We start from the raw sequence: 144,179 nt of genomic DNA on the forward strand, positions 1-144,179 counted from the left end.
TTTGTAACATGCATTAGATGTAATTTAAACTCAGTTTAAGATGGGGTGATTCAAACATTTCACAAACCTCAAAGCCTCTAGAGTACAGCAGAGTATTGTTTACTTATTTTACAATGCAGACATTAATATTCCATTACATCAAATACAAATAATCAGATATAGTAAATTGATCAAAATGTGTACGCATTAAATCATGAAAGGTGAAATACATGTACAAACATTTAGGTTTGAACAGAGGAACTGAAGCATTTGTTGAGGACTATTTTCAGCAACAAGTTAATTTTGCTTATATTAATGAGGCAGCAGGACTGTGCATGTGGAAATGACTCAAACTAAACTGTTCGTGGCAAAGAAAGAACCTGTGGCTTTGGACAATACAATGGGCGCCAAGACTTCAGCTACACAGGCGCTACTTGTTTGTAGGATTGATTCATTGTGGGTTTTGGTCATTCATGGGATTTGTTAACAGTAAGAAAATGATGAATACCATCATCAGCCTTAAACATCCAAGATAAACAGAACCACAGTCCAATACGGCACACGTTCATTAACAGAGTAAATCATTGTGATCTCATTGCTCGCAGATCCAGTTCTGTACTGCAAAACAGCCGTCGTCATTCCAATCACCCACTGAGCGAGATCCAGATTTCTGTATCATTTCTGCACAGTCCTGATTCCCATTGTAGCTGTTGGGCTGCCCAGGCTGCCAAAACCTGATGTTCACAAAAGAGACAGACAGTATTCTTCTCTTTTCCTAGCACCCAGTTTTTAGGGACTGTTAAATAATTTTTAGTTTGTCTCATTTGCAAAGAAATAGCACTGTGTAGCATCATTGCTAAACTTTTCAATCTTCAAATCCCTCAACACTGCATCTTCACAGAACTTAAGGAATTTAGCTAAAATCAATCTCTGTGAATGTATTCAAGCTCAACATGCAGGATGCAAATAATCATTCAAAACTTTCCTCATTTCTTGTTTCACGAAGGACAGAAGCAAAAATTGATTGTGTGAATTTATTTCTGTAAAATATTTGGTTCAAATCCACATTCATCCTTTTAAAAATACAACGAAATCCAACATTGCAAGAGTTCCTTAACGCTTTGTATGAAATGTTGGATTGGAACCTATGCAGTTATACTGATCTGTAATCAAGCATCATAATTATATAAGATATTCCAGTTTATAATCTTTGAAGGTAAAACTTACGCTGTGGTGACTGGGCTCCCATCCACCCACCTCCAAGTCCCCTCTTTGAGACTGTCAGTTAGACCGATCCAGACATTTTGGCCAGATTTCAACATCCCATTGATATATTCCTGTTAGAGTAACACAGACGATACAGACGAGCAGAAATCTGTAGGATTCTGACAGTGAACATGTTCTTTTATCCCCTTCATCATTCATCTATATCCACTCATAAGACCCATTAGCGTGTCTGTATGGTGACTGGCATGTTGAACCTGTGTGGTTATGATGATTGAACCAGCACAGTTTGATTATGGTGAAGCACAAACCTACTTTTTTTTCATGTTTTAAGAACAGGACTTGACTTAGAGCTACAATACGCAGCTTGATGTGGCTCCAGCATTACACCTGAAATCAGTCCACTCTGCTCCACCCAGCCCTCTCTCCCTCATCCTGCTCTGCTCTGCTTTTCTGCCATCTGCTAAGGTCTGCACAGATGTTTAGGCAATGATTATTATCAAATTGCAACAGAAACGAATGCTTCAAACCTTAATGATTAAGCAGAAGTTGTTTAAAAGCCTAAAAGCAAACATCTCTGCACTGTTGACACGTTGTTCTACGTGTGCGACTCTGTCAGAGGCATCGACAGCAGCGCTCTACAATCCGTGATGTGTTTGAACATGCTTTATATCTTTCGTCCTCACCTGTTCTTCCCTGCTGTCGATGACGATCAGATCTGCCCCTGCAGCTTTGCAGGCTGCTCGGCTGTCTGTCCAGTTTTTCTTCATGGTTGAAACAAAATAACAGCTGATATCAAACTTTATCCAACCTTTCTCACACGGGATGGCTGCAAGTTGAAAACACAAAGATAGTTAATTATACGTCAAAAAACCGATTGCAATTTGAAAACAACAAACTTTTAAAGTCTTACCTTTAACTTTAGCTGTCAGCTTGTTGACCCTCTTCTGTAAATGATCTCTACCTGTAACCAAAGTGCTGTAATTGCTCTGTAACCACGACTTTTCCCTCCACAGATCATTATATCTGGCTTGCAGCTGACTTTTCTCCTTCCACAGTGAATTGAAGTCTCTCTGAAGCTGATTTTTACCATCAATCAGTTTATTGAAGCTGCTTTGCATCTCATCCTTGCCCCTCTTTAGTAAAGAGTAGTTGCTCTGTAATTGAGCTCTATTTGTTATCAGCATACTAAAACTGGTCTGTAGCACTTCTTTTTCTCTTTCCAGGTTACTGTATTTTGTTTGTAGCTGATCTTTACTCACTGTCAGATTATTGTATTTAGTCTGTACCTCCACAAGAGTCCCCTGCAGGTTGTTATAGCTTGCCTGTAATTGGTCACTCTCTTGTTTCAAGACATTGTAACTAGCCTTTAACTGGTCGCTCTCATTTTTGTGACTCTTCAAACTGGCCTCAAAACCATCTCTTTCGGTAGTCAGAGAGTTGTACATTTCAGTCAGGCTACTCACTCTGGCCTCTAGCTCTCTTCTATTTGCAGTTAAAGAATCATAATTGCTCTGCAGGTTATTTTTACCTTCAATCAGTGCATTGTAGTTTCTTTGCAACTCGTTCTTGTCCCCCTTCAGTGAAGAGTAATTGCTCTGTAACTGATCTCTGTTTGCTATCACTGTGGTCAAACGAGTCTCTAACGCATCATTCTCTTCTTGCAGGTTTCTGTATTTAGTCTGTAACTCGTCTTTACTTGCTGTCAGATTATTGTTTTTCCTCTGTATGTCGTTAAAGCTCATCTGTAATTGATCGGTCTCTTGTTTTAAGGTGTCGTAACTCACTCGTAACTGGTCTCTTTTGTTTGTCAGATTGTTGAATTTGGCCTCAAATTCATCTTTTTCTGTAGCTAAAGAATTGTAACTTTGCTGCAACTTGTGTTTTTCTTCAGTCACGTTGCTCAGTCTGGCCTCTAACTGGTTTCTTTCTGCACTCAAAGACTCATAATTGCTCTGCAGTCGGCCTTTCTCTGTAGTCAGGGTGGCGTTATCATCTTGGAGATGGTCCTTCTCTTGAGACTCGGTTTTGATGTAATCGGCCTGTGTTGGGTCTGTGGACCCGCAATGGGTGATGATCTCATCTGTGAAATATTGGATTTCAAGATGTTCATTTTTGTCTTGTTTCTTAATTATAGGGTTGTTTTCAACACAACTGGTTTCTCAAAAATTGAAGGTGATTAATTTTATTATTAATCATTTAAAAAAATATTTAACTTTAAACACATACAGTAGATGATCTGTCCAATATTTCCAGCCAGCAGGACAGCACACAGTAAACCGAGACACAGAGTTGCACACCTGGAGTGTGGCTTTTGTCTCTGAACATTGTCTAAATCAAAAGTAGGAAAAAGTCAATATCTCCATTTTTGTGTTGCTTTAAAAGTTGGTCCACAGGCCTGTTAAGGTGAATTAGTTCATTCTAGTTGTATTTAATATGCTGTGTGTGTCTGCAGGCTAATACTGTACCTTGTGTAATGAGTTTTCTCATTGAGAGGTTCTTACTTTTATATATGTCATCTTCAATTTCCATTGAATCCATTCTGAAACCTGTTCAAATAATATATGCATATATTTGTTTAAAGCCACAGATACACAATTGGTTACGACCATGAACTTCCCCTAAATAGTCCTTAGTTAGTTTTTATACTCTTTTAAATTAGCTTTTGAGTGCACTCACCTGTACGTTCTTACATTTACATGAAACAGTCTAAAAGGTTGTGTACAGCAAAATGTACAGCATGCATGTACATGTATGTAAATGTTACACATCACGGTAGATTAAATGATAAATAAATAAATGGAAACGCCACTCACCGTACTTTTGAGAAGGTAAAGAGAAGTCAGCACAACTTCATTCACATCGAGATGCTATGCTGGAACAAACAGCAGTACCCGATGTTAATGCTGCAGTTTTTATGGTAGAGAGAACAGGATGCTTGTGCTGCTCATGTCATCAAATCTAAACCAAAATCAGATTGTACTGTATGTCCACGTATATGCTGAGGTCAAATTTGAGGTAAATGCCGGCCAGAAAAATTCAAAGAAACAAATTAGAATTTATCACAGGAGGGGTCTGATTATTTTTTTCTCCTCCAACCACTTGTTCTTTCTCAGGCTTCTAACTTTCATCTCATCTGGTTTCTGTTCCTGTTTCCCACAGATTAACTTCCCTCTGAAGACAAATGAGTGACAGTGTGACATGCCAAAGACACAAGGTAAGTCAGACTGCAAATTGAGTAATGTGGGCTATTTGGTCCAGAACCAGACAATTTGGATCTACTGTCCAAGCTGGATTTCAGTTTGGAACAAACATCCACCCCCCCTGAGGCTGGATGTAAGTTGCCAGAATACATAACTGTGTGTTGGTCAAACTGCTTCAGAAAATGAGCAGGTATATCATCTGGGAAGTGTGGACAGCTGTCACTCATTTGATGAGGCAGTACTGTTTGAACCCCAGAGGCGGTGATTCAACTCCTAGTTCCTCCTGGGGACATGTCAACGTGTCCCTGAACAAGACACTGAACCCTGAGTGCTGTGTTTCTTTAATGTAGCTGCCTGTCTTCAAGAAAATATGAATAATAGTTTTAATTATCATTATGAAAAAGTTGTGGCAAGTAACCTGCTGATTGTCTTAAAGTGGATAAAATGGGGATCCTCAGTAATTTGGATTCTCCCTCTGGGGACCAGGAATGTCTGCACAGCATTTTAGTGAAATCAGTCTTGTTGAGTCTGGGCCATAGTTGTAAACTAACAGACCAAAGTAGACCAAAACTGCAGTCCCTATAGCTTACTGCCAATGATGTATCGATGCAAACAATATTAAGATGATGCATCTGCAAGACAAAATGCTGCAGAATGTTTTTATAAGACGATGGATCCTAATGTGTGGGTTTACTGCCACAATCTGAGCAAACTTTTACTAATAAAGTATTTTTACCACTGTCGGACAAATTACTGAATAATTGCCCTGGAACTTAGCTTGTGTTACCCAGTGGCCTCTTCTCAATAACCTTCATCAGGATACATTTAATATTTTATGGGCCAAAGAACGGCTGTATTATTGGTAATTAATGACTGTAAATTATTTTCTTTGAAACATATTATCAATACATTTAAATTTAGATTCATCTGAACAATTCACGAGCTGCAACACTGCTTAGAAAACAAGCTATCTGCATGCCAACGTGTTTTTTTTTTTTAATACAGCTGTAGCACAGACATCAGTCTCAGTGACAGCTGTAACAAAATGCTGGGAAAAGATGCAGAGAAACGTGACCACAAAAACGTGTAATTTGTCAAAATTTCCAAAATGACAGAAACGGTTGTCAAATTGAAATGTGCCAGACCTCCTTGCAGTTGATGTCTGGATTTTTCTCACTGCTGCATGAGACATAGGAGGAGGGAGAAAACAGGCTGTCAGGGGCAGCTGAACTGTTTGAACTGCTTTCCAGAGATTAGATAGTCCTGAGCACTGAATTAAAGCTTTGTCGTGATTCATGTCAGGTCTGTGGCTAAATACAGTACCATAAAAATATCAATACTGTGATTAGCACCAGTATTGTTGTAAGCTTGAAGTATAAAAGAGCCTTAGACATATGAAGAGACAAAGAGATTCATGCAGACGACATTGAAAAGTGAATATTGAATCATGTTTGCATAGTAAGTAAATGAACCTCACTAAAAATGCACAATGGAAAATGTATAATTAGATATTTTCTTGATAAAATTAATTCCAATCAACTAATATCACATTAAAAATACTGAAAAACCAAGATGGAGCATTTTTAATGTGAGTTTTACTTCATTCGGAAATGTTGCAACCTCATCAGAAATTCAGTGCAGTACACCCCAGTACACAGTCACTGGAAAATAGACCTGATGCCTATAAATCGGTTTCCGATTGTGTTTGCGCAAATGCAGAGCAAGTGACACGATGTCTTCAGCTAGATTCAAATGTCACCACACTAACAAATAATATTTACTTCCACACTATCTTTCATTATAGGCAGTAATAATATTTACCATACTCACAGACTGTTTATTCTAAGTAGCTAATTATAGTAAAACCATAAGATGTTATTAAACGTTCAGGTATATTGTCATAGAACAATTGGACAAATGAAATGTTTAATATAATGAAACATGGCGAGATCAGGACGACAACCCTGTCTCCTATAAAGGACATTTCTGTAAATCTAATCCTAATCACACACACGACTCTATAGTTGGTCTATCTTGAGTCTCTTTTGTTAGAGCATGAACATCCACCCCAACAGCCTCATTGTGTCTCAGTTGAATTTAGTGCTTGAGAGACAAAAGTAACTTCACCAAAAATCAAAACACTACAAGCTTTATCTTCTGGGGACCACGATTGCCGGACCATTGTGGCAGTTCATCAAACAGTCTTAATGACACTTCAATCTGGACCTAGTAATCAACCAACCAGTCAACAGTTCCATTCCAGGAGCCTAAAGCTGCTTCAAGAAAAGCTGCGAAGAACAATTCACTTCAGCTCGTTTTTTATTTGCTTAACTTTATTGACATTTTCACCCTTTTTAAAATTTTTGCTGAGCCAGCAGCATAGAAGCATATACTATTTGCAAACAAACAGAAACACCACGGTGTGCCGAAGCACCCAGGAAATAAAAATCACATAAAAGTCAAGTTCAGAGTCAAACTCAGGGATAGAAGCTTTGAAACGGCCACAGCACAGTAGACTGGACGAGCCAGGGGCCTGCTCCTTATTGAATGTGCCTTATAATGCATCATAATCATACCTCATAGTGTAAGAAGTGAAATATTTGAACTGTTGAATGAAATAGGTAGGAGGCAGAATAAATTGAGTCTGGATGTTTGAATATGTGACCATTAAGACACACATGCTGCAGGGAACAGGGGTGCTTACAGCAAACACAGGCACGTGGAACACCTCTGTGTTGTCATGCCTGTTGACATGAGCAGAAAATCTGCAGCTGCCAATCACAGTTCACGCTCTGACAATCAAATCGGAGAAAGATGGGAAAAGCCTCTACCCGAATGTTATCTGTTTTGTCAGATTTTTATCAGGCATGAGTCAAGACAGCAAATCGCAAATGACATGCATGAATACACACACATTTCTGTATTAATATTGAGGGTTACTGAAAGGGGAATATCTGTGGCAGCTGTCTGACCATAGAGCTACACTTGGCTGACCCCTGGCTTAAAAGATTTTAAAAGAAGTAACTCTGAGATACTGCCCTTTCAACAAAGTAAAACAGCAATTTGAATTGCTCTTTTTATATTTCTCTCACAGTTGTCTAGTGAAAAAATAAAACATTTCAAATGAATAAAGAGAAAATTAAAATATTATTAAAAACAGATAATGGCAGCAATTTAATATATGCACAAAGGGAACATTTAAACACATGGTGAATATCAGCATTTATTCTCTGGCCTGAGGTCGTGTGTTCACTGCAAGACAACAAGGATACGAATCACAGTAGACCTTGTGGAAGAACAAGACATTACATGACATGACAGAGAGAACAGAAACAGAGATACATGATTTATGACTGAAAATAGACACAGGCCGTGGTTATTATACAAAACATAGCATAATATGTAGATTAGAACAGATAATTGTGTGCAGTAGCTTGAATAATTGCAGTACTCGAACATACTGTTGCAGAATCAAGAGACAAAAATGCATCCTCTGTTTCTCAGCAGCCAAATTCTCTGATATTTTCTTATTGTTTAGTGGATTTTTATGCAACAACAATGGTGTCATTGTACAGGCCAGCCGGTCAGTTCTGTATATTAATTGTTAGATGATGCTGAGCAGGAGGAAGAAAACTGGTCTAGAACTACATTTATTAACATTCATACATTATTGAAATCTGCGTTTAATGCATAGCAGCTTCATTAGGTTTGAGTATTAAAAATAACTAAAGTTCACTTTTTTATTCTTCATTTAACCATTTACATATTTCTGACTTGAAAAAAATATATAATATATATCTAAATAGAAACTAGAAAATAAATCCCTAGCATCTTCTTTAATTACCTTATTTCTCCATAATGTGTTACATATTGAACATGTTAAACTGTGAATGAACATGTGAATATGGTGGCTTTAAGCAGAGAAGTTGAAAAGTGCCCACAGCCCTGCTGCTGCTGAGTTAAACTTTAAAAAGAAGGATAAGTGACATAATATTCATAATATACACTATTCTGTACTTTGCATTGTTGCAAATATAAATACTATTATTAGACAATTTGCTGATCCCTTTGAAAGATGAATGCTGAGAGCTGTATTTGTTGCAGATATGTCTTACATCAGGGTTTTCCGCCTGTAGAAATAGCAGCTTGTAGACAGAAGAAAAAAGCTCTCAGACTAGACAAATGAAAGTGCTCGAGTGAAACTTGAGAAGAAAGAAAAGTGCACTGCTATATGATTGAACAATAACCTCTGCTCACATCGCCTCCAGGCAGGAGGACCTGGCATAAGATTACAATTTCTAACACAAAGCAGAGACCGGGATAGGGGTGGGTTTGGTTTTTTTGGTTTGTTTTTGGCTTCCTCGCCTCCAGGTGTTACCTGCACTGCAGCAAGCAGCTGGACGCCTGATTCAGCCGTCACGTTGCTGCACCGGCCACCGTTGGATGCTCTCTGCTCTGGATCTCTGGGACCACACGGGCTTGTTTACCACATTCCTCTGGCAGCCAGGTCGAGTTTGATTGACACCTGTGGCCAGTGAGTCACGGGTATAGGCCCACTCTCAGCCATCAAACCCCCCACCAGCAACCAGCTGCCCTCACAAAGACTGTCTCAGAGAGTGGTAAACTAATCTGACAGCTGACTCTCAAACCTTTCATCCCCAGACTCCCCTTTCCTCACTTCTTATTTCCGTCATTCTCTTAATTTCTGTATTCTTGATTCTCTTCCTTCTTACCTCTCCTTCCTCCTCTCCACTCTTTTCCACTCCTCTCCTAGTAAATATTGCACACGCATTATTTTTGCATAACTAAAAGTTGCAATGCAACAATATAAAACGGCTCCATTAGATGTTCTAACGTCGTCGTGCACAACAGTATAAACACGTCACATTTTTAGAGCCACACACAAACAGAGGTGGGCGAGAAATGGCGAGTCAGCACCACTTAGTCAACACTCATCTGTCCACCACCCTCATCATCCTGGGGGAAGGTGGAGGTGGAAACTGGGGGCTGGCTGGTTGATGCAGGTGACCTGTCTTCCCACACGGTCCATCAAGTCTTTGACACACTGTGAAGCCTCGGGGGTGGGGATCAAACACAAAGCTCCTACTCATGAACAAGGCCACTGCTCTAAAGGATCTTATCATGATTTTGTGTAAACACCCTGAAAGCCTCTCCTTTAATTACATTAAAAATGCCAGAGATTAGTACGTTGACAGTTACCTCAGTGGAGCTAATTGTGAGTCATTTCATAGAGCAGCAGAGTTGAAAATGACTGTCCTGGCTCGCAGCCCAAATGTGTCCATTAAAGACAACAGTGAACTAGTCTCAGGAATGGAGGAATAACCTGGCAGTGATGTTAGGAAAGAAGCTGGACTCCATGTGAAACAATGATCCACTTTTACTTACAGCACGTTATAGCCAAGAAAAGTAACCACACCTTCGGGTTGTTGAAACACTCATCCAGCACATTGTTTTATCAATGAAATTCAAATTGTTTGTCCAAGTGGGAACGGTAAAGCTTGATTAGATTAAATGTGTTAATCATTGCAGCATTTTTAAAGACTGCCCCGAAGTATTGTGAAGTGTCTCTACGGTACAGGCTGGGAATATGCAGAGGTAATGAGAGCAGTTTCAGCAGTTTTCACTCACTTCCTGTTTTTGATCATGTTTGAACTAATGTGTGGATTTAACAGTTTTTTTTCCTGTAGGTTGACACAGAGTGACCTGATTTCACCTGATTACTGTCACGGTTTTGTCCTGTTTTGTAATAATGGCTACAAATTTAATTTGTCCAATTCTTTTTATCTTTAGCGTCATTCACTCTCGACTCTTTTGATGACTCTTTCGGTTCACAAAAAAGAGCTCATTCTGATATTTATGGATTTGTTTGTTTAAATACTCTAAAATAACAGAGCTGCAGAGCTCCTTTTTTTTTTTTTTTAAGAGAGGAAGTATAGTAGTGTATGGATGCAATTTGAGGTAAGTGCTGAGCGATAATGAGCAGAGCGCCCTGTTGTGGCTTAGAACATGCCGGGAGAACGGGTCCATGAGTGAATAACGTAAATTCTCACCCCTCCTCTCTGCTCACAGCACTGGATTAAGGTCAGGATAAGATTGTTGCCTGGCTGTGTGACGCGTAATGTCTTTATATTACATGTTAGTGAGGTCTGCAGTTTGTCATTAATGCACATTTTGTGGCCTCCATCCACCTTTCTGTTGATTTATAAGTGTATGCTTTATTTATTCCAAAAATATGTTGCATCACAACATGATGATTACATTCACTGCAGAAATGTATAGTTTAGCACCGGTTTGCTTTATAAAAGAGTTATTGTTAACATGACATGAAGTAAAGTCAAAATGTCTAAAAGACTGTTTGGAGTAGATCATTCACTTGTATATTTCTCCTTGTGCTGCAGGTTCTGTATTCGTTCCGAGGTAGACTGACCATCTGTGCATTCTGGAAACGTCCAGAATGGCCAAAGTACACAACAGCCGTCAGTTTCAAACAAAGTAGACAGTGTAACGCTATTAACACCAGATGGCAGCGGTCATATTACTATTTGCTGAGCATCCAGCAAAAACCTTAGAAAAAGTTTCTAAAAGTTTTGTTTTTTTTATTCAGACCCTCCAAAAACGAGGTGTGAACCAAACTGTGCATCGGGAGAATCGTTACACGTCCAGTAAAGACGAATAAAACTGGTTGGAATCTATTTTTCGAATAGATGTAAAACAATTTCTGCAGTATCAGTTAAACATTGTGGTAGATAGCGGTAACATCGCTGCCCTGCATGTAAGAGACCGGCGTTTGAATCCCGGCTGTGACTTTAGATAAAAGCTTCTGCTAAATGTAAATGTGTTTCTTAGAAATGGAGAAACGATGCTAGGTTTCCCCATTTTGCTGCATATTTCTGTAATATCAATACTCGCCAACGTCCATATAAACCTTTACAAAAGAGAGGTACTAAAAATGCTAATGTGCACATTCAAGGTTTTGAAACAGCCAGTCACAGATCATTTGCGAGGCTGACACCACAAACCCAGGTCCATCACAGCAAGTTTGATAAACGGCCTGAACCTGTGTACATAGAAACAGAAGACCCACTTTGTGGCACAGCAGGCATCAGGACGGATTTGATAAACACTGCATTTCCCTCAGATATGTGTTTTTGTTTAGTTTTTTTTCTTTTTGTCAAAACTATAATCTCTCCTGCAACCGAGTGGAACCACAGTGCATTATCCAGTCTGATGAAAGTTGAGATATAGTATGAGCTTGGCCAGTTTGTGGGGGAATGTATTCCACTTCCTTGCACATACTGTATAGTCATTTATACTAAAAGAAGACCTGAAATGTGATTTTTGGAAAGGCTGTGAAAATGGCAATATCAGAGGCAGTATTCATGTTCCACTCCGATGAAAATAAGGTTCAGTTCTCCATGTTCGAGCATACTAAAAGCAGTGGAAACTCTTTCTATAGTAATTCATACCCAGTAGCTTAAGGTTATTGCTACTCTATGAAACTGCGGACAACAGAATTATAACTCTGCATCAGTGGGCACGATGGCAAATCAGAAACCAGCTGCCTCTTGTGTCGCTGGAAAAGGCAGATGAAACATGAGATAAATGCTCAAAATGACCCCTCAACCCTCTATGAGCAATGCACGTGTGAGCAGATATCATCGGTTTTATGTTTGCACAGTGATACCTAATACTGCTTTGAAAAGAAGACATTTATCTTTAGGAATGCAGGAGCGATAAAACTGGATTTATGGACGGCTATGAACACTGGGAGCACTGCACACTTTTCTTTCATTGTTAACACAAGAACAGCATTTTGATATTTACCTCCATATTTGCACAAAACAATTGAACACGTTATTTGGAAACGCTTTGTAAATGCTGTTAAACTGTGAAACACGTCTGATGATCTTTATCTAATTTATTCAGTTCAGGATGAGCCTCAGGTTCAGCTCTAAAAATGTAACACAAACATGTTTGACGCTGTGTATGACTCATGCTAGTTTAATTCCTAATGTCACGCTATCCTGTAGTTTAGTTCCTAACGTCACGCTATCCTGTAGTTTAGTTCCTAATGTCACACTATCCTGTAGTTTAGTTCCTAATGTCACACTATCCTGTAGTTTAGTTCCTAATGTCACACTATCCTGTAGTTTAGTTCCTAACGTCACGCTATCCTGTAGTTTAGTTCCTAACGTCACGCTATCCTGTAGTTTAGTTCCTAACGTCACGCTATCCTGTAGTTTAGTTTCTAACGTCACGCTATCCTGTAGTTTAGTTCCTAACGTCACGCTATCCTGTAGTTTAGTTCCTAACGTCACGCTATCCTGTAGTTTAGTTCCTAACGTCACGCTATCCTGTAGTTTAGTTCCTAACGTCACGCTATCCTGTAGTTTAGTTTCTAACGTCACGCTATCCTGTAGTTTAGTTCCTAACGTCACGCTATCCTGTAGTTTAGTTCCTAACGTCACGCTATCCTGTAGTTTAGTTCCTAACGTCACGCTATCCTGTAGTTTAGTTCCTAACGTCACGCTATCCTGTAGTTTAGTTCCTAATGTCACGCTATCCTGTAGTTTAGTTCCTAACGTCACGCTATCCTGTAGTTTAGTTCCTAACGTCACGCTATCCTGTAGTTTAGTTCCTAACGTCACGCTATCCTGTAGTTTAGTTCCTAACGTCACGCTATCCTGTAGTTTAGTTCCTAACGTCACACTATCCTGTAGTTTAGTTTCTAACGTCACACTATCTGTCCTGTAGATTAGTTCCAAATGTCACACTAAGTCCTGTAGATTTAGTTCCTAAACTGTCACATACTTATCCTGTAGTTAGTTCCTAACGTCACTACTAGTCCTGTAGTTTAGTTTCCTAACGTCACGCTATCCTGTAGTTTAGTTCCTAACGTCACAGTATCCTGTAGTTAGTTCCTAACGTCACCTATCCTGTAGTTAGTTCCTAACGTCACGCTATCCTGTAGTTTAGTTTCCTAACGTCACGCTATCCTGTAGTTTAGTTCCTAACGTCACGCTATCCTGTAGTTTAGTTCCTAACGTCACGCTATCCTGTAGTTTAGTTCTACGCACGCTATCCTAGTAGTCCTACGTCAACTATCCTGTAGTTTAGTTCCTAACGTCACACTATCCTGTAGTTTAGTTCCTAACGTCACACTATCCTGTAGTTTAGTTCCTAACGTCACACTATCCTGTAGTTTAGTTCCTAACGTCACGCTATCCTAACGTCACCTATCTGTAGTTTAATTCCTAATGTCACACTATCTGTAGTTTAGTTCCTAATGTCACACTCCCTGTCGTTCGTCCTAATGTCCAATATCCTGTATTTAGTTTCCTAACGTTCACGCTCTCCGTAGTTTAGTTCCTAACGTCACACTCTCCTGTAGTTTAGTTCCTAACGTCACGCTATCCTGTCGTTTAGTTCCTAAAGTCACACTATCCTGTAGTTTAGTTCCTAACGTCCACGCTATCCTGTAGTTTAGTTCATAACGTCACACTATCCTGTAAGTTTTAGTTTCTAACGTCACACTATCCGTTAGTAGTTCCTAACGTCACACTAATGTCCTGTAGTTTAGTTCCTAAGGTCACGCAATCCTGTAGTTTAGTTCCTAACGTCACGCTATCCTGTAGTTTAGTTTCTAACGTCACACTATCCTGTAGTTTAGTTCCTAACGTCACGCTATCCTGTAGTTTAGTTCCTAACGTCACACTATCCTGTAGTTTAGTTCCTAAAGTCACACTATCCTGTATTTACTACACTTGAACCTGTTTCTGTATTTGAGGTGCTGTGTTTTCACCAGACGTCCTTAACAGATGTAATGTTTAATATTTTCTAATGTACAGTCAAGCAAAGACATTTAGTTACATTAACAAATCTAATTTTACATTACGAACTACAAATTACAGTAATTAAATTTAGTGAAGGGATGGCGTATAAACTGTGCTTCTAGCTAATCTAGCTAACTGTTTTTGAGCCTATATATTTAAGTTTGCAGTGGGTCTATAAACGTGTCTATGTCAGCAATAAACAAATCAACCAGTCTACTGCAAAACAAGCATTCAAATTATTAATAAATAAAAAATACAATTAAATGGAGTTCTTTATCTTTGCTCGATTATGGTTTTTAGCAGGCAAAACAACAAGTAGAGATAGATACGGTGTGGAATATTTAATATATAGAGATGCTGTGGAAGCTTCCTGTGCTCCAGACTGCCAGCAGGTTTTATAGCGAGGCTTGTCTTAATGACCAATCATATAATTTCAATTAATTCCCTCTGGTCTGTAAGTTTTGGAGCGCTCACATTTATTGTAATGTCATAACAATGACTACCTGAAGCAGTGAACAGAGTAGAGTGTAGCAGAGCGCAGCAGAGCAGAGAAGAGCAGATTGATTGTGAGGCTTTCACTAGTAGTTTAAGTTGCATGTTATAGCTTTAATAAAACTCAAGCATGAGAATCAAAGTTGTCTGGAGCTTAAAAACAAAATAATAATAATAAAAATTTCTATCAAGGCGTACAGTCCTTAAACCAGTGTGTTGTAAAATTGAAAATACTCCCTTTAATATTTCCACATTCTTTTTCATTATGAAATGAATGGAATGAGATTTCTGTTATAATCAAGTGTATGAAAGGTTGTTAAAAGCTCGAGTGGCCTGGTTCGAGTGGATACGGTGTGGTTCTTGGCAGATACTGTACAGAGATGAACTTTCCAAGCATAAAAATTCCATGTAAAAGGTGTCTGGGGGTTTGTCTCTATGCCGACAAACAAACTAAAACAGCAAAAGAACGCGAGAGGGAGGAAGCGCACAAAGCAGGCTTTTTATTACCCAGAACCCCGCTGTCTCCCAGGGAGAACATATTTAATTACAGACATGACAAGGAAGACACGAGGGAGTTCAAATGCAACAAATCCATCACCCCCATGCTCAGAGTGAAAATCACACTCTCACCACACAGCATGTAGATTAGCTCGAGGTCGGAAATTACAGACCATCTCCCAACCTCAGTGGAACTCTATTCAGCAGCTTGCCAACTTTCAAGACCAGCTTCCTGCAGACTAATGAAGGTCCTATTTCCCTTTCAGGCTGGCTAAACAGACTATTATGTCCAAAGGTTGTTTCTAGCTTATCATACAGGAGATGGATGTTTATTTAGCGTCATACTGAGCAAGGTAAATGTGATGGTATATATAGACTTTATCCCTATTCAACTGTTTTGCTAGCAGCAGCTCAAGGTGCAAGTCTGAATGTACTTTATTCATACTTGAAAGGTGTACCTCGAGGCACTTCATAGGCAGCAGTGCATTTGATACTGGTGTAACTCTAGAAATGCTTACAATGTAAAACTTTGCTTAATGGGGTGCCTCAGGGATCCATCTGCACCTCTGCTCTTTTTTTTTTCTCCCCCTCCATCGTGACACTATTTATGATATGTGATCACTGAATCGAGGGACACAAATCAAGGGATCCACTCTCCTTTGTGGGAGGTGCAGTACAGTGCACGGCCTCCCACAGTCAGCACATTTTAACAGTGCTTTTCACATTTTTCATGGATGAACATAACACTTTCAAAGCTATTATTTTCTGCCTTGACAAACATGAAATCTATCCCCTGGTAATAATAGAACTGCGGGAGGCATTTTAAAGAGGTGGCTCAATGTAAGGTAAAAGATTTATACAGTTCTCCTCAGACAGCTTCAGGCTTTTAACTGTGTGGGATACAAAGCTCTCACATGCTCACAGAGGACAACATACTTGACTGTAGAAAGCTGCATGATAGATAGGTGCTTCTCGATTTACTCAAATGTATACATAAATCTATCATATCTTCTGCATGATGCACCTCTCAGAGCCATTTCTAGGTGCAGGCAGCATAGGCAGTCGACTGTGGCATCAGGAGATGTGCAAAAATGAGGATCAGATGTTTTTCAAGTCTTTTTTTTTTATCTGGGACTTGCCTCGTGTGCAGAGCACCAAACAGCTGAGAAGATGCAAAAGATCTCTCTGCTGACTCGCACATAATTGATGCTGCAGTTTGTTTGCTCACATTGCTACTGGATGTTAGAATATTTTGACTTAAAGTTGCGCTCTGGGCATGAAATCGTTTATTGTTGGTGAAACCATTGTGTTTTCTGAGCTCTTCTCCATTAGAACACTTCATGACAGATAAATCACAGTTTGTGACTCTGTGCAGCTGTTGGTTGCACCAGTCATCACCTACACTCGGTGTATCATCTCCGATGACGTGACTGAAGAAATTATAAAAAAAATTATAGCAAACAATTCTAAGCTCTTAAAAGCCTAGAATGAAAGGCTACTACAATGACAGAATTACCCCACTGTGTTCACATCAACACCCCGTCTCTTAATGTTGGTCTAAAGTGGCACAAAAGGTTTTATAATAAATCAACAAGTAGAAAGTTATTTTAAAACTTACTGACAACATCATGTTAATGATGTTAGAATCAGATAAATATGAATGATCGAGTTGTGTTCCAAACCATACTGAATGAACTGAAGAGTGAAAATGGCTAAAACTGAACAATATACTGTAGAACAGTACTGTAAACAGTGGTTAAATTAAATTATATTAGATGTAATAAATTATTATACGAAAGAAAAACAAACATGCAGCATGCATTTTTATATTTTCCTAAACTCTGGCTCTGTGCTTTTCAGTGTTGCACGTTAACAACAGCTCATATGACTATGTGCAATCTGAAGGTAGTCTCTGGTTGTGACAAACCCACTGTAGTAGATCAGTGTTTTGGTTTAGTGTGTTTCTTTGCCTAATATATTACTTATGGGTGTTGATGAGTTACATTCTGCACCATCAGGGCAGCTGTAGCATGGGACAAGTCACCCGAGTAGTAAAATGAACAATGAGCAAACTGGAACTTAGTGACATGTGATTGGTTTGGATTCGTAGAGTTGGTGAAAATACTTATTATGCTTATTTACATTTAAAATGTTAGTCTTCATTCACAGTGTTCTCTCTAAGTACCTCAGAAGTGTACTCACAGTACCACCAATGGCAGCATGTAGTGTTAATAATTAGTTTGCTGATGTAATAGTAGGAAACAGTTACTCAACCAGAGACATAATCCTTCCCATAAGCCTCTACAATGATGCCATAGTCCACAAGTATAGTGTTAAAATCTAATTGCAGAAATAGCTTTTGTGCCTTTTAGTGAAGATTACTTTATCATGAAGAAAAAAAAACACTTTTGAGCCGGCTCCTGGAGGAAACGCTGTATCTGAAATCAAGACAACGTGCATTGATCCTTCACTCCGTGCAGAGCAGTGCAATAGTCCTGAGGACAATTCAAATGTGAACTCATCAGAAAGGGCAATCGGGCCAGACTCAACTGAATTACCTGAGTGTATAAAAAAGGATCTCAGGTAGTACTTAACCCAAGATGCCATCAGTCTGACAACAGGCTCAGTGTGGCGTTCAGATCTCCTATTAGCCTGAGTCTGAGTCATTAAACCAACATCATAAACCCTCCTAAGTACAGTTTCCTGGAATATTCCTGGTTTTAGAAAATGATGCCCCTGCTGATGAGGTACATCACACCTTCATTTCAGTTTTTGCCAACTCATTACCTTTATATGTGACAGGGGAGCTAGTTTATGCTATGTGGTACACCCTGAACACCACAGAGAAGTAGTTCCTCACAGCGGCACCAGGAAAACCTGTCATGTTTTACCAGCTAATACATTGACATCTCCATTTCCTGATTTAGACAGGACTACATGGGCTCTGTGGCTGTGTTACATACAGAAATAATGGCTCATCAGGAGGCAAAGTCACTTTCTGCTTTAGTAGGCATGTGTTACAGCTGCCATGGCCGTGTTCAAGTCGTCATTCATTTTGCATCTGTTGGTTAGTTTCATTTGACTCCTAAGTGGTGATTGCAGCATGTAGGCTACTGTTGCTCAGTAACACCAAGCAGCAACAACAGAGACAACACATTTCACAGTTAAGTGTGCAACTTTGTCTTCTGGATCTCAGGGTGTTTGAAGAAAATGTGACAAACTCTCAAACCTCAGGACTGTGCCTGGGAAGAGCATCCAAAAGACCTGGGTCCAGTGCGAGTGTGAAATGGGATAAGGGGTCTAATGAGCAGCCCTACACTCCACTCACTGCAATTTGTCACTGTCCTCCTCACTCCCCTGCAGCCTCTGTGTAGAGTTTCATATTAGTTTCAGAGAATCAAAGAGCACAGGCTTCTTCATTTTCTTATCTCAGCTCAGGATCAACTGCACGAGCAAAGCAATTTGCAGCTTGTGTATACAGAAGCAGCTCAGTGGATGATCTCCACCTGTATTTATCAAAGGTCAGATTGTTATTGAAATGACTTAAATTACTCCAGATTATTTGCTTTGTGTAACCTGCATCACAAGATTCGAACTTGTGAAGCATTTCATAAATAGAGCAATGAAAAAGAATAGAAAGAAGTCGTTTCTGGAGGATCTTTACTGTATTGTAGGTCTCTCTTCATTATTATCTACGGATATGAACCGGTGATGATTAGGTTTCTGGTGACTTATGATTTAGATGCTGTGTTTCACTGGTATGTGTTGGTGTAAACCTTCAAACTTGGATCTTTTTATTGTCTAAATGTCTGCTGTGTGGGTTTTGATTTCCACATACAGCAGTATATTTCTATTTCCATGTCAGTGTGGCTGTATGTGGCTCTCCAAGTAAACCCAGTGAGTCAAAGCATCAGCAAATACAAATAAACAAAACATAACTTGCTCATTAAAGAAGCTAATTATTTGTATGACACATGCCATTTCATCGTTGACTAATTACAAATTTAATTAATTTATATTTATAGTCCGAGTGCCTGTGGTGTAGCTTTTTGGCAACGCAGCTTTGGAGGCTTTGTGGGATGGAAAGGCAGAAAACTGGCCATCTGCCTCTGGACACTCACAAACATAGTTTGGCTTTTCCAGATTTCCATCAGCACGATTTTGCTGTAAACACGCCTGTGTCCTGAGGAATAAGCTGTTTTGGGGGAAAAAATAATCATTAAAATATGTATTCATGCTTTGCATCGCCTTCATTGTTAGTGGAGAGGGCCGATCAAAGAGGAGCTTGTTTTTATGATCCAACAGCGATATCTGTAGGTTAGCTGGGGTATTGCATGTAAGGCAGTAAACACTGACCCCTCAGGTTTTCACAGCATTGTATTACTGCATGTATCCACAAATCTCTGATAGTCGCGTCATTTCACTCTATTGTCCTGTGTTTTATTAATCCATGGGAAATAAACAATAAAGGCTTGTGTGATGTGGTAGATGTCAGTCGTCTGTACATGTTGGTCAAATTCTGCACCAAAGTGGTAAAATAAAATGTGCACTGTCCACAGTATGTGTACATACCTTTCACTGTATCATACACTTATCTGCCTGCACTGTCACTAAGTGATTAAACTTAACTGGCAGCTTCATGGATGAGCTATCTATGGTGCCAGGATGGCTAAAACCGCTCTATTATGTATCATGTCATCATACCACCCTTTTCCGCCTTAAGAGTCACCCTAGCATGAAAATGCACACACAACCATATATATATATATATATATATATATATATATATATATATATATATATATATATATATATATATATATATATATATATATATATATGTATGTGAACCTTGAATATTTAATCAAAAGATTGAATCACTGTAATTCTACATTTCAACATGGCTGCTTTGTTCATCCCTCCATCCTGAAACTGAATGACTGTTTGGTTAGTTTGGCAAATGCTAGAGCTAACAAGAGCTCACGCAATGCCCCTGTAATGTTCTCTACAGTGACGTTTATTGATTGATATTTATTTCCTCACCCTGAGATTTCCTCAGTGTGAGCAGACGAGGTGAATGGAAACTGGGAGATGGGAAGTAAGTGTGCTGGGAAACGACACGGCTTCACATTACACTCTGCAGCAAGAGTTCACAGCGAGAAGTGCTGCAGAAAAACCAGGGCGACAATTTAAAACTCAGAAGCATGTTAAACAAGTACAGACATGCAATAGATCCACTGTGGGCATTAATGCTCGGCTGTTCACACACTCGTTATTAGAAAAGAGGGCAGTGTTGTTTTGGCTCCCACTTCCCCCCGAGGCATACAATAACCTTTTTGTAGCTCACTTTTTAAAAGCCTATTCAACTCAGCTCCTGTTGCCTGAGACTGAAACCAACGAATCTCTCGTAAAAAAAGGAGAAACCCACCAATTTAACCTCTTCTTCTTCTTCTTCAATGTTTCTCCATGACTCTTCAAGGCTGAGACAGGATTGACCCTGAAATCTGTGCTTAAGTGCCACTGAATGAAAAGACCACGATTAGCATCTCGTTATCTGTCCTCATATTTAATTTAACTCATTTCGAGCTCGAACCAGATTGTTCCTTTTTGCGTCATTTCATTCAAGTCAGATCTCATTTCCGCAAACTTGACAGGAGACAGAACATGGTGAGTGAACGGCTGCTTTGGATTATTGCAGCCCTTCATCCTCTCGTTGACTCCTGCATTTGATCTTTATGACCGAGCTTTGACTTCACAGTATGCTGATAGATTTTATGAGACAAGGCACTGTACTCGCGCTGAGCATTTGTAGAGTGTAGGAAATGCTCTTTGATGGTCCGAAGTAATCTTATTGAGGGGTTTTCACTTTTCTGTCTGACATCTGGCTGCCTGCTCTACATTCTAGTTATCAACAGAGCCAAAGTTAATTTAATTCCACTTCCATTTGATCATCCTTATAAAATTACTGTGCATGCAAAATGAATGGCTCCAAAGGAGTACTTTTCCACAATCAGCATCAAAAAACATTTGATTAGCAGCTGAATATACAAGTATTTGGCACAGCACTGACTCTAATCCATATTTAAACCACTATTTAATGTAAAGATCTCCTTATTTGACCTCAACCTTACAAAATAGGCTGCAGGAAACATGTTCCCTAAATCACATCTTGGTGAATTGAGATCAAAACAGTTAATAAGTGGTCGTGGTGAAGCCACAGTTTGATCTCTGACATGTCCTATACAGCACTTTGGACCAAATCTGTCAAAGTAATGTTAAAATGCAAACTGTGGTCTAAACAGTCATCGCTCTCGTGCATCCCTAACAGCAAGCTTAACATTAAAGTGCTTAAGGACACTTCAACGAATGGAGCGGAGGAGCCAGCCACCAAACTAAGTCATGCAGTAGCAGTAGTAGGTGCTGTAGCAATAAAGGGGGTAACTATTGTTAAGAACTTAATTTCTGCTTTACTTAACATCATTAATCAAATCAAGGTAAAGAAAACAGATGAACAAGTGGAAGCCAGAGGCCTCTGTCAGCTTCAGTGTTCATTATGTTGGCATAAAGCACGTGTGTGTGATGAAATACAAGGCCTTTTGTTTTTTGTGTCAATGTTTTCATGATGGTGGTGCAAGAAAAACATTTTTTAGGAGCCCCTAGAACCATTTTACTGTTTAATGTGAAAGAGGTCAACAGAGAGAGTGTTTGTTTCTTTATTTGCCTTGAACAACAACAAACAGCTGGAAAATAACCAAAAAGAGGCACATGATGATATCAAAGAGACACATGATGAGCAGAAATAGACAAAAACGATCACAAAGAGATAAATAAGTGACCAGAAACACACAGGAAATAGAAACACAAGTAACCACAAAGAGACAAAAAGCAACGTGAGACAGAAATGTCTGAATGAAATGATGACTTGAAGTTATTCTGTTTCTCTTTATGTTTAGAGGCATCTTATAAAGGAGGGATGGAGAAGCCCATCATGCCTGAGACCTAGACGCTGGTGATAGTGGTGGATGGTAGAATAAACCAGAAGACTTTACAGTTGATAAGTCCAGACTGACCTGCAGAATAAGACGGTGGAGCAGTAAATGAAAGCTTCATAATCATAAGACTGGAAGAAGCAGACGTGTTAGCATGTTTCCAGTGTTGGTGCCGGCTGTCACATCAGCATCTCCTCTAAGTCAGAATGAGCTCTGGGATCAGAGACACACAGAAAACATCAGTCAGCATGAGGGAATTGGCTCAAACTTAACAACAACTTGATATTTAAAGCGTCCTGAGAGCTCCTGCTTTAGTTGGTGTAATCATGTTAGCTAAACGTCTCCTGCGTGGAAGTAATCTACTTTGAGGCTCTGTCTGCTACCAGAACATTGAATCTGTGTCAGACTAGGCAGGCAGAGCGGCTACCAGCAGACCAGCCCACTCTGTAATTCAATTACATCTGTTGACTCATGTCTTACTTAAAGTCCAAGCAGCCAACAGCCTGATTACGGAAGCCACAAACTGTCAAATACCGAACCTGAATAAACATCTGTCTCTCAGAATCAGGAGGGTTATAATTATCTGCAGTCATGTTATTTCACAGGACAGATAAGTGCAACACGGGACTTCAGGAACAAGCTCCCCCTCCCCGATCATCTGAGCAGAAGTTCAAATGTTTGTTCTCTCTGCAGTTCTTCTTCTCAGTGAACTCATCTGACCTGAACACAGACCAGGAGTCGAGGTTATGATTTGTTCTGTTCTAAATGATGCATTTTACCTGCTGTGAAACCTGAATTACAGCTACAACTAGTAGCAGGATAATTCATCCAGTAACTAGTCGTTCACCAACATGTTAATTTATGAAGGTGAAACTGAACAAACTCTAAAGACTGTGAAATGTATTTAATCATTTTGCAATGACAATATTTTTACTGCATAAAACAGGCACATTGATGTGATAATGTTCTGTTCATCAGGTAGAAATGAAAGTGTAACGTAGGTAAATGTTTGAATGTACATTTCTTTAGTTTTTAATTATTATAAATTAAAGATAAATGACCTGTGAATTGTTAAAGTATTTCATTTCCAAACAGCAAGTCTCTGCCCTTTTTAATCAAATGAATCAAAGATGCTTCTCCAACCCTTAACTACCACACTCGGGTCATTTATTTCCTAATACTGACACCTGAAGTCTCTCAGAACGTAAACATTTGTACAATATAAACTTCAGCACTGCAAGATACAAATAATCGAGTCGTATCTGTTTGTTTTTCCTGCACAACACGGACAAATTGAACGTGTTTGCTGCAGTGAGTCCTTTACAACAGACAGCAGGAATCTAAAGGAAAGGTTGAATGTTAAACAGCATTAAGAATTTTTAAACATCTCTGTGTGAACTGTCTTCACATGCAGCTCAAGGCCTTTAAGCAGTGCTAGGGTAAATATATAACATCTACATCCCTTAACCTGTGGATGGTTTTCATTCAGGTAAATATTTACTGTAACAACAGTAGGTTATAGCAGCTGTGATATTTTCAGTAAATGTATTTTAACAGTGTCTATGAAGGATTGATCATTGTTATATGTACATATGTATATGTATGAAACTCTCTGTATGTCGCTGACTTTGAACAGGTTTTCACAGACACTGGTACAGACGACACTGAGCTGAGAACAACAGTTCTTAACACATGCAGAGGGAACTAATATATTTTAAAATAAGTCCATTTAGTCTTTTTCTGGTGAAGGGTGTGATTTAATGTCAGTGTCCTGTGTAAACCTCTAGTGTCCTGCAACACTACCATGATTTGGCCACTAGATGGAGATATTTACTCACAGTTGGGATTCCACAGGTTGTGTTTTCTTCATCATTTCCTTCAGTCAGTTGTGACTTGAAACTTTATTAGACTTTACCATAGGAACATCCAGATTTATACAGCATCTAAACAAATGAATGAGACTAGACTGACATAAACAGAAGAAAAGAGGCCCAAGATGTGAGTGTCTCATCAGTACAAACATAATAATAATAATAATAATAATAATAATAATAGGATAATTTCTTTATACTATCTTATTATATTATGGTACTATTTTATTACTGTAGGCTATACCATTTGAAATGTGACTTGTTCTACACTAATGTGATTTTTAAGTAACTTTTAAAAGTATTAATATTTAGTTTTCTCTCTTATTGTATTTGTACATTTTGTACCGATGCTTTAATATTTTCTATGTGGAGATAATGACTTTCATCTCCTGAGCTTGTGGAGATAGTGTTAACACACATTCACGGATTAATGCGGTAATTAGGACATCAGGGGCATCATTACCTGTCCTGTTTGATTGACATCTTCTTCCACAAGCGGAGACAACGGAGCTGCGCAGCACAATGGAAGAGCAGAGGACGGTGGGGGGCGGGCAGGAGCGCAGTTATCCAATGGGATCAGTGATGGGAGGGAGTTTGCCGAACTCCAGCTTTGTCCTAACTTACTGGGACTCCTGAGCACAATATGACTGAAGCGCTTGGACCGTTATTCCACGGGACCGTGTATAGACTGAGCTGCCTGCGCGCACAGCGCCGCTGACCTGCGCCCTAACTTTGGATAAACTTTTTTACGCATCTCCTCGGAGCCAGGAACTTTCGTGTTATTTTGTGTTTGAAGGGATTGTCAGGTTCCGTCCTGAAAATGCTTTTTAAGGAGTTGAACTGAAACTTCTCCGGTCTGCAGGACTCCTTCTGTTCATTCAGAGGATACAGTGCGCAGCGCAGGATAGAACAACACTTCTGGAGTTCTCTGAGACTCTGAAGAAGTGTGGAAAGGGTCGTTGCTGGGTTTCCCATTGACTTCTTTTCTGCACACTTGCTGGAATACAATGTTTTAGGGATTTGTCCAACCTCAGTAAAGTTGATGCATCATAGGCATGGACTCTGTCTGAGAACGGTGGACTGGCTAACTGACCATGGCGTTCACAGGTAGGGGCTTAGGCCGGTTTCATTTGATTTTACTAATGCTATGGACTCTGTCGCAGTACTCAGCATCCAGCCAAGTCCGTCAAGAGTTCCAGGTCCTGGAGGAGCAGCCTATCGGGACCTACGTGGGCACTATAGAGACCAAGCCCAGCTTCACGTACCGCTTCAGCGAGAACCACAAACTTTTTGCAATCAACGGCACCACGGGAGTCATTTACACCTCCTCGGTGATTGACAGAGAGATTTTGCAGAGTGATGTCATAAACGTCGTGGTGTTATCCAGCCAACCCACCTACCCCACAGAGGTCAGGATAGTAGTTCTGGATATTAATGACAACTCCCCGGTGTTTCCAGACGCGTCAATAGTCGTGTCTTTTAAAGAGGACGCCAGCAGCGGCAGACAGGTGATCCTGGACACCGCCACTGACTCGGACATTGGAAGTAACGGGGTTGATCACACCACCTACAGAATAGTGAAAGGCAACGAGCAGAGGAAATTCCGCCTGGATATTACAGTCAATCCTAGTGGAGAGGGGGCATTCTTGCACCTTGTTTCAACTGGAGGCTTGGACAGGGAAGTTACTCCTTTCTACCAGCTCCTCATTGAAGTGGAGGACAAAGGAGAGCCAAAAAAGTTTGGCTATCTCCAAGTAAACGTCACTATTCAAGACATTAATGACAACCCCCCCATGTTTGAGCAAGATCAATATCAAACCAGTGTTTTTGAGGATGCAGCTGTAGGTTCCAGTATTCTGCAGATAACAGCATCAGACCAAGACGAGGGAGCTAATGCTGAAATCAGGTACTTTTTAGATGAGGGGACACCTTTCCAAATTGACCCCAAAGCAGGTACTATTATCATAAAAGAGGGTTTGGATTATGAGAGTAAGAAGGAGTATTCCCTGACGATTCACGCAGTAGACAACGGGGTGCCCTCTCTGTCAGGCAGAACAGAGGCAACAATAAAACTTTTAGATGTGAACGACAATGACCCTGTAGTGAAGTTCAGATATTTCCCCACTACTTCCAAATTCGCATCTGTTGATGAAAACGCACAGATTGGCACAGTTGTGGCTTTACTCACTGTTTCAGATTCAGACTCCCCCACGGCTAATGGTAACATATCGGTTTCAATCTTAGGAGGCAACGAGCAGAGACACTTTGAAGTGCACACGTCTCCTGTGCCTAATTTAAGTCTGATCAAAGTGGCCAGTGTGTTAGACAGAGAGAGAATTTCCTCATACAACCTTACTGTGTCTGTGTCAGACAATGGCAAACCTATGGCCCGGTCCTCGTTTGCCAGTCTGGTTATTTTTGTCAACGATATCAATGATCACCCACCCATATTTCAGGAAACACTGTACAGAGTAGATATAAGTGAAGACATACCGAAAGGCAGCTACATTAAAGGGGTTTCTGCAACAGATGGTGACTCTGGGCAGAATGCCAATCTGCGCTACTCCCTGGTGTCTGGAAATGCTTTGGGCTGGTTCTCCATCAGTGAAAACAGTGGTCTGGTTACCAGCGCCGCTTTGCTGGATAGGGAAATAGCATCTGAAATTGTGCTTAACATTAGTGCCAAAGACCAGGGGCTGCAGCCCAAGATTTCCTATACTCAACTGATAGTCAACATCACTGATGTGAATGACCAAGTGCCCACATTTACACAGAGTACATATCATGTTTCCCTTGTGGAGCATGCTCCTGCTGGCACTGAGCTGGTGGTACTGTCTGCGTCAGATGACGACCTTGGGGCCAATGGAACTATCCGGTTCTCATTTGATGCAGAGACTCCAGCCAGCATCCAGGAGCTGTTTCGCCTGGATGCTGTGTCAGGGCGATTAAGCACAGCCGTGGAGCTAGACAGAGAGGATCAGGCGTCCTACTTACTCCACATCCAGGCAGCAGATGCAGGCAGCCCCCCTTTGCACTCTGTAGGAAAAGTCAACATCACACTGAAGGATATCAATGACAATAGGCCAGTTTTCTACCCTGTGCAGTATTTTGCCAATGTGAAAGAGAATGAGCCATCGGGTTCTTATGTAACCACTGTTTCAGCCTCAGACCCTGATTTGGGCCGAAATGGCACAGTCAAATATATAATTACAGCTGGAGATGTTGCCAAATTCCGCATTAATAGCAACACAGGGAAAATTACCACCCTCGTGCCCCTGGATAGAGAGGAGAAAACTGCTTACCAACTGCAGGTGACAGCAGCAGATGGTAGTGGCCTCCGCTCCCACACCCAGGCCATTGTGACTGTAACTGTCATAGACACACAGGATAACCCACCGGTGTTCAGCCAGAAAGTCTACAGCTTTGTCATGTTTGAAAATGTTGCTCCTGGGACAGTTGTAGGCACAGTGTCAGCCACCACTGTAGATCTGAACACTAATATTTCATACCTAATCACTGCGGGGGACTACAGGGGGCTTTTTGCTTTAAACAGTGCAGGTCAGATCACAACAAGAAGTCAGATAGACAGAGAGGAGCAGGGTTTTTATCAGCTGAAGGTTGTAGCCAGAGCTGGAGAGATCACAGGAGAGGCCTTTGTTAACATCACTGTAAAAGACCTAAATGATAATTCTCCTCATTTTATTCATACTGTGGAGCATGTGAGTGCAGTGGAAAACTGGAGCACGGGTCATGTCATATTTCAGGCCAAGGCGTCAGATCCTGATGAGGGCACAAATGGCATGGTGGTCTACAGCCTCACACAAAACCCTAAAAACCTGTTTCATATTCATGAAAAGCATGGCCTCATCACGCTAACTGGGCCACTGGAGGTCACGACAAGTTCCTATGAGGTTGAGGTCATGGCATCAGACATGGGGGTTCCCCAGCACACCTCTAGCCTCATTCTTATCATCAGTGTTTATGATGTTAACGACAACTCACCAGTATTTGACCAGCTCTCATATGAGGTCATCATCCTGGAGTCTGAGCCTGTTAACAGTCGCTTTTTCAAAGTGGAGGCCACCGACAAAGACTCTGGTCTCAATGGGGAGATTATGTATGACATTGCTGGTGGCAACACAGGTGATGTGTTTGGTATTTTTCCAGATGGGCAGCTGTATATCAAAGCAGAGCTGGACAGAGAAATACAAGACAGATATAACTTAGTGGTTGTAGCCAAAGACAGAGCAGTGGAACCGCTAAGTGCCACCGTCAATGTCACAGTGATTCTAGATGATGTGAACGATAACCGCCCCCTCTTTAACAGCACCAATTATGTGTTTCATTTTGAGGAAGAGCAGAAGAGGGGGTCACTGGTTGGAAGGGTTTTTGCTGAGGATAAGGATTTTGGACCTAACAGTGAGGTCAGATATACATTTGAGACTCCACAGTCCAACTTTGAGCTGAATGCTATCACAGGGGAGTTGACCAGCACGCTGCAGTTGGACCGCGAGCCCCTTATGAGACAAAGAGGCGCCGCAGTGTTCAGCTTTGTGGTTGTCTCGTCAGACCAGGGTCTCCCCAAGCCCCTCAGAGACCAGGCCAAAGTGCAAGTTTACATTCAAGACATCAATGACAACCCACCTAAGTTCACTAAAGACATTTACCAGGCCTCCATCTCCGAGTTAGCGCAAAACATGACACAGCTCCTGCGGGTCTCTGCCTCTGATGTAGATGAGAATAAGAATGGACTGGTTCGTTATCACATCTCTGAGGGCAACGAAGAAGGACAGTTCACTATCGATAGCAGCTCTGGACAGGTTACTTTAGTTGGAAAACTGGACTATGAATCCACATCTTCCTATTCACTGAAAATTATAGCTGTCGATGCTGGTGCTGTGCCCTTGTCCTCCTCCTGCTTGCTTAGTATTAGCATCCTGGACGAGAACGACAACTCTCCCTCATTTCCTAAGTCCTCATTGTCTGTGGATGTCCTGGAAAACATGAGAATAGGGGAGCTGGTAGCCTCTGTGACTGCTACGGATGCAGATTCAGGTCAAAATGCAGACATAACATACAGCATCACAGCTACAAACAACCACGGCACGTTCAGCATCAGCCCTAACACCGGCAGCATCTTTTTGGTTAAAAAGCTGGATTTTGAGACCCAGTCATTTTACAAACTGAACATCACTGCTAAGGACAATGGCAGACCACCACGCTCCTCATCCATACCTGTGGTTATTCATGTCAGGGATTTTAATGACAACCCTCCAATATTTGCCCCTGGGGACATTTTCAAATCCATCCCTGAAAATCTACCTGTATCTGCCTCAGTGATGACTATTGCAGCTCATGACACAGATGCAGACATCAATGGGCAGCTGGAGTACTCCATTGTCCAGCAGATTCCCAGAGGAAACCACTTCACCATTGACCCAAGCACTGGGCTTATATACACCAACAAGGAAATCGACAGGGAGTTCTCCAATCTATTTGAGCTGACAATCAAAGCCACAGACCAGGCAGTTCCAGTTGAATTTCGTCGCTTTGCCCTGAAAAATGTCACAATATGGGTCACAGACCAGAACGATAATGTTCCCACTTTTATGTCCCAAAATGCACTTGTGGCTGAGCCCAACATAGTCATTGGCTCCATCCTGACTACAGTAGTGGCCTTTGACCCTGATGAGGGGGCAAATGGGGAAGTAGAATATGAGCTTGTTGAAGGGGACTCAGGCACTTTTATCATGGACAGGTACAGTGGGGATATTCGCCTGGCCTCCCAGCTGATACCATCCCGACTAATATACACCCTCACAGTGTCAGCCACAGACCACGGCACAGACCGCAAGACCTCCAGAACTGAGCTGACCATCATCCTCCAAGGGATGGATGGTCCTGTCTTTTCCCAACCCAAATATATCACCATCCTGAAAGAGGGACTTCCGCCTGGCACCAATGTTATCTCCCTGGATGCCTCAAGTCCACGAGGCTCTGCCACCAGAGTGGAGTATTTCATTGTGGCGGTTCGCTGCGGTGGAAAAGCTGTGGGACGCCTTTTCACTATCGGCCGCCACACTGGAGTGATACAGACGGCTGCAGAGTTGGACCGAGAACAAGGCTCCGACCTCTACCTGGTGGATGTGTACGCCATTGAGACAGATGCCAGCCAGCCCAGGACACAGCGTGCTGAGGTCAGTGCACTGCTAACTTTTCTGTTCCCACATGTACAGGTACCAGAAAGCCACCTTATAATTTGCTCTACCAGTCTATTTGATCTGTTTGGCAGGGAGAGGGTATTAACTCATCCACTGGCATTTGTAAGACACATTTGGATGAAATAAGTGTAATGAAATCAAGGTTTGGACAGGAAAAAAATAGAGTGAGACTGTCCAAGGCCCATATAAAGCAGAGCCACCTATTGCATTTGTGCTCATTTAATAAATTCCTTTTTACACACAGCTCTGCATTATATTAAATCAGAATTTTTTGGACATGAATAAGAAAGTTTTGGCATGATAACTTTATTGTTCTCGTTCCCAAAAACATACTCTGTAACAATTAATCTTGAACGTGCCTCCTTTAATATTTGAACAGTCTGAGAAGGGGAAATGAGTGTTGATTGTCCTCTGCACAAGCTCCTCTCATGAACAGAAATATTCTTATCAGCAGATATGAATTGCACAAATCAAAAAAAGCCTCTTTTACTTTCCTCTCTTTACACATAAATCATTTAAGGATTCAGTTTCAGGTTCAAGGTCCATCATGGCTTCCCTCAGTGTCTCAAGTAGATATGAAAGTGAGAGTAATTCATATGATCTTCTATTGCAGGTATGCATCATCAGTGCCAGTGTTACTTGGAGCTTTTGAGCCTGAGGCTGTTTTGGTACTGGGGTGGTCTTAAGGAAACTGCTACATAGGCAATAACCAATGACCATTAAAATTGAATGACCTCTTAAGACTCTGTGAAAGGATGCTGAGGGCAGGGAAAGAGAAATTTAAGCTGTCCTTTGAGTTTGAATTACACGATGCACCTTTTTCAGTCTTTTCCTGAAAAAAAAAGTCCAGTTAAATTCTCCAAAGTGTAATGTAGGAACCCTAAACCCAGGCTGGGTGGCTAAGGCTGCGCTGCTAGTCAAATAAAAACCAAATGTGATACCATATATGTTTTGGAAATTGTATCCAGGACTTCAAATGACATGTTATCACAGCCTGCATGACACATACACTGCGTATAAATCAGAGCTTGTGAAACAGAATGAAAAAGGTGAAGGCTGCTTCTCTTCAGAAATGTATTTTGTGTTTTTGTATTGCCTGATTAGTGGGATACTTTTGACAGTTGTTATTGATGCCTTTTAGCCTCTGCAAATATTGAAACTGAAATCCAATACTGCAGTAACTTATACAGTATGGAGGCAAGCTTACATATTATCAGAATCAAGGATTACTTGGCAAAATCGTGTTAGCTGAGTTAATGTAAAGGTTTGTTCAGGCCAAATGGGAATATCAAATGTTCTCTCACTTTGCCTGCAGCGAAGATGGCAATCTGCTTTGCTGCAGTCTCTACTGTCGAGCTAATGAGTGAATATAGTGCTTCGAAGCACCATTCCCAAACTTTAAAGTCTAGGTGGGTTTCATGCTAAGGTTGAACTTTCTCACCCCTTTGAGAGATGACTTTACCACACCACCTGGCTGAGTAGTCAATCTCTCCACTTTGAGAAGCGTGAGATCTAATAACTTGGAGGAATTCAAATGACCTTCCACATTTGGAAATCTAGCCTGTGTTTTTGCTGAAATGCATTGGGCAGTTGTCTCTATGGCTGTATTTTTACCAGCACAAATGAGCAGGTCACATTGGCACTATTTGCTGTCTCCTCTGTCAATGAGATCTCAAAGCACAGTGTGGTAAAATAGTGTAAACCTTCAGACTTAGACTAATGTTTTTCCAGTGCAATGTTTATACACCAGATACCCGGTAGCAACTGGGGGATTATTTTCATCCCTCGGGTTGTGACCCTTTCACATTCTCCATTTCCCACTCTCCCCATTGATTGGATGCATAAGGGAAAGCTGGCACTTTTCCCTCTGCTATGCACCATGTGTGATGTTTTGGAAAAACTCAGACAAAGAGAATTTAGCTTTATCAATGATCATGATCTCTAACATTCAGGACACTGCTGGGCTATGGAATGAAGGGGCTTTTGTGTTTTCTTCTAAACTTGGCATCTTAGTTAGTGTGATTGTTTAACAGATCTGTCAGTTTTGTTTGTTTGTAGGACTGTATGCACCTTTTGTCGCACATCTGGGTCATGTATGATGATCTGCAGTGGGCACTTCTGCCACAGCCATGCCAATCGATGGCTGTGCAATGAACTACAGAGAGTTAGATGTTAAGTTGTTCTATTATGCTTCAACAGTTTGTGAATGACATGCCATTACCGAGAAATCGATGTTTATTCTTCGTAGAAACTGGTTGGAAGGAAGATGCTGTAAAGGTCTCTTGGCAGCAGATTGATCCATTGTTGGTTAGTGCAGATTCCATTCATACCTTTCGGGAGGATGTTTTTTATATTTCACTCACAGTTTTGATTCATCACATCCTGCAACGTCCTCATTTAGAGGTAGCGAGAAGTCCTTCCTCCTTTCACTCATACTGAGTAATTTGCCACTGGATTACAGAATCCTTCTCCACAGAGACTGAAACCTTCAAATATCAGTTCCACTCTTGTCTCTAGCTCAGTCAGTGAAGTGAACACATTATCAGCCATTTTTCTGATTATAGCAGTGGAATATGCTGGAAAATGGGTCAAAAATATTATTGTGAATATTAGTTTTTATATTGATTGATATTGATAATTGAAATTTACATTTAATACCATAAACAAAGAAAGAAACAAACAAGTTCAACATGTGCAACATGTTTGTTACACCTCAACAATAAATGCAGTGTTATCACTACATGTTGTTTACAAGAAAACCTCACAGGGTACGTTTTAATTAGAAAACGTAGGAAAGAAGAAGCACATACAGTAAAATCCACTGGACTTTTTGTCCATAGTATGTTCATGGCCATATATTCTTTTTCTGTTTCGTTTTAAAAGTCCTGAACAAACTGTATCACAGTTGTTACACAGCTTCTATGTGTCTCCAACAGTCTAAGCAAAACTGAACATTTTGGTGTAATATTCCTTTAAAGAACCAACTAAATACCGAGAGCTGTAAAGAAACCACATAGATCTTCCTGTCACCTCAACAGTCTGTTTCTCGTCCTCTTTGCTCTCTTGCTTCTTCTGCCTCCCCCTCACCCTCAAACCCTTCAGCCCCTATACACCAGACTGCTACAACTGTTTTGTTAAACTCACTCTGAATCAAAATGAAGTGCATTTTTTCAGAGAGGCCCTCAAGTGACACATAAGTCCTTGCCCCCTCCTCTTAAAGGCATTGTTCCCCCTTGAAAGTAAACACAGTCCGAGTGCTCCGCAGGCCTTCCTTTGTTTTGCCTTCGTAGATAAAGTGTCGGACTGCCCTGGCCGTGATTCGGGAGGTTTTTGTTATTTTTTTGCCTGTGCCAGCATCTTGCCTTGGCAGATTTAGGAGTGTGTATGGATGCCCCTGTCAGCTAGCTTTCCTCCCCTCTGCTCACCAGCGAGGGACGTATGGTAGAGCTGTTTGGACTTGTGAGATTGAAGAAAGACAAGAGTGTTTTGGGAGGGTTCTGGACTTGTCAGGCACTGTTACTGGGAGCTGTGGGAATGGAGGACGAGGGGGGGGTGCATTAAATATTTTGCTGAACGTTCAAGCATTACTAGGAATCATGGGTAGCAAGAGGGAAGGGCAGCGCTCCGGATCCTTTCCTAAGCAGGTGGGGGCAGGAGCGCTCAATATGCCAGCCCAGAGCTTTTGGGACATCACCGTCTGGGGAATGAGATCAGTTGGCTGAGTCAGATATAGAAATTAGTGTTGACCTCTGTTGCTATGGATAGTTTGTGCTCCGATATAGTCATCATCCTGTTCGTTAAGTTGTATATTTCTGTGCCTTTGCATCTCCTTTGTGTATCCCTGCTTGTTTTGTGTCTGTGGGAATCTGTTTGTGTCTCTCTCTGTGTTGTGGATCAGTCTGATTATAAATCTTGTTGTGAACGAACTTCAAAGTCTCTTTGGTTTTATTTCGGTCTGTCTTTCATAGCCTCTTTTGCTTTCTCTCTGTTTTGGTGAGGCTAAACCTTCTTCAACATGCAGAGAAATGTGACTAGAGCATCAGAGGCTGAGGTTGTAGAGTAGATGGAGCACAAAAAAGCTGAAATATAAAACCAGCAAAGGCAGCCAGGTCAACGGGGCAGGGAGGAGAAGGTCATGTGCAGCTGAACAACATGATACGGATGCTGGGTTGGAGTGTTTGTGTGTGAGTATTAATAAAAATTGAAATAATGATGAGTGCACTTTTTAGAGAACGGTCAAACAGTGTAACAGATAGCCCCCCAAGTGATGCATTCACTGTTCTTTGTTGAATCACTTGAACTGAGCTGAAAAAAAAAAACATTTGATTACGTCCAAGCTTAGTATTAAAATTTCATGTTCCTCAGAAGACACATTTTACAAGAACTGGACGAGGAATGATGCAGAACAAACTGAATCCTTGTGTATTGTAATTCACGGTCTAATTCCAGTGTTTTTTAAATGCGTCGTCGCTCGTGCACGTGTGCTTGAGAAAGGGTAGTAATGCTGCAGTCCTGGCCATAAACAAGGTTGTAATTCACGCAGTAATCTGGGCGGACACGCTATTTTGAAACGGTCATCGAAGAGCTGATGCATCTGCTCAGGTCTCCCTCCTCGTAGGTGGTCGGTCCAGGTGAACCTGTGGTTCAGCCCGTGCCGAGGAGTGCCAGTCGTCTCCGAGCATTTGTCCGTTTTATGAGACAGTTACTGTAAAAGCTGCATAAACATTCTCTCATGCGTGCAACCAAACGCTGCCAGAATCACACACATATGTTCACATATTGAAGTTCAAACTCACACAAACGTTCGAAGTGTAGGAACATTTGAAACTTTACCGCAGTCAAAATAATTCCGGATTCATTTAAATAATTATGATTATGCTGCTGTCAAAAATGATCATTGCAAAACTTTTATTAGGATTCAAAATGAGCCCTTAATGAACTTTGCGGTTCATGTCCTCTTTTTTTATGACTCCACACTGTTTGTTAATCTTTGTCATGATCCATTTAATTTGTGGCACAGCGTAACTGGAAAAGCGTTAAACACTTACTGCTACTCTAAAGCTCATTTAACCACTTTATGGAATATATTTAATATTCATAAACCCTATAGATTTTAAATAAGATTTTTAAACGAATTCACAAGTGAGCGTCACTATTTTAAAATTCATTTCATATTTGACTCGTTACACCGTCACTTATTGCTCAATTCAGCATCACTTTAGCAGTTGGTGAGTATTTCATCTTTGTCTTTCCCCAAGCCGAGTGTTCATGGGTGAGCTGCAGCAGAGTAACTTTGTGTTTTTCTCCCCCATGAATTACAGCTGAATAACTAGTATGAATAGAAAGAATAAATGTAATTTGGTGTAGCAAAATATATACTTTGTCAACTCAGTCATCTAGTAATCACACAGATTTGTGATATTAGCTCCTGTGGGGATCCAGACTCCCAAGCTGGAAACCATTGCTTTAGTTAAAGAAACAGTGTGTTTTTCCTCCAGTCACTGATTTAAGACGTTAAATATCGTGAATAAACAGGCAGTAATGGAGGAGTTAAAGATCTGATGGATGAAATGAAAAAATAAAAATAAAACAGTTGGCCTAAGAAAAAAGAAGAAGTTAACATGATTATGTATTAGACCAGGCATTTGATCCCAGCTTTTGGTATTTTGTGAGTCTTTGATGCTGCTGTGGACACAAATTGGTTCATACCAAACAAGTACTGAGGCTCAGAACGCAGCCCTAGACCTGGATTAGTGTGAGCATTAGATTTAGTAAACTAAGTAAAAGTAAATCTAGGAAAAATCTACTCGAAATTACCTTGAGATTTCAATGGCATTGTCTTAACTTTGTAGCACTCATTGTGTTGTCTTTTGTGGCCTGCTGAATTGTCCTGGTGTGGTAACCCCACCCTGCTGCTACTCTAAACAGGTTAAAGCAAAAATTATTTACATAATCTATTTTTAAAACTTGGTTCGCCGCTAAATTGTGTTTATAAAGGGAATGTACATACAGTATGTATTATAAGAAAATCCTTTCAGCCTTGCGGTTGACTGTCCCCAGACTTTTTTTTTCTCATTTTTGCCCCTTTACTGCCTCATGCAAAGTCAGTGCAGGGCCTTGGGATAGAATAATAAATGAATGTGGCCAGAACTGTGCATACTTCACAGAGTTTTGCATCATCAGGTTTATTTTCACATCAGAGATACATTTCTCTTGTTGTGTGACTTTGATTGTCGTGCCTCATTTGGGAGGGGTCATTCTCCTGTCCTGAGCGCACATGCTCCGACCAAATGCGCGACCGAAATAGTTTTTTGAAATGAATCTCCGCTGGGAACGCTTTTCTCCTTTGGTCTGCAGAATCAAGTGTGATCAAAAGGAACCAGTTTTAACATTTTGTACTGGGAGCGCAATCAGAAAGGCCCATCAGAAGCTGTGATCTAAAGTTTCCGAGCTTTATAGTCACTCATCCACAGCAAGGTTGATTGGGAGTAGATGAAGGGGGAATCATCAGGTAGAGCTGGTATGATTTGGGTTGTACATTTTCCTTGAGCGAGTGCGACACGTGGAAATAAATCTTTTCCTGAGTATGACTGCATCCCAAAGGTTTCTTCATCACTTTTCTCTGCTCTGCTCTGACTATGAAGGGACCATAAAATACGTCCAAGTCTGTCCAGCACTGGAAAAAAAAAAAAAAAAAGAATGTTCACTACTTTCACTTGTAAAACGCAGGGAGTTGGAGAGAAAGAGGGAGAGTGGAGGGTTGATTTTGGCACAAATTCTCTGTGGTAATAATGGATCCCAGCTACAGAATGATTTGTTCTTACACGTGACTTACTGAGCTCTCTAGCATCAACAAAGGCTCAAACACATCCACATGCAGAAATACACACTGCAAATTTCCATTGTTTTCAGAGCTGTGCTGCCTCGTTGACCTGTCTCTCTGTTTTCTGTCTTTAAAAAACATAAGTAAGAAAACAAGCATGCTCCTGCTCTTCTGCACATCTCACTTCCCGCTGGCCGTCCATCACCGGCAACTCCAAAGTCACATTTAGTCTAGTCGCCTCCTTCACAGATCCTCCCACCTCCAGGGACATCAAACGAGAAGGAGAGAGAGGACGTGCATTTCTGCTTCGTATGCACTGTTCTCATGTGCACACACACACACACACACACACACACACTCACACACACCTCATCTTCCCAGCTTGTGGTAAGACGAGCAACCCTGGGCAGGAAGGGGTATCTCCCACAGCCCGGACAGATAATTTAAGAGCTAGATGGGAGATGGAGGGAGGAAAAAGAGAGAAGTAAGGAGGGGTGAGTGCAGTGAGGTTTGAGCCTGGAGAGCAGGGAGGGAGGCTGGAGTAGGGCTTTAGTGTCAGAGTTAAGAGACAAGCAAAGATAGACTGGCACCAGAGAGCGAGAGCCATGTTATTGTTATCTCCCCTCTTATTTTATGAGTTTTCCATCAGTAGATCCACTGTCGTTCTCCTTCTGCTCCGCTCTGTGTGCAGCACACACTGGAACTTTATTAAGAGGTTAACCATATTGTGATTTAGCATTTGTACATGGTTTTTTCTAGCTGTGTTGTTGTGATTATTACTTTTCAAGCTTGCAAAATCTAGTATTTGTTCTTTCTTTCTCTGCGTTGCAGGTCTTAACACATACACACAAAAAGGAACAGGCCAAGCCACAGTCGATTTGCAGCTGTTTTCAATTTTAGAATTGAAATATTTCAGCTTTCAAAATGTCCCTGCATGACTTTTCCGGCACTCTTTATTTCTATGCAACTTGTTAAGCTTTAAAATTCACGCAAGAGAATGTGAGAGTCGTAACTCTGTTCATGCTCCTCATTTGACATCTAGTTGGCGTTGTCTTAGACTTTGCCCCTTCAAGTGGGATCTATTGGTTTTTTGTGTAGCCGAATGTTTTTGGTTGTGTTTTCCAATGATTTAAAGCGGTACATACACAACCTCATACTGTGCAGCCCAACATTAGCATGTGTCTTTTTGTAAATTGGATGACAGGTGATTCTTATCAGGTGTTTCTGGCAGCATCTTACAAACCTCCAGAACACACAAGGTTCCTCACTCTTTAAATTGCCTGCACACATCATCCTCCCATGGGTCACTCTGTGGTTGTTTGAGCACCTAGCCAAGTGGAACATCTCAGGAAAATAGCTTGTGGTCACCAAAACAATAAATGCAGAGAATGGGAGTCCCTTCAGAGCATTATTATCTCATTCAAGGCCGTTCTTGGATCGGAGATGGTTGTGTGCTCATGTTGCTACTCTGTATTTCCAACGCAGTGATCCTAAAATGTGTTTTCATTGAAATATCATGAAACGCACTGGCTCTGCAGGGCAACAAGCACAAACTGGACCTCGACAGCAAACAAAACACTGTGTTTACACAAATTCCGAAAAACTGATCTGCTGTCAGAAACAGAAAGCAGAGAGAACTCCTGGCTTGAAATAGCTAACCATTTTGGCGAATGTGGCCGTCTTCTCCTCTCTCCAGTTGAACCTATTTAATTGAAACCATCTGGTGAAGTTTTTGGGCAACAAAGTGTAAGTCTAGTCAACGTGACTCAGGCTCTTGTTCACAATCGGGGTACCTGAGCTGACTCCGTTAGGCAGAAATTATGTTTTTATTAAAGTTGGTCGTATCTCAAGCTGCAAACAAAAGGAAAGTCTGACTGTTTTGAGCTCCAAAGGGGCAAAAGAGAAAGCTGTTGCTCTGGTTTTGATTACGTTCATTGACAGTGTGCTATTTTTACTCTTTTTTTAATTTCTTCTCTTTTTGCTCACTCTGTGATTTTCCTATGCAAATGAAAGAAGCTGCCTAATTTTACCAGCTTCCATTGTGTGGGGATGTTGAGGTGTAATTTAACAAAGTGCTGTTCTGGAAGTTGACTTTATGGTCTTGCCTTTCAAACACAGGCCTATTTTTACTTTGTATGCATTGTATTGCATGTGTGTATGCGTGTCTGCTTTTCTGCAATGCATAACTGTGAACAAACTTTTTGCACAAACTTGGTGCCCACTCCTTTTTTTCTGTAGTTATCCTGCTTGGCACTGACACGTAGCTCACCAAGATGGAAGAAAAAAAAGCCCACTGAAAAATGAATCATCCAAAACTTTGTCTAAACTTGGCTGGCCTGCTGTTGACGGACAGATCGTAATGAAGTCTCCCTCCCAGGACATTGTGTTCTTATGGTATTACATGGAGGGTGATCAGATATTGCATTATGTCTCTATCTGCTCCAGGGGGCTGCTGCTATTGGAGGTCTGCACTTACACTGAGGTCTGCAAACTGAGTGCAGAGGCCAGTGGTTATATTATAGGGAGAAAGAGGGAGCTGTACCACAACACAACACGTACAACTTATCCTTAGTTTATTTAAAAACATTTACAATTCAGAAAGATTTTAAAATGGTTTCCAATAGAAATTAATTCTACAAATGTCCTAATCTGTGTTGGCCACAACCTACTGTATCATAGTCACAGTATAAACTGAAATGGGAATTAGAGAGGGAGGTGGGGACAGAAGGAACCTTTACATGTGTGTGAGTGAGAGTGCAGACGTGTCTGTGCATACTGTTTGTGTGTGTGTTTGCATCTCACCCTAAACCCGCTGCAGTCTTCAGGCACGCCAGCTGCCTCGGTGCTAATCCTTCCTCTTGCAGATTCACACATGGACCCGCAGAGGTTTCTTGCCATTTGATGCAGCTATTTGATAATGAGTGAGTGATCCAGTGGAAAGCAACACTCTCAGGACTCTTCTCAGCAAACTGTGTGACCTTTGACCTGACTTGGCAGCACTAGAGCGGAAGAACGGCCTCTTGTCTTGGCTGCTAAACAACCAGCTATGTGTGTCTATAAGTGTGTGTGTGTGGATATACTGTTTTTAGAAAGTGTGATTGTGTTTCATCAGGCAGATAAATGTTTGTGTATATGTCTGTGAGCATGTTCACATGTGACAGTCCTACAGCGCGGTAGACTGGCAGCCTGAGCGTGAACTCGGCATGCTTCCTTTATTCATCTGACGTCTGACAAGGCTGAGGCGCTGTTGGTAATGATGTGGTTATTACTTCCCATCATGCCTCGCTGCAGGCCGGGCCGTAAAACAGTGCGGTATGTTCTCTTTGTCTCTCATCGGCTGTCTGCGGAGACCAACACTTTGCTTCTCTTTTATGAAGCATTTTTACACTATTGAGACACTTCCTGGCAGACTCGTGGGACCTCATTCACAAAACTGCACTCGAGCTTGAAATGTGATTTCATCATATTATCCTGTCAGAGATGAAAATGTAGTTGTGCGTTTCTGCTATGAGTCATGGGACTGTGATATTAGTCTTTAGACTGTGATGTGCGGAGCATGCTTAGTATGGATTCAGCTAAAAGATGAGTGCACGTTGGACTTGGACTTCGGTGCTCCCAGTGGTCACATACATAAAACCAGTATCTATTCTCCAATCAGTGTGGTTTACTTTAATTATATTATTCCCTCCTTTTTTAAATCCTGGTATCATATTTCTTCAAATTGAAATCAATCCATAATATAGCACAGGAATCAGATTTCAAATTGTCTTTGAAACTGAATATTTATTCACAGGCTTTATACGAACGCCCGCTGTTGAGTTTGCACAAGTCCTGTACTTAAGCTGTGAGGAAGCCGTATTTGCCCCGGGGCCTGCAGTAATGCCAGCTCTAGTCATATGGAAACAGTTTCATTTCTCGTCTGTCAAATGCCCCAAGTGCCCCCAGCGTATGACTCCATATGTAGGCTGCGTGGACATGGTGCTGTTTGGTATTAACACAACAATGACTTCAGTCTTTCGAAAGGCTTTGGATGTTTATCTGCTTCTTTTTTACCCACATTAGTGTTAACACACAAAAAGGAGAGGATACAGACAGCAGGGAAGTAGCGTGCAAGGGAAATTAGCTAGAACAGAAGTGGTGTGTTTTACATGGATTTAAACAGTTTGGTAACAGATAGACGAGAGCGTCCAAACAGATAAAGAACCAGCTACAGTCACAGGGCCCAGCCCACATGTTTTAACAAATGATCTCTGCAGGAAACATGGCAGCAAAGACAGTTTAACAAAACTGCCAAGGACATTTTTTTACAAGTGGTGCACTTAATGCTTTTATAAACCTGGTGCTTTGCAGTATTTGTATTTAAAGGACCAATGTTGCCAGTGGAAGATTTGTCCAATTTCTAAAACACAGATTTTGCAGTTTTACACAGTTGACAGTAGATTTCTTTAATTTTTAAGTCGTCCATTGTTAAAATCTGTTATTAGATGCTTAAAACTTACAGACTTACAAACAGTGCAGACTTTTTAAAATCATATTTATCTGCACTAATGTAAAAATACAGATGTTAATGCATCTTTAAAAGGTTTTAGTGAGATTGGAAATGAATGAAAATCAACAGCTGCTTAATAGACAGAACATCATCAAGAAATTAAACTAGTGAACTCTACAGTAAAACGGTGGATGCTTCTTATTGTTCACAGATCATTGGTGCAACAACAGCCTCTCTTTTCATGTGTTATTCTCGATTTATGCCAAGAAGATGAAATGACTATAAGCATCTTCTCCATGCCAGTTGGAGAGCTCTCATCTTCAATAAAGTGTTTTTGTTTCCCTCATTAATCCTGCTCGTTTCACGAAATCAGATTCATATCGTTATGACACAAATTAGCCCGCGCAGTCATTACCCCATTGTTGGTGCTGTTTACATTGTTGTTTTGCCACCGCTCTGCATACATCAAGTTGCTCTCGCTTTAATTAATTCTTGCACTGAAATTAACTTGGGCAAAGTCCCAGGATGATTCATTTAGGGTGTATATGATTAGGACCAGCCTGAAAGATCAGAGGCTCTTTTTATTCTCTAGCACCGATGCTAATTCATTTACCAACCCACCCAGATTCCCCTCCTTCTCTCAAGCCTTTCCTGTCTCGCTGTGGTTTTATTCCTTCTGATCATAACACCCCCATCCTTGTTGTGAAGTTTGTGTTGGATGGAAATGAGGTCTGTCATCTCTTTCACGATAGGATGGGTAGATCAGTGAGTGAATGCATATGATAGTGACCCCAGTGTGGAGGCTGTCTCTCCATTGAACGGAGATTACATCGCCAGTTGGTGGCTGCAAAATGCAGTGCTCTGCTGGCAGACACCAAACAGGACTCACAGGAGTCTTTTCAAACCTCACTATTGTTAGCGAGGGATTATGCTTTGGGTTGTTATCCCATTACGCTGTAATGGTAGCAATTTTCTGCTTAGGAATTTGGCTTTTTCTGTGGGGAAATACATGCCAGAATGTTTGTGAATTGAGCATTTATCGTCTATAATTTGCAAAAATTGTGAAATTACATTTCCACAGTTGGTGATTTTTTTTTGATGACTCTTTCTATTGTCTGCTGGTTCCAAAGTGAACAATGATTTGTTTTCGTTTAGATGCTGATATCCCGTACTTAAATGTAAAAATATCTGTTTGTGGACAAAAATTCTGTTCTGAGTTATTATTATTATAAAATTGGTTAAAAATAACACGAGAGGCAGGTGTTAAAGGAATTTTTAAAGCTCTGCTGGCCTGATATCAAAGTACCTCCACACAATGCCTAAGTCAAATTCTTGGAATATTTTGGATATTAATTTTTTCCCGACATGAGCAATGGTGCTTTCTTTATTATGGAACGGGACATCAACAAGGCTTTTCAAAGTAATGTTCTTAACAGGTCATTAAGCTTTTTTTTTAGTTTTTCTGTAAGTTTGCCCAAACACTAAAACCTTGTGTCTTTCACGTCTGATTAGTGACACTTTAATAAAGTCGTTTAAAGTTCAGCGGACTGAATTTTCCACCTTTTCTAGTGTTTCTATGGTCACGGGGAAACGACCCTCATTCAGGCCTGTACGCCATCTTTTAAATGCAAATCCTTTAAAAGTAACTGTGTAATTCTGTCTATGGGGACTCTCCCGACTTGGCTGTGAGAGAAAGTGTTTTTTTTATATAAGGCAACCACGGCTGTTTTTCTTTCTGTCTTCTTGATCTGACAGCAATTGACTAAGCCAGTCCTTAAGGCGTGACAAAAGCTTGGCAAAATCTTTACATTTCTTTTCCTCCTTTCTCCCCCCCTCCCTCCCTTCTCCCAACTTTCCTTGGATGGGCCAAGGTGGACAAAGACTGTCTTCTCTTCCACTTGATTGGGTCAGAAGGCTGAAGTTAAATGTTTGGTTCAAATTGTCTTAGCATTCCCAGCATCGTGTTTTTTTTTTTTTTTAATGCCGCTTAGGGAAGCTTGGAAGAGTATGTCGAATCAGGCACAATCAAATCATATATGGTGAGCGCCCAGCGAAGGAATTAATGCATTTTATATGGGAATGCCACGTCTGGGGCACAATCACCTCAGCAACATGTGAAAAACTCGCCCTCTCTCTCTCCATTACTCTCTCTGTGCACTTTCTCTCTCTCTCTTCTGTTTTACTTATTGAAATTATAGCTGTCACCCACTTCACAAGGAGAAGAGCCAGGGGAAGCTGGTCATTGACTTGATTTTCATGGGAAGGCTGATTCGGCCATTCAGGGTCTGATAGGTCCAGTATTGACAGCCCTTTGCGCGAGGGGAGGGGAGCATGCCGCCTTCATTGTACCCATGGTTTGCTGAGGAAAAACAAGAGAGCGCTCGGTAGACAAAGACCTCAATGGGAACAGTAGCCCCTGTGTCCCCTTGCCTCTGACTGCTGCTGCTGGGAGGCTTGTGTCTTCCATTCTGGCCTCAAGTGCTACTCCCACCCTCTCTCAAACAACCCGCAACCCCCGTCTCCCGCTCTTTTTTTCATCCTGTCAAGTGGTTGCAGAGGTGTTGTAGTTTCATTCTCTGACCCTTGACACCCTCCCTCCGGGTCCCATCGCCTCTGACTGCAGAGGTTGTTTGTCATCTTCATTTACAGGAGAGTGCTCTTCACTTGGATCTACTGTACTGTGGACTGCAAGACCACAAGTGGTGTTGGTGTGGTGTGGTCTACTAGACTAGATATCCATATTTACTCTAATACAAGCATCCTGTTAGTGTCATTACCTCCTTCTGATACTGCTTCAGATACACTGGATTGCGTAAAACTGTAGACTCTAATCAAAAAATGCTGTTGGTGGCCATGTGAGAAATGTAAGATTCAGAATTTAGGGCATCTTTACCTGTTTTATACATTTCTCGAATAAATGTCTTGCAAGTTGTCCAACCTAATGATAGCACCCCTTTAACTTTAAAAGTGGAGATGTTTGCATTCAAACAGTCATTTAAAACATGCAAACTGAAAATGAAAATGTCATTTATTTAGCTGAAGTTATTTACTAATAAACAGGCAGAAAAAAACATATTTATATCCTTCAATGATATAATATATTGTTTTACTATCTACTATAGCATATCCTATTATTAGAAAAAACAAAGTCAAAGCAATTCCTTGCCCTTTATTTTCCATCATGCTGGCTGTTGGCTATGAGATTGTTTTTATCTAAATGCGGTCTGATAGTTAATTCTTTAAATGTCTACAATGTGTAAGTATTATTATTATTATTAATATTATTATAAGTATGTAAAAGAAAGGCACCAAAAATATATATCTGTAGTTTTTGTGCAAAAACATTTGTATAAAACTAAGTTCAATAACGGTTCAAGTCCGGCTCACAAGCACTTGTTTTCACAAGTCTGTGTCAGCCAAAGAGCTCTGGCCACTCATCACAGTGTGTAGTACACTGGTCTAGGTTTAAGGTTATCGAGTCACTCTTATCAAAGCCTCTCTTTGAAGTAAACCCTGGCTCTGTTTCACTCCCGATAAATACTGTATGTGGGTCTAGTCTGGGCAGATGTCCAGGTTGTGTGAAGAATGGAATAATTTCAGGTTCTGGGTGTTTGTGTTCCAGAAACACCAACTAATATATTGCCAGGGATTGCCAAAAATAATTCTGAACGTGATATGATGCTGAAAAATGTGGCGATGAATTGTTGGGTGCAAGCTCGGAGCAATTTTAGTCCTCAGAACATCACAGTGTTCATGTTGTGTCCACATATCAACAGACACAGAACTCATAATCCTGCAGTTTGTCTTTGCAAATCAGGCTTTTTTATCTCATCAAAGATAAATCTGTAAACTTGCACAGATTAAAGAGAACACTGAACAGGAGGAATTATGGGATTAGTGGTAATGTTGACGAATATAATATCTTGCTAGTTTTTGCTGATATTTGGTGTTTTCAGCCCCCCCCTCCCATCACAGAGGTGGAGGGGGGGTTGATCCTGTTGGAAAAAAGACATACAACTGCAAGGACTGAACTTTAACCCCTCCTGACTTGGCTTCCAACATTTTGAAGCACTTTTTGACCTGTAACCTTTGAGCTCTTTGGTTAACCCAGGAAATTGCCCCAACCCCCCCTTGACAGCAAGTCAACGCTGCCTTCAGTACCGTCTTTCCGACATTTGGTGAAAGAGCCATAATGAGAATACAATAGAGAGTCTCGGAAATCATGCAGTGTTGACATTCGAAGATCAGCCCATGAATTTTTGTTTTACGACATCAAAATGACGATAAGGCAACTGGTAACCATTATGCTATTTGAAACTTGGGCCTTCAAAAAATTTCGAGAACACACACATTAACATCTTGGTTCCCTTTAGAGTTCTTTCCTTTTCTTTCTTTTTTCTCGGTGACCACAGTGGATTGGCATGGCAGACTTTGCAGAGGGACTCCTCACATACTACACATCCTCCCTCCTCCTCTTCCCCTTCTCCTTCTCCCTCAATCTAATACTGGCTTCTTTTGATGTGTGGATGAAGTGTTTCACGGCCCCTCCCCACCGCCCCACACCCAAATCTGTCTATTGATGTATCAGGGTCCCAGCTTTCATATGGGGATATGGTCCCTGGATTTTGGTTTGTGAGCTCTTTATCGTAATTTACTGTATCAGGGAGTGCTTCTCTCCTGGTATGTGGGGATTGAAAGGAATGGTCATGTGCTGAACTGATTAAGAAGTTGGTGGTGACCTGAGGTTAAACCTTTGGAGTGGAGGGAGTGGTAAAAATACAAAACAGTCGCAGCGACCACAGTGGATGGGTGGAGGTGATAAAATGGGTCACACGAAAGGTGGAAATAATATCTTGTCCCACTTGAGAAGAAGTGAAACTTTGCAGACACTGAGGTCAAGGACTCATCACAGCCACTAATCCTAAGGCCTCCACCCTAAAAGAAGTCCAGATAACCCCATTAAAACTAACCTTTCAATCGCCACCCTGACTTAGTAAAGACACTTTTCCTTATCATATTCCATTAACTTGAGATTACCTCACCCCAGTCTCTCCCCTCTCCAAACCTTTACTTCTTCTCATGATTCAAGGCACCACCAGACTGTTTTTGTAGCTGGCTTGTCTCTTTGGAGGACCAGAGTAAACTGAATGGTGACAGCTTTGCCTGCCAGGCGAGTTGTGTGGTGCAGTGTCTGTATTGAGTCTAGGCTCGAATTTTTTTTCTCCCCGCTCTGTGTTTGATGAGAATCAGACAGATGAGGTTTGAGCAAGCACAGGGACCGGCCGGCTCTCAGCACACCGCTGCTGCCATGCTAATAGTGGCACAGCCTGGGACTGCTGAGATTACACGTTACCAGGGCGAGATGTCACAAGCCCACGGAGCTTTTGTTGCCTTCAAAGGGACGCCCGGTCAGTCTTTTCCACCATTAGTTATCAAACTGACTCAAATGAAACAATAAAGGGCATAAATGGTGGAAAAGAGTCATGAACTGTGACACATCTGCTCAGCCAAATTTTTTCATCTTTATTTTTCCATCCCATTTTACAGCCTTTTGACGGGACTATCCTAGAAACTATTATAACAGGATTTCCACTTTTCCCTTTACAATTAATTGAGGGCTGCTGTCCTTCCTGACAACAAAGTTACATTAAAAAGCACTGACCCGTTTTGATGGTTAACTTAACCCAGCTGAGCAAAGCTCATTCCAGCAACCAGATGAAATGGCATATTACGTTTAATTTGGAAAAAGCGTGTTAAGGACTCTTTTCTTTGAGGCTAAGTTCTTGCAAAGGGGGAGGCGGATCAGACACTTTCTTTCTGCCAAATTGGTCGTCAAAATCGGCCAATAGCATCACAGTAGCCTTATCAAACTTTAAAAGTTCCCTCCACAGACGTGAAGATGTCTCAATGCTGTCTTTGTAGCAAACTCTGCCAGTCAGTGCTCAGTGAAAGCCGTGCAAAATTGAGCTAAGTAGAATTAATGAGCAAATTTTGCCCTTGAGACCTGAGCTGGCTCAGTCTTTGTTTGTTAAAATGAGTGTTTTCACTGCAGCCCTTTTGCCCTGGCATGGAGCTTGCCAAGATCTCTTGGGTCCAACAGGTAATTCCCAGGCATTTCCCCTTGTTTAGCTAAGAGAAAAAAAAAACTAACGTCTACCCATTCTACCCATCCATGTATGTTAAAGTAATCAGCCAGTTCTAAAAGGAAAATAAAAAGGAAAGAAATGAAATAATCACTGTGCAACTGAGTGCAATAGCGTCCGTAATGTTCATTACTTCATTCAGAAAAGATGTGTCCCATCCTGGGAAATGTTTTAAATCTGAGACAAGGAAGAAGGAGAGGAGAGTCGTGTCATCTAAATTCTTTTTTACATCTGTCACAATACATTTAGCTCCCGGTAATGGGAATGAAGTTTACTCAAGGAGGAGATGTGTATGTATTAATTGCCAGGGTTTCCATTCGGTTCTGTGTACATCTGAAGAATAAACAGCACTTTTGATTCCGCTCAGATCTATTTCAGCTAAAACATGACCTCTCTTAAAATGAAATAGTGCCATTAATTTCAGCTGTCTTCTCCTGACACAGATCAGAGGTTTGTTTGTATGAAGCTTTGATGGTTTGGCTTGTTAGAAACTTCTTGATGTCTGTGGCAATTATGTTTGTAACTAAACATCCCTATCCCATTGCACAGTCCCTCACTTTCAGAGGGAGAGAAGACTGTCCTGATTCAACGCTATGTACTGAGGGTGTATTACTAATTTGTTGTTTTGAAGTTAGCATACAAGATATGATTACACTTCTCTGTTATTTAGTAAGTGTAAGTGATACATGTGTCGACGCACATCAATCGAACTGGGATTTTGGAGAAAGAGTGGCATTTAAACTTGTCATCATCAAAGATATTCAGTTTACATTTACATATAACAACAAAAAGCAACAAGCTTTTTCACTTGAAGAATAGTTTTTGAAATCGTTGCCAATTTGATATCTGTCACTCTGCAACTCAACTAATCCACTTAATGAAAACATCCTTAGAATTATTAGATTGCATGAGTTTGACTGTCGCTGGTAGGTACTTCTACTTGTGTGTGCAGTGTATGCATGAGCATGTGTGAATGTGTGTGTGAGGTTGGTGTGGTGCTTTGTGGGCCTTGGTGGGGATCCTCCTGGGCCCCAGAGGGAAGACGATAAAAGCCTTGTGTGACACTGAATCGGTGGCCTTTAGAGGATTTCCACGGCCCTGAAAGGCAACTGTGATAATTCAGTGGCAGTCCTACCCTGGTGGTCTCCCCATTGGCATCCTTTAATAACTGTATTAGCAATTAAGAAGTGAGGACAGCTGCAGACAGGAATTGCAGCTTGTCCCTTCTTCCTTCGTCTTGGCTGTCTGCGGCCGGGTTTAATGGGCTGTGGGCATCATACGTGTACTCTTTAACCCTCATTCATTATGGTCTCACCATAATAGATAACAGGCTCAAGATAATGTCATTTGATGACATAACACCATGCGCTGAGTTTATTTTCAATTGCTGTCCCTCGGCGGTTGCACAAGTTAAAAAATGAGAAGATCGTGAAACAGTTCAGGGCGACTGAAATTTAGAGACTGAGGTTACAGATATGGGAATTTCACCCCCAGTTTCAACAACTTCACACGCGGTGAGTGATGTGGGGCCCAGGCAGCATCTCCTGAGGCATAGGGGGTAGCATTCCTTCATTCAAGCATTAATGTAATTCTAATTGAACTAACACAAATAGCTTTTACTCCATAATCATAGTGAAACACATATGCGTGTTTCTTTGGGTTAAATTTCAGACACATTGATTTGTCAGCTTATGTTATATATTGTGATTCCATACTGAAGGTTTTGAGCATGTTACCTGAGAGTAGTTTGACAAAATCAACATGTACAGTATATTATTGGATGCACATATTTTAATGTGTAAATTCAATATATCTATATTTAGAGTTAAATTGAGTTTGATGGCAGCTTTGTCAATGTAATCAACACATTAAGTTACCCACCCACCACAATAAAGTGGATGTTTGATTCTCGTGTGTATCTTCATTTAGGTTCCCTCTAGTCTGTCTGTTACTAGTCAAAAGGTTGTAGATTAGTAGTCTAATAAGTAGTCAGCATTGCGCTTTTTCTAACCAGATGATTGCATGCACAACACAATCAGCTCTATATGTGAAGTATTGCCCTAATGAGCTCATGCTGTTGCATTTTTCAGAGACTGTAAATTTCTTTTGGACAGAGTTCTGGTTGGTTTATTGCTCCTGGAAGAGAAAACACCCAATGAATCATTTGCCCACAAAAACATAGCAAGATCTAGCAGCAAAGTTTAGATGATTTGGTTTTTTAGGAACGCTGCTTTTTTGTTTGTTTGTTTCCTTTCTTCCTTTTTTCTGGCACTTGCCACCTCAACTCTCCTCCTCCTCCTCTCCCAGGGTCTCACAAACCCTGTGGTCAGCGAACGTTAAGAAATTATGGATGAGCATACTGATTCCTCTGATGAGCACCCCCCAAACCCCCTCCTCTATTCTCTCCTAATAGGAAATGGGAGATTCATCCTCCAATCCGCCGTCCACCCCCGGAGGCCCATGATTGGGGATGTGTATGGTGGGGAGAAACCAGGGATGACAAATAAAGGCTGAACTTTTGAATAGCAAGGTTCTGCTTCCCGTGGCTCTGTTTGCAGCGTGGACCCCGGAGGCCATAGCCCCTCCGCCCGGGGGGTTGTCAGTTACTGATGGCACTGTTGTTGGTTCCAGTGTGAAGGGGGCCGAAGAAGCCCCACCACAATCCTGCTTGTTAAATAGCATGAATTAATGAAGTGGCGGAGCTGGGAACTTCCTACCCCTGAGCGACTTGAGGGAAAAAAAGAGGGTCACTTCCTTAGCATTTCTATGGGCCCCCAACTTCTTTTCATCCTGTCGGCTTTTTCCCCTAAAACCCCATTTTTTTCTTCCCCCGACCCCCCGCCCTCCTACACCCTCAAAAACGTCTCTTTTTTTGAAGTTCTTTAATCCTCTGGATTTATGCTGGGTTGGGAACAGCAACTGATAAGCGGCCTCAATAAGCAAAAAATAAGATGGCTTTTTCAGAGTCTTACAGTGTATGTAAATGCAAATGTGAACAGTGGTCATGGCTAACGGCACGGAAAGTGGAGATGAAAGAAAGTTGCAGATGTGAATGTTGTGTTGCTGCTTTTTTCTTCTGCTCCCTCACTGAAGCACATCCTGCAACAGTTTTTTCTAACTCATTTAACAGGTCATGTTCCAACTTTATCTCTAACTTTGTCTCTTCTCAGACTAACTTTGCTTCTGATTCTACAGTAAGTGAACTCTGTACATTCCTCTAAATGCCTCGATAGCATTCCCATGGTGAACCATTCTCCATTTTTATTGCCACCCTACCTTCTTAATATCCAGTATGTTATTTATGAAAGTGGTGAAAATGTAGTCGCTGGTTTGTTAGTGTTATATTACTTATGTCAGTCTTCTACACACCTGATTTACGGATAAGCAGAGATGAAGTTACACTTTTATAGAACTGTAAATTGCTCCGGTGATGCTGATGGATGCCAGGAGCAGTACAGTTACTCTAGTGTTACACGTGACCATGGGGGAGGGAGCCTGATTTTATATCCCAGGTGAATTTCCAAGTGAAACAATCCAAAGACAAATGCCACCTGATGGAAATTTGTTCTTCTTATGTATGTGTCCTGCTGTGTCGTGAGAATTCACTTAATGATCCATGAGGTTCATACTTGTTGATTTAATGCACATTTGAAAAGTTCACACGTACTGTAGCAAAGTGTAGGATTGTTTTGAGGGACGATATGTATGAATCCAAACATGCTGACACTTCTTGTTCTTTCATTGTGGGCACATAAGTCAGTTTTATGGAGACCGATTGGCCTTTAGACCGTGGCTGTACCTACACCTGGCTCATCTCAAAGTCTTCTGCAGTGGTCCCTGCGTTGAATCACTCAGAGTCAGGCTGAGGCCTCTTTGCAGATAACACACATCCCTTTGAGGTAAAGGCTGGTTGGCCGCCAGTTCTCTAATAGGACCATGTTTATACTTTGAGTTTTTATCTGCTGTAAAAGGCCCTCCGCCATACAAAGGCTGGTGGAATTCCTCTCATGAAAGCTTGATACTGCGGTGCAAAATCCCGTAAATAAATAAATGAAGGTAACAATCGGTCAAGGTGGGTGGAAAAGTAGCAGTACGCCCATCGCATGCAACACAAAGAGGCTTCGATTGTATCTACTCCACTGGACCAGACATACATGCAGGGTCCACTTTGCTGTAGCATAAACACAGCCTCAGAGCCTCAGCTCATTTGCTCATTTTAGAGGTAAAACACTTTAAAGACTCTGATCCTGAGCTTTGATATGGAAGTTTCCAAAATGCCTTTCTTCCAACAGCGCAGCATTTGCATGGCGACTCCTGTGGGCAGAGTAACTGATGTAGACATTTCAATGTCTGGCTGCACCAATTTCCAAAGCAGCCATTTAATGCAGCTATTATTGACTGATTATAGTTGGCTGTTTCAGTAATGCACAATTATTGTTCATTCATTTAATGTTATTTCAAGCATATCAATTCTATTTTCAGCCTCATATATAGAAAAAACAACTTCCCTGGTCAACTGGCAAACAAACATTAACACTTTTGTGCATGAAGCCAAACGACTCACTTGCATGAAAATATGCAGTTAGGCCAAAATTAGAATGTGAGTCACTTCAGTTACCAAGTAAAATGGACAGACTAGTAGTGCATTGTGGTGCAGGATCATGTAGTCATGTTAGAAGTATCTTAAATACAGTACCTGGGATTGGGTTGCACCAGCTTTCTCTAAATCCTTTTGTGTGTAGTCATTCCTATGTTTGATGCAATGTGCAAATCCAGTTCGTGGAAACATTTAAAACAGTGGCCAATCAAAAGCAAGAAGAGCTGATGTGTTACAGTGTTGTATTACGATGTATTATATTAATAATTGTACTAAGGTTGAACACGGGATGAGCTTGTACATTCAGTCCCAAGCTTGCAAGAAGAGAATCAGCATATCAAATAAAATATATTTTCTTGATACTGACAGTGAATCTTTCCAAACCGTCTTGTCAGGCTCTACATCTGATTTACTCAGTTCCCCACCCAGCTCGTTAGCTATGATATCAGGGGAGCACCCCGGGATGAAATAATGAGCAGGTCATGGACTTTCCCCATGGACAAAACACTGGGAAGTGACCAGTTTCAAGCCAGACACAGAACTCCCCCCTTGTCTGGCCAGAGCAACGTGCCCATTATCTCCTCCTGTATTTCCCTGTGAAGGAACCCCCACGGTTGCCGTCTGACTCTCATCCCCCTCTGCAACAAAAACCAGAGGAGCTGCAGGTAGCGATGCTAAACTGGCTCCAATTTTCTTTAACAGAACAGGGGGAGGGCCTCGGTGATCACCCCTTTGAGAAGTTTATGAAATTAACCAATTAGGACCTGCAGGGCAGCGAGATAGAGACGTGAAAAGAAAGAAAGACCCTTCTCTTTTTCTCTCACTCTCTTTCACAGACACACATCGCCCACTCTCTCAAAGCCCAGCATGGATTAATCACTCTGTCTGGGCGAATGAATGGCCGTTCACATCGCCGAGACCTGTTATTTACAATTAAGTAGTTAGACGATAAAACTCAAGCTGTGGAGTCTCCTCGGTTTTGCTCTCACTGCCTTTCTTTGTCCTGCTTCTATTTTTGTTTTGTTTTTATTCTTTTCTTCTTCTCATTCTTTCTTTCTCACTGTTTAACTAATTCTTTATTTTTTTTATCACTTTCTTTCCTGTTACTCTGACCTGATTCTTCACAAGCTAAATTTAACTTTTTCCTTTGCTTCTTCTTTTTTACTCTGTCTCTATCTTAGTGTCTCTTTGTCTCCCTCTGATTTCTCTCTTATTTTGCCGAGAAGGATCAGAACCAGATAATTAGGCCAGGAAAGGTCCTGGCCCATTAGCTTTCAATAGAGAGGAGCAGCACATTTGTCCAGTCACTCACTGGTAAATACTGATATGCTGACTCACACAGACTCATACATACAAGAGTAACTCTGCATAGATTTATTTAATTTAAGGCTTAATTTGCAGTGCATGCTTCAGGTACAAATTTTAAAATATTTTTTCACATTGTCAGAATACAAATGTTTTTCCAAAACATGCCTATATGTTGATGTCCATCAGGCCTCCAGAAAAGCACCAGTTTTATATATTTTATTATGTCATGTACCACAAATACTGTCTTTGTCTATGTATATTGCATATTAGTGACATTTAGTTGTGGTGTCTGCAGGTGATGTGAAACCAGTTTAAATGAGGTAGTAAATGCAGAAACATGAAATAAGCACAGAAACACACACAAACTAAGATATGCAGACAACGGGGGCAGTGAGACGACAGACGGCGACTTGTGTCCAGCAGTACGGTCAGTCATATCCCCCCTGAGAGTTGGCATTTACTACAAAACAAATAACAGGAAGCTGTGCTGGCTGTGCTGTGAGAATTCCAACAATCCCCACCCTTGTGTTGTGTTCCTTCCCTTCATGTGCTGACTTAACTTTACGGCCTCTTCCAGCCTTGTGTCGCCTTGGTCAGCTCTTGCCCAAAGTGGTTTGACACTAAGCAGTGACACTGGGTATTGTTTCAGTCACATTGTGACTGAGGGATTGTTTGTTTGTCTAGTTTTAATTTAGAAGCAAAGACCAAAGGAGTTTATGTATATGTACCAGTTCTTCATACAAAAGACGATAAAATCTAAACAGAAAACCGTATCTGGGCTCTGGATTGTTGCAGTAGTAGTGTTTTATTTCACTTTGTTTCTGCCTCAGCCGCTTTGTCAGGGTCTCCTTTCTTTTGTGTGTGTGTGCTTCTTATTCCTATTGCATTAGTCTGAGTTTGACTTGGAAGCCGTTTGTGTCATCTCAGATCTTCTTTGCTTGAGTCAGAAGCATCTTTTTTTCCATGAAGAGTTCTTTCAAGTAATGTGTAAAAGTGCTCTGCTGAAAGCTTTTCTTCCTTTGAAGCTTTTTGTTCTGCAATGGAGAAAGATGCCATTTGAGTACTGTCACATTTGCTATGACTGAATTACCCTTGAAATCGCTGTAAACAAATGAGTTAGTAGGTTACTTTTGTCTTCTATAAACAGCCCTGCGATGGATAATTGAGCCAGCTGTTGCCCCCAAGCTCAACATGAATTTCAAATAATGAGTTCCTCAGAATTAAACTTGGCATTGTGCATTAAACTTTTTATTCTTACGTTGTTAATCTGTAAACATGCATCGTGTCTTATATGAGCATATAGCGTCTGGTGGTGAATATTATTGGTTAGGTTGTAAATCCCCCATACTGGCACAGTAGTAAAGCTGATTTACACACATGATGGCCACATTGAGAACTAAATCTGGAGAAAGGTCTGGCTAAGGACCCCTACTGCAGGTAGGCCACAGCCAGGATACAAACCCGTTTTTTTGCTGGAGGGTGGTGATCTTACCACTACACTATCCAGCTGCCCATAATGTTATCTAGTTTAATTAGTGTCAATAGTGGCTTAATTATTCCATTCGTTTACATCATAGGTTATGGGCGGCATGCTGCACTACATAAATACACTTGTGGAATGCCTGGAAATGACCAATATGCAGTACCCTAAAATTTGACTTTCCCATACCCTGTGAATCAATCTTGATCGCACTTGGAGAGAACATTCATCTTTATGCTTTCCATTTAAAACATCCCTATCCTGACAGTTTTTAATGATAATACGGTAACATGGTTCTGAGAGGCCTGATGTTTCATATTTAAGCATGAACCAACTTTGGACAATGTCATCAAGATAGAAATAAACAGGCTGGCCTAGCAAAGGCGGAGAGGTTTGGAAAACTGATTACAGGCCTTCGATTTCTAGCCCACACTTGACCAAAGAATCAACATATTTACTGTATAACATTTCAGGAATAGATTATAAGAAAGCCCAAACAAAAAAAGAAAGAATAAGAGTGTTTAACAGAAAATAGCACGGCATCACTCTTTTCAATTGCCAGCTCCAGAGCGTTTGCCAATAATAACATCGAGGGGAGTCTGTTGTAAAGACGTGTGCACTCCTCCTTGGATGGATTTCATTTACAACCTTTGCTGAACTCTGCCCAAGAACAGGAAAAAAATATTGCTGTCACTCTTTGGAAGCCATGGCAGCGTGGTGCAAACACAGCCCTAAAAGCACACTGCACCACATTTAGGTTATTTGGGCTGAAGGCTTTTTTCATGTGTACATACCCTGCACCCCAGCCTCGGTTTGACTTATAGAGAGAAGAAACGGCATCTGTAATCTGTTTGTTTTCATATAGGTGTGTGTGAGTGTGTGTGTGTTTATGCTGATGTGTGAGTGTAGGTGAGATAATGCAGAATACGTCAGCCAATGCTTAGATTAGGTTTAGACCATGTTGACTGATTCACTTCTGAGTTATCTTAATTCTTTAAGATAAGGTGGACAGTTTCTAGACTCCCTCACTCTCACTGTTTCGCAATCTTCACCACTTTGGATCCTACCTGCAGTCTGCATGACTGTAACTGAAGGTCAGCGTAGGGAATTTGTTATTAATACAGATAATTGGGCCGAGAACTGTTGTAAGCGGCCACACACACAAACACACACACGGTAACGTGGCTCATTCAATGCGTGAATTCTCCAAAGTAAGCCTGATCAGACACAGAATATAAAGTATTCTTAGTCCAGCATGACATTCACATTTGGGTTTGATTACCCAGCTTATGCTACAGAATGGTGGCCTCAAATGGCTCGTAGGCTTGAGCCAGTGATCTATTCTCCAAAGACAAATGGCAAAACTGTAATACCACTTATTTTCTTAACCCAGGCCAATGCATAATGAACATCTGCAAAAATTACACATCTTAATAACATTTTCCAAATGGCTCGCCACAGTTTTGTTTGACGTCACTTCAGCCCCCTATCGCTGCCATTTTTATCCCCAAATTCACATTGTGTTCAAAAACTTTCCCCCAGCTTCTAACCAGGCGCTCCCACTCACAGTGACAGACACCATTCATTAGTGTCCTGTATTTGTCCACGCTGTTCAGTCTTTTCTAAACAAAGGAGATGAAGCAAACACCCAGGAGTGTCTAATGGTCTCCCCAGCTGTTGATGCACTAATTGCAGAGGCTCTTACTCTGCGTATCTGCCTTTGAGGCTGTGATGGATCTTTGGGAACAGTTGCTGAAGAGACTGGTCGCAGATGAGATGACGCACCCAGAATTTCTGATAAATAGTTTCCTTTCACAAACACAGCTGCCAAGTCAAATTTGGGCCCAGCTTCTTCACTGCTGCCCCAAGAAAAATGAAGATATTGTGGATAAATGTTAGTGTCCAGTCCCACCTGAAATCACTCAGTGCTCTATAGAGTCCTGTATGGGATACTGTGTGGTATGCATTATCCATGTCCACCTCTGGAACAGTTTGACTGTCCTCACCTGTAAATTATAAAGCCGTATTCCCATCTGTTGAGATGCGTTAAAGCCTCAAATTGTTGTCTGAGAACAGTTTTTTTTTTAAAGTTTTATATTTATATTTATATTTTTTTGTTATCTTCTGTTACAGTATATTATACCAAAATGTTAACAGATTTGAACACATTTAAGTGCCTACACTCTGTCTACATTAAAATAATTTGAGTTTTCTTCACATACTTGACTATCTTTTACTGGTTGGTCCCCTCTGGTATGCAGTAATAGCCACAGAATGTAAAGTACTTGCCATTTGTCATTGTTTTAGAGATTAATCCCAGGCACCTCACGGTGCCACGAGACCTTCATAAACCTGGCAGTGTGCATGATACAGTGTGATCACAAAACGACCAGGGGCCAGAGATATTCAGAGTGACACAAAGGAGCAGTAATCCAAGTTTATTCATTAATAACACGAGCGTTATTTAATCATTAGCATTCTTCAGTTATTAGAAGTTAATAAGACAAACATTTTTTTACACAGCTGTAAATGAGATATACTATACCACCCAGCTATGATTATATATTTGCACAATAAGCTCACAAACAAAAGCTAACTGTAGCAGACAATCAGTAGATTCAGAGCAGGTAAAGTTTCATCACACAAATAATGATAAAATTTAAAATGATAAAATTTAAAACGAGAAAATTTAAAATCCTCCACTTTACAAATTATAATGCATTTTTCTTGCCTGAGAATCTTGTGGCCATTTATTTATAGTATAAGCAGCCAATTGTCAATTTAAAACAACGCAGTTGTAATAATATAAAATACCCCTTCATAGGGTGAATTCTGTGTTGACAGGCATTGAAAATGTACATTAATAGCCACTTATAGCTGATTTCAACTACATTATAGCGATTGTTGTTTTTTTTAAGAATATTTTTGTGGAATTTGTACAAATGTTTAAGCCGATTCCTCCATTTAAAGTCTATAAGAAAGGTCCAGCTGTAGAAACGTGTCCTTTTTATACTTTCACACACACTAGTCTGTAATTGTTATGTGAGCCTGACCAACGTCCCGCTGCTGCATTGATGTGATAAACAGAAATGACATAGTCTTGCAGTTTTCTCCGAGAAGGGGATTGTCACCAGAGCAACAGAGGACTATTTAGAAATTGTGCTTGTCAACGCTATGTTCATAAAGATAGTGGTCGCAGTGCGAGAAGATAAGAAGGATGTTGAAAGTGATAGATCAAATTTAGATGTGCCTGTGTTAGTAGAGGAAAGTATTGAGTGAGAAAGTGGGTTTTGAATGTACGCAGAACATAGGGGTGAATTAGATGTCGCTTAGGCCAATAAAACGTGCCTGTCTGCCATCGGCATCTGTTAGCACGATCAAATAACCCTCTGTCCGCTTGACTCTCACACCTAATAACTCTTGTTAAAATTGCATTCAGCAAAACACTAACTCATTTATCAGACTCTTTTCTTTTGCTACCTAAGTTTAGTAGAAAACAAACAAACAAGGCGGTCATTGTGCGAGATTATGTCAAAATCTTCTCACGCCGCGACAAAACCCCTTTGCAGTCCGTTTGGTGTTTGTTTCACATGAGCATGTTTGGCTTTCAAGTAATGAGCCCGATCTTTAAAGGTACCCAGCAGGCCAGGGAGTGCTTTTGACAATTCCATTCCCCGTCTGGCTGACCTTAATCTGGATTAGTTGATTTTCTTTCCTTGGATTAACAGCTTGTGGTTCAATTAAACATCACGCAGACCAATGAGTTTGAATCATGGTATTACAGAGTACCACAGGGAGCTTGAAGCGTAACTGAAAAAGCTCCAACTTCAGTGTTTCCTCTGTGGGAATCCAAGGCTCGGCTGTCCGGCCAAACCATCTGGCCTGAAGAGATTTTTTTGGCCTACCAAGTTTTAGGGCTACCGTGCTATGCAAAGGCATTCCTAGACAATGTGGAGTCATACAGGGAGGCGGTAGCGAGAGGGTCAGAGAGATTCTCTGTGAAAGGCAATTTGGTGTTTTAAGTATGAAGACATTCCTCAGAGTTATAAACTTTGTGCTCGAATCAAAGTGTTGTAGAGACAAAAAGTGGAAAAGCAAAATTAGACTGAAGCCCTGTGAGTCTTAGCCTCCAAACAGTCTAATTAGTTATTTTAGGTTTAGCCTTAGTTCCAATAAATCAGCAATTACAACTCAACCTGCTCATTGTGCAATAAATGTCTGTGCAGCTACAACAAAATACGGTTTGCAGGCAGAAATCTCTACAGTGGCGTCCATCTGGGAAAAAGTGGAGGGAGGAGGTTCAATAAGAAAACACCTCCTCAATAAGAACTGCTCAAATAAAGCTTATTAGTTGCAAACAACAGATGGTTGTGCTTGCACTGAGCAGGTCAAATGTGTGTAACTGTGTGAATGTGAGGCCGACTTGTGTGACTATCTGCTCAGCAAAACTCTTCTCAGGGTAGAAAGATGAGATTTCAATGGTCCAGTGAGGAGCCGTGCCTCAGATGGAAATTATATCACCATAATGGAAAATAAACCTCTCGCTGTGTGACAGTCTGGTGTGCTAAGTGGAGTGAGTCAGTGTACAGTACCGTTTGTTTTGCTTGTATTTTTAATATGATTTTTCGTAGCTCTCTGTCCATTGTTTAAACTGGTAAGAATGAACAGCAGTGGCCCAGAGCTGGATTTACTTGAAACCTGAGCTGCATGTCAGAGGAATCTCAAATGAAAGAAGAGTGCTCATGTGCAGTGGAAAAATAGAAACAGGAATTAAGACTCGGAGCACGAGAGACTACAGGGATGTGCATAGGAGGGTGGACAAAGTGAAATAGAAAGATGAGATGTTAGTCTGAATGACTGTGGATTTCAAAGGTTGATACTGTTTCTAACATGGTTGTCTTACCAACAGCTGACAGTTTAGGGATTATTGTAGAAGTATTCGAGTCATGGGACTCATAAAGAAATGCTCCTAACTTATCCGTCAGTTTGAGGAAACACTGGATCCTGCAACTCAATACCATCTGACACTAGAGGTAGTAAAACTAATTTCATTAGACAAGGCTGAGTAGTAAACAAGCGGCTTATCGTGTTGACTTGGATGGTTTGATGGAGTGACACTTAAAATGCTTCCTCGATGTGATGTATGTGTTGTTGAAACCGGACGGGCTGATGCTGTGTAATATAATGAGTCAATCTTAAACATAAACCATCCGACCCAAAGCAACATGGTGGGTTTGTTCACAACGAGGTAACGAATTGGTTGAATATTTAAATTATGCCTCTTAGAGCTGCGTGCAGTTATGAGCTTTTCTGTTATTAAATGTTTTATTCATTTAAAAAATATTCATTCCAGTACAAAAACTTAATCACATTTTCAGTTCACTTACACAGACACATAACTATTAGGAAACAAGGTTGCCAGGACAGCCGAGAGTAAAGATGCAAAGAGGTTTGAGGCTAAAAGGGGAGGTTATGAGGAGAGAGGAGAGCAATGAGAGAAAAGGAGCTGAAACAAGAGGCTCGATTGACTTTAGAGCCTCACTTGTCTGTTTCTGGTCTCTCAATTGCTGCCCTCATTCCCCTTTTCCACTCTCTCACACCCTCTCTCTCTCTGTCCTGTCGCGCCAAGTGGTTGGTTTCGTCCATGCGTGTAGGGTCGCGCTGGCGGTGGGGTGGACAGGAGGAGGTGGAGGTGGTGACTGTTCCTGTCGGTGACTAGATCATATGTGACACTGTAATCCCTTTTACCCTGGCGCAGCTCTTCTTAAATCCTCTACTCTGCACTGACTGACATCGACCAGACGTCCTCCAGCTCAGACGTTAGTCGGCCTTTTAAACCTGCTGCATTGGTGACGTGCATCCATCATACCAATATTTAGATTTTTGGAATCAGTGTCTCTGACTGTCCTTGAGTAGTGATACTGGCACAGTTTCTAGTCTCACAGATGGTTTTTCCAGACGTACAAAGAAAATTCCTGAAAGTGTCATCGACAGTTTGTGGTTGAATATTGTTGTTGTTATGAGGACTCATCGTTGACATCCTTTAAAACTGTCCCAAACACAAACGGGAAAATAAAAGCAGATCTGATTTCATCATCTGACGGGAGAGGAACCTGCCCTTTGCGTGTTTTCCAACAAGAAAATGTGTGTATTTGTGTTTTCTGAAGCTGCTCAGTCTAAACATATCTCGTAAAGATTTTGTTCCGCACACAATCCGCCTTTCTCTGGACGCATTGTTTAAAATGTTGTGTAAATGTTGAATTAATATGTCACTTGTCAGGGCTGTGTTTGTGTGTTTGCCTGGGTGTGGAGTGAGTTTGGGATATACTGTATATCTTGTGTTTCATCCACACATTGTTTGCCACAGATATTGATAATGACTTTAGATTTTTGTTGTTGTTATTTCTGCCAGACTAAACACTTTCCTTACTAGTAAACACCGTCATTGTCAGACTTTGGTGTTCTCCGTTTTAAGAAGCCCTCTGTTTGAGTGATTGCTGGTTTCACTTCCCAAGTCAGAAGAGGAGAAGGACAGCATTGCTCTTTTGTTGTCTGAGTATTTCTTACTGTCAGATTCCCAAATACCCACAGGTCTTGTTCTCTGGACTGTCTGTCTTTTTTGGGGGTAGAAGTCTGGGGGATTTATTCAAAGCAAGAAATAATAGAAATGAAGAACAGAAGTAATCTGCTTTCTCTTCTTTTCTTCTCCTGACCCTCAAAAAACATGTCAGAGCTGCAGGAAAGGTCGACTAACAAATGGCACCCTTGTGCTATACTGGGGTTTCGACCCCAGAGTAACCAATAGCTCCCACAATGAAACTGCTCCGAGGAATTAATCATCACCTTCCGACCTCATGCGCTGACCCTCTAAACCCTAGAGAAAACCAAGAGGTGTTATGGATGATAGTAAAGAGAAAGACAGAGAAGGAGGAGGAGAGTGAGAAAAGTCTGAGACTAAGGCAGTTTCCTCTCTCATGTGGTGTCTATGGGGCCTTCACGAGTTGACAATTAATAGTCTCTGTAGGTTTCCTGAATGGAGAATTGAGACAAATTGTCTCTTGGCTATTCAGCTGCGTTCAAGCGTGCCGCGAGACAAAGAAAAAAAGAAAAAGAGAAGAAGAAAGCAATGGCTGTGAGGGTGAATTACCCAAAAGGCTGTTTTTGAAACATTTCCTTTTTGTTTTGCAGACACAGGCCCTATGGGAAGACCCCCATACTGTGGTGTGCACTCACACACACTTACACACCACCCAGTGAAGTGGCCATTTTGAGAGCCCAGACATCTGCCAAAACAGAGCCACTTTAAAATAGTGATCTTTCAGCAGCTCTTCTTATTGCGAGCTGTTTAGTCACTGGACTGGTGACAGAAAACAGATCATATTGAGCCTGACATTTGTTTGTTCGTGCCTGACATCTGAAGGCAGAAATTATATTCACTCATTTCAGTAGCCGCAGAACGACAGAATATACGTCAGTTGCTTTTGCTTTACAGACAGTGAGGCATTGATGTTATGGCTGAGCCATAAATCACGAAGAAAGTGCCTCAAATTATATGGAACTCTAAAGGAATGGGATGTGGAGAAACTTTTGGATTGTACCAGTAAAAGTCAAAGGATGAAGCCGGGAATCGCCATGAACAGTGGGAGATAATGAAATGTGCAGGCAGCATGGGAAGTGTTTTTTAATCTGTTAATGATGTCTTAGAGCCCTTGAATTCTTCTTTCTTCCCATGCTATTTTGTCTTGGGGGCTGAAGTGTACACAAATAGCTTGTTAATTAAGACGGATGGTACTTCTAAAAGGCACATCTTCATGATAAGACTTAATAAGAAGAGTTAAATGTGAACATCCTCGTAGTGCAGAGGTGTGTGAGCTGTATAAAACGTGGAGGGATAACTTCACAGTTCCATATATGAATGAGCGTGTGATGTCCCATTGTGTGATTGGTGCACATGGCGTATCTGTGTGTGAATGAGTTGGCAAGAAAAAGGGAGGCTGAGCCATCAGAAGGCCCTCTAGTCTGCTTCCATGAATGGCCTCAGCAGGGAGAAACTGTCCCTCATTGTCAAGTTATTTGGCAGGTCTTTTTTACACCACCTCATGTTAAATTCATCAACATTTCTCTGTCATTTTTTTTCTTTTGTCCCTCAGAATGTCTTCAGATCAGGTTTTCTAGCCAAGCTGTGTCCTGATGAGGCCCCAATGGCTACGGCAGATGTATGTTCTGCCAAAACCCGCAATGGCTTTCATGACAATGAACAACAAAAAGCTAATTTTAAGGATAAGGAATGATTGAATTTAATTATGAGGTTCAAAGCAGCATTGTGGTATCATTTGAAATTTTAATCAGGTTGTAATGTTTAAAATGATACCACAGAGTAATAGTGTCATTAATTTAGAATATAGTGTTTTTCTCTTCCTGATGAATTAAAACTGAAAAATTCACTTTAAGTCTGGCTTGGTCCCTTTCAAATCCTGAGAAAAGTATCTGGTTCTTTAGCTTTCCAGTGCTACATCTAGCCTCTAGAAGCTAATAGTTCGTCATTTGGTTCTTGATAAAGACAGATCGGGAGTCGGTATTAAGTTTGCAGACAGGCTTAGTGTTCTCCACATTTTAAAAAGATACAGACTGTTTGTGATCTGTTTAATGCACCAGCTTCTACACCTACTGCTTCTTTTTTTAGCTTGGTCAGCAGAAGCTTTCGGAGGCAGTCGGTTTCCTCCTGGGCCATAGGTCAGCCACAAGTTCAGCTACTGCACCTTTTTCCATTCACACACACTCTTTCACACACACAACCCACCCCCACTCAATTGCTCCGCCCAACGTTGATGTTTTCAGGGGATTTTCACACAAACTGCAGCTGCGGGGGGTCCCGGGTGCTTTTCATGCACCGATCTGAGTCCTGTTTAGGATTAAAGCACACACATAAAGACGTACACAGATACACATATACGCCTTCTTTTACATTTCTGACTCACTATCTTCTAATTAAATGAAGTAAACTGCACTTAAGTTTCAACTTTCTTCAATTCTCACAGTCCTTTTTGAATTTTATGCATTAAATTAAAATACCAAACATCAAAAACTAAAACCATGTCACTAATTGAGATGCAGACAGGACAAACGCATCCTTTGATGATATCTGGTGTAACCACAACAGCAACCACAATGGAAATAAGACCTAATGAACTGATAATCAAATAGTAGGCTAATGGTTTAACCTAGATTTCTAGTTTACCGCATGGGAAAATGTCATAGATGCGACTTGTTGATAATTAGGTCAAATCCAGACAGAGATCTTTTACTAATGCATTTTTCATATTTCTCCTCTTTCCCCAATTCCAGCTCCTATAAACCTCATACATTTATCACTGGTTGACAGAAACTATGAAACGGATGCCATGATCACTTTCAGTCTCTTGTAGACCTAGAAGAATATATCATATCTACTGCATATCAGTTAGATTTAGTATTTCTCTGGTAGAATCCCACTGATGTGATGTCTGACATTGCAAACTGGGTCACTTGGAGCAGTTTCTCTCGCATTATATAGATATGGCTCCAGGCAAATCAAATCCGATTTGCATCACAAGTAGACAATAATACTGCTTTTCTGGACATCACCAGTGGAGGTAGAACTCAGATTATTTTAAGTAGCTGCTGCTTCTTGCAGCTATGCTGAATTGGAAGAAAATCTCAATTTCAAGTAAGATCTGGCAGGAAAATACACTCATGCATTCGAAGTACTTATGGTGAAGAATAGCCCCTTTCAGTTTGTTAAATTATTGATGCATTAACCTGAAAGCTATAATTTTAATGTTTTAAGTGGTCCGTGTGAGCACCGACTCTGACTACTTCATTATACTCTTGGAGAGTTTAACCTCCAACAGTATGTTTCATTGCAGCTGTCGGATGAAAGCTGACGCTTGTATATCCAATTTTGGGGATTTTTCTTCCTTTCATATCAGTTGAAGAATTCCATGTTCGTCTACAGGCAGGAAAACATTCTCCAAGCACTTATCCTTTGTAAAACTCTGTAAAAGGACAGTCTAGACCTTAAGTACATCTCCCACTCAATATTTAAAGCTGAGACTTGGCACTTCAATGTAGGATTCATTATTCTATTTTAAAATGAATGCGCCAAAGCAAACAGCCTGATAACATGTGTAATTACTTACTATCAGGTAAAGTAGTGATGTAAGAGTCTGACTCCATTAAGCATCCATAAGCATTATTTCTCTGGTATAACAATTAAGCTGTTGTGCGTATCCACTCTCCATATAGGATGTCGTTTGTTTCAGTTCATATCAGTTGGTTTTCAGGACCAGAAATAGTTAAAAATAGGAAAATCTGTTCTTTTATGTGTTTTGATGTATTTTGAGGGTTTTAGGAGCAATTACAAAGTGCTGTGTTTCTCATATTCTCTTTTTTCCATGCTTTGTGCGGCTTGAATGCCATAATTGGAGGTAATTGTGTGGAGAGCGGAGTGATAAGGCCGTAGACTCACGCAGAGTCGGTGGCACCAACATGGAGACTGATGGACGCCTGACTCCAGTTCTGGTCTCCTTCCATTTTTAAGAAAGTCCTTAAAAAAGACTGACAACTGATAAAAAGAAAAATACATTTCTTTTCTTTACATCTTCAAAGCATACTTTTCACAAATAGGCTAATTATTTTGTTTTTTACCTTTCATCTCACAAGAAGGAGAAAATGCTTGTTTTGATGTTCTTCTAACCTTTTCATCCAAGGATACAGAACACACCACACTTAATAGGCTATGGTAATTTTGATGATGACTTTGAATTGTGCTCCAGCTTCAAGGAAAGCTAAATCTCATCTCGCCTCCATTAGCACCACTCTGATCTTGCACAAGGTCTAATTAAACTTTCCAACGGACTCTCCCAGGTAGGAACAAGAGCAAAAGAGTTATGGCTGTTTATAGTGAAGAAGAACCCAAGTTTGCACCGCACATGGCCGGATATGGAACCATTAAAATTGGCAATCCATCACGATTTGTTTCCACTCTCCTGTGTGCAGGGATGTCTATGAGCCCAGAGCCTGAAACAATACACTCATGACCTGGTGGGCTATTCATTCTGTGGGATTATGTATCCCACCAGAAACGCTCAGAGGGAACCTCGCTTGGCAAGGGTTTGCAGGGGGCTTGAAGGGCCCTGCTGTAGACAAACAATCTTTTAACAGTTGGTGAAGTAGTCCGCTGAGAGGACAGTGATCCTCTTTATTAAAACCACTTGTCCGACATTGTCTCCCCTCTCACTCCCCTTGTTGGTTACATGAGGCCAAGGTGCTTTGTGATTGTTTGCAGGCTCGCCTGTTTTGTTTTGTTTTCTTCTGTCCGTCTCGTTCTCTTACTCACTCTTGCTCTTTTCTTCTTTCCATGGGACTGCAGAAGATTTTGGTGAAACCTGAGGGGATATGATCCTATCCTGACTTCTCTCTTGCACTGTGCATTGAGGTTTGGCTGACGTCCAGCTTTGTCTGCTTTTTCCCGGGCACATTCCCATCTCCGGCACGCTCAAATTCCTGTCTCTGGAGCGCGCGCGTGCACTTTGCTGAGGCTGATCACTGCGGTTGGAAGATGAATTACTCTGAAGGCATTTGTTTGACAGATTGAGCCAGTTGCCATTGTACACGTGTTAAAGAAACCATACAGGAGAAATCAGTTTGACCTTGTCTTAATTATTTAGTTTCTTTTTGTTAAAACACAGAGCCAAGATGGCACTTTTACCAGTTTACCAACAGAATGTATGACTCCTTAAGCTCTGTAAATCTGGAGCCAAGAGTCAATGGCATTTATCTAAACTGTTGATACAACTAAAAGGACAGTTAGATAAGGAAGTGAGGATGAAGTTAAATCATGGAGATCTTTGTCAGCATTCGTCCGGAGTTACAGTAAATGCGTTATGTCGAATGTGGCTTGTTATCATCCCAGCCCCACTTTACTCTTTCTTTTACTTAGCAGAGAATTTATCAGATGCGTATGGATCATAGCATACGGTTTTCAGATTAAACAGTGCAAATGCAGACTCAGGTCTGGGCTCTTTCGAGAAAGTCGGTAATCCATTCCCTAAATTAGGAGGATGACAGATTCTTTCATACAACGCAGTGGCTCTTAAATACTGCAGGAACTTTGGGTAAAGCACGATTTTCCAGTATGCAGGCAGTTAAAAACCCCAGAAAGTTTGATCCTCTGAAGCATTTGTGGAAATTAGTTAGGATATCCTCATTGACCTGCATGGGTGCGGTTGTTCGAAAGATTCAGAGTCAGCGGTCGAAGGGGATGTAGCTCTTCATCTGAAAATAAGAAGGCCAAGTGATGACGTTCCCACTCCTTTCGGGAAACACAGCAAATGAAAACTTATTTCATTATTTTTCTGCTTCTGTTGGAATATTCTGCCAAACAGGCCAAGCTGTACCAGCTTTTACCTATTTTCAGTCAGAAAACACTGTCATCAAATTAAGACGCAGCTAAGGCATTAGACTAATGCTATTGTACACAAACACATCCATCACACCTCATATTGGATTAGTTTAGATTTTTTATTATACAGCAAAGGAATCGAACAGTGTTGACTCTTTTTAATAGCGTTGCAAAAATTCCTTTGTACCATTTAACTGTTTACACTGTGCCAAAAGCCTGAGTAATTCCTTGCCTTGATGATGTGTTATATTTGGAATGTGTTCGTGATCCCAGTTTTTGACACACCAAGTCCAGCTTCGTGTGCACATTAGTGAAAAACGGATGATGCAAAGTGGAATTGTTCAATCGCAAAGGCCAAGTATAACGAGAGCTGGAAGTCCGTGCTTCCTTTGACCCTTGACCCCGACTCGTCAACAGCATCTAATGAGACATTTAATCATTTTGAAATGATTAGTTCCTGCAGGAGGTGCACCCTGCTCCGGTTTTTATGATCAGATGAGCTCAAAGTTTGCAGGCCAACTGTTGCATCAGTTGCACTAAGAGGTCAAATCTTTTCAACAAGGTCTCCTTTGGAAGAAATGTGCTAATGATGTGAATTTTACCCTTTTCACTCAGGGGTTCATGGTGTTCAGTGGCGCAAGCATGAACTGTATTACTCATCTGTAATGCAAACCATTGCTCACTTAATTAATCAGACCCTCTACCGGTTATTAGAAACAACTGAGTCAGTAACTGACTAAATATGTGCACAGCCTACATGGGATTGTGCTCAAATAATAGTTCTCTTGCTCCTAGAGTGACTTTCCTCCCTGTCTGTCTGCAGAGAAATTGGCAGAACTACAAGTATGAGACATTTTAAGTGGGAAGCATATGAAAACCAGTGCTACTTCCACTTTTTAGATGTGGGTAGAATAGTAAAGATTGTTTGCACTCAGGGACACAGGTGATGCTTTTACCTTCAGCTATAACCAGAAGTTTGGCTTCTTCCCACGTCGGATATTATAATGTGGTGGGATGGAAGACTTAATTCAGTATATTTTGTTACTCTTGAGGTAGATGTCTGCACTTTGATGTCTGCAGTCTGTTTTTACTTCTACCAGCAAGTCTTTTTAAGTATGGCTAAATGTGGAGTGTCAGTATCACAGATGTTAATGAATGATGCAGTAATATTTTCTGGATTCAGTCAGTTCACCGTATTTTCATCAACTTCCCTTTTATACAGATAGTTTTTGTCTTAGGTGTCTCTTTAATGCTGCTGCCTCTTCTCCAACACATTGAGGATGAGTAGAATTCAATATCATTACCCCCCATTCGTACAAACCTCTCCATCAAGACATTTTAGGGACTATATCTTTTAAAAAACAGACGTTCCAAAGGATCTGTAATTTATACAGAATAACTGCGACATTATTTCTGGAAGACAAGTTCTCATGTGTTTAGTTAAATGAAGTTCCATTTACTTCCATTATTTCGGGTCACTGTGGAAATCTCAGGTGTATATGTTGAAATATGTCCTTCCGTAGGGCTACTCTACCAGGCGTTAGTGGAAAATGTGTCTTTATAATGTGAGTGAACCAAAGCTTTAAATTTAAATGCTCTTTTAACTGAGAAAGGAGACTGGATTACATAACATCAGCTGGGACTTCTAAATTACCCCACCTGTCATTTCTTCATATATTATAAAGTCTGGGAATTAATTTATCGCTGCTGAGTATGAGATCCCGTCTCAACCCCTTGGACAAATACCTTACATCACTTAAGGTCTCATAATCATCATTGCTCAGAAACCACTTGATGCGTGAATCATTCATACGTCCCCATAAATTATAAAACCCTGGCAGCCAGTTAGCAGCACCTGCAACTTGAAACAGTAGTTCGTGAAACACAATCTTTCACCTTGTAAACTAATGTGTTTCACCTGCCTCGGCCGGGGCATCTGAGTGCGCTGCAGACAGGTAGCAGGAACGAAACCTCTATTCCTGCTTCTCTCAGCCTCTCCGCACTTCGTGACCTTCCTTCTTCTTCCTCCAAAGGAATTTTTTAGCAAAGCTCTTTGATATATTTGTGTCCCATGGGAGGAAGTGTGAAGCGTAATTATTTCTCAAAACTGCACTTCTACCCTAATTAGTTCACTCCTCAGAAGTGGGCCTTGCATTATTTACACATCAAGGGGACACACAGGACGGGAGATAAATATTCATTGTTTGTTGACTTTGCCCCGGTCCCCACGGCTCAGGCGCAAGTTGAGTTGCGATCCACTGTCATTGTGGCTTGTTTTTGCGACTTCTGCATCGCTGGTGACGGGGACATAAACTGTCCTGTTCTCCAGTAATTATCTCTGCTCATGCAGACACCAACTCCGAGTCGGTTTAATAAGTGGACAACTTCCTCATTCGGGCACAAGCAGATCAAATAAATAAGTGTTCAGTGATGAGCTGTGTTGTATTCTGCGACTTTACACAGACTTCTCCTGCTGCACTTGGTGTAAGAGTAATAAATAATAAACGCATATTTGAATCAGTGACACCATTTCAACCATGTCTCCCTCAGGCTTTGTGTTTTGGGTCATCTTTAATGGACTAAACCTTTTATCGAAGGGACTCTGTTTTCCGCTACTGTTGGTTGCACAGCTCATTTGTTGAACAAGCGACGTCTGCTTTTCCCGTCAATAGTCAGGTACCAACGCCTTATCTGAGCCCCCACCTCATTGGCCTAATGGCCTTGAGGCTTATTGTTTGCTTTAAAACAAATCTGCTCCCATTGTATACTTCTGATAAGTGTTCTTTTCCCATTTCCTAATTCACGCTTAGCTTCATCTGTGTGTGTTTCAAAAGGTTGTGAAAGCGAGGTGGGGACATCGTGTGATGCCTGGCACAAGAATTACCATAATCACTGTCAACATTAATGGAGATCCTATCACTCGAGAATTTAAACATGGCTTTTCCATATTTATAGAAGCAATAAACAAAGAATGTGCAGCAAAATGTCTGTTATGATTCAAAAGCGAGCCGTGTTTACTGGCTTTGAAATGCATATTTGGGTTAGTGGATGAGGCGGGGGAGAGTGCAGTTTAAGTTGTGGGATATGAGTGGAAATGTAATATCGCCACACTAGAAACAGAACATCTGAAACCCGACATGTCTCACTCTCACTGTCTCCAGGGTTTCTATTTTCCCTCAGACATCTTGTGCTACGGCCATTGTCCTGCTACAGTTGTTTGTTTCAGTTCTTATTGGAACTACTGCAAATGTATGATAAAATGTACAAATAGGTTTTTATTACATGTGCATCACACTGCTCATATGTGAGGTTGGAGTTCAGTAGTTGATCCCAAAAGTGTTGGATGAGGTTGTGGTCAGCTCCAAAACCATGAAGAACAAGAAAGGATGTAGAAGGCTCATCCGTATACTTTTAGCCACTGAGTGTTTAAACAGTGATGGTGGCAGAGGGTTTCCCAAGTATGTTGGGAAAACCTTTTGGAAACCTCTTAAGTGGGCTTCACATTTTAAAATGAGGAAAAGTAAAATGGCACTTTGATTTACTTGAAATCATCTAATTTATATAAACAATTGATCTAATCATAGATTTCACTCTTACCACTGCAGCATCTGCGTTCAATTCAACTAATCAGAAAGCTATATGGAACAAAGTTTATCCACACGGGGGGTCTGTGGTGTACAGTAATGTGTGTTTATTTTAGTTTCTAAGACATGAAAGTGAAAATCCCTGAGCTGCAGTTAGTTTGCTCTACTGTTACACTCACTGTACGTCTCTATGGAAAAGCCTCAGGTCAATTTGGATATTGTGCAGTTTCCACAAGCTCCAGTGACAGCAGGAGACAAGATCTACCCTTCACACAGTTTAGTTAATGGTACTTGAACATATGGATAACGTATCTGGTTATCCATATGTTCCATTAGGCTACTAATAGACCTAGTATATCTGATGTTAATCTTTCAACAGACAAATGTTCCTGTTTTTTTTAGTTTACTTACTTATTGATGAGCTGAATATTTGGTTTATATGTTGATTTATTGGCTCTAAATACATCAACTATGTTAAAGGGGGACATGCATGTGCTAGCCTAGAACCCTTTAGCAGGATTTATTTATATCCTGTTACTGTTTTCTCAATCAATTCTGCATTATTATTATTACATTTAGCTACTGCCTCATATATGCAACATAGCAAGAACCAGTTACTAAGGTGTTATCGGTGCCTTACTGTTACTAAGATAAGTTCACTTTTCAGGTTACAGTATAATTAGTTTAATTCAATTCAAGTTTAAGCATGCTGTACATTTCTATGGCGTAATATTTCTTGTAAGGTGTCTGTTTCTGGTCTTTAACACAGTTATGACCAAAAATGTACTGAATTTTTGGGGAGGGTGGTAATTCTTCTAATGGATCTAAATATAATCTACAATAATTCTGTCTGCTTAGAATTTGACCTTTTGAGTGAACACTTCATCATTTCACAGTTTTTCCTAGACGCTGTGCTGTTAGACAATAATAACTTTCCCCTTCTTCGTCATCATCTGAAATTCAAGATTTTTCTCCAATCTTAACATCTGTAGCAGGCCGAGTTTGGAGGCACTTTAATGGAAATTGTGGTGTTTCTTTTTCTTCGGCAGGTGGAGATCACACTCCAGGACGTCAATGATAACCCTCCTGTCTTCCCTAATGATATTCTTGATGTGACTATTGAGGAGAACGTTGGAGATGGCTTCAAGATAATGCAGCTAACAGCCACGGATGCAGACGAGGTAATGGCTCCCCAAGTTTCTATTTTGTCTAACAGTGTTTTTGTACTTTTCTGTGTCCGTTTTCCGCTCCACTGCTTTCAGAATAGATATCCTGGGAGTGATTAAAAATATGCTCTAAACCTTTGGTCTGACACAGTACAAATGTGTTTTGAGGTCAGCTGTAAACCACATTTGGTATCTTTACATATACTAAAGACACATATAGACCACTACTTTAAATCCCGTGTAGAAACAGGCACATACAGTTTTGTGTTTTTCTATCTTATTCAATGTGTTGAGGCCTCTGGTGTCACTGAGCATGAACAACAGCAGCCAGCGATTGATTTTTCATCCCGCCTCTCTGATAGTCGCAAAATCCCCATAGTTCACATTACTTCACCAGCATCACTCTCAATTAGTTAAAGGCTTCGTCTTTAGCTGCTTTGGGCAGGATATAGACATTAAATCCTGCAATGAGCGAAACACAGGCCCTGCCGGTATCTCCAAGGTCTGCGGTCCTGCACCCTAGCCAAAGGACACAGTTGAAGTGAATGGAAAAAGTCAGGCCATAGAAAGGAGAGAGATTAGAAAGGACTATGGACTCAAGTTTAATGTTAACTTATGAGGCCACACGTTTTTTATTGCACAGCTGGTGCTTCACCCCCTTTGCTTTTCTTTGAATGTGAGAAAAGTTGTGCACAGTCTCACTTCTGGCCATTTCTCTTTAATCAAAAGACTATATAGACTGTAGAGGACAGACCTGGAGGCAGGTCAGTTTTTACAGGAGGTGGATTTTAAGGACATCATTCGATTATTTTCTTTTTTCAACTCCAAAGTATTTACAGCTTTGATCTTGAGAGTTTTAGCATATGGTATTGAAATCAAACTGTGCAGTGGTTCATTTTTTCCTCACAGGTTATGGCTAGTGTCAGCCTGAACTGTGGTCCTTAAGCTCAAGCTTAAGTAATTTCTAGAAAGTTAGGCATTCGTTATTAGAGTGCATAAATGAACATAAACGTTTTCCAAAATGATCAAGCTACAGGGCTTTGTTGCGCAGGAAAGTTTGCTTTCAATCAGGGATTCAAAAGACAAAGTAAACATAGAAACACTTGAAGAGAATGTAGAGGAGCCTTTTTAGCAATTACAGATTCTAGAGATGTTTACTCCAAACTTCAACGCTGCCATGAATAGGTTGCTAAATAGAAGCTTGTACTTCATTCCAGCTCTCACTTGGAGCCAGATACAGGGCCAGCCAAGTCTTTGCCCACATCCTTACGCAGGAAACTTAAGTTGCGCTGACACTAAGCGTACGGAACGCATTGAGGCCTTGTTGAGAGAGCCACATGTGTGAGCCAGTGCAGAGTAGCCAAGAGTGCAAGCTGTTGGCCAGCTGACGGGCTGAATTCAGACATCATAATGATCCCATCCAATTTAACAGTGCTACATGTGGGATTCATGTGTGAGGGTATTAAAATGCTGTTTCTACGCATCCGTTTTTCTCTACGCCCGTATCCACCCTGAAAAGAAACGAAAATCAATGTCAAACTCGACTCTTTCGTCTAATGCAGCATAGGCTTCTCTGAAAATGTTTCTCACCACACTAGAAGAAATATGCACACAGTTTTGTGCTTTTGGAAAGACTGCGAGTGTTTTACTAGAATTCTGACCTTACGTGGAAAATATGTCACAGGTAAAAACCTTTTTTAATGAAAGTGCAACGATAGTTGTTTTATTTCTGGCCTGTGAACGTAAGCACAGCCACAAGAAGGAAAACGTATTCCAGAGGCCTACAAACCAATGGCAAGAATACTTCTATCCACTTCTTGCAGTTGTGAGACAGATTTACACACCAGCAGTGCAGCGGGTTGGGCCACCTCGAACTTCCAAAGGCTTTATCTTTACACTCTCAGCGACAACACGCTGCTTGTTTTCCAGGAGCGTGTGTTGTGATTGGCTGGCGTGCACAGTGCTGTTGCACACAGGAAGCTCACTATTCCCACCGGCGCTCTCTGTTTTGCACCTCACACTTCTCATAGGACCTGCGTACTCCCCAAAACCACTCATCTGCTAAATGAGTTTTCTTCTGCTCCCGTCTTGTACCCTTTGCCCCCTAGAACGCTGCTATTTAATTGGTCAGCCTTTTTTTTTTTTTTTTTTTTTTTTGCTGCCCCCAACAACCCACCATGTCTTCGGAGAGTTGTAAAGTTGTCAAAGTCTTGAGTGAAGGTCAAAAGGGCAACTAGTGTTGGTGTGTGAATGTGTATCTAAGATCTTAATTACTTTGGTCCAGTAAACACTATATTGGGAAATTAGTGCATCAGGTATCTTTTCTTTCTGTGTGTGTTTACACATTATCATTGCACAGAGACGTAGATATGTGTGTGTTCCACCCTTGCCTCTGTGGACCCCCTGCTCAGCCTCTCACACCTTCCATGCTCTGCCTTTGAACCCTATCTGAAAATTAATTGGCAAACTGCGGGTGTTGGGTTCCGGACCGGAGCCCAGGTGGCTGATGGGATTGCCAGATCTGGAGCCACTGATTGATGACAGCAGGGTCCTTAGAATGGCAGAGACTTACCTCATCCTCCCCATCTCCCTTTTCTTTTTTTACAGGACCTGGTCTCTGGTAATGCAATGAGAGTCAAGGTCAAGAAGACGGGGGTTTTATCCGTCGTAAAAATAAACCACAGGAAAGAGATAAGAGCAAGTCATGAACTTGGCCTTCCAGTATTGAGTCCATCTAAAGCTTTTGGCAACTGCTGTCTTGTTCAGGCTGGTTGGTGCATTAGCATTTCTGCACAAAGCCTGTTAAAGACAGAAATGAAAGAGAATATTTAATTTGTTTTGATGCTTGAATCCATTTAGACTGTTCTAATAAGGAAAATACTGAAATACAGTATCTATTACATTTACCCTTTTTGAATTGAGTGGTTGAAAGGTAAAATAAAAGAATTTGATTTGTTAGAATTACACAGTCAGTAATCTTGATGTAATGATATCAATGAGTGTAGCATTAAGCATGCAGCAACAAAAACATAAAAAACAGAGCAATGTCTGTTAAACAGGAGCCAAGAAGCTAAACAGCAAGAAGCAGAGACCAGTTTACATTTATGTTATAAATAGCACCTGTTGCCAAACCAAAAAATACATGTATCTATGAAACATACGTGCTCAGTAAACACAATCGTGAAAGCTGCAGATTAAGTGACAGTTTGAGACACTGCGTCTCTTTGTATCATACTGCACAGCTCACACATTAGTGCTTTCAGCCTTCAGCATTATTGCACGCACGCAGTTTATTTAAAATGTGGTTTGTCATGTGAGGACCATGGTCCACCAGGCAGTAAGTGTGTTGACATGCAGATACGGCAACAGCCTAATGCTACGACCTCTCTTTATAAGACTTTCTATTGTCCTGGCAGGTCCAAAAAGCATCTCACAAACATTATGCATAGCTGAAAGAGTCTCTTTTAGCTTAGTTCTAAACCAGCTGTAACCAGAGCCCTCGTTTCATCTCAGTGAATAGCAGTAGCTTTTTGATGTTGCTTTTTCTTTTTGGCAGAAGTCACAGAGTGAGACAGTTGTCTGATCTCCTATTGTCCCCCCCACAAATATAAATGTCAAGCTCTGTCGTCAGCCTCATTCAGTTGTCATATCGCATTCACTCGTCCTCTCCTATTCCAAAGCCTCATGCTAAAGCTATCACATGTGTCGTGGCGCTTGTACGTGTCCAAGTTATCAGGGAATCTATTAATTGCATTTATAGAGGAACACTATACCCCCCAAAAGTTCAAAGATGAAGAGTGACTTTCAATGGGACACCGTGACCATTCAGCTTGTGTTTTATTCTCTCTTTTGACTGGTGTCTTTAGTGGAACCAGTCGTGTTTTTAAGAAGCTTCATGAATGGTTTCTTTTAGAATTTGTGACTCAAACTGCACAAAGTGCTTGTTGTGTTTTTCACTAAATTCAGTTTGAAATGTCGTCGAAAAACTTCAGACATAAGTTACTCATAGTTTCTTTTCCTTTATAGGATTTATTTTGTTGTAGTTGTTTTACTAAGCAGTATTATAAATATGCAGATCAGCTGGAATAAGCCTCTTACGTCTGTCTTCCTCTGTCAACATCTCAGTCTTGATTTGTGATCTGTTGTATGGTCTTCTTGTGTGGAGATAAATGAAGGGTTTCATTCATTCAGACAAGTAGCGTGACACGCTCACACGTGCTAAATAATCTGATAACCTGGCAGATAGAATCGCTTTGATCCTTTCAATTATGATTCTCTTCCTCTCCGTGGTCTGAGAAAGTAGATCAAACCTCAACAGCCCTGTTTAAAGTTACGTTTATGGCTTTGTATTGTAAACTTGGAGATTTAATTATTATAACCCTGTTTTTTTCTGTCTTCACTTCAGGGGCCCAATGCTCTGGTGACGTACACTATCATCAGTGGGGCAGATGACAGTTTTCGGATTGACCCAGAATCCGGTGATCTGATCGCCACCAAGAAGCTGGACCGTGAACGCCGATCAAAGTATTCCCTTCTGGTGCGGGCGGACGATGGAAAACAGTCATCTGACATGAGGCTGAACATAACCGTGAAGGACGTCAATGACCACACGCCCAAGTTCTCCCGTCTAACATACTCGTTTGATATCCCCGAGGACACGGCGCCAGGTACAGTCTGACAGGAAGCAGACATGGAGTAAAGGAGCAGATTCAAACAGCCAATGTTTTGTCTCCTGAAGTTAGACAGCTCTGTTAACATCATTAAAAACCCGAAATTATTAGGAACTGCTTCTTCTTAGTATCTTATATGAGTATTTTTCCTTTTTCCATTTTTGTACGGTTTACAGCTCTCCCAAATCCTCTGTATCTTCCTTAAGGGGAAAGTAATAGGTCAAAGGGACAGTAACTGATATTTGATTTATGTGGAAATCTATCAGCAACCAGCAGGATTTACAACAATACTGACAACTCTCTGGCAGAGCTCCATCACCCCACATACGGCTTCACTTATAATCCAGGAAATCAATAAATGTGAAGCAAACATTTTGGTCATAATATAGGAAATCAATCAATATCGATAATAAGACAAACTTACTAAAGATACGATCATTCAGTGTTAATAAAAGCACTTTATCATTAGTTTTCTCAGTTATAGTAACTTCATGCCTAAAGCAATAAATAAAGAGGTTTCAGCTCCAGAACACTTTCAGTTAAAATAAAGTTATTTTAGCAACTGGCAGATTAATCACTGAGTCAGTAGGATTAATAAATAGCCTTAATAACCTCCTGCAGACGTATTGAAGTCATTTTCTCGTACACTGCAGTAAAATCTAACTTCTCGCCTCTCTGCTACAACTATGTCTGACTCTCACAGGCTCCATTGTGGCTGCGATCCTGGCCAGCGACTCTGACTCAGGGGTCAATGGTGAGGTCACCTACTCGCTGGAAGACGACAAGGACGAGACATTCCTCCTGAACCCTGTGACAGGAGTTTTCAACGTGACACGTCCGCTGGACTACGAGACTCAGCAGTACTTCATCCTGACAGCGAAAGCCCAGGATGGCGGGGGACAGTCCAGCACAGTTCGAGTGTATTTCAATGTTCTGGACGTGAATGACAACCCGCCCATCTTTAACACCACCGTCTACAGCACATCTGTCTCTGAGAGTCTAACCCCTGGATCCAATATTGTCACTGTCGGGGCCAGTGATGCTGATGATGGTACGGTAATGAATCACTACTATACACAGCGATGTACTGTTTTACCAGAAGTACACAAACCCAGTGCTCAAGTGAAAGTGCAAGTACTTGCCTAAATACTACCACTTCAAATTCTTTACTTGAGGTCAAGTACTAAGTACATACTCTGAAAATGTACAAGTTAAATCCTGGTCAAGTGTCCCAGCAATGTAGCTTTATGTAAAGAAAACAGTTGTGTGAGAATCTTTTTCAGTAATACTCCACTTTCATAGTGTGTAAATCAAGTGTGATTAGACCATAGAAGATTAATTTAATGCAGCCCTGTCAGTTTGTTACGACGCTCGGCTGCACTGCAGCTCACAAACCTACAATTTATTTTCCATTTTTATTTTGTGTCACGCATGAATGATTAGATGAAACACAACATCTTCACCGTATCATTAAGTGGCTCGAGTTATTTCTGCGTTTCAGGTGGTGGGTTTTGTTTTCGTGGTATTTCAACAGTCACCGCTACTCTCCTCCGCTGTAATTACTGCTTCACCCTCGCCTAATGTGGTTATAGTGACCTACATTCCTGGGAAATACTTTGCCTGGTTCTCAACCAGAGTTTGGCTTTTTCTTTCACTGTCCGCATAATCTGAGCATGTCATCCTCTCAGATATAGTTGTCGTTTCCACCGTCAAAATAAAACATTGTTAGCACTTCCCAAGCCCTGACCCCTAAACCCCAGACTTTGTCTCTAGACAGCGTAGCCTAAACTCGGGTGCAAGTAGCACTCCAGCTTTTGATAAGGGATTACTTGTGTACTGTAAATGCACGCTGTGGAGTGTGGGAAGGTGCCGGCACTTTCCACATGAATACCCTGTTGAGTTGAATCACAGACGCTCAATTTAAGCTCATTCTTACCCCCAGTGCTAAAGGGAGCGCTGCCGATTAGGCTGAATTTCAAGGTTAGATAGATCGGTCACATTGTTATGTCATTTAAATAAATGCTTCAAAAGTGAGGGACTTTCCAAACGTTTAGGAAATGGTGTTTCTCTCCTGATAGCGATCTGTCATACGGCATAAATGGATTGTCTAAATGGAGGACAAGAGTAGCAGCCAGGGGTCCAGCTGTTGCAAACTTACAATATGTGGAAATGGATGTTGATAATGCATATAAGTATCTCATTCATACACATACAGCGTATTCAACAATCATATCTACAACAATGGATGTCAGTCAGAAATATCAACATTTGACGTCTACTGTGTCTGTCTGTTACCTATCTGGGTTTTTTTTTTATCAGGGTCATATTAAATAGTTCCCAGTATTTAGTTTTTAGTTAGAAATACACCCCAACTCTCGGCCTAATTAGCCAGAAGAGGAGATTTAACATGAGAGAGCATCTGTCCTTTGCCCAAATCGAATTTCGGTACCTTGATTTGTTCATTCTACTATAAAGGAAAGTAACAACTTTAAGCTTGAGAGCAAAATAGCAATTGACCTGCTTTTTTTGTAGACAAATGTTATTATGTGAAAAAGGAAAAAGAAACAGATTAGTAGATAAAAAATAATTAGAATGTATTATTGACTTGAATACAGTATTTTAGTTAACATTATTTCTGTCCTCTGATTCTCTTTTGTTCAGGCCCAAATGCCCAGCTCCTCTACAAAATTGCATCAGGCGATCCCCAGGGTCACTTTGTCATCACCAAGGAGGGAGACCTTCAAACCAAGAAGGCCCTGGACAGAGAAACTCAATCCTTTTACAACCTCGTCATCACAGTCAACGACCTGGCTCCGCCTCCCATGTCTCGCTTCACCAGCACTGCTCAGGTGTCGATCATTCTCCTGGACGTTAACGACTGTCCGCCAACCTTCACATCCCAGAAGATGACCTACATCCAGGAAAACACGCCAGTCGACACGGTGGTGTTTACAGCACAGGCTGCTGATGCTGACAGTGGACCCAACAGCTATGTCGAGTACTCCCTCAGGGGACCTTATGGCAACAAGTTCAGCATTGGTACAATTGATGGAGATGTCAGGTTAGTTGGGGAACTCGACCGGGAGGAGCTTTCCAACTACACCCTCACAGTTGTGGCTACAGATAAAGGAGAACCTCCTCTGTCTTCAACTATGGACGTGACTATGGTGGTACTGGACGTTAACGACAACACTCCAAGCTTCTCACAGAATATATATGACATTGAGATTGAGGAGAACACCTTGACAGGGACAGACGTCCTCCAGGTGTTTGCCAGTGATGCTGATGAGGGAACCAATGGACACATCCGATTTTCTATCTCAGGAGGCAATACCAACTCTGATTTCAGGATTGATTCGGTCACAGGGATGATTTCAGTAGCCAAGCAGCTGGATCGCGAGGCACGTACGTCCTATTCGCTTGTAGTCCAAGCGGCTGACCGTGGCAGCAGCCCCAGGGTGGACCATGCAACAGTCAACATTGGGTTGTTGGATGTCAATGACTGCTCGCCTGTGTTTGAGCTCTCTCCTTACACTGTCAATGTTCAGGAAAACCTGGAAACCCTACCAAAAACAATTCTGCAGGTCCGTATGTATGTTTGTTTGGTTTCTTTGGTGAACACATTCATTAAATCTCAAGCAGCATCTCAAGCAGACACGATTAACATTCACAGACAGGACCTCCTGAGTGAAAAGAAGGTAGTGTATGGAATGACCTGAGACCTTAAACAAGCTAATGCTTTAACCAAATTTGTAGTAATACTAACTTAATAAGTGTAGGTATGTGAGCAGTACTAGTGGACTAAACCTTTTAGCATGGTGGTCTTATTCTGCTGAATTCCATGACAAATACCTGACTGAAATGATAAAGCGGTGATATATGACTGCAATCTGCTCTGCACAATTAGAGCTTTATAGGGTTTCACCGAAATATGAAACTGAGCTAAATTGCACGATGAGGCACTTAATGTTCTAGCCACCCTGATGACTAAATGAGCCATATATAAAACATAGAGGGGAACGACTAATTTCCAGTGACGGAGCGATTCCATTTTCTCTCGCTTGTGCACCTTCTGAGGAAATGAGGGTCCAGTTATGTTGTGGGAAACGGGCTGCGTGTGGAGGGTTTTGCCACACAGTGCTGTAGACTAATCTGGCTATGTCTGTCTGTGGCATGAAAGACAGGAAGGACTGGGAAGCCCTCAGTGCATTTGGGTATGCACCAATGCATAGTGCTACAGAACTAGGGGCTAATATTTCTATATATTATAAACTATTCAGTTCATCTTCATTACACCCAAAAGTGTGTGGTGTTTTTGTGGTTTTCTTTTTTAGTGAATTCCCCTGAATCTGATTAGACAATGTGAATAACCCAAAAATCACCTTTATGGGGCTGCTGAGCTCTGTGATGGTTAATTAGCTCTCGGTTTCATAGTGGTTATCTCCCCGGGTGATTTTAAAATTGTGCAGTTGTGTGCACTGAGTGTTACACATTTTGCAAGAATGCTCAAATGGGATTAAAACAAATACGTAATCGAGCTAATTTCACTGAATTTGTTTGGTCAACGCACTGAAATGTCAAGTCAAATGTAATCCAGAAGCATTTCATATTTCATTTATACTTCTACTACACTATGTTACAGAAGAAATACTATTATTTATGCCCAGTGCTTTTATTGGATGGTGATAGTTTCTTGTATATTTACACATTCAGGTTTAAAATGGGATTTTTCGATGTGATTATAGCTCTGGCTAGCCTTCCATTCTCCAGTATGTTCCAGCCGGCTGTTGTTCTCCTGAAGGAAATGAAAAACACATTCTTGTAAAAAAAAGAAAAAAAAGTTAAGTTTTAAACTTCTCCATAAAAACCTTTTCTCTTTTTTTTCTAGGTTGTTGCCAGAGATGACGACCAAGGTGCCAACAGTCAGCTGAGCTACATGCTCACTGGTGGAAACGACGAGGGAGTGTTCAGCCTGTCATCCAGTGGTCAGCTAAGTCTGACCCAGACTCTGGACCGTGAGGCTCAGGGGAAATACATCCTGCTGATCACAGCCACTGACTCAGGTACAACTACGCAGCGTTTGGAGCTGTGAGGTCACTTGATACCACGTTAAAGTGTTTTTTAAGTAGAATATGATTTTACACTGTTATGTTTATGTCTAATTGTTTTTCTGCACTCACACCACATTCTACTTCTAATTTATGATCTGGTATATCTGGTGATGACTGAACGTCATGTAATATATCCTAACAGAGGCATTGTTGAACTTTGCCAAAGCCAGAAACACATTGTACAATCAGCCAAAGTATAACAGCAATGTAAACAAACAGCATTTTGATTTTGCACAGTGTGCACAGTGCTCTTTTTGTGTGGCACAATAATCTAAACATTCAGGAGTTTTTAGCTTGCAAAATTGTGAATGTTTTTTTTGACCTATTCCCCAGAAGTCCTTTTAGCGGGTTCGATTGAATAGCATCCCCTGTTTATTTGGATACGGTGGTAGGGCTTGATATAGCCAGATAAAAGGTTAACTTGTTATTGCATAGAGGCCAGTTAATGTGCAGTTAAAGGAGAACATGCATATCCCCATTGCAGCCAAATCACATGGTATCCCAGTTAAGTATATGTTTCCCTGAGCTGCTCTGGCACAGCCGTCACGGTCTGAGGGTGGCTCTGTTTCATTCCTGCACTGACCATGTGACTCTTCATAACGCTGTGTATTTTTGACTGTGCAGCGCTTTGGTGAGAATTGAGACAATGTCGCATGGAGTGTCTTGTTTTTGAAAAAAGTCAAATGCTTTCACATAAAAAAGAGACGCACCAGAGTTTTCCATATATTATCGACAGTGGGCATTGAGTAGTTTGCACGGTTGTACAGGAAATGGCTAAATAATAATGAGTCACGGTGTCATTATAATGTTATATTAAATAAAAACAGCATTACATTTTGACATGATAAGTCTAAGTAACACATGTGTGCATTATATTCTATATGTGCTTCTATGTTCATACCATTCTCTTGCTTCATATGCTGTTTAGAGGTCTGTGCCACATGGACAAAGCTGCCCAAAAAGCGAACATACTAATTAGGATTCGATCCCTTTCTGTACGCTTCACAAGGAGTCCATATTTAGAGCCCTGACAACAATTCCAAAATATTTTGACAGGACATTTCAGTACAATGTTGGTGAGAGGCAGAAAGAAGGATTTGGGGTAGAATATCAAAATATCAAAAACCCCATAATCATGGTACAGGCCAAATTACCCAGCAGCATTTTCTCACATTTTTGAGGCCTCAGCTGAGACAGTGGGGGGAAATGGTTCTCCCAGGCTCTATCTGGCAGGAAATGTTGAAGGTGGATGGTGCAGACATGTCTCCACGCCTGCTGTCTACCATGACCCATGTTCAACCACAGACATTCATCTTATCATGTTGAAGTCTGCCTTTATCTTCCCTTACTGCTGTATTTGACTAGTTTTATTCCAGAAACACCAGAAACACCGTGTAACAGAGAGAGAAAAAAGATTCAGGAGGATTTATCATCCAGAGTCTTCAGTCTGCAGAAGCATTAGCCTCCTAGCCAAGGACTTAGGCTATTCCATTTGTCAAAATTATGCTGTATTGTCATGTTTGTTGTCAATGTAAAAGCCAAAACAGAGTTTTGCAGCAGTCCGGCCCTTGATTCAACTGTAGCCTGACTTTCCATATTTTGGTGCAGAGTTCTGATCGGATGCAGCGTTCTGTATTGGTCAAACCTCCTGGGACATTTTCAGTCAAAGAAAAGTCAATAATTGCACCTGACCGGGGCTTCGTGAGTCTCTATGCTGTGCTGATTGAAATCTGTCATGAGATGGAGGGAAACAATGGAACTTACCGGGTGCTGGTTCTCATTATGAGTTCTGGCTCAGGAGAACGGCAGAATTTGGCAGACTCCTGCTATTATTTGAAAATCGTGCTCAGTCCATGCAATCTACGCGAAGGTGTTTTACAAGGCGTCTGGTTGAGACAACTCGAAGCTCAGACCTGGCATATTTTGGTGTTTTTCTCTCTCTTGCTTGTTTATGGGAAGTTGTTTGCAGCATTTCTGAGTTAACTTGTTGTGCGGATACTGGGAGATACTGTGGAGCTGCAGGGTCCTTGGCTGTTCTTTTTGCACAGACAACATCTTGATCAGCTGCAGGCGAATCAGATTTTTAAGCCACTGCCTAGAAACATACAAATAACACCTGCATGGTACAATGTAAAACTATGACCTCTCCAACAAAGTCACACAGCTAGATCCTCTTCCCAAGCAATGTTGTTGGAATGGCTGCTATTGTAGAGAGCATTATTTTATGCATATGGCAGGTGGTTATGTGTGTGTGTGTGTGGGGGGGGGGGGTTGGGTTTAACCAGTTAGATTAATTAGACGTTTGTTATTTTTGGATTCTGTTATGGATTTCAAACCCTGTGCTCATTTGTACTGATAATATGTGGCTTTCAAGGATTCAGGATTTATTTAAACTTTGGGTTTTTAAGATCTTGGATCGTATTGGAAGGATAAATTGACTGTTTATGAGTCTGTATGTGCACATGCTTGTGTCTGCACTTACGGGTGTGTTGGCTCCGAGTTTAATGCGAGACTGCGTGTGGTGGTGAGAGAGTCCTCGGGCCACATTGACATGCACTGCGTTTGGTCACATTTATTAAAGAGAGGGCACAGTAAATCCCTTGGCCCATACCTATAATAGCGGATACGGTCGCATAGAAATCCCACGTCTTTCACATCCCTCCAGCACATCGCTCCATAGTGTCGCACTGTTTGTATATGGCCTTTTGGCTGGTGGGTGATGGGAAGTTTTTTGGGGCTAAACGACCGCTTAGCAGATAAAGAATTTTAATGACCATGCCTATTTAAAAGCTGGATCTTTTATTTTCTTAAATGGCTTCTGTGAATCTTTTTGAGCTTTTCTCCCCTGACTTGATGACGATCTGTCAGTCTCCAGTTTGTCATCCGGTTTGGAACAAGATCAGATTAAAACAAATTAGATCTTATATCTTACATATATGTCTCTATACAGCAAATTAATTTCTGTATAAACACTGATAACTGGTGGTGCTAAAACATATCTGGCATTGCTTGATCACCGTCCGACTCTTGCCACAATAAATCTTTAATAAGGTCAATTTCTGAAGGTTTCAGCCAGTCTGCAGTCTAGTGGCAACACAAGACTTAGCCAAATAAAATATCAGGTTCCTCAAATGAATTTTAACAGAGCAGTAACATTCTGGATCAGCTCATAAAGAACTTTTCAGCAACAACGTGGTCTTGCAGAGTTTTTTCCTATGGCCTGTTTTCTCTTATTTCCACTCCCTGGTAAACCCTTTAACAATTGCTGGATCTGCATGTTTGTGTAAATAGCTTTGGTAAGTAATGTGGGGCTTTAAAAAGGTGGTATGGGTTGGATGATTAGTGCTTCATCCTGGCAAGATCCACTTTTTTAATGATGTTTATATGTTCTGTTTCTCTTAGGAACCTGATTAGCAAATCTTGCTCTTCCTAAGTACAAGTTGTCATAACTTGTTGTTACTGTTCTCGACATTTTATTTGAATACGAATAGCTCATTTGTGTGTGAATAAGTATGCATGCAGTCATAGTTCAGAATTATATGGCCCATGTATGAACATTATAGAGTTGTGTTGTGAGGAAATAGCACGACCATCTCTCACACTGGTTATGACCTGTTGGTATTACTGCGTCACCATAACATGGAAAAAAAACACACTAAATGGTCAACAGATGCACTCCTAACTAGGGATTTCCAAATATTCAGTAACACACTGAATAAAAGCACCATTGTAATAAAAACACAAAAGGCAATTCACTTCATTAAATTTCACCACAGGCTCTAAAATATGAGAAAGGGTGGTATGTCTGTCGATATGCTTTCCCTGCCTGCCTGCAAACCGCCCAAACACAGTCCGCAACATATGGGGAAGAAATTATGCAAAAGTATTCAGACGCAGCACTCCATAAATAGCCTGCAAGCTGCAGAACATTTTAGGCCTAATTTGAAGAATGCCTCTTAACTTGCTGTATTATTAGAGATATTCTCCCCCCTTACACCAGGTAGCAGCTTCAAGTGTTCTCCTCAGATATCCCTTTCACTCTGTTGCTTGTTAACTGTGAGAAAACCTCTGTTTACTCTGTTATGTTTGGCAAACTGTGCAGTGGGACAGCTAGCACCCTACACTCAGCTCCACCGAGGCCATTCATGGGTGTTGGACAGGGTTGCATTAAAAGAAGCTTTGTCGCAAAGCAACAGGTTCTCAGAGGCAGAAAAATGTCAATTTTGACTCGATTGCAGCCAATTCTCTCCCCCCCGAGTAATGATGTGTTTTATTTACGCTGGCCCTTAAGAGCCCAATCTAGCTGCAGTCCATAAACCGTAATTAACCGTTTAGCCTTAAGCCTCAGGCTACAGATGGACTGTCTCATAAATTTACACAATCATCCATCTTCCCTAAGGCAACCTGTCCTGGACTTCCCAGTTTAATGAACTTGGCTGTTTGAACATCCCAGTGTGTTTTCAGCTCAGCTCAGTTCTGTTTTTCGATAAAACATCAGTCAATCATATTGAAGGAAGAGATTATCTCTTGTGCTAGCAGAGACACTCAAACCTGCTTCTTAACACAGCTTAGACCGAGAAACTCAGGGCAACTAACAGCTTTTCCCAGGAGGTGGGTGCTGCTGTTTCCTTCAAATCAACCCCCTGTGAGGCTCTCACAGCAGTGTGTACCCTCGTAGCACCTGCAACAGTCAGAAAACAGATAACTTAATCTTGATTAACACATGTATTTGTACCCCCTCCGGTTCAGAAAGGATGGCCACAGCACCTTCCTGGAGGTTAATGTGATTTGTCCAGTGGTAATGTACACTAATAATGTGCTTAGGCTTTACCATATGTTTGTGCTAGACAATGCTTTGTGGGTTGAGAGGCTTATAAAGAGACCTGTCTGTAGATCTCCAGGATGGAAGCAAAGGCAACAGATGGTCAGGGTCCTTAAAGCTTGTTATTTTGGACGCTCGCTCTTAGGGGTTATTCTGGGTTCTCCCATTTTCTCCAAACATAATCCACACTAAAACAAACCTCTTCCTTCTGAGCTCAGATGCAGCAATGAAATATTAGATGATTAGATTAAATGTCATTCCCACTGACTTTAACAGCCACTTTAAGTTCTTGGGGATTATTGTGAAATATCAAACACAGAGCTCTGTTTTGCTTGTCACTGCCCCAACTGTGTCATTCGCAGATCTGAAGGGAATGTGCTGTGTTTAATTAAATGGTAATAGTGTTTCTAGATTCAATTAAAGACGGGAGGAATCTGCATGTAGCTTGAGCACTTTGAGCGCCCCGACGGATTCAGTTGCTTTGTTTGAAACAAGGTGCTCTGATGCCAGCATCTTTCTGCTTTATCCCATTGTCTAATGGCTGCTCATAAGATAAAAACAGTTATCTGAATACCATCAGTCTGATGTCTTCCCATAGCGAAAGCCCTGTCTTGGAGACGTGGTTATCACCACAGTTGAGCTCAGACTTATGCTTTATGGTATCCATACCACTTCAGAGCTCAGTGAGCTCTTTGGGACAAAATCATCTCGTGGAAATATGGTACCACAAAGTCCACTATTTTCTTTACTCACTGAGGGAGCATGCTCCTTTGGACCCAAGCCCTATTTCCTCATGTGTAATAATAACCAAGTTACATTTGGATCACACACACACACACACACACACACACACACACACACACACACACTCAGCTTGACTGTTTGAGTAGCAATGAGTGGCATTTACTTCCAAAACAATTTCCTAGCCACAGTGAAATTGCTCATATAAAATTACATAGTTTAGCTTGAATTTTAGTGATGATGTTGATTATATCACATACCAAGTCATAACCTTGTGTTAACTGTTATGTAGACATTCACACACTCAGACATTTGATTACTGTGTCTATGTCAAATTAATGTTGACAGCTTTTTTTTTTTTTTGCATCACAGCAAAGACAAATACCAGTGATTAAAGGCTGTAATCACCAGGCGAATAGTGTCAGGCCGTGGCAGTTTGCTTTCCTAAGCTATCAGAGATTAACCCCTGCGATAAGATTACGCTTGTGGCACAAACTGCAGACTGAGGTGAGGTAGTGCATTGATTGTCTTATCTGTTTTGGCCAACAAGCGATTTACAAATTACAGACTTAATGGTTGTAGGAATCCAAACATTTCAGTTTCTCACACTAAGTCTCTCCAGTGAAACATGTACCTGTCCAAGTAACTTTTCTACGCTTTGGGATCTCATTAACTAATATCTTCAGTTTAGTGGGATGAATATTTCTTTCTCGCTTTTTTTTTTTCATTGAGACTAGTAACACAACGGGCATACTCCCAAATGAAAAAAAAAAATGGCTGAGACTGTCTGCAGCCTTATATAAAGAGCAAAATTTGTATAAAACGTATGGAGAAAGAAAAAGGAAAAAGGTTCTGGGAACAGGATTTACCAGTGGAAAAAATACTTTTCTAACCACAGTGCACGGCAGCCACCGGTAGGCAGCTGACTTCCTGCTGCAAATTTCCACCAGCTTTCTTTCCATGGCAAAATGATGTCATTTGTCATATAGTGCCTGCACATTGCCAGATTTAGGCATGTGTCATTGCCATATGCACAAAGCCTCTGGCCCCACCCCCTTACGCCTCTTTCCACTTGAGGCCCGGGGCACAAGGTGACACCAGCCTCGGCGGCGATCGTCGTAATCATTGACCTTGACACTCTTCACTGAGCTTTGGCAGATTCCAGAAAGGACTGCATGGAGGAGATACTGGCATTCCCGAGCACTCTTGCAGAGCATTCCTCTTCTGTTAAGTCACTACCTCCAAAAAGAGGAGAATGAGTTGAAGGTTTTTTGTTCCTAACAAAGTGCTCTGGGGTTCTATTTCTTACTGTTACAGGTACGGGATTCGGGGGAAATTTAAGAATCAGAAACAGACGACATATTCAGATGCAATGTTGACCTCATTATTTAGCAGCTGTTATGCATCTTAAATTAACAATGTCTTACCCTAACTATAGCTTTTTTAAATTACTCTCATTTACATACATTTGCATACCTGGCAAGGCATACTTCTCCTTGATGACTAAGTTAGTCCACATGATGTAACCAGATAGATCTGAACTATTTACACAATGAACAGCAGGTTTTGGGAGAAACAGCTGCCAGGGGATATGTGATATCAGTGAGCCACAGGAGGCTAAGACGGCACGTCATGAAGCCGCGCAGAGACGCATGATGCTGCGAGAAGTGATACACTAAAAAAGATGTGAAAAATGCTGCGTTGGAACCTACGCCTGTCAACAACAGCAGGGTTAACACAGTTTCAGGGTCACACAGCCGAACGTCAGGGGGCTTTGGAAGTATTTGAGTATAGTATAATCCTCCTCTAAAGAAGTGGAGATGTGTTTGCTCTGTGCTTACTAAACACTAGATGGGTTAAGTGTTCTGTGCTTTACATTTCTCAATGCACTTGGTGACAGAGACACTGCAGGTCTAAGGTCACACAAATGGTGGCGGAGTAGACTGTTCGCTCTCCCAAGGCAGTAAACAGGTTGTGACATCAGATCCTGTCTGGAATCGAAAAGCCTGGAAGGAGGTCAGCGCGCTCCACATACACACAAACACGCACTCACACGCAGGGGTTGCTGTCTTCCGCTGCTTCCGCTGTTAGTGGGAAACAATGCTATTGAAATGCAACAACAGCTCTCACTGTAACAGAAGGCAGATAGAGTTCAGACACATGCAGCTGCTGGCATGATATTCAAAAACAAATATTTTCTGCCTTCACTCAGCCTCTTGGTAGGAGCTAATGGCTTTTGTAGACAAAGCCACTTAGCTCCCAGAGCCACTTATCAGCCCTGCAGCTCCAGCCTTCAAAGCACATCTTTGATCAACAACAGTCTTAGCTAGTTGCTGACTGTCAAACACACTTTGCCTGGCAGCAGCCGCTCTGCACCGGTGAACTCGGTGATACCGACACCTTGCTCACTTGGATCGCTCCTCAATTAAGAGGATCAGTCAAGGAGGAGTAGGAGCTGCGCTAATCTGTTGCCATGACAACCTCCCGAAAGATGACTCACGTCAATTGAGTCACGTTGTGCACTTGAAAAGTGTGACACCGCAGGCTCGAGCGGAGGCAGATTAGACAGCTGCAATCAAGTATGATGCTGATTAAGTAATCCTGCTGACTACATTTGTTTGGGCTCTTAGCCACATGTTGTGGTCCTTTGATTACATAATAGCCCTATGATGATACACTATAGACTTGATGCTGCCTAAATCGCATACCACAATTTACATTTTCCACTTGGATTGTATTTCTGCTGCTGTTAGCTCTTCGTATTTGACACCAGATTTGTCGTCATGTGTCCCTGTATAAATTGCCAATGATTTTGGAGTATTATGTTTATCTCTTAATCACAAATATTTGTAAAGGTGGAAATACATAATCACCTCAAAATGCAACATTGCCTGTATTTGGTTATAAACAGTGGATTCTTAAAAAGTCTTTGCGAGAACTGCAGAGGACATGACTCATTTTGGTAATGAATCACTAAGGTGATTAGTGTTGTATGGTTTCGGGGTCTCTTTTGGGGTAGAAATTGTTTACTGTTACCTCTGTTTGTATCATTTATTTTGCTCCTGGAATTCAGCTGTGTTTATCCTGAGTGTGCATGTTAGCCACTTCTGTTCTGACCAAAAAAACCTGAATACATGACAAGTTTAAGGTCGAATGTCTGTTTATTGTCATAAAGCCAGGCAGTGAAGTGATCTTACAGTAAACTATCTCAACCCTCATTTTAAGCGGAATCCCCTGCCCTCCCGAGAGGAGCTGTGGTGGTCTCCAAACTCCACAATCACATTCAAATTTGTTGATCTTTGTAAGGGAATTCTCTTTCTGCTCTCTGCCCACAAGGAGGTCACAGTTTAGTGTCAGCAACTTAACAGCGGCTACAAAGCTTGCAGGGGATTTTATTTCTTACTCAAGCACACTTCAGTTGGTGCAACCCTGTTTGAGGAGGATTAAATCCTGTTACCTCCCCTGTTGGCACATATAATATGTAAAGTCTGTGTCCCTATCTGGTACCAACTAAAATGTATCACAGTGTTATAGTTTAGATGGCTGGTTGCGTTTGTCTTATTTACTTCTACTTTATGTAAATTCAGCAAATATTGTCCTGTATTTTTAGAGTTTAGAGTTAAAACAGTGTTGTTGTATTTTTTCTTTTGCTAAATGGAAAACTGGTCTGGTATTAAAATATGTTTGTAATTATCGAAGCAAATAATAATAATAAAAATAGAAACTCAGAAATTATTTTACCAATAGTAAAAAAGAAAGGTTTATGTGCCTGTTTTCACCTGCTGTTTTTCTTTCCCAGGAACTCAAGTTCCATAAGTTCCTGATGTGCATTTGTAGATTGCTTTGACCAATCAGCGGTGCTCAGTGTTGGGGGCGCCGCCCTGGTAGTTCCTAGACTTAGACAAAGTCTAACCATGAACTTTGTTGGTAAAACTACTGACATGAAACTGAATTTAGACCCTGCCTCCTCCAGTGGAAACACATATAGAGGAACTAAGGTCTGTAAAAGGTTCCTGGTCCTTGTGAAAGGTTCCTGCAGTGGAAATAGGCCATACAGTACATCCACTCTAACAGCTCTGTGCAGCTGCAACCATGTTTAGGTGGCTTTAGATGGAAAGTTAAAATGTTTTATTAATTTCTTTTAGGAACCTTCAATATCTGTGTTACTGGACTAGAGCGTCTGACTGACCCACAACACCATCCATGTGTCGGTGTGTCTAAGAGCAAAACTGAATTCTTTGTGGTGCTCAACTTTCTTTGTGACATGCAGTATGATGGAGGAGAGTCCTTTTATTAACAGTACTCATGTGTCTTCTCAGGAGACTTTGAGGGGAAGATAATTCATCTGACTTCCAAATGAGAATAATTGGCACAAAATATAATGAGCATGTTGCTGTGATTCTCTCATATTTATAAGATAATCCATGCTGGCTGAGCAACAGAGCACAGTCTCCCTTAAGCTTTATTTTCTGACCCTCAACACCCTCTTTTCTCAGATTTGTTATGTTTTGATTTTGCACAGCTCTGCATCAAGAGAGAACTTTGGTGGCCACTGTCCAAATGTTTTTTATTATCTCTTATTACTCCAGGCCCCCGCGGTACACAAGTTCAAGCATCTGATGCTTCAGCAGCTGAGTACACAAGCACAGGAGATAGAAGCTCAGGGTTGTGATAGTTGTTTTGTGTTTTATGGTTGGCACATTCACATAGATTCCTGAAGAGAGCTGCAGGAGGGAGCAGCTACATGTGAGAGGTGGGAAAAGTGGCTCATACAGTTCGCAGATCTCAGCTTTTCTCAATCCTCTGATGCTTTCTGTCCTTATAAACAATGTAAACATATGCAAATTATTAACAGCTCGAAACACTCGCAAGCCTTTAAAGAAATCCCCAAATCCCATATTGTGACTTTCGGCAACAAGACTGAATTTGTGTTGATGTTTGGAATGAAGATCAAGCAGTTCAGCATACCATTTAAAAAATTCTAAAGGGCAGCTCAAGGAAGACAGATGTCTGAATCTCTTTCTTTTTCTCTTCAGGTTTTTCTGCATTGCAGCTCGTTTTCATCTGCTATTGATTTAAATCCATCCCCCAGGGCCCAGTGAGCCCCGCTCCGTCACCCACTCTGGGAGAAAAACGTTAGATTTTTGCTGAAAATAGCACTTCTCCTCACTCAGATTCCACAGTGCCGTGCACCTTAAAATAGATACCTCGCTGAGGAGATTAAATCTATGAGTGTCCAAGACCCCAGGAAGGACGCCTGAAAGATTTGGTTTCTGAAACATTGAGTCCTTTTGATGTGTTCTGCGCTGATGTGTGTTGATGTGGCAGTGCAGCCAACTGAAACCCAAACCGGTGGCGAGAGACATTTACTTGAATTAAATGCAAGTGACTGAGCCCTCACAGGAGTATGAGCTGTGTGGTGTGGATCTCCCTGTAAATGACAAGTCATGTCCAATAAGTTAGCATTTGTCTAATGTCAAAATAGGAGTCTAAATGACACTCTTCACCAGCTTCCTATTGAACAAAAAGGACTTTGTAATCCTACCAGTTGGTAAATTCTCCATGTTCAGGTCTGTCATGTGAATGGAAATTGGAATAAATTGTTTCTCTCCTGACCACTCAACGCAATTTCACTCAGGCCGTTTCCTAATTTCTTTTTGGTGTCAACTGCTTTTGTCACTTACTGTTATTTTTCTTCCATCTCCAGGTTCTCCATCTCTGAGTGGAACGGGGACAGTAACAGTTCTTGTAGACGACGTGAACGACAACGTGCCTGTTTTTACTTCCTCCACCTTCCACACCACCATTATGGAGGACGCCCCGACGGGGACAGATGTGTTGTTGGTCAACAGCTCCGATGCAGACGTGGGCGTTAATGGTGTTATAAGGTTCTTATTTTTTTTTTTATCGTTTATATGTTTTTAAGGAACTCCGTTCTCGCCTCACAAATACAAAACAAAACAGTCAAAATTCTCTGGAAAACACTCTGGAGTTAGATTTCCAGGAATTTCCTGTTTGTTGTCTCTTTCTTTTGATCTGCCTGCATATGTATTTTTAGTATTTGTTATGCTAAACACATTTTAGAGAGAGAGACAGAGACTGACATGCAAGAAATGTTCCCAGGGGATCTCAGACAGCAAGTAATGATCAGTAAGCAAGTAATGAGCCTTTAACCACCTGAGGCTCTGACGCACCTCATCCTGTTTACATGTAATATTTAGTCCTTTTCTACTCTCTAATAATATAAAAAAAACAGGCCTGACTTTGATCCAGTTATTTCAGTCATTAGTTTTATAATGTGGCCTCAAACTGAATTAACTACGAACAAAAATGTTTGTGTTTTTAAATTAAATTTCAAAAAACAAAAGCATTGAGATTTTCTTTTTAGATGTCATTAGTGCCTCCACCTTTAATGACAAGATGTAGACGGAAGAACCAGATACAGAAAAAGAGGATGGAAAAAACCCATACATCAGTAACGAGTTGCAAAAATGACCTCAGACGTTTTTCCAGGAAACTCTGTAGGAAACAGTAGAAAATTTGCACTGAAAGTTTATTTGAAAATTTCCTTTACAATGACAGATTGACGCAGGAATCAAATCTTTTGTGTGTGTTTTTACCAATGAAGAAGAGATTTATGTCATTCTGTACAGTTTCAATAACTACCGTGAGTAATCAGGTCACGTTTAGTTTGCTTTGATTCCCTGGTGTGAAAATATCCTTTCAGGCCATACAGGGCCAGGTTTTGGCCTCAGTGAAACGTTTTACCTCATCACCAGCTTTGTGAAATTCCAGGCCGATGCTGCAATTGATGACAGGAATCTAGGCAGAGAGTGTAGAGTTTTAATCAACACCTAAAGTCATTGTTTAGGCTGCTATTCTCAAGCTGGACGGCAGCTTTTTCACACTCGCAGCCCCCTCCACGGGGGAGCTTGTAGGAGCTTCTGGTCGGTCTCTCTCAAGTCGGACGCTGACTCAAGTCCGACCCCTCCTCTCTTCTCAGTACCCCACTGGGTACACACTGGGGGGTACCGCAGCGCGCTCCAGTTTCCCAAAACACGGTAATGAGGATGTTAATTGTCTATGACAGTACGAGTTGTGCCCAACAGGGGTTCCAGGGGGCCCTTAAAGGAGACCAGAACTGCTTACCTTCAGATATTAGTTCTGATTCTCACTGCTTATTAAATGTAAGTCTGAAACCTGGACTGTGGATTCTGGTCTCTGGACTGTGTTGACATCATAAGCATCTGTGGACAGTTTATGTTATCAGTGATGTCCAAACAAGCTTCACATCCACTTTGCTTTCACACGTCATTCTGTAATTTGTCATCGCATCACTGGAGGGGGATGCTTTCTCAAGAAGCCTTTTGAAAATATGCACTGGTGTGTACATGTATGTGTCAGTTTACATTTATGTCTGGGTCCTGCTGGAGACTCATGAGATACAGAGTGAAACATGATATTTGTTTGAAAGCCAAAGACTGTGTCGCTCGGTCCTGATGAGTTTTAGGTTTTGTGATGTTACATATGAATATACTTTATCTTTTTGTTTATTTATGACTTCTTTTTAGAGTTTGTGTTTTTTTATGTTTGCAACCAAATAAGATAAATTATACTGAATAAGATAAATAAAATAAAGGCTTTGTGTTTTCAAGGCAGCCTGAACCACAGGGGGAGTCTGTGTAGGCAGTGAAGCAGAAAACAGTGGGTGCATTTGATAGAATATGAAGCTTGATGCTAAGTGAGTTAACTCACTGATTTAATGTCATGCTGGTGCAATATTGTGACCATTACTGAACATATTTCAGCTTTTTTTTTTTATTAAATCTGCATTTGTGATGTTAGAAACAGTGCCCTCTATAGATCAGACTGCAGCAGTACTCATCAAGACCCTTTAGTCGCTGGCAGTGCACCAAACACTATAAGGAAACTGTTTCTGTAACACCAGACACTCAGCATTTACATTAGAAACAGCTATAATAATACAATCAGCACACTGTAATGTGTGATGTGTTCATGAAGCAGAAAATAAATTTGCTCCATAGCCACTGATAAGCAGTGAGGAGTTTTCAGGACAAAAAAAGTGACGTGTGTGTTATTTCAATCTTTAAATGTGCTCTTTTGGAATACAAAAACTACAAAAAAAAATAATATGCAGGTTCAGAAAATAACTATTGTGTTTTTCAATAAACACTTTATAGTAAACTATAGATGATTTCTAATTGACTCCATTGGCAAAGACTGAGGAGAGATTTGATATATGGTGACTTAACATAAGAATAAAAAGAAATCAAAAGTGAACAAAAAACGTATCAATAAAGATTCAGAAATTACTTTTAATAACCTGTTTCGACATGAATCCAACATAAATACACTTAATAATCTGACCCAGCCACAGTCCTTTAACTGAAAGATATCTTTCCTTTTCTTTCCCACAGCTACAGCCTGACCGGAGGACACGGGCAGTTCTCCATCAACCCAGCTACAGGACAGATTATCACCAGCTCCCTGCTGGACCGAGAAGACAGAGCCAATTACCAGCTGCTGGTTGTGGCAACAGATGGAGGGCAGCCCGAGGGCTTGTCAAGCTCTGCCACCGTGTCTGTGACGGTGGCCGACATCAACGATAACCCTCCGCGCTTCCACCACCACCCCTACGTTACCCACATCCCTGCCTCTACTGGAGCAGGTGAGTCAATGTCTTAAGTACTGAAAAGTGCTCATTGGCATCTGTTCTCATAATTCACCTCCTGTGTTCTTGGACAGGAGGGTAATCCCAGACAAGTTTCAGTGCTGCTTTTGATTTTTTTTAGTTTTTTTTTTTACTTTAAAATACCTTTTACCTTAGTTTAAAACAAATTTAAATAAATTCTTTTTTACTATTAAAGGCTAATCACTATTTGTGCTCTTTTTTTCTAAATGTGGTAAAATTAATTTATTTCCATTTGCACCCTCAGGGTCCTTGGTCTTTGCTGTCACTGTCACTGATGAGGACTCGGGGTCCAACGCTCAGCTGCATTATTCCCTAATGGGGCGCAACTCTGAGAAATTCAAGATCGACCCTGTCAGAGGTGCCATCACTGCCAATGAGAAACTAACTGGAAGCTCAGAAGTAACTCTTACCGTTCGAGTAAAAGACGGTGGAGCTAACCCCAAAACAGATATGACCACTGTGACTGTCCGCTTTGTTACTGGAGGAAACTTCCCTGTCATCAAGCTGAAGGAGCACACGTTCACGTTCCCTGAGAGCCAGCCGACGAACCACATCGTCACAACTGTGACTGGGTCTTCAATGAGAAGCGGACCTCTGTCATTTTACATTGCCAGTGGCAACCTTGATAATGCCTTTCACATTGACCAGTTATCAGGTGAACTCTCAATCAGACACCCTCTGGACTATGAACACATTCAAAAGTATGTTCTCTGGATTGAGGCCAGAGATCAGGGCTTCCCGCCTTATTCTTCCTATGAAAAAGTGGAAATAACTGTGCTCGATGTGAATGACAATCGCCCAGTGTTTGACAAGGATCCCTTCCATGCTGATATACTGGAGAATCTTTCGCCTCAGCGGGTGCTGATGGTCTCTGCTGTGGATCTAGACAGTGGACCTAACGGACAGCTGGAATATGCTTTCATCGATGGCAACAAGGAGAACAGTTTTAGCATTAATCGAGCAACTGGTGAAATACGAACCACCAGACCACTGGACAGGGAGAAGGTGGCTCAGTACGCTTTGAAAATCAAAGCCACTGACCGGGGGTCACCACAGAAAAGCACAGCAGTTAAAGTACTGATCAGTGTACTGGACGTAAATGATAACGCCCCGAGATTTTCAAAGATATTTAGTGCCACAGTGGCTGAAAACGCCCCAGTGGGCTACACTGTCACCAGAGTCACCACCACAGATGAGGATGCTGGTTCAAATGCCGTTAGCCGATATTCAATTACAGATACCAGCCTTCCATTCAATATTAATCCAAACACAGGAGACATAACAATTAGTAGGCCACTGAACAGAGAAGACACTGATCATTACATAGTGAAAGTGTCTGCACATGACTCTGGTTGGACAGTAAGCACAGATGTGACCATATTTATTACAGATATTAATGATAACGCCCCCAGATTTAGCCGTCCTTCTTACTATCTGGACTACCCTGAGCTCACTGAGGTGGGTTCACTGGTCACACAGGTGTCTGCCACAGATCCTGACGAGGGTTTCAATGGAAAAATCTTTTATTTCATTCGTTCACAGTCAGAGTATTTCAGAATTAATGCCAGCTCTGGGGAGATCTTTGTGAAGCAGCAGTTAAAATATCAGAACTCAACAGGTGCTAGCAGTATAAATATAAATCGCCACAGCTTCATTGTGACAGCCTCTGACCGTGCAGTCAAGCCTTTGATGAGTGAGACGACAGTAATAGTAAATATAGTAGATAGCAATGATAATCCTCCAGAGTTTGATTCACCCAGCTACTTTACGCCTGTCACTAAAAGTGTGAAGGTTGGCACTAAACTTATTAGGGTAGTAGCTCATGACAAAAAAGACTTTGGCCTTAATTCTGAGGTTGAGTACTTAATAACAGGTGGAAACAGCTCCAATAAATTTAAATTAGATAAAACAAGTGGATGGATTACTGTTGCCTCCTCTCTCACATCTGACATGAATAAAATGTTCCACATTGATGTCACAGCAAGCGACAGAGGAAATCCTCCTTTGTCCGCTCGAACATTAGTGCGAATAGCCGTCACAGAGGAAAACCACCATACACCCGAGTTCTCACAAAGCCAAATCTCAGCTACTGTACCTGAAAGCCTTGCTGTAGGAACAGCAATAAGGACCCTGTCTGCCAGAGACAAAGATAAAGATATGAATGGCCTTATCACATATAATATTACTTCAGGTAATGACAAGGGTCTGTTTGCACTCAATAGTAAAACCGGAGTGTTATCCCTAGCTCATCCTCTGGACTTTGAAGAGAAGCAACAACATGAGCTTAGAGTTTCAGCCACTGATGGTGGTTGGATTGCAAAAACAAGCTACGTGTCTGTCACAATACATGTGACTGATGTGAACGACAACCCTCCCGTGTTTGATCCTGAGGAGTACTTCCCTGTTGTACAGGAGAACGTTCCAAGTGGCACCACTGTGGTTAAAATGAATGCCATAGACAGAGATTCTGGAGCTAATGCTGTCATGGCTTATGTGATACAGTCGTCAGACAGTGATCTCTTTGTTATTGACCCAAACACGGGCACCATCACCACCCAGGGCTTCTTGGATTATGAGGCTAAGCAGGTCTACCATTTAACAGTGAAGGCTTTCAATGTCCCAGACGAGGAGCGCTGCAGTTTCGCCAATGTCAACATTCAGCTGAAGGGAGCCAATGAATACGTACCCCGCTTTGTCTCCAAACAGTACTACTTTGAAATCTCTGAAGCTGCTCCAAAAGGCACAGTGGTCGGGGAAGTGTTCGCCAGTGATCGAGACCAAGGAGATGATGGAGTGGTTTACTACCTCATTTTCGGGAAGAGCAGAGACAAGGGCTTTGGCATCAACAAGAAAACTGGCCAGATTTATGTCACAGGTAATCTAGACCGTGAGAAAGAAGAAAAGATTTCACTCAAGGTGTTGGCCAAAAATGCAGGAAGCATCCGGGGGGCAGATATTGACGAAGTGTTTGTGAACATTACAATTCTAGATGCCAACGATCCTCCTGTTTTTACCCAAGAACTGTATGATGTGCAGGTTAGCGAAGGTCTCGCAGCAGGTGGTCTCGTTACCTTTGTGAGTGCTGAGGACTCCGACTCTGTGCCGAGCTGGAGCAGATTTTCTTACTCCATTGCTCCCGAGTTTGACAAAAATATTTTCACTATCAATCCAAAAACTGGCCAAGTGTCTGTGGCTGCAGAGCTCGATAGAGAAACAACTCCTGTTTATACTCTAACTGTTCTTGCTGTGGATACTGGCTCTCCTCCTGCAACCGGAAGCACCACCGTGATTGTGAATCTGGAAGATATCAATGATAATGGTCCAACTTTGACAACTGCTTATGCTGAGGTAATGGAGAATCAGAGAGCTGGCACTGCAGTTACAACTCTAACAGCCTCTGACCCAGATCTGCCACCCAACCAAGGCCCTTTCTTATTCAGCCTTCTTAGTTCTGGCTCTGCCAACAGCTACTTCAGTCTTAGTCCAGCTGGAGTGTTAACCACTAGTCGGGAGATTGACAGAGAACAGATTAGTGACTTCTACCTCTCTGTTGTGATTAAAGACTCTGGAGTGCCTCAAATGTCCTCCACAGGAACAATCCATGTCAAAATAAATGATCAGAATGACAACCCATCAGAGCCAAGGTCCATGGAAGTCTTTGTCCACTACTTTGGGAACATGTTTCCTGGAGGTTCTTTGGGAGATGTCAAACCTCAAGATCCAGACATTGAGGACAGGTTCCACTGCTCTCTAATTCCTCCATCCTCCGGTCTATTTAGTATCCCACCTGGAACTTGCAACCTCAACTCTAAATCCCGCTCAACAGATGGAACATTTGAACTAACCATCCGTAGCAGCGATGGTGTCCATGGTCCAGTCAGCAATACAGCTAGAGTTCTCTTCATGGGTTTCACAAATGCCACAGTGGATAACAGTATTCTCATCCGACTCAACTCTCAAGGAGTCAAAGATTTCCTTACCAACCACTACCTCAGTTTCCTAAGAATTGCCAACTCTCAGCTCGCAGGGCTCGGAACGGGGGTGTTGCTCTATGGAGCATTTGACCTCAACAATCAGACTTTCCTGATGGCAGCTGTGAAACGGGGCCACGGACAATATGTCAACCCAAGCGGCGTGGCCACATTCTTCCAAAGTATCAAGGACATTTTATATAGACAGAGTGGAGTGCAAATAGATGCAGTGGACCATGATCCATGCACGCATAACCCGTGCCAGAATGGAGGCAGCTGCAAGAGGCGACTGAGTGTCGGGCCTGATATGAAAACAGAAGAAAGTGTCCCCGTGATCCTTGTTTCCAACCACCCTCTACAGCCCTACGCCTGCAGCTGCAGGCCAGGATATACAGGAGCTCTGTGTGAGACAGACATTGACGAGTGCCAGCCATCGCCCTGCCACAATGGTGGCACCTGCCACAATCTGGTGGGGGGCTTCTCCTGCACCTGTCCTGAAGGTTTCACCGGGATGGCCTGTGAGAGGGATATCAATGAATGCCTTTCCAATCCCTGCAAGAATGGGGCACTGTGCCAGAACTTCCCTGGTGGCTTTAACTGCCTCTGCAAATCTGGCTTTGCAGGTACTACTCACACAGAAGTCACACAGACAGTCATGTTAAACTCAAAAAAAATGTGGGAACATGCATACACACACTTGTCCAAGAAAAATATTTGCTTCTGAATGTTTCCACGAGGTGTTGTAGCCATAGCATACAAGCATTGCTGCCAAAAATAGTTTGGTTTTTGGATTACTAGTTGTGGGGTAACAGCTATGATCATATCAGTCTGCCATGTTTGCTTTAATAAAAAGGATGATGCGAAGCTGACCCCAGTCAGGACCTGAGCATAGACTCCACACACAGTTCACCAGGATCATATTTCATCATGTGCCTTAATGCGCATACAGCTATGACCACACACACGCACATTTCTAATCCAGTTGTATACAGAGGGATTTCTTAATCAAGGATTTCTCATTTGGTTCTGTTTTGAGTTGTAAGACAAATGAGTAGCTTTATAAAAGATCCAATCAAGCCTTTTAGTTTGCAAATGTAATGAATGCACTACATTATTACCCATGATAAAAGGGGAGTGGATTTTAAGTGGAATTACTCAGAAAAGTCATTTATACCCTGTATGATGTCCAGCCGCTGACTTCAGCATCTGAAAGATATTTTCAAAGCAGGCCATTGCAGGCAATTTGCCTCAAGTCAAGTCATTACTGTCCCTTTTTATTATGACGATAAAAAATGACCACAGATCTTTAGGTTTCATCAAGATTAATGACCCTCCTGAAGAAATGCACCTTTTGACTTACAGTAGTTTGCATGCCCTTAGAGTGAACTCTTAACTTCCTGTTTTCTCTGCCGCGTTTCTGGCAGCAGAATCTGTCTCCATTAAGAAAATTGTCTCAGGATTTACAGCCTTTAACATATTTGCAGAAGCTTATTGTCAGTCTTTTTGTATTGTATCATGTCTGAATCATTTGATGTCTTGTTTCAGTGTATTATTTTTATTATCAGTGTCACACTCCTTATCATAATGTCAACACTTCACCATCTTCTCTTACATATGTACACTGCAACTGTCTGTCTTTTCTGCACTGCAAAAAAAAATCACCTTTTCCAAACATAATTAGATTTTCCATTCAGTTTAAATCTAATTATTCTTAGAAAGAAGAATCTGCCAGTTGTGTGAGATCACTTTTTTTTCCCCCCCCTATGAAAATTTCAAGATGTTGTTTTGGATTGAATGATGTCATTGCTTGACAAATGATCCAGAGAAATCCGAAATTTTAAAAATAACTAAAACTACACTAAAACAGGTGAAAATACACTTTCCATTTATATAATTCATGGTTGTTTGAACAACAATAGGTTAAGCGGGTTTCTTTTTTTGCAGTGCATTTCTCAGCTGTGAGGTGATGAAAGGCCTGCATGACTTGGCCTGTGGGGAAAGTGAACTGTGTTCCCCTGTGGGTTTTCCTGTGTTGTCTGCCACCCCATCCATTTTAATTTGTGTTGTTCTGTGAACCCAGGCAAAACGTGCGATTCCATCATCAATCACTGTGACTGTAACCCGTGTTTTAATGGCGGGTCCTGTCAGAACCGAGTGGATGGGTATTACTGTCGTTGTCCATTTGGTAAGTAATAGTAGGAAAGTTAGGGTTAGTAAGTAAATCGAAAAGCAAGATGGACAATTTGAGATGTGCAATATCCCAAAAGAAAAAGTTATTCCATTCTTAATCCATGATTTCTTAAACAAATGTGAACACTGTCATTGCATTTTGTGTCTCCATTTTTGTTACTATTAAATACAGAGTTTAAAATATTGCTTGATATTTTTATCACAGCTGCACCTTACGTCATTCATTGGCTTTATCTCTCATCTCTCTTTTGCTCTGTGTGTGTCCTGAAGGGGTTTTCGGCAAACACTGTGAGCTCAACAGCTATGGCTTTGAGGAGCTCTCCTACATGGAGTTTCCGCCACTGGATCCCAACAATAACTACATATATATCAAGTTCGCTACTCTGAAGAGCAACGCACTGCTTATGTACAACCACGATAACCAGACTGGAGACAAGGCGGAGTTCTTGGCCCTGGAGATCTTCGAGGGACGGATGCGCTTTTCCTTCAACTTGGGAAGTGGAACATATAAACTGATGACCATGATTAAAGTTTCTGATGGGCAGTTCCACACAGTCATTGCCAGGAGAGCTGGGATGGTAAGAACATCTATTTTTATCATCAGGATAACTCACATGTTGAATAGTTATTCCTGCATTCCTGAAACATTTTTCATTTAGTGGCACAATTGCTGTTCTGGGTCTTGTAGCTGAAACATTATAGAATATCTGAAAATACCACATGGTATGGACGTGTGCAGCACATAAAACAGCATTTATATTCTAGACCTTTACAGCAGAAAGTTTCATCCAAATTTGGCCTCATATTCTTTTTTGCACCATCAGATGATAATTAAACTCCCCCCAAACCACTGGTAGCTAAGCTTATGGTTTTCATGGTTTCTAATTATATTTTATTGCACGTTGAGATTTACAATACAAGGATCCAAAATGGACCTCTAGGTTGAAATTCTACTGTGCTCTGAATGAGAGGCTTCTCGCTGCCAGCAATGCAGTGGCAAAGGAAAAAGGGAAAAAGTCCAACCAGGCCCTGTCAAACCTTCTATAATGTAACTCTCCTGCTGGACTTCAAATCTGTCATTTCCCACCGTGCACAGGGAGTTTCATAGGAAGCTGGTAAAATCGTTAAATTGTCAGGTTTGAGATGGTGCAGACTGACGTGACAAGATGGAAAGGAATACAGCACACATTGAGAACTGTCTGAGTATAGTGCCCTGTGAAAATGATGTGGAGGTGACCTTGTTAGGGCTTTTGAAGAATGAGAGCAAAATGTGCGAGTGTCATGCCTGAAGTGCCAACTTTGTCAGGCAGTGTAAAATGAACCTGATCAGTATGTTTGCAAAAGGTGCTGTGGGTCATTTCGGTGGTCAGGCCCGAGGTCTGCTCTTAGTTCCTGTGCCTGAATTCTGAGCCAATGTCAAAAGCAGACGGAAACCACAGGCATGGTTATGCACTGCTTCATCATCAAGGATCCAAATAATCAGAGCGAGCAGAAAGTTCACAGATACTGTTACACTTGCAATTATCATCATCACCACCTCAATCAGTTCAATTGTGAAATACAATGAATGTAGCACCATTTGTCTTAATCCAATGAGTTTCGCAGGACAACAGTTTGGGTCCAATTCATGTTCTGTTTGCCAACATATAGCAAGAAAAAATGGGTTGAATATATGATCATATAATAAACAATTACAGTTATGAACTGTAGTTCTAGCTTTATATTGAGCCAAAGCACATTTCAAAATGCCATTTCTCATTTTAATAACACAGCGTTTGCCTCTTTAAGAGTCGATTCACTGTTTGTTTAGTATTTTTCAGTATTTTTCATTTTTGGTGGACAGTAGTTAGTAAACCTGTTACGGCTAGATCCCTGGGTTATTCTAAGTACCTTTGACATTGGCCCTCTATTCATTTCTATAAATTCTATTTGTATGAATCTCATTCAGATTCAATCAGCTCCAGCTTCTCATAAATTTGCCAGTAAATGAGATCTGGTCATTGCCATAATCATTGTCCCCACATTAGTAGATATGGCTGCGTCTCCTGCTCCATTTTAAGCCAAGCTTTATTCACAAAAAGATGTGAAAGGCAAATAAAAAGTCTCAGTGTCAGAAATCAGAAGTAGTTGAATTGGACAATGTCAAGAAATTAGGAAACAAGAAGTCCAAAGTAACGGTCTGACAGTTTGACAGATGTAAAGCAGCTCATGGGAAACTGTAAAGAGACAGAGAAGACCCAAACAAGTTGGCTTAAATTAGTTTCACGTGCAGGAGAATAATAAATACAATTTTGGTGAAATGAGACATTAATAAAAATTAGTGTGACCATGTGACAGTAACTGATCACAGCTAGGAACATCCAGGCTGGAGCACAGTTAAATCTTGTGTGATTGAGGTTTTGGACCTGGCTGTAGTTGATTAGCAACAGCAGCTAATCATCAAGCTTTTGATTAGCTGAATTATTTGTCCTTAAAGCAAGTAGAAAACAACAGCGGTTACTCAGTGCGTGCACCACAACAGAGAGCAGTGCTGTGGTCCCTCCACTGTATTAGTCACGGGGACATCAACGATCTCCAGTGGTGTTTTTACACAAACACAAAAACACACTCCTCATCTTTTCCTGTTACATTCGGTCTTAATTTCCTCGACCACAGTGTGAGATGCTTCGCAGTACGTGCACTGGATGTAAGGACTGATTGTGCTGCCTTTAATCACAGGAGACGGCATTAATAAAACGTTCATCTGGTTCTGACGTTCTTTATGGGGCTTCAGAGAAAGTCACGAACATACGAGAGACAAATTAGCTGCGTTGTTCCTCTCTTCACTGTTGTCACCGTTTGTGCTGTTTACGTGTCCATGTATCTGACTCCAGAGTGACTCAAGTGCACTGGAGAGAAGGCATGTGTGTGTCTTCACAGTGTGTGTGTGTGTGTGTGTGTGTCGGGTGGGGGTCGATGATTTGTGTCAGCAATCTGGGCAAGTGCGGTCCGTGTTTACTTAAGATCCAGGAGAGGTGGAGCATGATTGCCCTGGTTTTTCAACACTTTCACACACTTTTCTGGACAGTTTCCTCACCAGCCCATTTCTTTTCTTCCTATTAGTTGGTTCGTTCTCAGAGAGCAGAGAGGGAAGAGAAGAATAAGCCACATCTGGGCAAAAGCTTTAGTGCCATTAACAGGAAATAGGAAATGTTTGGTGCGATGTACTTCTATGCCACTCTCCCATCAACTGCTGTGATGGATTGATGAAAAATAATTGGCCTACATGCCTTGTGGTAGACAAATCTCACAGTCACTGTTGAATAGGAGGACATAGTTATACAAATACTCACTGAGAAATGAATGGGTGGAACCAGAATCCTGGAGTCAGAGTTAATGCTGCGGTGCATGAGAAGATATTTAGTCTGACACGCACTTGTGGGCTTTAGGATGTGCACACAATAAAGTTCTATTTAGGCAGGGATCCGTGTTGCAAACAAGATGTGTTTTTTTTCTTGTGCCTGTGGAAATTAAAAAGAACATATGTCATGTACGTAGATGATGTCGGTTCCAACAAACTGCGTTGTCGCTTTCACTGTTTGTGGTTTAACACAGGCATTGCCTTCTTCACTTCAAGCTTTAAAGGAATAATTCAATATTTTGAGCATGTTTGACAACAAAATTTAGTTTCACACTTTGGTTTTTGTAGAAATGAAACTGTACAGATGTTACTCATGTGACATGTCTCTGTGTTCCTCTCATGACGTAGGCTGCCTCCCTGACTGTGGACCTGTGTGGTGACGACCAGGAACCAGGCTACTGTGCTGTGAGCAATGTGGCGGTGCACACCGACTGGTAAGAGCACGCATGCAGCACACAGCTGTTCTGTCTCTGATCCAACTGTATACATTAGATGCTTTTCCACCGAAGGTTCCAGGATCATTAATTTCCCAGGAACAAATGTCCCGAAATTTCCCAGGAGTAAAAATTCTTCCAGCACATTGTGATTTGTGTTTCCACAGCAGAGTCTAGGAAGAATAAGCTAATTTGTCCGCTGACAAAAGCAGAAGCAGTCGCCTTTCACATCATTTGTTAAAAAAAAAGCTTGAACGTTGTTGTAGTTCTATCGATTATTGCTTCAGTAAAACCCATGGTCAAAATGTGGCATCTCAGTGGATCCGAACAAGGCACCTTTTCACGTCTACATCTGGCGAAGGAGGTTTGATCATCTCCGACTGGTTAGAAAACCTTTAGCACGGAATTGGCGTGTGAGTCTGTATCAAGGTAGGCGTTGACAAAACCTTGCCAAAAAAAGTTATGGAGCATATCGCTACTCAAAGAATATTCCAAAAAAGTTACCTACTGTAGTTTTAATTTGGATCCAGGTTCCCCTGATGATTCACTCAGGGCAACTGAATTCCTCCAACTGTTCCTGGTCCCTGGGGAAAGTTTCTGTGGTGGAGACACACATAATAAAATACTGTTGACAGTTTTAGTTCCAAGTCCTGGAAAACTCAATGAATAATGAAGTTTTCCATGTCTGGCAAAATAATAGAGAATAATACAGAACCAATTTCTGTGTACCTGCTGCGAACATATTTGCCTAATATTTTACAGCTGTTGCACTGCACTCTGAACTTTTCTGCAGTGAATCAACACTACATAATCAACAGCTTGGAGGTTTAATTAAACACAGAATACAGCGTCTCTCATCAGCGAATGGAGACCAGAATATTGAACTCTTTTGGCTTTCAGTCGCTCTTAAAACAAAGCGAAGTCTCCTAGCGACCTGTCACCACTCGCTGCATGTCTGCTGGGTTTGACAGGTTCGACCAAACTGTGCTTTCTTTCCTCCTCTACTTATGAAGTGTTAAGAGGTAAAATGATTTAATAATTCACACGAATAAAGTAAAGATTAAAGTATGATCTGATATAAGTAATCCGATTTTTTTTTTTTTCTTCTTTCCGGACCCATTAACCATCTGGCAACTCTTCATCTTCTTCATCTTATGAGCCAGTCACTGGTGTTGCCAAAAGACAACACTGGGCTTCAGTCTGACGTCAGGTTTCTTAGTCAGATGTTAATAATTCTCAGCGTTGACTTTTAGCATCATGCCAAAGCTTATTTAAAGCCAGGTTAGCTAACATAGAACTCAGAAGGAAAAACTGAAGGTCAAAACTCAAGTATCTGTAACACAATAACCTAAGTTTAAACCTTCATTTATTAGCTGTCAGATCTTTTTTAAAGCAGAGCTGGAAGAGGCCAGAACGCTGATCCAAAGACTATTATCTCTGATGTTTGTTTCATTAGTTCGCTGATGACTCTAAAATGACTCTCAGTCAAAGTGAAGAGCTGTGTTGTAAATATCCAACTTGTATTATGTTGCAAACCTACATTTTTGAATGATTGCTGCCTGATGGTCAGACAACTCCGAACTCTGGAAATCGATTTGACAGATGCAGGAGATCCACCAAGGTGATCAGAAGATTTATTTTTTAAGGTTATTGTAAATCTCTCTGACCTGCGGTGCCATTCTGTGTAAGTGTGTGTCCATGCAATTAAGTCTTTGTGTGCCTCTGTGTGTGTGTGTGTGTGTGCAGGATCCTGGACGTGCAGCCCAACAGGCTCTCAGTGGGAGGCGTCAGGTCAATAGAACCTGTTCTTCATCGGCGTGGTCAAGTTGCCACCCACGACTTTGTCGGCTGCATCATGGAGTTCGCCGTCAACGGCCGCCCGCTGGAGCCCAGTCAGGCTCTGGCATCACGTGGCATCCTTGACAGGTCTGCACAACCCGACTGTCACCCCCCTCTTTACACTCCCGCTTTCACCCTCTCTGAAATCTTCTCCCTCTTCCTCCCATCTGTCTGTTTTCTCTAACCTCTTCGACTCTCACTGTGGGACATCTGTTCACACTCTCGAACCCTCTGAAGAGTTTTTAAAAAGATGTTTTTTTAATAGAAATGGCAGATTTTTGACGAGGGAAACCAGTTGCAGAATTCTGGAGATTTCTTTTTCTTTCTTGCTGCTGAATAGTGAAACGAGGACGGATCTTTTAATATGCTAATTCTCTGGGGCTCTTTATGGGGGGTTTTGTATTGCTGCACATGGAGAAGGACTACAGCTCATCTATCCCCTTTTTTGGAGTTTCTTTTTCTGTAGACCCCCCGGTTGCTGACTTGTCAAACTGGTTGTCTGATTGTCAGTTTGTGTATCGTTCTGTCTGTAGATGTCCGAGACTGGAAGGAGCCTGCACCACCAACCCCTGCAGACATGGGGGCACCTGTTTGGACCGCTGGTCTTGGCAGCAGTGCCAGTGTGTGGATGGCTTCACTGGCAGATTCTGTGAGAAATGTAAGTATTTGCCTTTGATGTGTCTCACATCTGCTGAGGTTGCACTTACTAAGGAATATTCTATCATGATTATTTATGACTCTTCCCTTATGAGTCATCACACTGCACCATGCAGCTTAATATAGGCCACAGTGCTGCATTCTGAGCTTCATTTCAAAGCTTTTGTGCATTTAAATATATAAATACTCAGATTCAATATCAGAGCACTTAAACAGAAGAAACCTTTTGGCTCATAGAAAATATCAGATGCTACTGTGTAAGTTGCCATATTGACTTGGAGAACTTCTTTTTATTACTGGAAACAATCAGGATCATTACAGACAAAAGAGGGTTCTTCCATTACTATCCACACACTCATTTTCAATCAGAATTCATTTTGTAGGAAATGCAGTGGTTTGCTTGGTGGCATGAAACTGGACCAAAGCCCTTTTCTTGTACGAATGGAGCACGCTTTTCTCATCGTCTTGTGCATAATCTTCGGTATTTCTAAATGTTGAGAAGCTCCAGAGAGGCTTGGAAAACAACCTTTACGCCCTAGATCTTTTGGTGCTACTTCCAGCTTTCAGTTACAGGAGGATGTGTAATCACTGGGGAGAATGTACAGACAAATTTGTCGATAAGTCAGATTAGGAAAATCATTTGGTCTTGACTGTCTGCGGAAATAAAGTGTTTTCATCACCCATGAAACTTCTGAGAAGTCAGACTGGATTCAGGATTTTCTTTTTCCAACTTCCGCAGACATGACAGCAGACACCGCCCTGTCCCTGGATGGTACCAGCCGTCTGGATTACTCCCTGAAGCAGGGCCCTAAACGTGACCTCCTGCTTAGACAGCTCCTGCAGGGCATGACCTCTGACCCCGCTCGTCCCAGCAGCTTGGAGGTCAAGTTCAGGACACGCAGCAAGAGTGGCACTCTGCTGCATGTGCAGGAGAGCAGCAACTACACTACTGTAAAGGTGAGAGACAGGAAGTGAAGGTTATGTAAATTAAATATCAGCCGGTGTAAAATGTAGTACAATGGGTCACATGTACTTTGTGACTCATAAACTTAAAAATACTTCCCTGATGCATTGTTAGTAAATCCACACTACTGTTAAATAATAAATCACAGCATCTCAAGTTTTAGTTTCACAGTGTTTAAGGGAGGATGTCTGGAGTTTTCATTATCAGCACACAAATTATCATCGCCAGCAGTTCAAAGAAGTGTTCCTTCCTAGACATATTAAAAACATCTATTAAACAGAGGATATTACTGTATAAGAAAAGGCTTACACATGCTCTTACAGTAGCTTGTGCCAGAAAAAGAACCCCTGTAGTTATTAAAGGTGCTGGAAAGAGTTTGAGAAAGTCCTGTGAAACAGTTGAAGAAACGAACATGTGCATGTTCTGATGCTTTAATAATTGATCACTGATAATTTATCTCACTAACACACATATTATTAAAATGTAGTTCTGGGGTCATCCGTCCAGGATGCCAGTGCTGAATGTTTTATGTACAGTGTGTAAGATGTAGTTGACACATGTATCTGTACACTCTCACACAGTCTTCTGATTTGTTTCACCACCAGTCTACACCCCACACACTCTCTCCTACTATAAACTACATGGATCTGTCTCTCCCACCTCCCTTTAGTCCAGTTTCTCTGTTTTCTCCTCTCATCCTGTTTAGCACCCCCTCCCTCTGGCTGAGCTTGGGCAGCTGCCATAAGAGGCCTGAGTGCTCATTCATCCCCTTCAATTTTCCTTTTAGACCCTTCCCGCACCACCACCATCACCAACCCCTTCCTACTTTTTTAGTATCTCTTAAGGTTCTGTGTTCTGGCTCCGAGCAGCTTCTGGTGCTCATCAAATCACCAGCACAGCTTCTTGAACAGTCTAGAGATGTATTATAAGTGCAGTGAAACCTAAAAAAGGAGAGTAGCAGGGGAATACATAGTGGATATGTACATATGTTGAGAGGGTTATATACTGAGATATAAAAAACAAGCTGTTTAATAGATAAACTTCCTGATTGGTTTTCCAGGTTCAGTATTCTTTGGCTTGAGGGACTTTCCGCTTTTCCCATTTTAAATCAGTTCTTCCGGAAACTACTTATCATTGCTGATTTTGAGGTTCTTTGAAAGGGAGGAGAAGGGGATTACTTTTCCATAAAAGTGGGGAGTACACATATGAGATTACCATTCACAGTGTTAGCTGCAAATTTGTTGTCCATGCCAAAGTGAGCTTGATTAATTTCCTTCAAAGACGCACTCTGTTCTTTGTTTTCTCGAAGGGGTCTCCTCCAGTGGGCGTTTGAATGAGCATGTTTTCCCTGAATTTGTTGTGTTGTGGAAATTCTTCTTTTATGTTTGAGACTTAGCTAGCTTCTGATCTTTGTCTGGATGAATAACATTAGCAGCGCACACAAGTCGTGAGAACATGATTAACTGCGTGTCCTTCTGGGAGAAAGATTTATGAGCGTCGAACAGCATTTTTTGTTTTGGAGCTCTGACCCCAGCAGCAGATTCTGAACTCAGCGTGACAGCAGTTTTGTTGAGAGCAAGAGAAAACTTTCACCCATTGGTTGTTGGAGATGCTGACTTCAATCTGGCATTGACAGCATTTTAACTCTCTCACCAGAAAACAGCAGTTATTGATGAAATTAGGAATTGCTCATGTCAGCATTTAGCTTAAAGCCTCACAGAGCTGCTAACATGACCGCAGTATATGTTGCACTCAACCTTCATGTCTGTTTCTTCCCTTAGCTGAGAAACGGCAACATCCACTACATCTCAGACGCAGGCATTGGGGGGAAGGTGGAGCGGACCGTTGGGGATGCAGTGCTGTCCGACGGCCAGTGGCACACATTGAACTTGGTCAAGAATGGCTCAACCACTGTGATCCAGGTGGACAGCAGCTACGCCAGGGTCATCCAGCATGCTACACAGGACTTCGGGGGTCTTGGTGTTTTGACCTTTTCACTGGGAGGGATCCCATCTGGATCTGCTCAGCAGAAAACCGGAGCAGGTACGGTCCAATGCTGTATTTATTGTGTTTGTGTTAAGTATGAAGGGAACAAGACACAAAGAAATCATACATTTGGTGAACATAATACACTTAATGTCATTTTTCACTGTAGCAGCACCTTATGTTCAGTATTTGATGGGAATGTGTCATGTTTCTATTTAAGGAGCAGTAAAGGACTTTCACAAGAACACTGGATTTTTGTATTTTTTGAAACGTGTCATACATTAAGTATAGATGTCTATCTTTGACATGATGCTATATATGCTGTATTTAGTTTTAGAGTAGTATAAGTGAACAGATGTATCAAACGCACATGACAAAGCTCTCAAAAACTGGCATTTAACCAAGCAAAGTCACCCTGCTGTAAATTACACATTCAGGAGTGTTTTCACATAGAAACCTCCTCTGCGTACTTTTGTACACACAGTGCATGTGTGTGACACAGCCCAATAAATCCAGTGCAGACGTTTTTTCTTCTTCACAGATGAATTAATACTCTGCTGCTCAAATGCTGACCATATTTGGTGGCTGTCCAACAAGACTCTGTGAAACTGGCCTGAAATCTGTTCCTGTTTGACACTGCTGAGATTTACCTGCTATGAATTTACCATTCTTAAATAAATGTTTCTTTATCAGAGTATCATTTAGGGACAAAATAACGAATATTAATTTAATATGACTTTGTCTTGGAGCATCCACCTTAGAGGACTTTTAGTGTTTTTGTCTTATTTCCATGGACTCTCATCTTAGTTTAGACTTAAATCACAGATCAGATGTCCTCAAGCACGAGTTGAGAACAGTTTGGAAAAGGTGAAAGCGAGGGTTTCCAGGGGGAGTTAATGCAACACAGTAAATTTTAGAATTTCATGGGAGGGAAAAACTAACCTAATACTATGGACTAATATGGTAAAAATGAGCAATTTGAATGATTTGTTGAACTCTTTTACACATGGACTGGGGCATATTTCAAAACAAACATATTCAGAGCACGCAGGTCTGTGGCAGACTGCCTGTTAACCAGCCCTTACCTCAGTGTGTGTCTGAGCAGTCTCCCTCTGTTGTGTACTCACTTTTCAAGAGCTAATGAAAAGACACAAATGGATTTAATCTGCACTGGGATAAATTCAATAAAAATCTATTTAGATCGGTGAGGCAGTGCTGTTAGGCAATACACAGAGCGAAAGATTGAATTAGACACAGAGACATTCACCCAACCCAGATGTATGTCTTGAAGCCATAATGGCTCTGACGATGGATTCTCTATTAGAAATATTTCATATTTCTTCTCAGAAATTGGCTGGTTGAGTCGGCCCAGTTGTAAAATATTATATTTTTTTTACAAACTCCTTCCCACAAGAAGATTTCACTTGTTTTTTTGTCCAAAGCTTGAACCAATTACCAGCCTAAACAGAATTCCTTTAGCTCTGATTATAGCTCCCTGTTCCTGTTATTTACAAGGAAGCGTTCTAGCATCAGCAGACATTTTGAAAACCCATCAGGCTGGTGGTAATCGGAAATGACTCCTCTTCAGACTGCTGTTATGTCCTTGGTATCTGCTGATGACTCTTTCTCTCCTGGTCATTTGCAGGTTTCGATGGCTGCTTGGCTTATGTGAAGTACAATGGGGAGAATCTGCCATTTACCGGAGAACACAGCCTTGTCACCTTAACTACAACCGGTCCTTCTGTAAAGATTGGCTGCAGAGGCCCCAACCTTTGTGAAAGCAACCCATGCTGGGATGGACTGATGTGTGTCAACCAGTGGTACACATACCAGTGCGTCCCGCCCGGTGACTGTGCCTCTAATCCCTGCCAAAACCATGGCAGCTGTGTGCCAGAACCCCACTCGGGTTTCACTTGTGTCTGCTCCGAATTCTACACAGGAAAGACTTGTGAGACCTTGGTGGCCTGTCTGGGCGTCAAGTGCCCTGAGGGTGCCGTCTGCAAAACTGCCAACAATGGTGGGTTTGTCTGCAGCCCCAGCCCCACGACAAAGCCGATACTCCTTCCTATCTGGGCAGTACCTGCTATTGTTGGCAGCTGTGCCACTGTCCTTGCCTTGGTGGTTCTCAGCTTGATCTTGTGCAACCACTGCAAGGGCCGAAACAAGACCAAAGTGCCAAAGGAACCCAAGGAGAAGAAACCCAAGGAAAAGAAGAAGAAGAAAAAGAAGAAGGGTAGTGAGAATGTTGCGTTTGATGACCCAGATAACATCCCCCCATATGGAGATGATATGACAGTACGGAAACAGCCAGAGGGGAACCCCAAACCAGACATCATTGAAAGGGAGAACCCTTATCTGATTTATGATGAAACAGACATTCCCCACAACAATGAGACCATCCCCAGTGCTCCCTGTGCCCCCTGCAATGGCCAGGAGGCCGACATTGAACACTATGACATAGACAATGCCAGCAGTATTGCTCCTTCAGATGCAGACATCATCCAGCACTACAAGCAGTTCCGCAGCCACACACCCAAGTTCTCCATCCAGAGACACAGCCCACTGGGCTTCGCCAGACAGTCCCCTTTACCCCTTGGTGCAACAAGCTACACCTACCAGCCACAGTATACCCAAGCCCTGAGATCCACACCACTCAGTCACTCTCACTCAGCTTGTCCCACTCCCAATCCTCTCTCTAGACACTCCCCAGCCCCGTTCACGAAACCCTCCTCATTTTACCGAAACACTCCAACCAGAGATCTCAACCTGGCTCGGCGTGAGGGCAGCCCGCTGGACCTGCACAATGACATGTGCCAGCCCCCTCCCATGTTTAACTACGCCACCCGGCTAGGGAGGCGCAGCAAGAGCCCTCAGACTATGGCCAGCCATGGCCACACCTCCAGGCCAGGCAGTCGGCTTAAGCAGCCGATTGAGCAGATCCCCCTAGAGACGGGGCCTCCTGTTGGGCTGTCTATCGAGGAGGTGGAGCGGCTGAACACTCCGCGCCCACGCAACCCCAGCATCTGCAGTGCTGACCATGGGCGCTCCAGCTCAGAGGAGGACTGCCGCAGGCCACTGTCAAGGGTCCGCAACCCTGCTGATGGCATCCCGGCACCAGAGTCCTCTTCAGAAAGTGACTCACATGACTCCTTCACCTGCTCGGAGATGGAGTATGACCGGGACAAGCCGGTGTCTTACAGCTCCCGGGTCCCAAAGCTCTCTCAAGTCAATGAGTCAGATGCTGACGACGAGGACTATGGTGGGAGGCTCAAGCAGAGGCGGTACTCAAGTCGGAGGGCAGAAGGAGGGCCTGGTGTTGCCCAAATGCCCCCTACTGATCAGCACTACACCCTGCCCCACAAACTGGGCCAGCAAGCCGGGGGCTTCAACTGGGACAATCTGTTGAACTGGGGCCCTGGCTTTGGACATTATGTAGACGTGTTCAAGGACTTAGCTTTGCTTCCTGAGAATGCGGCCGCAAAAGACATTGAAATGAACAGCGGGGATGGCTCGGTGACCATTCTAAATGAAGGAGAAGCGGAGCAATATGTATGAGACTATTTATTATGTTGCTGTAGAATATGATGGTGATGTTCTCCATGTTTTTTTTTTAAAAAAAGGAAGTCTGTATATTTTGAGAGAACGTTCATGTTTTGTTTTTTGTTTTTTTACATTATTCAAAAATAAAAAGACGACTTTCAATGCAGTAAGGCAGAAAATGGCACCTGAAACATGACACATTTTGTCATATGCCACCTTGGACTAGTTTACCAGTCTTTTTCTACGTCCTACATCAACTGTACAACTGTACATTCATGTATCTGAGGCATCATTACAACGTATGTATTGACATTGAGTGGTGCAAAAAAAAAGAGAGAGAGAAATGAAACCCATGTCTGAATTCAATTTAGTGACTGCAAAGCTCCATTCATGTTACCTTGATAAAACATTTCTGTTCTTTATTACCAGTATTGCCTCTCCTTTCCAAAAGTTTCTGTCGCATTCACAGCTGAGAGATAAGAGGGTAGATAACATTAGCACTCACAGGAAGAGAATTCCAATGGGCTGTAGAGCAAAAGAAAACTCCCGATCTGTCTTTTTAAGGGTCAATTTTTAATTTACTTAGTAGGAAGCATGTGTGTTTGATCTGACTGCACCTGTAGCTGACATGATACAGCTCTCAATGTGAAAGTAAGTACACCCGTTTGCTCGCACGGTATTGTAGACCCCACCAATGTTATTATCCCTTTTCACTCTGACTGTCTTTGTCCTGGTGTGTTTTCTCACAGAAGACTGGCTAAACGATCCAAGAGTGGGGATTAATCAAGTCTCCTGCCTTACAGACATTTGAGGATTTCAATACAGACGAGGACTTTTCCTCTTCTGTTTTTCTGGTCTAAGTTGAGTAGCAGTGGAGGTTTTGAGAGGGACAGCGTTCTTTATCACACATTTGCATTTTCTGACCAGCCAATATTTTTTCAGGCAGCGACGACGATGATGATCATAGTGTATGGATCCTGTAAACGTCACCCCAACTAAAACACTATGAACTTGTGTACATTTTTTTAATTCATGAGAAATCATGGACTCATTTGTTGTTGGTGTTCTTGTCCATTATTTTGACATGTATGGTTTCTACATTTTTGTACTGTATTAACTTAAATTACTTAAGCTGTGTTTTTATGGATATTTTCATATGCTGAAATGTATGTTCTTACTTTCGGGGAAAGTAAGATTGAAGACTTATTTTTTACATTTGTTACATATGTAACATCAGTATTTTCCACTTTTGATAAAACTATAACATGCTGTATGCTTTGTACCTGTAAAAAGCCAATAACAGAATAAAAAACAGTATTTATTTAAAAACGTGTTCTTTCCTGCTTTTTAAGCAACTCATTCAAATGCATGCAAGCATCAGCATTTTTAAAAATAGTCACCTTGAAGCTCAGATTACCTCCCAACCAAAATGATTTGGGTGGTAAGGTATTCCATAGTCAGGGCTCCCTCTGTGCAGTCTTTAAATAATATTGAGTGTGATGTAAACATTTGAAAAGGGATTTCAGGACCCAAATGAAACTGAGCCTCCTCGCTCACAGCCAAGCAAAACATCAAGTGGACTCTGCGACGCAAGGCTCTATATTGCTTTCAACAATTATTTACATCTGGCTTATTGTGCAGAACCCCTTTTTTGTTATAGCTCAGTGACTCGGTATGTAACATGCTTATCTTCTCTGTCATCAAGGGCAAAGAGGCCACGAGAGAAAACGCAGGGAGCCGTGAACCCAGCGCAGAGTGACAGCTCGAATGTGGGTAAATTACCACGAGCTCGCGGAGGGGCTCGGTCCCGCCGAGAGCTCTGTTGACCGAAGCCTCTTTGGGAAGGCCGTACCATGCTGATGTTGACATAATAATAACACTCACAATGATAATGAGAGCTATGGTGGGTGGTGGGGCGAGTAAATAAGAGATGAATTCAAATAAACCTCACAGCATCTCCTCTGGTGTAACGTGGTCTAAAAGATATCAGGCAGAGGCAACTCCAGCAGCAAGCCCCCCACCTCTAGTTCCTCCCTATAGGTGAGTAGGAGAAGCTTGTATACACAAAGGGCACATTGTTCGACAGTATGGTAAGATGTAAAACACTCATGAGGACTGACATGAATCTGTCTTCCTGATTTTCTTGGGGGCGGTGGTGGGGGGTTCCCTTTTTTTCCACAAGTGCTGTTTTTGGATACTGTCCAGACGGCTGCTGGACCTCACTGACTGGCAGAGGAGTTTATGATGTGTTTAACGATTAATTGCAGTATATATGCTAAGTGTGAACATTGCATGTTACATTATAGGACATGGCCCCTCACATAAATACAACATATGTTTTTCCCGTCAACTTAAACTGTTATTTCAGTCAGCAATAAGCTTTTTGTGTTGCTATCGACAATAATAAAACAGTACTGTGCTTGATTAGGCCTCTCATTTTGAATACAGCATCATAAAATCATGAATCAAAGGTCAGACTGAAGTAAAATAACATCCAAAAATCTTGTGCCAACAATTCAGACGTAATGTGTTTTGTAGATCTTCACACTAAACTGACTCATATTGAATGAAGGTGTGAAAGAGGCGCTGTTTGATTTCCCATGGAGTTCCAACAGAGCACTGCTGACTCTCCTTTTTTTCCTCCTGAATCCACAAACGTCATCAAAACATTCCCAATTCCCATTAAGATGATTTCCATGTTGACTTAAGAGTTCCCTCAGTATTTATATATGGCTGTGGCATTGAGCTGCGAGTGGCTTCCTTGAAACAGCGAGTTCCTCCACAAAAATCCTCCCGAAAGCTTGTTTAGAAAGATTGATTATTGTGAGCGTCTGTGTCGTCATATAACTACAGCGCTGCACTGAGTTGGAATTAACTGACTCATAATTAAAAGCACGTTCATTGCTGTAACAAAGAACATATTTCACTCTTACTCTCGTTGGTGCTAATCGGTGTTTGATTTGACTGTGCGTGTGAGAGAGACGATGAGAGTGAATATCATCCCCACATGACAACAAACTTCAAAAGAGGTTGTAAAGTACAGTGCAGATATCTGATACAGACATGGAGTGCTTTTCCAGGTGTAGTTCTGACTTTTTAATGTCCTCAAAATCAAATCCAAGACATTTATTAATAGTGATCACTCACTCACCCACCCTCTATCGTCGGTTCCACTGAGAGACAGATTTAAGAATGACTGGTCAAAATCAACACAGCAGAGGTAGTGATAGCAGATATTTAGTCCCTGTGAGTCAAGTTTCAGCACTTTAACACTGGCTCCTACATTTCCCACAATGCAACTCTTGTGTCCCACAGAGGAGAATTACAGCAGATGGTTTTTTACCAAAATCTAAATGAAAGTTTGGATCAACTTTCCAACATTAAAACCAAAACGTGCATTCTAAGCATGAAGAGCCATCCGTGACCAACAAAAGGTCCGTGTCACTTTACACATATCAGGAGTCCGGGCCTCCTGCACACATCCTCCTTTCCCACCAGACCACTCTCTATGTCTCCCCTCATTAGCAGACGCTTCATATGGCTCTGCAGCTTTGATGGACAAATCACTAGTTCATCCGCTGAAGGCATATATGTGAGACAACATTAACGTTCCATAAATGATCTCCCCAAACTTGGTTTCACATCTGCATCAAAGCTGCGAGGCTCGTCTTCGCTAAGTGTTCTCTAATGCTGTGTGTACTGCAGCCAGCCGATGCCTTTCAACACACATGAAAGCTCCAGCGAGGAGTCGTAGCTGTTGGGAAATGAAAGAGAAAGATAGATGTGTGTGTGTGTGTGTGTGAGGAGGACGGTAACTGTCCCATCTTTGGAAAAGCGCCTTTCTTCCCCTGTGACTGCAAAACTCTGTGGTTTTACTCCAGCATCATGGGGCTTGGATTAACTGCAGCTCTGGTTGCCACCAGCTTGAGAACATTTATAGAAGTGTATGATGGATGCTAAACAGACAACATCGTCATCATGAGACCCCTTTCTCGAGTGTCACTGCTCTGTCAGGGAGCCGCTCTGTCAGGCCGCTCTGTCAGGCCCTCCAAGGCAACACATCTGGTTTTAATCCTATGTGTGACATTCTGCTGCTTCAGCAATTTCTGCCTTTTGTTTTGTTTTCTAATTCAGGGAGATGCTGCTGATTTAAGTGCTGGTTAACTCACTGTGTGTTTGGCAACAGGCAGAGCTGTCACTGCATGTAGGCTCTACTGGGAAAGAGAGGATTCACCCAGCTAGTCCCACCGGTTCCCTTTTCTTTGGCAAAGCCGATATCCTCATTGTTTACACTAAATTATGTTGAAATGAAGCTCAGTTTGAAGATTAACACGCAGTGGTTGTAGAGGACTATCCAAGGCCGCATCAGAAGTCAGATACGCTCATTTAAATTTACAGGCAAAGTAAAGGGACAGAAACAAACCAATTAAGACTTGTGAGCTTGACATCTTGTTATCAACCTCAGAAACATCTCAACTTACTCTAACATTAACATTACGTTTGCTTAGCTGCCATGAAACTGTAGAAATGTTCAAGTCCAAGTGCAAATTGAAACGTTTTTTAGAAAATGAAAAGTTGGAATTTGGAAAGCTGCATTATGTCACTCTTTCCCAAATATTTATTTAGTAGAAATATACTTTAAAATAGAGAGGCTGTCAAATCCTTTGATATAGGAGCACTGGACAGCTCTGGCTGTTGTGCAGAGATATTGAACGGTTGGTTGGTTGACTCGTTGGTTTTAGAGCAAGATAAAAATTATTTTGTCATAGTTTTAAGATTCTGCAGTGGTTTGCTACACTAAGTAGAGTCTTAACTGAAATGCGTCCATCATCTTCATCATTTTAGACCATGCTTCACCTCACCTGATCATCTCCCGTGATCCCTTCCTGACCACTCAGACGTCCACGTCTGCCTCCATTATTAGGTTTTCAGTCATTTTGCACATTTTCATGTGAATATTACCAAGAACTTCACATGTTTGATTGTTCATTTAAAGCACAGTTTCATTTACTGTAACTCACACACAGGCTGTTGAAAACAGACAGAAATGTCCAGGCTTTGTCCTTGCAGTTTCAAGCTTAACGGGCGTGTACCCACAAGCGCTGGTGACTGTCCAAATCCACAATTCATCCTGTCCACAAGAGACCTTTTTTTTGCAAACCTAACCACAGCAGATTAAGTTAGACACAATAGCACCATCTTTTCATATTTTCCTATATGCAAGTCTTGTACTGGAGTTTGATATTGCACGCAGATTGCTAATGCGGATTCCATATTTTTGGAACTGCTTCGGAAAATACTTAGAGTCAAGATTTAAGCATTTGTCATATTGTCCCAGTCATTTCTGTGATATAATTGCTTTGGCTTGTGTTTTTATCTGTTCTCCTGCAAAGCAGCGTATAATCTTTTCTTATTATTCTTGTAGCCCCCACACCCTTGCAGACATGTCTTGAAGATGTGTCACAGTATAGCATGTACCACCATAGGCGAGGGTGGACATTTTCACGTAGCCTTCATCAAGCTTTTCAATTCTGTGGCTGCAGCTCTTTGATCGCCCTCGAGTTCAGTTAGACCACAGCTCGAGCTAACAATCGATGCGAGGGGTCTGCTACAAATCATTGCCGATCTGTGGCTTTCACACAAAAACAAGGCATGATGGATGAAATGACGGTCAACAAGCAAATCACTCAGGCATGACCAAAAACCCCAATACCAGAGCTTGACATAACACACACGTAAGGCTGCATGTGGCCGAATGTGCCTGCTGTGGGTGGACTGGCTATCTGAATGTTTATTGTTCCTCCATCCACTGCTTCGCCCTAACACCCACTTTGAAGACCTAAGCTGCAGTTTAATGGAGAGCATTTCAGTTTTGCAATATATAAAGCTCAATTTGAAAACAATGAGGCCAGCAATTATGTTTAAAGCTTTGAGATGCTTGATTATGGCCCATAATCCTGATTACAGAGTACGGTATCTTAATCATGATAAGTCCAAATGATCTTTGATTGAGGAAGTGGATTATTTCATTGCGCTTCTGTAACTTGAATCAACATCTTGATTATTTTCAGCACAATAAATGAAACAGGACAGTTCACTAGTGCAACTCTCTAACTTCTAATGATGTCAAATAACATTAGTGCCTCATGATCCTCTATTTTTATAAACTGTCCTTTACATTAAGTTGTGTGTTTCTCCCCTGGATTGAAAACATTTCCTGTGGATTTCTGGGGCTCCGTGTGTGTGTGTGCCACGGGTTTGGTCAGGACAGTAGCGTTTCTTTCATTGTGCTGGTTTAAGGAGAAGATTACTGAGAACTGAAAACAATGCCGCTTCAGCTGCCAAGACCTTACTTCAGCAAAACAAACATCCGTGATGAACTGAGGGAGTTTGTGGCTGTTTGATCCAAACCACAATCAGAAACCATCAGCAGTGGAAGGGTAAAAAGTTTCTTTTTGTGCATATGTGTAGCAGTGCAGTGCAGAGATCATCAATAATGAACTGCCATGTCACACACAGTGGGTGTGAAGTCTTTATGCTCACCTTTATCAGTTTAGTTAGTTTAAATTTGTCAGAAACAATTTTGTTTTGATTTCTTCTTTCTTAATTTGGTTATTAAAAACCATTCACAGGAGCATTCTTGTTAGTTTTATTGTGAAACCGCTTTTTCAGATGATGCACACAAGAATTTATGACTCTTGAGTCTCGCGTTACGCTTTGTGTATTTGTGTTATATGCTTTTATGCATCTGGCAACAAGGAGAATTTCCCTGCAGGGACGACGAAGATGAATTGAAATTGAGAGCATCAGAGCACAGGAACATGGTAGCTGCAGTGAGCGGGGATTCAGTTGCTTGTTAAAAGTACCCAGTGGAGTTTTTCATTGTACTCTGCGCTCGCTCTCACACTGTGTGTATCCTTTAGGTTGAACAAACACGTTGAATCAATTTCATAACTCATGAAACCTTAATACAATATTCAGTATATTAGACAATCATTTTAAAAGCCCCACTGCTCACACAGGTGTAAGCAGCAGGTTTCTTCCTCTTCTGCTTATTTTGTAATATTGAGGGGAATGTCCTAATGCGTCTGCTGGTCAGTAACAGGCAACAGGATGTGTACAAGGTCAGGAAGTGAGTAAAACAAAGTTGATCTTTGACTGTACAGTTTAATCTCTTCATGCCTGTTCAACTGTTCATTAGTGTGGACACGGCAGCGTATTATGAAACACAGAAACAGCTGCTCCTCACTATATGTAATTACCACATAGTTCCATATGGCCTGCTGTTGTGATGTCTCTGCCAACGTGCCCGTTTGAGAGTGTAAATGAGTGTGAAGCGTGAAGATAAGCTCTCACGCTGACAGGTGGATGCACATTAAGTACAGTAATACTGTACATAAAAACAGCTGGAAGAGCTCCTTTGACCCTTCTGATGCTTCTCATGTGTTCGTTTCCAGGCTGTGTCCTCGGATGATTATTAGTTGTGATGCCTGTAGGAAATGGCAAAAGCTAAATGTCACAATCCACAGCACCAGCGTGGATAATCTCTTTCCTAAATTTCAAATTGTCTGTGCCGGGGGCTTGGAAGTTGGAAGTTGGCAGCATTTCGATGGAGCAGCTCCCGTTATTATGCTACAGACTGAATTGATCTCCCCTCTGAAACCGGAATTCCAGAAAGAAAATGCAGCAACATGTGACAGCATGGTTCATTAAAACCTTTAACACACTGGCCTTCTCATTGGCACATGACGGCCGTTTAGCTGCAATCCGATAACACATTCCAGTTTTGCTAACACCTGGTGGAATTTTGTAGTTGAATAGTTTGCAATAGCCTCTCCTTCGCCTGTCTTTCACTCGCCTGACAGGCTCACACGTATATACGGTGGGAAACAAAAGTCACGTACAAGCAAATGCCACTTTTTAGGTATGGAGGAATGTGAGCACCCTTGGCAGCTGATGGGAGCACATTAATTTTCACAAAAAAAAAAAAAAAGAAAGAAAGAAAAGAAAAAGAAAACGCTCATTGCCTCATTGTCCCTCCTTTGCTCATTGGCTACTTCAGTCGCCCGGTTCCCTTTGGATTTTCCCATGCCCTGCTATCTTTTCTCAAGTCTTAATCTTTTCATTCTGTCAGGCCCACTCTCAGCAGCCTCTGCACTATTTCCAAAGGTCTGGGCTTCATGCTAATTGTCTCTCAATGGCACGGTTACCTCCCACCTACATAATGCACCTTGTTTCCTCTGCTCGGTCTGGGCTGCACCATTTTGGCTCATTCAAATTCAGGAGGGAGAAGGACTGTAAATGCAATGCCTCAGGCTACAGCGATGCAAAGGAAAGCAGCTACCAACAGTAAAAGAAAAAAAAAGATTTGCTGTTTTTGGAGGAACATTTCTGTGGGTGGGCCGACCAGTGGGACACTGAAGGATGAGTTGCATGTGATTGCTGTTGTGTTAGACAAAACATCATTTCTCAAATACAAGTTCTTACTGCCAACATTCATTGCACAGTTCATCATGTCATGCAGCAGCGCTTCCGAATCATTCATGTTATTTTTGAATTAGTTTCACTTTCAATTCATGTGCTTCTGCTGCATCTGCCAACAGTTTGATCTATAGTTCTCAGATGCAGTGAAAAGGCAAAAGGGAGGGAAAAGGTTATGAAAATCATAGTTACGACATGAATGTTGAGTAAAACGGGAGTGCTACGGTGAAAGCCCCACAAAAATTGTGCTAATTGTGTCCACGTAGACCCCAAATAAGCTGTTTTTCTTCTGCTTGAGAGATCTCAACCACTCAGGACTAAGATGACAGCCATGCACCATTACCATCTATTCAAGTGCACAAGCTTTGATCTTCTCTGAGAGGGAGAGCGATGGGGGAACACAGGGGGAGAAAAATAAAGCAAAAAAACATCATCAACAATTCAAATGTGCCCAATTATTGCACCATAAATAAACGCCTAATTAGCATCAATTGCTTCCACATTGTTGCTATTTTTACATCATTTCTTCTTCCCAATTTGTGGACTTTTTGTGTGCATTAGAGAGCTTGAGTTATGATGGAGATGCTTAATTTCATAGTCAAATTGCTGTGCTAATTAAAAGTGGAGGATAAATATTTGCTTTTTGCGCAGGGTCCACATGTGTTTTTGTTTGGGAACACACTAAAGCATTTTATGTTATCTTAGAAACAAGCTGATCTTGATATCAGCACAGCATCATTTTGATCCATATCACTGAACTGTCAACTCAGCGTCTGTAACATTTCAGCCTAATGACTTTGGTTTACCTCTGATGTCACGCACACATCCCATCAGCAGTTATGTAGCCATGAAAGGTTTCTTTTTACTTTTAAATCAGCGTTAGCTGAATTGATTTTCTTTTTCTAAAATTAGAAGTAGAGTGAGGGAAGTTGCTGAAACACAGTGGCCAGAATTATTTTCACACGTCTGCCTGAAAGGTTTTGTTTTCCACTCGTCCCGCGTGATGGTTCTTATAAAGGGCAGCCTGTCTAGTCTGCTCTGTCTGGTTTGGGTTATGAAGTCACTTCTGAATACAGAAACAAGACTGCGAGGATCAGGTTGGATCATGGTTCTTTCCCAGCGTCTTCTGAAACATTGTTTTTGATCAGACTAACCAGGTTCTCCTGAAATGGACAACATCCCACCACTCCTTTCCCCATTAACCCCTAATGGATTTAGATTAAAGACCTCGCTCTCTCTTTCCAAGATTATAGTTTATTGCCCTCTGGGAATCAAACCTGCTTCGGTTGGTTACAGTTTCGTCTCTGAAAAGCCGATCATGATTATAATGAGGTTTAAAGATGGCATTCCCATGCAACATGAAAACTTCCTCCTTCTCCTTTTCAGTCACCTCAGGGTTAAAAACCACAACACCCAGTGATACTCCGCTGTCTTCTCCCACACATTTTCAACACGTCGGGCCAGACGTGGTTCGGCCTGCCATTTGACTTTGAGACATCTTTTGTTCTCCTGTGGTTTTTTGTTTAGTTTTTATTACACGGTGCGATTCATCTAATTCCAATTTATAATCACCAGTTTCAGGGATAGAAGGTTACAATAATAACCCATAACTTCTCTCCAGTTTGAATGTTTTCCTTGGTCAGTGTTGATGTCATATGGCCATTAAAATGCCAAATAATGACTTAATTGTAATTTCCATCCAAGTTGCAGAGGGAAAGCACACTGATTTCCAATAAGTGTCTCTATAGATTAGAGCATGTGGTTGATTTGGGTGGTGCAGGTTACGTGGTTGCTTAAAAAAAAGCTAGAAAGTAAAGGTCCTTTTTGTGGTCTGGTGTGGTTTTGTTGAGGAATGGTGAATTTTGTGTTACTGTGTCGTGTTTTGTTGTTTAAAACTAATTTGACAAAGTAAAGTATCATGTGAAGTTGACCCAGTGTGGGATGATAGGAAGACGGCAGAGAGTTGTCTGTATCTGCCTGAAGTCGGTGTGAGCCGGAGGTCAATTTTGTCTGCGTCTAGGACAATGAATCCAGCCCACCTCTCCACGTTGATCAATCAAAGTAAACCAAACATTGCTCTCCCTTCACATCAGCCACCATGAAATCATGCATAAAGAGGGAAAATATTCTCTGCTCTCAACAGATGCTGAAGTTCAGCCTGCTTTTCAAAAGCTCCCATCATGGCTGACCCACCACTGAACCTCTCGGCTCTGTCTCGTAGCCGCTGCCAATGTAAGCAGATGCCTCTTCAGGGTTCACTTTCAGTCTCTTATTTATGCATGGGATGATAATGCTATCCTGCATGTGATACTTCAAGAGAGCGAAGAGTCAATAACTAATGGAATCCATGCTAAACAAGTACTCCTCTTCGCTCTTAGTGTACCACCCAGGTTCTCCGCTGATACACTCACCTCTGCGGAGCATCGTCTCCGAGCCCACACAGTTTGCCACAACAGCTTTAGCTCAATTACTGCAGGTCCTGCTGGATTGAGCCTTTTATATCTCCAGCTGGGAAAGCTCACTTCTCTAAACTCCAAGAACGGGGGAAGCTTTTGGAAAGGCCTATAAAATGACATCCAGAATAAAAAAAAACAAAAAACTCCCTCCTTGAATCTGCCTCACTCTCTCCATGGCCGTATGATGCAAAGTTTTACAATTTAAAAGAAAGCATCAGTCCCTTTATGTCCTGCAAGTGGATACTATTCATCCTCTAAAGTCCAGCAAACCGTAAATGAAAAGTTGTACTTCAGAGTAATGTTCTAATCAAATGCTATGTGCACAGTTTGTGAATCATTACAGTCATTCAGACTGTAAACAAAATCATGATACGCGATACTGCACTGCGAGAGTGAGCTGATGAGCCATGGGATGTTTTCTTGGAAACCTGCTGTACAGCATTTCATGTAAGGATCTGTTACCAGGTGAGGAAGCTGGAGATATATACACAGCCTCGTGATTTGGACACCATTTCATAAACAGTCAAATAGACCTGAGTTGACTGATTTTGTGGTTTCCGTCTGCTAAAAACACCAGAATAAAAATAGACATTTTAATAGAATTAAAATACCTTTTCATGTTGATTTTACTATTTCATTATGACATGATTCTGATTGTTTGACAACTTGTAGACACAGCTATTCACAGATTAATGAACCTCTGCCCATCTTTACTTCTGAGACTCTCAAAGATGCCCTTTTGTGATCTTTTCCAGTCTGTTTCAGTCTCTGTCCTTTTTTAAAAACATGTTGCTACCACCAATTTCAAAATTTCTTTTTTTTTTTATTTAATGGTAAATGTCCTGGTACAGTAGTTTACATTTGTTTGCATTCAGTTTTTTGTAGATTGGGGTTATATTGTGTCTAACAAAAACTGAAAAAAAGTGACCTTGTGATTTTTAAATCCACTTTATTTCTTTACATGGTTTTATTTGTCTATTTCTTTAGTCTTGTTCCTTATAACACACACTAACTATTGCTAGTTTATCAAGAACTTCCCAGACACATGTGTTTAATTTAGACTTAATTTAATTTAGGTTTTATCAGTTTTGTGTTGTTTTTGGAAACCTGAGGCTCAGTCATATTTAGAACGAGTGAGAAACGGCTGTTGATTTACTTGAACAAGCTTCTTTTAAGTTAACAAGAGTTAACAAGATCAATGCCACAAATTTCCAACCTAGAAGCAGTAAATTTTACAAGCTGTACTGTACCTTCTTCATCATATCACAGACATTTGACAGATCACAGGTTTTGACCCCTTTGTATATAGCAATAATACAAATACTTTGTATTTGTAATGTGTTTCTGGGAGAGCCAGTGTCCTAACTAAATGCTATCTTAATAAATATATACATATATTATCTCTGCCACATAAACAGTATATATATATCTATCTATCTATCTATCTATCTATATATATATATATATATATATATATATATATATATATATATATATATATATATATAGATAGATATAGTACCATTCCAACTAAGGTGGTTCCAAATAATACAATCCCTCTCTCTTCTCTCGCTTGTACTATTGTGTCATCGAACTTTACTCAAATAAATAAAAACTAGTTAAACAGGGACTTGTAGACCAGTTTGATGACTTTCTGCTTGTCCTTTCTCCTGGTATCATCTCCTTTAAGTCCAAACTCAAACCTGGGTTATCTTACAGGTTTGACTTCTGACCAAACTGACAGAGACAGGTGCTGCAATAATGATAATAAAACAAAACATTAGAAACATTTGAAACTGTCAGCTCTGAACATTGCAAATACTGATGAATTTGCCAGATTATTACCGTGCATGTGTGCTTGCTGTGGCTCGGCTGAAGCACAGCACACTGTTTCTTTAACTGCAGCTGAACATGTGTGATCTATAATTGGTTTTAAATTATGTGTATGAGTATGTAGCTACGGTAATATTCAGACAGTCGGATAGTATGTAAAGTGTAAGTGGAAGCATCTGAGAGTTCAACAGGATTTGTCTGAATATTTTGGTGTGATTAAATTCAGTGGTGAGAGTCTTGTGAAGAACCTCCAAACTCTGCACCTGGTTTATATTCTATTCTCACAATCTGCTTTCTTTGGACACTGCATCTTCCTCTTGTTTGATTTCAGGTCTTTGAGATATAAAATACACTAATACAAAAAAAAAATTGTCTTTGCCGACGAGGGAGGTGAGGCTGAGAGAACGGCCTTCAGAGCCGTTCGGAAAAATAGATTTATAGAGATTTGGCAGTAGGGTGTGGACTGTCAAAGAGTTCTGAATGAGACGGAAAGCCACACAGTCTATCTAGCAACAATTATAGGATCTATTAAGGCTGTCTTTTTTGGACCCACCGTTTGAACCACTCATTCTTGGATTCTGTCCAGGTATTTTTATGACACAGTTCAAAGGACTCCTAGCACCAAATTTTCTCACATGGTTCCTGTCTATGCTGAACAGTGTCAGCAAACACATCATCTGATCAGATGGGTGCCTTATAGATGCAGAGACACAGGCCCTATTTTCCATCTGTCCCACAGTCAGGATGGTCTACATTTAGGTTTTTACTGCTTTACAAACGGAGGTGGCTCCAAGGTTAACAGATAGCAGTAAATTCCTGTGCATCATGCCGTTATGTTGAGTAAGGGCACATGTAATGGATTGTGATAGGTTTACTGGTCCTCCAAAGTCCTCTCTGGCTATAAGTATGGAAAGCTACTTTCGCTGGCAAAAACAAAATAATTCATCAGAGACATAAAGATATTCAAGCAATCAAAGTTGGAGACAGTAGATGCCGGTGTCAGCATAACTGCTTGAGGTTCTGCAGAACCAACGAGCTGACTGAACTGTTTTTTAGCCATAATCTTCATTGATCCAAACAGGATTTTGCTTAATATGCATGGCCCTTATTCACCAATAAGTCTGACTCCATCCATTTCAACCTGGACCCGGTTCACCCGTTTCCATCGAACCAACCTTGGTAAACTTTACTGTCTCTGTTGTCTGTGTAAAAGTGTGTAGAAGACATCAAGAAACGATAAATACAATCAGTAAGGGTTTCCTCCGTTCAGTTTATAGTTTTACAGTTGGCTGAATATATCGACTATGTCGGCTGGTTTTATCTAGATATTGATTTCCAGACGCGAGGCTGATATTCTAGTAACATATGACGCTTTCTTTACTGTATATTTAAATAAACATGGACGATTCCCTTAAAGTCAAAGTGAAGAATGATTTTAACATAAAAATACACAGAACATGTTTACATTTGCATTCAAAAATCAACTTGATGAGCATGAAAGTTCATTCTAGACGATTATTTTATCATTATGATGTTAAAAACGAGCGATCTTTATAGATTATACAACAAATGACGTTACATTTAGTGGAGTCTATAAATCAGAGTCCAGTCAGCCAGGCGGGTACTGTGGCTCCAGCAGAAAACGTGAGATGGCTGCCCCGCCCACATACACGTAACAAACTCCAGTGGCTGCAACGTAAATCCAACGCACCCTTCAATTAGGCGGACTATTTAAATCAGGGCCCTGCTAAAGCTAGCTACCCAGCTAGCCTAATGTCGGACCTGTCTCTGGACTCCTGTGTGGACCTTTAAACCGTCTTCAAACCAGAACTAAGAGTTTCAAGTGCACTTGTTGGAAAGCTGGAGTTGGATTTCTCTTTCCAAAGGATGTGTTAGCTTCCTGCTGAGATGCTAATGCTTCACCTTATCAAGGTAGGTTTGCGGTTTATTGTGTTTGGCTGTGTCAGGAAGCTAACACTAACACAGGTACCTGAAGTTAATTAAATGAAATATCTGTGTTGTTGCTCAGTGTTTCATCTCAAAATCATTTCGTTTTTATTTACTGTTCATATCATTTATTTACATTTAAGCTGCTGTTGTAACTTTCACCTTGTCCTGTGGTGAGGTGACAATAAAATAATACAAGATACAACTTTACATATTTATTAATTCAATTATGAATTTAGATGTGGAAATGTACATTCTGCCTTCAGTGATATCTATAACAATGTTTTGCTGTTTTAGCATTTCATTTGTGCGATGAATGTGAAAAGTTTGTTTCTTTGTTTATATATTGTTTATTTGTATTTATTACTAAACTTTATACACAGATGGCAACTGAAAGAAAGAAATGTGGAAAAAGTGTCCAACAATAGCTTTAACTTAAATTTCCAACATGTTCATATATACGTGGGACGAGTCGGGCACTAGGAAGAAGAAATGAGAGTAACTAAAACTAACTGGGTCCATTTCAGCTGCTAAAATCTGGCTTACCTCACAAACATCAGTACACAATAGCTGTACTTAAGCAACACTTGATTAACAATAACAGTTTGTTACAAAGCAAACAAATATTCTATGGTTTCAGATTCTCAAATGTGAGGACATGCAGCTTTGGGGTTTGGGGCAGGGTCAGCGGTCTGATCGGTTTGATGTGTCTTTGGACAAGACGCCAAAACCCAGTTATCGTATTATATGATGATATTATATTTCAGTGTACTTTCTTCTGTTCTTCTGCTACTTGGTAATAATCAAGATACATCACATCACTCCACTGTCATTTCAACCTTTGTTGCTCATCCCTCTGGTGTCAGTATCATCTGTCTGAGAAAGTGATTAGATCTTCTCCAAAAACAAATTTGCAAGAGGGTCAACCTTCCACTTATATGAGAGAGAGAGACGGAGAGAGAGATGTTAAAAGTCATATACAGTTAGAGGTCCACTGCAACTGCTCTACAGTGATGTGGTCCAGTAATTGTGGATACTTTGGCTGACACTCAGTCCCTGAGATGATTTACAGTGTCGTGATGGCTTTCCCAACTCCAAGACCTTGGCGTCAGAGACAAAAGGAGTCTGTGCTGCATTTTGCTTAGATGGATCAGATGTGGATGAAGCCGAAAAGGAGAGAAACCTGGAGTCTAAATCTGTAATCTGCATTCTGGGCAGCTCATTGATGAAGTGCAACAATGAAATGCTTCCTCAACACCATGTCTAATAGTGCTGCCTGTTTGTGATATCCAGAGACAGGAGTTTTCCCAGTTGAAAAACTTTCCAATCCCAATTATAGTCTCAAGCGAATTTGGGGATCCAGAACCTTTCCTGGTGCGGGATCTCTGGCCTCAGGTTTAGTTCCGAGTAGTTCAACATCAGATTTTATTGGGTTTGTTTTATTGTTAGCTGCGTCCAAGCAAGAGCCCTCTTCACACACTGGTTAGTGGTAAGAAGCCCTGCACCATAAGAGTGTGTGTGTGGTTGTGTTGGTCTGAAGTTGTTTTTTTTTACATCTGCAGAGTTTCAGACTGGATAACAGAGGCAGGACATTAGAGAGCAGCCAAGAGGGCCTGGGTTTTCCTGGCACACAATAGCAGGAAGCACTGCCACACTATAAATGGAAGCTGAAATAGTGGCAAAACTCAGTCAGCAAGGCCTTTCTGCCACCAGCTTGGATTTATGTGCTTCTCTATTCTTTTTCCAACTCCCAAACTGAGATAATGAAACTAAATGGAATCCCAGGAAAGTTGTTTGTACATGCCAGACTGTGTAATTATGCAACAAATAGGTTTTGAAAGCTTATGCTGACAGTAATAGTTTAAGCTCAAAGCTGCAAAAAGCTAATAATTGGTGCCAAAACTGTATAATGTTGACTGTTTCTGCCATAAACTATCAAAAGTATTCTGGGGATTTATCGTTTCCTTCTAAATTTCACCCTTTGGGAGGTGAAAAAGTTATTAAACTCAGACTTATTTTTTGGGTGGGATAACAGCTTCTCATGGCAGGACTTCAATGACAGCTTTACAAAGTGACAATGGACCTAACAATTAAGACCCCATAAAGTAAAATCTCTACCTCTACTCTGGTGGTGGTTGCATATGTTGGTAACTACATATGCCAAACCTTGGCTCGTGAGGCTGTGTAGTGTGGTAAAAAGCATTTTAAAAAAACAAAAAACAATTCTAATTCTTATTTTGGAAATTTTAGGATGTGGCTTTTCTGGGTATGTTTCAATGCATACAGGAAGTGTGATTTAGCTTCTACAACTCTTGTTTGATGTCACTAAGTTCAATTACACAACTTAAATAGTAACTACAGCCATTAATTCTACTAGAAACCTCTTTCCCCACTTATTTATATACTGTATATAAAAAAAATGTCAAGTAACAATTTTATGGGGAATTGGTGTATGTGACCTAATGTTATCTAGTGCCACGACTTGTTGGAGCTTTGTTTCCACTTTCAGGTGAGCAGTGGACACCCCAGGTAGTAAGGTGCTGGCAGGTGTATTTGTTAATTCTAAAGAATCCTGGTGTTTCCTCTCGAAATATAAAGCTTTTCTTTTATTTCATAAACTGCTCATAAAGTCAAAGACTGATCAAGGTTCTCCCTTGAACAAAACCAATTTCTGAAAAACTGGATTCGAACTGTTGAGATTCACATTAGCACACAGCAAAGAAGACAGTTGTCCTAAAACAGTTGACTCAAGAATACAGGCTTTAAATAGACTGCTGACACACAGCAGTATTTTATAAAGCTCTTCAGTCACGACAAAACTTAAATTATACCTATGAGGAAACTGGGTCACTGCAGCAGCAAAGAATGTACTAAAAGATAAAATGCTGCAAAGATCAAGGATGTATAGATGCAGGTGCAGATGTAATGTTGCTTTAGGACAAGAATCCTAGCAAAGTTAGTTTACTGGTAATCTGTTGTAGCTCCTTTATGCATGTCAGCATCTCTGTTTTAGAGTTTAAAGTTCACCACTGCTGGAAAACACGTTATGTTTCTTGCCTTGGAGCAGCTCTCTCTGTGCTGTGTGGCTCTTTCCCCAGGAGTCCATGAAAAACTTCACAACCACCCCTAAATGTCAAGTGTAGGTTTAGTGAGAACAGCAGGCAGGAGGCAAAAGGACGGAGAGAAAGGGAAGACAGCAAAACATGTTTTACCCCTGGGATCTGTGCAGAGTGACTGGTCATCAGTTTGACTTACAGATGTGATGTGAAATGCAGTAGAACGTCATGTGATGTATCATGTTATATTTAAGTCAAATATGTGGGATAAATATAGTTTGAGTTATTTCTACTTGATTTAAATGCAAAATGTTTAAACAAACACAGCGATATATTCAGCAGTGTAGGGTCAGAGTGTGTGGGCACAGGTACCTGAAGATAAAATGTTAGATAAGATGTTTGGACAGGATTTTTAAAACTCTATCGTGAAGATTACCCTCCTGCCCTCTTTAAACCAAGCAGCACAGATAACAAATCCTTTACAGCAGATCTCTGGCTTCAGACGTTGACATGTTTTTGACACAGAAGTCAGTATTTCTTTCACATTCCTCTGTTATGGCTCCTGTCATAATAAATCATGGCAACTTCCACATTTGCACAAATTTTACAATTCACGTCTCTCCTCCCGTGGAGCTAAATAACACGTTTGTGATACCAAATTATTGAAGCTTGCCAGAAGACTTTCACAATATAGCTGTGAAAGTAGTGCTGTTTGCATTCCTCCACAGCAGAAGCATATTTTGTCGAATTGCTGTATGGCAAGCGAGTAATTGTGCATTAAAGCTAAATACCGTAGATAGTTTTTCTCACTTCTGATGGAAAAATGATGGCGCACTATCTCCAGGGAAGCTGTATAATATCATGTAATAAAAACATTTCCTCCAGCTGTGCACAAGCGAATTAAGATGTTGGCATGACAGATAAGGTCAAACGTAAATAGTGAGACACATGGTAGCATTCTTCGGCTGTAGCCCTGTAAGTTCAGAACATCTATACCATATTATGTCTGGAATGTGTACTTCTACTTCTGCTTCTCCAGCAACTGGAGTTTTTGTATTTTTCTTTTCTGAATTCAAAGTTTTTTCTTGAAATAAACGGTGACCCCTGGCCATTCAGATCCTCTTAAAATATCAATATCAACATGTATGACTACAAAATCATTCTCAGATAGGCTTACTTATGTTTTCACTCTAAACCGAGGCATTTATCATCTCACTCTGACCACAGAGATGTGATTTCCCCTGCAAGCTGAATGCTCTCTGCAGTTTCCGGCTGTAGTAAATCTCACCAGTAGCTGTGAGTCAAGCTAAGGGTGGGTCTAGGTTAGTAGGTCAGCTGGCATCTCAGCATGTTCTGAGATAATCTCAGCACTACAGAATGTTAATGGTTCAGAAGATTATACATTACTCAAGTGACAACGCTGTCTTTAAAAAAAGAATAATTATAATGCAGTAGTCTGTTGTACTAAGATACATAATTCAGTAAATGTGTTATTTTTTGTTTCTTTTTTCAAATTATGGGGCATGCTTGATAATAATAGAACTTCCCTGTTCATCTAAATCAGGAGCCTTTTCTTTGTCTAAATAAAGTACATCTAATACCACTTTAAAAAAACAATGCAATAAAAGTATTGCTATGGTACTATGTCATAGTTTCTCACAGATTTTCAGACCAGCCCAACTGTTTGGGCTGAGTAGTTATCAAACATAAATCTGAACTGTCATGTCTTTTCGCCTGCATTTCTTATAAAAGTAAGCCATATGTTTAGTTCACTCGATGCACGACAGGATGTGCATATGTGTATGTGGATTTGGACATGTAGGATTTTTTTTTCCCGTGTATGAAGGTAGTTTGACTTAAAAAACAAAACATAACAGTGTCAACGGATTATACTTATGGAGGAAAATGTTCTGTTTTTCATGCATCAGTTTTAGTCAAAAAAAGGTATGTATGTATGTATGTATGTTCTATTCTCTACAGTGCAAACATGATGTACAAATGCAGAAGTGGGGCAGGATGAGTTTTTTCGTACATAAACCGATGGAGTGCTGCTGCAAATAATGTTGCTTAATGTTGCTGTTTTTGAAACAGTTTTGACCTAAATTAGGCCTTAAAGATCAAGAAGTATGCACCTAATACTCCAAATAAAAGTAGTGCTTATTTTAAGTGTAGTAAAAGGACAAAATTGAATGAGGTCAAATCTTAAATTCACAATTAAGGGGGCTTCATCCTCTTCCCTCTGACCTGGGATTAGCACATCTTGATGCTATTCAACAAGCTGATTGAACATCAACACATAGCGTGACACTGTGATCAGTAATGTTGCTAATACAGTTCGAGGAATCTTGGACAGGTTGTGGAATGATAATCATTATGCCTGGTGTGACTCACTCAGAGTAAACATTAGCCTAGCCGCTGGATATTTGCGGCTGTGTGCACCTGTTTGCATGTCACTGACTAATTCATAACTCTTTGAGTACTGTGGTGCTCAGCGCTATGTAAGGAACACATTTCAGCCTTAAACAGCTCCATATGGGCAAATACACTTGTTGAGAAGATTTTGGTCGACTTCTCACTCGCCATGCTAAATTAGCTCCATACCATTCAGGCTGTAATAAGCTGTGGATCTAATTTGAGCTATAAATTTAGCTTTGCAACAGCTTGCGCAGAGGATGGACATTCAACTAAGGACTTAATAACTTAATTACTGCAGCACCACATGCTGCTCGGTTTGAGGAGAGTCATCTCCAGTGTTTCACAGGACTTATGTTTAATCAGCTTGTAGGGAGTTCAGGACATCAAACGCTACCGCAGTTACTCCACCATGTGTGAACACTCTACTCTCATTTTGATGCCATTACTTAACCTGGGCATGTGCTTGTATAAAAGCTGATTGGGTCCATGGTGTTTCATTATGCCCAAGTTATTTTTGTCATTTTATTACTGTTTCATGTTGCACCAAACATTTCTTTTGTAAAACTAAAATGAAAATGTGTGAGTCCAAATCTGTTTTTAGTTCTCATTGTTTTCCAAAGGTCTCGTATTAAACGAGTGGAACCAGTTTAACACAGCAACAAAGGTGTTAATCTGAGTATTCTGTTGTGTAATATCCAATGAGATGGCACATTAACGCCTTAAACCAGCTACTAGCCCAAATCTCCAAGTCTACGTAAATATTGAAAGTACTCCTTTTATTAGCTTATATGATTAGGCAAAACGTTAGAAACATAATGCACTCCTGTATGACTCCACCACCCACTATGGCCTGAATAATAAACATATAGTACATTTATCATAACTGACAATTTCAACAGAAACTGAGAAATTGAAACCTTGTGAAAGTAGAATTCATTGCAGAGCTGTTCTATTGGATTGTGCTACATTGTACAGGTGTACCTAATAAAGTGGCCAGTGAGTGTACACTGGAGCTTATTTTCACAGATGACTGAGCTCGTCATGGTGACGCTTTTCACTCCTTTCAGTCTCTTCAGTGTGATGAAAGGAGACACAAAGCGCCGTCTTCTCTCAATAACTTTGAACTAGCATCAAAACAAGTTTGAAACCCTGGTTCTCACACACAGCAGCCCCAGAGGTGAAATTTGTGAATTGAGCTATAGATTGAGAACCCGAACCTCCCCCCACCCCGGAAGAAAGCGCTAATTAGCTCAGATGTCTGGGCAGTACACACCCTGATGCACCCAGGGAGACGAGAGAATATAATGTTGTTCTTCTTAAAGATCTCAAAAACTTTCACATCCAATTTAGCTTATGAACAGCCTTAGTTCATATAAATTAATTTACCAAAATCTGGTCATTAAAAGATATGGTGCCTCATAGATGCTGCAGCAACAGCTGAATAGTTTAAAATTACAAGCTCATAACATAATTTGTGGAAAATAAGGGAATCCCTTGGCCTCCAAAACGGAGATGAAGCCATGCGGAGCTTCTGTTCCTGGACTGGATCTGGCACAGCGGGGACCACTCCGAAGTTGATTTTTATTGCACTGATCAAAAGAAGCACCGTGTCTCAATATTTCACCAGAGGCTAGGAACACAGCTCTTCAAAGCCCCCCATGCTAATCCCATTTGGATTATTTCATTAAAGACATTAAAGGAATATTGGAGACACAACAAGGCCTGGATTGTCACTTTGCTGAGTAACCTGTGGGGAAGGATACAGGTGCACTTTGTTTTGTCTTAGGAAATCACCATCTCACCATATCACATCACACTTCCTCTCGCATTAAACTAAAAACACACCCTTTACTATAATGATAGATGAAAACAGTTTTTAATGTGCATAAAATGCTGCAGCACAGTTATAGATTATTGGCAACAACTCGCTCTTCCCATTTGTTTTGGTTCATTGCATAGGTTGCTCTTTGTTCATTTAATTGTCATTCCAGTGAACATTCCCCAGCTTGGTTTAGATTGGTTCATGATGGCAAAGAATAGTGGAAAAATGGGGAAGATATTATCATAACAGGGCTGCAGCCACATTTTATGTTGGATGTGGAAGTGATCTCAAGCTGCGTTATTATTAGATCTGGCCCAATGGAAACGGCTCTTTAGTTTAGTTTAAAGTTAATATTTTTACCCAAATGTTATATCATTTAAGATCAATAAGGAATGTATAGTGTCAGTGTCTGTGTGTGTGAAATGTGTTGAGTTTTGTAATTAATGCCCAAATTAAACCCAAATATCTGAATCAGACTTGCAATATAAAATATAGTGCAGTATGGTTATTATAAACTAGCTTTTCTGTCACTGAAGGCCACAGACTAAAACCTTTTGTATGCTCAATATTACAACATGTTCTACTGGCAGCCACAGTGCAGTTGTGTTGGCCCCTATAGAAGTCTAGTTTAGTATTAGTAATAATGACACTGTTTGCAATTTCCTGGTATTCTGCATAAATTGATCATGAAATGTGATGTGATTGTAACAAATCGGGCAAACACAGTATTTTGAGGCAGATAAAACATCTTTCATGTCTTTGTTGAACAGACACATTAAACATAAAAAGTTTTTTTGTGTATTATTTACATTATACTTTTACTATTACTTTACTATTATAAACTTTGGACTCCACTGCTCTACCCCTCTGGTCAGGTCAGATCACAACCTGGTGCTTCTCACCTCTGTCTATACTCCCATTGTTCAGCAGCAGATAGCGACCAGAGGACTGTTAGGAAGTGGTCTCAGGAAGCAATTGAGTCTCTGCAGGGGTGCTTTGAAGCCACTGAGTGGGAAGTTCTCTGTGAACAGAATGGAGAAGACATTGACTCCATGGCAGACACCATCATGGGGTACATCAACTTTTGTGTGGATAATATCCCAACCAGGACAATAAGGTGCTTCTCGAACAATAGGCCCTGGGTTAACTGAAGAACCTGAAGAAGCTGCTGAAAGCCAGACTGAAGGAGAGTAAGGATGCCTACAGGAGAAGGCAGGAGAACTATCTCCAGCATAACAAGATCACAGGCTTCAAAGAGAAGGGGAACCTGAGTGAGGGGAATCTTACAAGAGCATCCTCATCCAGACAACCATTACGTCTCCACTGCTAAATATGTGGGATGGTGCAGGTCCAACGGTTGCATTTGGAGATTTTTTGTGTTTAAGTTGGGTCAACAGGCACAAGTTATGGACAAGTAACATAACTTAATAGTTAAAAAAAAAAGATGGTGTACAAATGTTGTCCCAGATCTTTTGGAATAAAAGCATGCTGTGCGTAGCTATACTGTACATGTTAATTAAGGTCTCCTGTCACGCTTGCATCAGAGCTATTTATTTGTTTTTTCCATGGTATTGAAATTGTTATCCAGAATTTCAGTGAACTCCAAAATTCACAGAATTTCCTTGTATTCACTGTAGCTAATGCAACATGAAACTCTTTACACTGAGACCTCAAACACTTTAATACTTGGGTGAAAACTAGGTTTAAAAAATGGTATGTAAATTGATGTCTACTTTGTGGCTATTCAGACATACCACAGATATTAGTGATTGCATAAAAATACAAGCTATGAAGACATTCATGGACTTTAAGAGAGGTTAGATGCATTGTATATTGTTTCCTTGGCCAAATTCTGAGGATTCAAACCGCTGACCTTTCAGTAACCAGCCTCACATCTCTACCATAAAGACGACCATCAAACCTCTCATTAAGAATGTCAGTTTTATCAGACCTTTGCTTGACTCTTTGTTTTGGATTAAAAACACATTCCAGCATCTGTATGGACGCTTGTGGGCACCAGAGAAACACTTAATGTAGTCTGTTGTTAGTTATCATGGGTTTGAGAGAAAACCACGTGTCTGTGTGTGAGACTAAACAAGAGGATGTCCAAAAGTTCAGCAGGTTTTCAGTGTCTCCATCCCCAAAGGCTAACCGTGAACATGGAGCTGGTTCAGTTATAATGACCAATTGTGGCCAAGAGGCTGCTAAGGCGAAATATCCCTTATTCAAATTTCAGTTAATGAAATATTTAAACCAATAAGCCAACAGGTACCGGTATTCTAGAAAAGGTCCTCGTTTCTGCAAATACTTGTTGATGATAATACATCTTGTGATAAATTTAGTTTCCTATGCTGAACATAATTTCTCTTAAACACGTTTTGTTATGTCAAATGTTTATTATATTATTGCAACTGCATATTGTCTCATACTTTCTTGTTTGCGCCTGTGAGCTAAACAATTTAGACGGACTCAATAGCATTTAGTAAATAGCTTAACAGTACCAGTACTTGAAGTATGTTTTCATACAAAGACCTTTTACAGACTACGAACTACACGATTAAGAGTTAGATATGAAATCACAGTGACCTTGAACTTTGGCCTTTAAAATCTAATCCTTTCAGTTCAGTTTATTTGGATGCTGGTGCTAAATTTGAGGAAATTCCCTCAAGGTGTTTCTGGACAACCCAAAACGTCACTTAGAGATATAAAAACATACAACTGTGTGCATATTTTTTAAACACTGTAGATTAAGAATGGCCCTTAGCTTTAACCATCTACTAGGGAAAATGAATGCTGTATTTGTGACTACAAATATTTGAGACCATATCTATATTACACCCCATTAAAATACAGTTAACTTGTTGTCTTCTTTCCCACATACAATAAAAATCTTGTTAATGCAGTTATGTGTCTCATATCCTAAAGCAAAGTTTAACAATAAGCCGGATAGCTTTCATGTCTGTGAGCTTCAAAGATGAGAGGTTTTCCTTCTAAATCATTAATCATGCCCTTGAAGTGGGAAACTTTCACAACTGGAATGCAACATTTTATTAATAATAAGAACGATAATGTAGATTCATCTAAGCAGGGCTCCCAGTGGGGTTTTCAAAAAATAAAGACTGCATAAGTGGACACTGATTGTCGTCCAGCATCAGCAGATGGGTTGCTTTGTGAAAACCCAGCAATGTAATTTAATCTCAATCACTATAAACATTTTGGATATTAAAGATCATAAACACTGACTGTGGCAAACAAGATGTATCTCATCTCATATCTTATTTAGATAGTAGAGTAGAGAGTTATAAGTGATTAAATAACTTATTCATGACATGTAGCTCATACATCCAAGACTAACTCTGACATCCAATCTCCATCCCTGTACAACAGCTTTTGTTTAGCCTTAAATCACTGTTAACTAAACAGTTCAAATGGATGTCAGATGTTTACCATGGCAGATATTTAAAACTGTGTAAACTAAGTGATAAAGTGAGTATGCTGTAAGACCATCCTCAATTTTTGGTTTGTTTTCTACAACTCGGTGAAAATATTCCAGTTTCCAAAAGTTAGTGTGAAATTGCTTTCTTTTAAAACATGTAAAACAAACCCAAAGACATAAAAGAACATCTAGGCCCAGAGGGGAGTGTTTTATCTGTCTTTGTTATGGTCATTATTGGCCTAAGGTCATTAAATTACTAACATAGCCTATTGGAAATGATAAATTTGGAATCAGCTACAACTGCAATCTGATTAAAACCCTGCTGCTTTTGAAGGCAGTTTAAATGAGAAATCAATTACAGAGCACACACCCATGTATTTTTGTGTTCCTGGAGAAGCACAGTTATTTGCCTCACTTTAACCATGTCAGTACGCTGTGATTAATTAGCCACAGTGCCGACACACACATCCCAGAAGGCTTCCAAACGCCCTCCAGCTTGTTAGCACATCCTGCCAACTGCAGTTAATGTTTCCACCTGTTCATTTAAGGACAACAATCCCCTCCTCTTTTATCTGTGTGATGTTCGCCATGGCAAGTTCACTGCAATGCACACAAATACACAAGGCAATAATTTCCCTAGTATCAGTGAATAATCCCTGGCTACTTGGCTCCTGAAACAATGATTGTTATTAGAGTAGGAATATAAAGGATTGTCTATATTTCTTTAGTCAGTTTTACTAATGTGTTCCAGACACTTATCAAAATAAAATAAGTATGTATTTATGGTCCACCTGCTTCAGCTCTCAGTGTACAATAGTTGCAGTTTTTTGGCAAAACCTTCCATCTTTATTGCACTGAGATTTTGTTTTGTCACTATTAGATCACAGCTGAACCCAATGATGTTTTGACTTGTTGGCCAAACTCATGACTCAGTCACTTTGAAATCGTAAAGCATATGTGAGGAAATAAGTTGGTCTATTAAAAGCTGGCTAACTATCTTATTAGATCTAAATGTGTTAGTTTGGTGTATCAGTGGGGAGAGTGGTTTGGCTAACTAAATAGATGTGTGAGGTTATATTGGAGTAACTTATTTAAGTGAACACAAGCTGTTAACAAAAAATTGGCATCACCAACTTTTTAAGAGGGAAACAGTTGCTTAGTTACTCATCCATCAGATACAGAGCAACACAGTCACTGTGCTTGTATAACCTCATAAATTAAAGTCTAGCTTGTGAGGGAAATTAAATACTGTATCTTGCTCTATAGATAATACATTCTCCACCACAGTATGTTCATCAGCTGCTGTTTGTCTAAGCGGGTGGTGTAAAGTAAGATGTTTCAAAGTGTGTGTGTGATGAGACTGAACTCAGAGTAAAGCTGAGGGCCCGAAAGTTAAACGATGAGCTCAAACTCTCTTTAAAACTCTGTGCAACTGTAGTGAGGTGCATACTAAAGTAATACCAACAGGTTCACTGACACCTTTTCATATTGTTACACCATTTTCATGTTATGTCCACTTATTCTGACTCCAAGTATATATCTTGGTCAAAGCTGATGGATTTAGCAACATGCTGCTGGTGGTAGCAACAAGCTCTGTACAGTAGCTTGACATGGAGTTAGCTTGTTGTCATGAACCCAACTCATTACAACAATATTTAGCGAGAGGGTGCCTTAACATACTCATATCTTTAACTTTAAATTCCTTTTTTTTTTTTTTACCTTCAGAGCATTTCCTCTGTGCATTTGAGTGCTTGGAGTTTTCCTTGTAGAATATGCAACATAAATAAGGCCTGCCTTGCTTTACCTTAAGGTTTTGCTTCAGCTGTGATGGCATTCTGACTTTGTGCAGGTTGTATTTTTAGTTTCTTCTTTCTAGCTCTTTAAGTGCCTCAACATGAACCAGTTGAAAAAAGATCATATATGTATTATTGTGCATCTGATGGACTTTTTCCTGGTTTTGTGGTTTTCTCTGACACAACAAGCGCTGTGGTTCCACTTTGATATTAAAACACAAAATTAGCTACGTTGGTTACGTCGGGCTTGTATTAATATTGTAATTGTCTATTGCAATTTTATGCAACTCCAAGAAATACTCACTGGATTGTGTTGAATCAAGCATCATTCTGTGAACCTGTGGAGGAAAGGAATTTCCTGCAGCGTCATATCTGGATTTAGAGCACTATTTTGGGCATCCCTGCTGTTTCCTGTATTTCGAGCACTGATACACAAAAGGTTGTCCTACACAGCAAACGGTGCTGAAAGTTCAGGGAGACTGACCTGTAATTGACTGATCGCTTTATTGTTTTGGCTCCGCCATTAACTGCCAACATATCCTTACTTCTCTTTATCTCTGGCTTCCTTCAGTGCACATACACACAAACACACAAGCAGACATAAATACAACAATGACCATGATGAAAAAAGATTAATCCTTGAAATTGACAATGGGATTACAGTGTTGGAGAGCATTGCCATCACCATTCTACTTCCTGCCCCCTCTGTGTCACCTGAACTGTTTCAAATCCTTTCAAAGGCAGGACTCGGTTGTGGCAGGAGCACTCCTACTGGGCTCATCCTCTGAACTGTACGCTGATGTCTAACTCAAGCAGACAGGTTAGCTTGGGCAAATATTAAAGTCTGCACTGCTGGAACTCATAAACGACGCATTTAAGGGCTCTTTCTTCTTCCAGTCACTGATTGAGAGACTAAAAAAAGAGATGATGACTCGTATCCGAATTATTCACACGCACCGGCTGTGTTACTTTGCTGTGACACTAAACAGCCTGAACCAAAGAGGAAGCAGTACAGACCTGTGGGTTACCACACCACCTGTTTATTACCAACTGAGTTTTAATACAAGTTTAAAAACAAGTCTAAGGATATTCTTTACTTTTCTCATTTTTCCATGGCAAAAAAAGGGGGGGAAAAAAGTAAATGTGCTACTAACCAGTGTTGTCTGTGTGTCTAAAGCTTGATATTTCTCTGTGACATATAGAGCTCCATTGTTGCTCATTGTTGTCAAAACCTATAAACTGCTGATTTGGGTGATAATTCTTCATAGGTTTATCACTATAAGCAACTGACCACTGTCAGTGTTGTCACATTGTCATTTTAGACATAAATTGGCTTTCATGGAAAAGTACTACAGATGCATTTTGTTGCAAAAATACAAGCTGGTGCTCAAAGCACAGCTGACTACATCCTCTGAAATATTTTTTTCAATGTCTCTGCCTCAAGATAACTTTAATTCCAACCTAGAGTTTTACTTTAATCATTTTAGAGTAGATGCCCTATTTTTTAAACAACGTGGATAGCCTGCTACACTTTAGAAA

At 41.0% G+C, this 144,179-nt stretch overlaps 2 protein-coding genes across 6 annotated transcripts; one reads left to right on the forward strand and one right to left on the reverse strand.

Moving 5' to 3' along the window:
* Positions 1-80: 80 nt before the first annotated feature.
* Positions 81-4,204, reverse strand: LOC113160007 (CD209 antigen-like). Of its 4 annotated transcripts, none has more exons than XM_026357017.1 (7): positions 4,025-4,204; positions 3,708-3,752; positions 3,433-3,534; positions 2,117-3,286; positions 1,890-2,032; positions 1,207-1,316; positions 81-713 (listed from the first exon to the last, which is right to left on the reverse strand). In XM_026357017.1, exons 2-7 carry the CDS (start codon positions 3,742-3,744, stop codon positions 572-574), a joined length of 1,704 nt encoding a protein of 567 aa, XP_026212802.1. In that variant the 5' UTR covers positions 3,745-3,752; positions 4,025-4,204; the 3' UTR covers positions 81-571. The 4 variants fall into 4 exon arrangements, with proteins under 4 accessions (XP_026212802.1, XP_026212799.1, XP_026212801.1 ...); XM_026357014.1 differs by having other exon boundaries at positions 3,672-3,752; XM_026357016.1 differs by having other exon boundaries at positions 4,020-4,204.
* Positions 4,205-24,767: 20,563 nt separating this feature from the next.
* On the forward strand, positions 24,768-116,708 carry LOC113160284 (protocadherin Fat 4). 2 transcript variants are annotated; one of them, XR_003298683.1, is made up of 18 exons: positions 24,768-30,307; positions 72,247-72,378; positions 76,769-77,030; positions 77,737-78,084; positions 79,695-80,617; positions 81,922-82,096; positions 93,415-93,595; positions 96,146-96,396; positions 96,665-101,014; positions 102,472-102,576; positions 102,852-103,159; positions 106,330-106,415; positions 108,162-108,341; positions 108,788-108,912; positions 109,651-109,868; positions 111,657-111,918; positions 113,507-116,052; positions 116,151-116,708. XR_003298683.1 is itself a non-coding variant. In XM_026357471.1 (17 exons), the coding sequence occupies exons 1-17, from the start codon at positions 25,205-25,207 to the stop codon at positions 115,414-115,416; spliced, it is 14,919 nt and encodes a 4,972-aa protein (XP_026213256.1). In that variant the 5' UTR covers positions 24,768-25,204; the 3' UTR covers positions 115,417-116,708. The 2 variants fall into 2 exon arrangements, 1 of the variants encoding a protein (XP_026213256.1); XM_026357471.1 differs by having other exon boundaries at positions 113,507-116,708.
* The last annotated feature ends 27,471 nt before the right edge of the window (positions 116,709-144,179 follow it).

The sequence above is a fragment of the Anabas testudineus genome, chromosome 10, assembly GCF_900324465.2.
Source record: "Anabas testudineus chromosome 10, fAnaTes1.2, whole genome shotgun sequence".
Taxonomy (NCBI): Eukaryota; Metazoa; Chordata; class Actinopteri; order Anabantiformes; family Anabantidae; genus Anabas; species Anabas testudineus.

What these genes read in the sequence shown, in the direction of transcription:
- LOC113160007 (XM_026357014.1), bottom strand. Translation starts at nt 3,744, where the DNA reads ATGGATTCAATGGAAATTGAAGATGACATATATAAAAGTAAGAACCTC. An exon ending in GCTGACAGCTAAAGTTAAAG is followed by an intron (nt 2,033 to 2,116) that starts GTAAGACTTTAA and finishes TTCAACTTGCAG; the next exon opens with CCATCCCGTGTGAGAAAGGT. An exon ending in GGGAGCCCAGTCACCACAGC is followed by an intron (nt 714 to 1,206) that starts GTAAGTTTTACC and finishes TGTGAACATCAG; the next exon opens with GTTTTGGCAGCCTGGGCAGC.
- LOC113160284 (XM_026357471.1), top strand. Translation starts at nt 25,205, where the DNA reads ATGGCGTTCACAGGTAGGGGCTTAGGCCGGTTTCATTTGATTTTACTA. An exon ending in TACCAAAAACAATTCTGCAG is followed by an intron (nt 80,618 to 81,921) that starts GTCCGTATGTAT and finishes TTTTTTTTCTAG; the next exon opens with GTTGTTGCCAGAGATGACGA. An exon ending in TTGCCAGGAGAGCTGGGATG is followed by an intron (nt 103,160 to 106,329) that starts GTAAGAACATCT and finishes CTCATGACGTAG; the next exon opens with GCTGCCTCCCTGACTGTGGA.